General features: G+C 47.0%; 4 protein-coding genes and 1 long non-coding RNA gene across 22 annotated transcripts; 1 reads left to right on the top strand and 4 right to left on the bottom strand.

Annotated features, from left to right (window-relative positions):
- Positions 1-9,249: 9,249 nt before the first annotated feature.
- OFD1 (OFD1 centriole and centriolar satellite protein) lies at positions 9,250-51,420 on the bottom strand. Of its 7 annotated transcripts, XM_042973795.1 has the most exons (24): positions 51,184-51,270; positions 50,900-50,998; positions 46,788-46,988; positions 44,533-44,601; positions 44,415-44,445; positions 37,003-37,110; positions 34,896-35,032; positions 34,209-34,382; positions 32,054-32,160; positions 30,149-30,268; positions 28,149-28,222; positions 26,794-26,885; positions 25,510-25,699; positions 24,228-24,358; positions 23,566-23,677; positions 22,412-23,005; positions 21,797-21,920; positions 17,653-17,753; positions 16,622-16,741; positions 13,345-13,502; positions 10,527-10,679; positions 9,948-10,012; positions 9,561-9,648; positions 9,250-9,310 (listed from the first exon to the last, which is right to left on the bottom strand). In XM_042973795.1, the coding sequence occupies exons 1-23, from the start codon at positions 51,190-51,192 to the stop codon at positions 9,606-9,608; spliced, it is 3,012 nt and encodes a 1,003-aa protein (XP_042829729.1). In that variant the 5' UTR covers positions 51,193-51,270; the 3' UTR covers positions 9,250-9,310; positions 9,561-9,605. The 7 variants fall into 7 exon arrangements, 6 of the variants coding, with proteins under 6 accessions (XP_042829729.1, XP_042829733.1, XP_042829732.1 ...); XM_042973799.1 differs by lacking the exons at positions 9,250-9,310; positions 9,561-9,648 and having other exon boundaries at positions 9,683-10,012; positions 51,184-51,420; XM_042973798.1 differs by lacking the exons at positions 9,250-9,310; positions 9,561-9,648; positions 46,788-46,988 and having other exon boundaries at positions 9,683-10,012.
- A 259-nt stretch (positions 51,421-51,679) lies between these two features.
- Positions 51,680-62,956, top strand: TRAPPC2 (trafficking protein particle complex subunit 2). 3 transcript variants are annotated; one of them, XR_006213354.1, is made up of 7 exons: positions 51,683-51,778; positions 54,217-54,353; positions 57,419-57,528; positions 59,957-60,101; positions 60,530-60,615; positions 61,853-62,015; positions 62,810-62,956. XR_006213354.1 is itself a non-coding variant. In XM_042973802.1 (6 exons), the coding sequence occupies exons 3-6, from the start codon at positions 57,436-57,438 to the stop codon at positions 61,949-61,951; spliced, it is 423 nt and encodes a 140-aa protein (XP_042829736.1). In that variant the 5' UTR covers positions 51,684-51,778; positions 54,217-54,353; positions 57,419-57,435; the 3' UTR covers positions 61,952-62,956. The 3 variants fall into 3 exon arrangements, 2 of the variants coding, with proteins under 2 accessions (XP_042829737.1, XP_042829736.1); XM_042973802.1 differs by having other exon boundaries at positions 51,684-51,778; positions 61,853-62,956; XM_042973803.1 differs by lacking the exon at positions 54,217-54,353 and having other exon boundaries at positions 51,680-51,778; positions 61,853-62,956.
- A 3,184-nt stretch (positions 62,957-66,140) lies between these two features.
- On the bottom strand, positions 66,141-89,406 carry RAB9A (RAB9A, member RAS oncogene family). Of its 10 annotated transcripts, none has more exons than XM_042974535.1 (6): positions 89,257-89,406; positions 73,705-73,797; positions 73,207-73,234; positions 72,748-72,778; positions 68,227-68,445; positions 66,141-67,918 (listed from the first exon to the last, which is right to left on the bottom strand). In XM_042974535.1, exons 5-6 carry the CDS (start codon positions 68,397-68,399, stop codon positions 67,282-67,284), a joined length of 810 nt encoding a protein of 269 aa, XP_042830469.1. In that variant the 5' UTR covers positions 68,400-68,445; positions 72,748-72,778; positions 73,207-73,234; positions 73,705-73,797; positions 89,257-89,406; the 3' UTR covers positions 66,141-67,281. The 10 variants fall into 10 exon arrangements, with proteins under 10 accessions (XP_042830469.1, XP_042830467.1, XP_042830473.1 ...); XM_042974533.1 differs by lacking the exon at positions 72,748-72,778 and adding an exon at positions 72,584-72,708; XM_042974539.1 differs by lacking the exon at positions 68,227-68,445.
- An 18,496-nt stretch (positions 89,407-107,902) lies between these two features.
- Positions 107,903-109,263, bottom strand: TCEANC (transcription elongation factor A N-terminal and central domain containing). Its single transcript, XM_007090084.3, is given in 5 exon segments — positions 107,903-108,115; positions 108,118-108,289; positions 108,292-108,727; positions 108,729-108,959; positions 109,238-109,263. Coding segments are annotated over 5 exon segments (1,050 nt in total). The 3' UTR covers positions 107,903-107,930.
- Positions 109,264-112,806: 3,543 nt separating this feature from the next.
- LOC122235412 lies at positions 112,807-118,967 on the bottom strand. Its single transcript, XR_006213481.1, has 3 exons — positions 118,877-118,967; positions 113,462-113,741; positions 112,807-112,844 (listed from the first exon to the last, which is right to left on the bottom strand). It is a non-coding gene; the product is annotated as an uncharacterized LOC122235412 (long non-coding RNA).
- Positions 118,968-123,848: the final 4,881 nt, after the last annotated feature.

Below are 123,848 nucleotides of genomic sequence, written 5' to 3'. Positions count from 1 at the left end.
GAAGCCAAGCCCTGATAGGACTTGGGGCATTTTGTTTTACTCTAAGGGCTGTGGGAATCGCATTTTCTGGTCTCCTACAGCCATTGTCTCCCCGTGTTGGTACCAACGAAGTATCCTGTCCACAAAAGGAAGGGGAGCGTTCACAGAAATTTCTCACCACATTTCCAGCCGGCCAGGGGGTACTCAGCCCATCCTTTGGCAAAGAGTAGAGCCAGAATCACAATACCAGTGAGGAACAAGGGGTGATAGTGCATCACAGTAAGGAAACATACAGAAAATAAGGACAGTCGATTCGTTCTACCGGACCGCCGATTTCTCGAGCTTCTGCCGTGCGTGGATCAGCCGGCTTCCAGAGTGACCAGGGCAGGGCTGCAGTCTCCCGGAGCCTCTGGAGTGGCCGACTGCTGCTTCCGTGGGGTCAGCTCGCACGGCGTGGACGGATCAGGAATGCACTCCCAGTTTCGAGATGCCGGCTCCACTCTGCTGTGGTCAATCCAGGGACCCGCTTCGGCTACCTTTCCTGCGGGAGGGGTGGACGAAACGACAGTGAGCGGGTGCCTCCAGAGGGTGGGTGAGGGGTTGGAAAGGAGGAGGACAGAAAAGGTGGCTCCCGGCACCAAGAAGGAAATGAACTGGCTTTTTAGTGACCTGAATTTTCCAGAGTTACCAGAGGCTCCGGGCTTCCAATAGACACTTGGTTCTGGGAGCCACCCCGAAGACCCCCAGGGCCCATCAGTCCCTTCCAGGAACACTGGCTATGTGAGCCTCGCATATAGAGGTCCGTGAGGGCATTCACACCTCCAGTGATGGTCTCTACACAAGGGGCATGGCTTGCAGGGCTCTGAGTCCTGTCGTCCCTTCGGAGGGCAGTCTAGTTTCCGGTGCCCTGACTGGCCATATAAGTGGCATTTGCAGCCAGGAGCTTGGGAAGTCTGATCTGACATAGTGCTTAAGGCCACGACTAAGGCCTCAGATTTTTTTAAGCCTCATTTCCTGTTTTTCCCTCTTGATCTCGGTTGTAATATACCTGAATGGTAGCTCGTAACAGCTCTTTTAGGGTTCCTTCCAGGACAACAGCCAATTTTTGCAGTGTCTTCTGAGTATCGGGGCCAACTGAGTGACAAACTTGTCCTTTAAAATCGTCTCAGTCTCACGGGTGTCAGGGGAGATAGCCATATATTTAATGAGCGTCTCCCTCAACCTCACCAGGAAGCCATTTGGGCTCTCATTCCGTGTTTGTAAAGGAAAAAAAAAATAGTGGCTAATTTAGCATAGTTAAAGGGCTTAACCTTAGACCTCCTTAATTTCTCTAAAGCACATGCTGGGAAGTGGTGGCAATACCATTTCTTAATGGGATGGTCATAGTTCCAATTAGGATCTTGGGATGGAATCTGGGCCCCAGTAGGAAACTGGAAGTTCCCTAATAGGACCCCCAGCCCCATGATAATTAATGAGTTGTCTTGTTTTGTTTTGTTTTTTTTCCCCAGAGTTTATGGATCAAAATCATCCCAATTTTTCAGAATGCGTCCCAAAGGAGTATTGGCCTTGGCTGGGCAATTGCCCATCTATAGGAAAAAGGAGGAGGAGACCGTCCCTTATCTTCATTTTCCAGAGCGGGCCAGGAGAAACCTCATCTCCTGACCCCAAGAGTTGGCCAGGAGAAGCCTCATCTCCTGGCCCTGAATTTTGTCAGTCTAGAGAGGTGCTGGGAGCAGTTGCTCCTAGCCAGGCTTGACCCTACCTCCAAGAGCTGATCCGGTCTTCCCTGATTTCTCCTATCCCTCTGTCTTCCGCCTACAGGACCTCGGGGGGTATCGATTGTGACCAGGGAAGACTTCCCTGGTTGTAGAAGGACGCGCTAATTTTGTTTTGGCCCAACAGTAATCCTCTTTACAAATATATTTTAGAAGGCTGGTGAAAAACCATTTTTTTTTTAAGGATAAAATTGGCCGCCAAGGGGGCCAAAAGGACCAAAGTCGAGGTCTATTCCCTTGCCTTTTTCAACAGTGCCCACATAAATATGTTCCCGCCATGTGGATATCCGTTTTAGAGTATCTAGGTGGCCACAAATTGGCATACACTGGGCTAAGAGTGGCAAAATGGCTCCTATGTAACCCAGGAAAAGCCTTTTATATATGGTAGTCACCTATCCCTCACACAGCACAGGCATCCATTCCCTTGCTAAACAGAAAGAACACAAATGTGGAACATTTGGAGGCTGGCAGTGAGGACATCATCACCGTCTCCCCAGCCTTTGGATTAAAGGAGGGGCAATTTCAACCAAGGCCTCAGTTAACTCAAAAGGGTGTGCTGTCCTGCCCTTTTGGTTAAAATAATTTTTTTCCATCTTTTTGGGCAGACAAAAGGGGGGAAAAAAAAAAAAACTTTATTTTTTTTCAAAAACATACCAACATTTCAAGAAACCTTTGCCTTTTTAACAAAGTAAAGCAGAATTTTAATCTCATACCAGTGTACTTTTAAAATCCATTCGTTTTAACCTTAGTACGTCCTGACCACATGTAAAATTTCTTTCCAAAGATTTCCCTTCACAAACCTTCTACAACTTGCTTTTGCTTTCAGATTTTGACCAAAGCCCTTTTTCTCCCAACAACCAGACTCATCTAGGACAAAATTACTTTCTTTTACTTTCAACAAAAATATATTCCCATTCCTTATATCTTTCTTACACATCTCCCATTTTTCTACATAGTTACTTTCCTTATTTTTATCAGTCTTAATTATATTTAGCAGAATTTTAACTCTTAGAAACCTTCGTCTCCAGGGAAAACTAAGTAGTAACCAATTATGAATTATCTGTTACATCAGAAATCTTGAGATGGTCAACTTTTGAATCGTTAAGCATAAAGCATGTTTCTTAACAGATCTAAGTATCCTGAGTTTTTGGGGGTTTTTTCTTTTTTCAGCAACATGGGTTAGGTTTTAGAATACTTGTATATATTGATCAGGGTTGTCTGAAAATTTGCCCTGGTCCTTTTTATTTGCTGAAATGGAACCTTTATGGGGCCAAATCCATCATGAGGCATTTCAGTCAATAGATACATTGAACAGGCCTTGATTTCAGGGGGAGAAGTTTTTTTTTTTTTGTTTTTTTTTTTTTTGTTTTTTTTTTTTTTTATCCCTGGTATTCCTGGATAAGGAGGGCATAAGGGTCTAATAGGTGGCTTTTCCTGAGGAGAGGCCTCAGGGGGTGAGTCTGCAAATACTTGCCTTTCTTGGCCCCTTTCAGGCAAAGAACACCTGCACTTAGGGAACTTCTGACCATCTACCCTGTCTCCTACGACACAGATCTAAATATAAGTACTGTACTGAACACCTCCCTCTGGAGGCCAGGACTCGCCATCCTCCAGGAGAGATTTCAGGAGCCTCTTAGCGTTGGCGGATTCAGTATCAAGCCCTGACCCGGATCACACTCCTGAGGAAGTCTAACGCTACCTTAAACTGTAGGAGGTCGCCACGGAACCCTGGACGGGAACTCAATACTCGCTCTGGCCTTTGGTCGGGTCGGAACCTTTCGGCTGTCCGTCTCACTCACACACAGTCACACGGCGACTCCACCCCGCCACCCAGCGCCTTCGAATTGAGGTTTCGGTTCCTTATTCCTTATGGACCTACTCGGGCAACTCTGGGAGGGGGGGGATCAGGCTCTCCTTCTGCCTCTTAGGGGCAGGTCTGCAAAAACGAACCCGGCTCTTACCAGTCTGTTGGGCAGCACTCACTGAGCCGGTTCCTGGGCCTCACGGGTTCCGGTGCGCTTCCCCACCGGGAGGGGCCAGTCGCCTATGGATCAAGCGGTCCGCTGGCGCTAGGCGAGGTGTCGTCTCCCAGCGCTCCGAGGTTCACACTCCGGGGTGACAGAGGAGGGGGAAAGCATCGACTTTGAATCCTGGAAGCGAGCCCCCAAGACACGTAGCAGGATTCTCGCACAGTGAGACCAAACACAGAGGCTCTTCTTCCCAGCAAGCAGCTTTATTCCTGCAGGCACGGGCTCAGCAGGCAAAGACCCCAAAAAGGCTGAGCCCCGAGCACGTCGGGGTGTAACCTTTTATGCAATTTCTACTTCTTTGTCTCCCATATACGGTGACATGTAGTCCAACTGGACACAGTCCACGTTAGAGAGTCGTGTCAGAGCCAGGCATTCGTGTATGGGAGTTAATTGGGCCACGTTGCCTTCCTTGTTCTGAGGAGGCCTTTGCCAAATACTGTCCCCGCCAATTATGTTCAAATTACGCACAAAAAACTTCACAAGACATTGGACACCAGCACCCATCACCTCAGGTGAATTTTCTTACTGACAGACTTTGCAAGAGAGACAACATGTTTGCATTATAGTCAGTGTTGAGAATTCTGTTTTTAAAAAAGTTTTTGATGTTTATTTTTGAGAGACAGGGCATGAGTGGGGGAGGGGCAGAGAAAGAGAAGGAGACTCAGAATCCGAAGCAGGCTCCAGGCTGTCAGCACAGAGCCCGACGCGGGGCTCGAACCCACAAACCGCGAGATCATAACCTGAGCTGAAGTCAGATGCTTAACCGACTGAGCCACCTACATGCCCCTCAATGTTGAGAATTCTAAGGCATGTTAGTCTTAATTAAACCAACAAACTTCAATTAGCTTTTACTTATTGATTATCCCGGATCATGTGAACCCAGAAAACATTTGGGTTTACTTAATTTACATGTTTTTTTTCTTTAAGCCGATTTAAATAGAGTTCTTTACAAATTGATTTTGGCAATACTATCTGTAGGTAGAAAAATAAAGACATCCACATACGTAAACAGAGATCGTAAGAGCTTTCGTTTAAAAAACAGAAAAAACAAAAACCCTCACAAAAAACCTTAGCCACGTTTCAAATACAAAACTCCAAAGTTTTAGTTTTCTTTTAAATGCTTATTTGTTTTTCAAAGAGAGCAAGCATGAGAGGGGAAGGGGCAAAGAGAGAGAGGGAGACACAGAATTGGGAAGCAGGCTCCAGGCTCTGAACTGTCAGCATAGAGCCCGAGGTGAACCCATGAACCCTGAGATCATGACCAGAGCCCAAGTTGGATGCTTACCCAACTGAGCCACCCAGGTGCCCCTGAAAACTCAAAACAGGAGCTGGATTCAAACTGTATTTGTAGAAGATGGATTCAGTTAAGGTTACCTGCTCAGATGGCTAGTTTGTTTTGTTTTTTTCACAAAAAAATTTTTATTTGCGTGCTGTAAAGGATCCTTTTTAGGAATGTTTTTGAAATCATCTTGGCTTTTAGAAGCTTCTGCATACCAAACGACGTACTCCATTGTCTCTGAGAGGGTTGGGATCCTCTTTTAAGGTGCCCCTTAAGGTGGATTTATCTAAGTCAAAGTTTCCCCAGAATGGTCATTACAACTCCAGAGTATCCAAAAACTCGCCTATTTTTCCAGAAAGGCACAAGAGCCTGGTCCAAGGACTAGGTGGAACCTATCTTGCTTTTGGATTCCCTAAAGTGTCTTAACTATGAGAGACCGTTTTCCAACAGCTGTTCTGAAACACCCGGAATCATGCGTTTCCCCCCCTTTTGATCACGACAGGTGACTCACCAAGAAGGTGCAGCAAACAGAAACAGGACAAACAAAAACCGAGGAGTACTCCCCAGGAAGGGTGATGCCTTCCTAAAAACAAAAACAGATCCCAGCTAAAGTTGGAGCTGAACCAAAGAGAGGGAGCAGGAGTCTGAGAGGAGATCTATCCAACCGCTAGGAAAAAGACGACTGGTAATCAGAGGGCACGAACGGCTCATGTGAGCATCGCACACAGTTCGGAGGGTCGTTAGTTCCTCAGGGCTTCATCTCCTTCACATCCCACTTCTGATCACCAGGTAATGTCAACCTTAAAAGAGCAAGTTGTTCTACCAGCGAAACGAGTTTATGCAAGAGTAGCAGCGGGAATGCAATTCAGAACTTGCAAGCTATGGCTAACCACAGGCAGAGTCTGCAGAACAAGGGAGAGGAACATCACTTTAGAGAGAACAAGGAGGAAGTTGGGAGGGGCTCAAAGTCTATTGGAGAAAAGCAAGAGTTTAGGGTGGTGATGGTTACTTACCGGCTGATTTGTGGCAGTTTCTTATTGGCTAGGCTGCTGCTGTTTAGACAATCTTCCTTCCTCCTATTGGAGCAATAAAGTGAACTATTTCTGGCACAGGAATGAAGTAGGCAGTGATGGAAAGTTCGTGTGTGTGAGAGCTCCGCCCTACAGGGCCTTCCAACTCCATTCTAAGTAAGGTTTCCCCTTTATGGATTTTCACACAACCAACAGGAGAAAACACATTCTTCTCAAGCACACACACAACATTCTCCAGGATACATCATATGTTAGGCCACAAAACAAGTCAAAAAGTTTAAGGAGACTGAAATCATATCAAGCATCTTTTTCAGTTACAATGGCATAAAATTAAAAATCAATTACAAAAACAAAGCTGGAGGGTACCTGGGCACCTCAGGCAGTTGAGCGTCCAACTTCAGCTCAGGTCATGACCTCACGGTTTGTGGGTTCCAGCCCCGCGTCGGGCTCTGTGCTGATGGCTCAGAGCCTGGAGCCTGCTTCAGATTCTCTGTCTCCCTCTCTCTGACCCTCCCCCCTTGTCTTTAAAACTGAAATAAACGTTAAAAAATTTTTTTCAAAAAGAATAAAGCTGGAAAACACACAAATACAGGGAGATTAATCAACACGTTTTTCAACAACAAATGGGTCAAAGAAGAAAAATCAAAAACAATCTTCAGATAAATGAAAAGGGAAACATAATGTATCAAAACTTCTGGGATGCAGCAAATACTGTCCCAAGAGGGAAGTTTATAGCAGTAAATGCCTACATTAAGAAACAAGAAAGAGCTTAAATACAAAACCCATTATTACATCTCAAGGAACTACAGAAAGAACTAAGCCCAAAAGTAGCTTAAGGAAGGAAATACAAAGACCAGAGCAGAAATAAATGAAATAGAGACTAGAGAGACCATAAAAAAGATCAATGAAACTAACAGCTAGGTATTTTGTAAAGATAAACAAAACCTTTAGCTAGATTAACCAAGGGGGGGGGGGGGGGGAAAAAGAGAGAGGACTTGAAATTATAAATGAAAGAAGAGACATTATTACTGATACCACACAAATACACAGGCTCCTAAAAGACCATTATGAACAATAATACCCAAACAAACTGGAAAACCTAGCAGAAATGGATAACTTCCTACAAACCCACAACCTAACAAAACTGAACCATGAATAGAAAATCTGAAGACACCAATTACTAGTAAGGAGATCAAATCAGAAATCAAAACTCTTCCAACAGCAACAAAAAGTCCAGGACCAGATGATGAGTTCTACTAAAAAAACAGAAGGGAACGCTTCCAAACTCATTTTACAAGTCCAGTATTAACCTGATATCAAAATTAGTTAAGGACATTATAAGAAAATGAAATTACAGGTCAACATCCCTGATGATCATAGATGCAAAAATCCTCAACAAAATATTAGCACACTGAATTCAACAGTACATTAGAAGGATTACACACCATGATCAAGTGGGACTTATTCTAAGGATTCAAGGATGGCTCAACATCTGCAAGTCAATGTCATATAACACATTAACAAAATGAAGGATAATAATCATTCAATCATTCCATTAGATGCAGAAAAAACATTTCACAAATTCAATATCCTGATAAAAACTCTCAACGGAGTATAGAGGGAACATGCCTCGACACGATAAAGGCCATATGTAACAAGCCCACAGCTAATCTACTCAACAGTGGAAAGCTGTAAGTTTTTCCTTGAAGATCAGTAACAACACAAGGATGCCCCAACTTTGCCACTTTCATTCAACACAATACTTGAAGCCCAAGCCTGAGCAATTAGGCAAGGAAGAGAAGCCATCCAAATCAAAAAATGGTAGTAAAATGGTCTCTAACTACAGGCGACATAACATTATATATAAAAAACCCTGAAGATTCCACTAGAAAACCACGTTAAAACCAAGACGTGAATTCAGTAAAGCTGCAGGATAGAAAACCAATATACAGAAATCAGTTGGGCTTCTATACACTAAAAATGAAGCCTCAGAAACAGAAATTAAGGGGGTGTCCTGGAACTCGGTGACCTAGTAAGAATCCCTGGCAAAACCAGTTCAGCCCAGTCTGTATTTGTAAAGGGAAGTGGGTCTCTGGGACCTCACTGGAAAGGCAGACCGGACAAACCCACCCCACATCAGGAGCTGGGTGACCATCGGTTAGCGCGTTAAGCCTCATGTCCCAGGGAACCTCTCTGGTCCAGGCAAACCAGGTGCTTGGTCACCCTCAGAGCCGTCCTAGGTACGCTTTTTGGTGACTATACTGGCAGTGTCATTCGAGAACTCCTTCCGAGGCGGTTGCACACACCAGACGCTAGACTGTGGTGCCGGTGTGCACGAAGAAAGGGGAACGGCAGCACACGAGCCTCTTCCTCCCCTTGGGGAAGTTTTGGGGTGCTGCATCAGTGGGCAGTTATCTCCTTTGTTCCCTGTGTGGTCCCTCAAGGTCACCCTGGAAAGGGCTAGCTACCGGACAAGATGCTGTAAGCCGTGGGAGGTCTTCCACAGGAGCAGTTCCCCAACAGCCCAGCGTGGAGGCTGCACCGGTCTCTCACCGGGGCACACGTCCCGGCTCTGCAATTTGATGGCTAGGAGACCCTGGCCAAGTCACTAACCTCTGTGCCTCGTGTTTTGTCATCTGTAAAATATGGATAGTCCTAGTACACGTTTCATATGGTGATAACAAGAATTGAGGTTATACATTATCAAGGTTTTAAATTGTATCTGGTACACAAAGTGCTTGGCAAACGTCACCTTCTCGATCACCATCTAAGGAGTTGTGTTTGTTCCTAAGAAAAAGATGTCAAAAGGCAAGACCAGAGGGGATACCGTACTCTTTCTAGAGCCTGGGATGGAAGGACCTGTGTCTATTTCCAGCGCCAGATCAGAAGGAGAGCGTGGGGAAGATGGCCTCCTGTTTGGCAGGGGGTAGGCAGCCCAACTCTGGAGAGGAAAGCAACAGAGGAGACTTCCAAAATGTAGGTCCGGAACTTGGCCAGTAAGTTTTTGAATACAGATCACGCAAGACAAAAATGGGGAGGTGAAAACAAACCTACCACCCCCAGCTCCTTCTAGCGTCATACAAAGCCTGAAGAGGTGTTGCCAGACTAGATGATTTTTCGTTTATAACCCAAATAAAATTATGAAAAACACAATCACATGGGATTTCACGTAAGATTTTTATTGAGGATTTTGTGTCGTTACAGAAAATCAACAGGGGCGCCTGGGTGGCGCAGTCGGTTAAGCGTCCGACTTCAGCCAGGTCACGATCTCGCAGTCCGTGAGTTCGAGCCCCGCGTCAGGCTCTGGGCTGATGGCTCGGAGGCTGGAGCCTGTTTCCCATTCTGTGTCTCCCTCTCTCTCTGCCCCTCCCCCGTTCATGCTCTGTCTCTCTCTGTCCCAAAAATAAATTAAAAACGTTGAAAAAAAAATTAAAAAAAAAAAAAAAAAAAAAAAAAAATCAACAGGCCTCAAGTCACATTACATGGGTAAGGCAGTCAGCAGCAAACATGGTTACCAGAAGTCATCTGGCCCTTCGGGAGAAAAGCCTGTGAAACTAAAGGAAAAATAAAATATTTTTATTAAATTTTTGTTAAATTTATTCAGGGATCTTTATCATGTTCTCATTCTTTCCCTGTGGGCTTTGTGCCCTTGCTTACTATTTATTTCAGAACCAATTTCACAAATTAAAAGATGCTGTATGTTTTTTTTTTTTTTTTTTTTTTGAAGTCCCTAAATTTTGATTGTTTCACTCATTTCTCACAGACAGACTCAAACATCTGAACACTTCCCTTGGCTGACACAAGCCCCCACGCGATGGTTTGTGCAGGCAACGTCACGTTGGGGGAACCATACCTTTCGTCTTTGTTGCTAGATGGCAGTGTTTCCACTTGGGAGCCTTCTCTCACCACCTTTGAACTCTGATACCAAGAGGGAAAAAGAATTTTGAAATTACACATGTAGGAATTTTATTCAATACTTTGATGTCTCTAACAACTCTGAGATAAAGGTCATTTAAGAAACTGAAAAAGAGGTGACTTCTAAACATCAAATTTAGTAGGTGTATCAAAATAAACCACCTGCTACCCATTCTCAACACCCAGTGTCTGAGACTTAAGTATTTAGGTCTCAGAGAGCACTAATGCATTTTTTATTCATGAATACACCTTTCATTTTTTCTTTCTTGTTCTTCAAATAATGAGACACAGGTCAACTTTTATCAAATTTGACACATCGAGATCTCTTCCATCTTTACCCAAACAAAAGTGATGAAATTTGGCCAAGAGATTCAAGGCTCTATTTGAACTTTGCATCTTCTACGCCTCTACTTTTGGTCTCCGACGGAGAAGGCAGATTCTCGTCCTAAGGTCTTCAAACAAACCAAAGCATCCCCCGGCACCCCTTCCACAGACGGCCGGTCCAAAGCATCAGCACCTTATCTGCAGACTCCTGGTCTTGATGTTGCTGAAGAATTCTCATGTACTTCTCTAAAGGATTTTCACCACAGACAGGCTGGTCTTTCGTTTCTTCAACAGTCATTTCCATTTCTTTTTCCATTTCAATCTTCAATGATTCTTCAATCATCCTCTGTGGAATACATAGGCACCAGCATAGGAAACACAAATACATCACAACAACTTTTAAACGTTTAAAAATGCATAGTAATATAATCCTGATCCTTTAAGTACAACCTGCATGCCAAAGAACAATTTCCTTAACTGAAGTCATTGCCATGCAAGAGAAATCAAACAAGCCATCTCAATGAAGGAGGGGATTAATTCGCCTCACGTGTCCTGTGCTTTAGGCCAAATTAACCAGGAGTCCAAGAACATCCATATGGAAGATTTCAAGAAGACTCAGCAAGCGTGTAAAGTGACAAGAGTAATCCACACGCCTGGAACCACAATCAGGACCAAGAAGGCCAGAACAAACCCAGAGGAAGGAGGAGGACGAGGGAGCCCCAGGAAGGCACCGGTGACCAGCAGTCACTTCCCCTGGGTTACTCTCATCCCACCTAGCTGACCTCGGAAGCTTTCTTTAAACCCCATTTAAAAAAGGCAAGATCTAGGGGCGCCTGGGTGGCTCGGTGGGTTAAAGCGTCTGACTCTTGGCTTTGGCTCAGGTCATGATCTCATGGGAGTTCAAGTCCCGAGGTGGGCTCTGTGCCGGCAGTGCAGAGCCTGCTTGGGCTTCTGGCTCTCTGCCCCTCCTCCCCTGCTCATGGGCGTGTCCTCTCTCCCTCCCACCCTCTCTCACAAATAAACTTTATTTATGGCTTATTTCCAGGACCAGAGGAGAATGCATGCCAATGAGCTCGTAAAAGCTCCTCTTTGTTGTGAAACTCCTAAGGTCTATGTTATACACAACCTCTCTCAGTCTTTTAAAGGAAAGGAGAAGATTGGGACGCCTAAAGCAGGCTTTTAGTAATACTAAACCTACTAATACTAAGATTTGTATGGAACCGTAAAAGACCCAATAGCCAAAAACAATCTTAAACAGCAAAGCCGGAGGTATCACAATCCCACATTTCAAGATAGACTATGAAGCTGTAGTAATCCAAACGGTATGGCACTGGCACAAACAGACACACCGATTAATGGAACAGAATAGAAAGCCCCAAAATAAACGCACACTAATATGGTCAATTAATCTACAACAGAAGAGGCAAGAATATACAGTAGGGAAAAGACAGTCTCTTCAATAAATGGTGCTGGGGAAATTGGACCACATTATTATGTTTATTTTGAGAGGGGGGGGCAGGCAGAGACAGAGTACGAGTGGCGGAGGGGCAGAGAGAGAGAGAGAGAGAGAGAGAGAGAGAGAGAGAGAGAGAGAGACACACACACACACACACACACACACACACACACACACGCACAGAATCTGTAACAGGCTCCAGGCTCTGAGCTGTCAGCATAGAGCTCGGTGCGGGGCTTGAACCCTGAGCATGAGATCATGACCTGAGTCGAAGTCGGATGCTCAACCGACTGAGCCACCCAGGTGCGCCTGGACCACATTCTTAAAAACAAGCTCAAAAAGATTCAAGACATCAAGGTGAGAACTGAAACCATAAAACTCCTAGAAGAAAGCATAGGTAGTCATCAGACATTGGCCTTTGACATTTTCCTAGATAGATCTCCTGAGGCAAGGGAAACAAAAGCAACAATAAACCATTGGGACTACATCAAGATACAAGTTTCAGCACAGCAAAGGAAACCATCAACAAAATGAAACAACAACCTGCCGAATGAGAGAACATTTTTGTAAGTGATATATCCAATGAAAGGTTATCCAAAATATATGGAGAACTTACACAATACCAAAACAGGAAAAAAACAAAACCCCAAACAATCCAATCAAAAATGGGCAGAAGACCTGAATAAACATTTTTCCAAATACATTCAGATGACCAGCAGAGATATGAAAATATGCTCAACATCAATCATCAGGAAAATGCAAATCAAAGCAACCAGATAGGACGTCACACCCATCAGAATGGCCAAAATTGAAAAGGCAAGAAACAACCAACCCACGCTGGCGAGGATGTGGAGGAGTCATCACTGGTGCAGCCACTCTGAGGAACAGAATGAAGGTTCCTCAAAAGATTGAGAATACCATTACCACAGGATCCAGTGAATCCGTAACCGGGTCTTTATACAAAAAAGCCCCAAAACGTTCATTTGATAAGATATATGCACCTCTCTGTTTACAGCAACTTGATTTACCATGGCCAAGATATGGAAGCAACTGACCGTCCGTCCAAAGACGAATGGATAAAAGAAATGTAGTATAATATATACAGACAACGGAGTGTTAGTCATAGAAAGGAGGAGATCTTGGCATTTGCGACAAAAGATGGACCTAGAGGGTAGGAGGCTAAGTGAAGTCAGAGAAAGATACCCCATGATTTCACTTCTATGTGCCATCTAAAAAACAAACCAAAAACACCCAGGCTCAAATACAGAAGACTGGTGCTTGCCAGCAGGATAGGTGGGTGGCGGATGGGTGAAATAAAGGGGGTTGAGAGGTACAAACGTCCAGTTATAAGTTACAGAGACGTCAAGTACTGCATAGACAACACAGTCCGTAATACTGCAAGAATGTTGGATGGTAGAAAACCAAAACCAGACAAAGTTGCCGCCACTCCTAGGACTTTGGGACACAGCAAGGACCTCCCTCCCTGAGAGCAAGGGACTCAGGAAGGGCACCGTGCCAACGCCGGTACAGAGAATTGGGTTGCACTGATCGTTACCCGCTCTTGATCCAGCTTCTCTAGTTCTCTTCGTTCCCTTTCTAAAGCTTCTTGCAGTTCACTCTTCCTTATGTCTTCTCTTTGCTTTTGTTCTGTCATGTGCTGTTCCCATATTTTTTCTTCTTCCTTCTGTTCTCCCATTGGTTTCTGATCTACACCTGATGGGACAGAAAATAAAGAGCAAGTCGTTTCCAGCATCAGATTTTTCAGATGTAAGCAGGACTGCTTCGCAGGGGCCCTTCCCAAGCCTCAGGAAGAATCTGCCGGGTTCTCAGAGGGCTCTTGGCCTGTTCCATCTGTGAGCCCCCAAACCCACTCCGAGCACCGCACCCCGCCTTTACTTGGCTGAGATGCAGATAAGCCACCCTGACCACGATGACTTTAGCTGCCTCCCACGCCCCCCCATCACATCTTCTCCCCGTCTTTGCCCACCTCCTCACTGCTTCCCCAGGCAAGCCCTACCTTTCCACTTCTGCCTCTGGTTAGGAGCCTCCCCCATCTCTAGGATTCAGACTTAACCGTTAGTCCCTATTCATTTACACAGCCCCCACCCCCCCCCCTTTTTTTTTTTTAAGTGTACTTATTTGAGAGACAGAACGCAAACGTGTGTGTGCACAAGTGGGGAAGGGTCAGAGAGAAGGGGAGAGACAGAATCCCAAGCAGACTCTGTGCGGTTAGGACAGAGCCCCACGTGGGCTCAAACCCACACAGGAGATCATGACCAGAGCGGAAACCCAGAGTCGGATACTTACCTGATTGAGCCCCGCCCCCCAGGCGCCCAGACACAGCCCTCTTGTAACTCCCCGCCTTGCTCCCGTGCAGGGGTGCTGCAGTCTCTCCTGCACCTCCCATGGGACACCACCACACCCTCCCCCTGGTCTAGCCAAGTAACTGCCGCCGCCCACCTCCGCCGGGCGGATCCCCCACCTTTCCCACACCTCCCTCTCCGGTCCTGACCTCTCTCCATGTTTGCTCACACCCATGTTTCTACCGGGCTCCCTGCCATCGACACAGGAGATCCTGCAGCCCTGGCTTCCTAGCTGAACTCCTCATCCTTGTCCCTGGAGTCATGCTCTTGGCCACACCACGTCCACTCGGTCACCAGGGCTTACACTTTCCTCTTCCTCCTCCTGCTGTTCAGGTCCTCATCACCGTTCACCCGGGTGGCCGACATCACTTGGTCGAGGGTCTCCGTGACCAAGGTCTCTCCAGGCCTCCAGGCAGCCCACCTTCACCTGCGTGAGCACCAGTCACTTCCGGATGTGCTGTGCACATGCTCCGCTCCGGTGGAATCCAAACCCGTGGCGGTCGAGTGCCAAACTGCCTTTTCCCTTCCTGCCTGACCTCCTGGATCACCTGAACGTTCACGTCCGAAACCTCCCGTCTAGGCGCCGGCACGCACACGGGTGCCCGAGTACAGCGCCGTCTGCCCTGCTACCCGCTCGCACGTCCTCCTCAAGCGGATGTGCTCCCTTCCCCCAAGCCCCACCCAGGATGCCAGCCCTCACCTGAATGCCACATCTTCTGTGAGCTCCTCATTCCTACAGTGACAAGTGGCCACTTCAGCGCCATATTCACACAGTACCTTGTCCCTGCCTTGTCAAGACCCATAAGCACCCGTCTCCCTACTTCTGTCCCTTCCGGCCAAGGTCCGGGTTTGAATCGCCTGTTCTCTAGGCTGCCAACACACGTCCCCACGCCTCACGTGTTTAACTTGGTCTCAGTTCCACAGAGGACTACGCTGACCTCTCTCCTCCAGCTCCGGTCCAGAACCTCAGCTTTCCCAGCAAGGCTAACACACAGACAAGCACAGATTCACGACGGGACTTCCAGCCTCGTGGCTGTGCTCTAGTCACCAACCAAAAGTTAGCGTCTCCCACAGGAGAGCGGCAGCAGTCTCCACTTGATCCTGGTCATGAAATTCGAACCCCAGAGGCGGCCGCCGGCCACTTGCACAGGCAGAAACGCAGCCTCCTCGCTGGAGGCACGTCACTCGTACGGAGTGGCGACCTCAGGGCGAGGATGCCGTTTGGGGGAAGATTTCAAGAGACAATGAGGAAAGGGCTCCTTCGCTGCGAGGTGTACTTGGTGGCTCCAGAGTGGCAGAGGGAAACCTCTTCAGATGGAAGAGCCAAGAAAAGCACGGTTTCCACTGGCACAAAGATAGTAAGTTTTAGGCTTTACCTCTCTTGGCGCCCAGACGAAGACGTGAAACAACAACAGATCTGAGAGTTCCTCAACGATCAAAACGTAACCCCATCGTTTAATAGTAATTTAAGAAGCCATTTATTGTAACGTACAGTACCTGTCAGAAACAGAAGGCCTGTCAACTCAGTTCGTGTCCCTTATTCTATTGCATTATTTCTATTCTCTACTCACTCCAGTGTCTGCCCATCAGAGCTGCTCTAGGGCACCACTGTCCCCATCAGCTTCCTATCGGATGCCATCAGCCATGGCCTGCTGACTGTCCTGCTAGAAGCTGCATGAAGCAGGGGCAGCTTCCAGAAAAGCATCCAATATGCAAAAGGCTCTTGATTGAGTCTGAGTGAGCACTTTCCAGAAATGACTTGCTCTGGAATCAGCAAAAACCAACCCTCTTGCTCCTTTCAGTGATTCCTCATATTCTCAACTGCGCCTGAAACCAACAGACTGGTTTCAAGCAGCATCCCATGGGTTTTAGGGATGATGCTCTGCCGATGTTTGGGAAGGACCCACGGGTGGTTTTACTTGAGGCATTTCCTTTCACCTCTGAGGCTAAAACACTCTGGTTCAAGGAGAAAAGGACACGCCTGTCGGCTGAGCCCTGGGGCAGAGCTCAAATGTCTCCACTGGGGAGGGAAGCAGGCGGTCTGGAGAAGGGAAGAGGAAAGACCAGGTGGGCCAGGCCAGACAAGTCTGATACCCAGTTCTCCTCCAATGTCATCAGCTTCCCTGAAGATTGAAGTAGATCAACTTTAAAAAAAGAAAAACCTTTATGTATTTTGAGAGAGAGAGTGTGAGGTGAGGGACGATGCAGGGGGACCAGAGAATGCCAAGCAGGCTCCAGTTTTCAGAGCAGACCCCGATGCAGAGCTGGAACCCACAAAGCATGACATCGTGACCCAGGTGGGAATCAAGAGTCAGACGCTCAACCTACTGAGACCCCCCAGGCGCCCCGGGAAGGTTTTTCTTGTCCGACTTTAATGCATGGAAGAAGCAAATAACTAGAAAACGAAGTAGTATTAACTATCACTAACTCGTTAATTTATTTTGTGAGTACAAACAAAGCAAAACTTACCGGGGTGGCAGCAAGCGAGAGGTCCGGCAGACACCGCGGCGGCGGTGGCACCCACGTGAGGCACGTCGCCAGCAGGATGGAGGCCGTCCACCTCAAACTGCCTCGGCGTGCTCCCTGCATCTGCAAGAGGTGTGAACGCGAGTCCTCAGGAACCACAGCGAGGGAAGGGCGTGCGGCGCGGTGGGGGAACCGCTCGCTCCCGAGCATCAAGTCTCGGCCAGAGCAGCCGGGCCAGCTCTAGAGTCTGCATCACAGCCGCCTGTCTGCCCGTGTTCACGTCTGCAAGTGTTCTTTAGCTTTGAGAATCACGTTCATTCACACGATCCAATCCGTCACCCAACAGGAAAATCAGCTGAGTCCCAGAACTCACCTGGTTGCTGCTAATCGTTTGAACTGTATTTAAAATCATGATTTAACGAGCCTAACAAGGGGGAGTCACAGGGATTTTGAGAAGTTTACTAAGCCATTTAAATGTTCAAAATATTCTACCTTTCACACTTAGCGATGAAGCTCACGAAACACGATGACAGCTTATATACAAAGCAGGGCCATGGCCAGGATACCATTTCTAGACTCTTTAAGCTTGTACTATTTTACCTCTATTCTTTAATCAAACAATGGGCTTTCTAAATCTGAGGCAGTCAATGGAATCAGTGTAATTCAAACAAATCTAACTTAGCATGCTCGTGTTCCATAAAAGGAGAAACAAACAAAAAAAATCATTTTAAATCTGAGGCAATCCCAAAAGTGGTAAACTGAATTGAGGATTCAATTAGAGGCTTAGCTCCCACTCTGAAATGGTGAACTATCCAGAAACATTTAACGAACAGAACTCCGAACAACCCCCCACCCCCCGAAAATCTTTGTGATTTAAAAATGAGGCAGTATGTTAATATCTGTGGTTTTACCACAAAAATCAAAATGTCCTAATCTGTAACAGCTTCGCTTTTTATGACCGTGGTTATGTTTCACCAGAACTAAGCTTTCTACATTCTTAACTTCTAAAAACCAGGACTCCTATTTGAACTTACATTCAAAAGATGATCCAAATTCCTCATTGTCCTTAAAAGGTAGCTTGTCGGGATCTGAAAGTTCTCCTTGTTCTTCAAGTTCTGTCTGTCTTTGATGAAGACTGGATTGGAAGAATAAAATTCAAGGATGTCACGTTGAAGGAATATAAAACCCCAGAGCGCAGGATGACGCAAACTCTTTGGGACTCAAGAAACTGTTGCAGAAGAGCAGTTTTCCTTGGACTCACAGACAACAAGGGCTACGCTGCAGTGGGCACCCCCCATGCACTGGCTGGGAGAGAAGTGCTACCCTCATCACCATGCTGTTCCCGGGAGCAGTTCATTTCTTAAAGAACCCGAAAGCGTTTTGAAAACAATTGTGCACACCCCCAGCACGTGCCGGCTAAGAGTGCTACACTCCAAGCCCCCTGTAAACTAAACAGCCCTCCCTCAGCACACGTGTCTCGTCTTTCTTTTTGGCTTTATTACAAGAGTGATCTAAAAAACCATTAACACGATTTAGGATAATAGGCACACGTGGCAATTTTCAACTCTGTACAAGAAAATGGAATCCACATGCAGAAGCCCAGAACGAAGGAGTCAGCATCTCCTGCCATGGGGACTAGGCATCAACAGGGGTCCCACAGGAGACCCGAATCCCAGACTGAGCCACCCACCCCTGTGCTCCTGAACACACCCACCCACGTCTGCTTAAGCAGTCGTACCCCAGGACCCACTACCAATTGAGGGTTTACTTCCATTATATGCAAATTGGAACTTCTTAAGATCAGGAACAAGCCAAGGAGGTCCACTCTTCCCACTTTGACTCAACATAGTACCAGAAGTCCTAGCCACAGCAATCAGATGAGAAAAGGCATCCATGGGGCACCTGGGGGGCTAAATCAGTTAAGCAGCTGACTTTGGCTCAGGTCATGAGCTCATGGTTCATGAGTTCAGGCCCCGCGTCGGGCTCTGTGCTGACAGCTCAGAGCCTGGAGCCTGCTTCAGATTCTGTGTCTCCCTCTCTCTCTCTCTCTCTCTCTCTCTCTCTCTCTCTCTCGCTCTCTCTCTCTGTCCCTCCCCGACTTGCACACATGCTCTTTCTCTGTCTCTCTCAAAAACAAACAAAAGGCATCCACATTGGAAAGGAAGAAGTCAACGGTCACTCTCTGCAGACAACATGATCCTATACATAGAAAACCCTAGAGACTCCACCAAAAAACTATTAGAATAAATGGATTCAGTGAAGTTGCAGGATAGAAAAATACCCAGAAATCAGTTGCATTTATGTACGCTATTAATGAAGTAGTACAAAAACATAACTCCATTTACGACTGCACCAAAAATAGTAAAATACCTAGAAATAAATCTAACCAAGGAGCTGAAAGACCTGTACTTGGAAAACTATACAACACTGATAAAAGAAACTGAAGAGGACACCAACAGAAAGCCAGTCCATGCTCATGGATTGTGAGAAGTAATGTTGTTCAAATGTCCCTGCTACCCCAAGCAATCTACAGATTCAATGCAATCCCTATCGAAATACAAACAGCATTTTAAAAATAATCTTATAATGTTTATTTTTGAGAGAATGAGAAAGAATCCAAAGCAGGCTCCAGGCTCTGAACTGTGTACACAGAGCCCGACATGCGGCTGCAACCCACAAACTGTGAGATCATGACACAAGCCAAAGTCGGACGCTCAACCGACTGAGCCCCCAGGTGCCCCCCCAACAGCATCTTTAATAGAACTCGAACAAATACTAAGATTTGTATGGAACCACAGAAGACCCCAAAGGGCCAAAGCAATCTTGAGAAAGAAGAGCAAAGCTGGTGGGATCACAATCCCAGATTTCAAGATATGCTGGAAAGCTATAGTAATCAAAACCATATGGCACTGACAGAAATAGACACGTCCATCAAACAGAATAGAGAGCCCAAAAAGAAATTCACGCTAATATGGCCAATTAATCTGACACATGAGACAACAATATACAATGGGGAAAGACAGCCTCTTCAGTAAATGATGCTGGCAAAACTGGACAGCTACATGCAAAACAAAGAAACTAGACCACTTTCTTATACCCAACACAAAAATCAACTCAAAAGAAGCTAAGGACCTAAACCTCAGACCTGAATCCATAGAAATCCTCAAAGCGAGCACAGGCAGGAATTTCTGTGACAGCAGCCTTCGCAACATTTTTCTAGGTAGGTCTCTTGAGGCAAGAGAAAAAAAATAAACCACTGGGACTACATCAAAATAAAAAGCTTCTCCACAGCTTAAAAAAAAAAGCCATCACCAAACAAAAGGCATCCTACCGAATGGGAGAAGAGATTTGTAAATGATAAATCCAATGATGTCCAAAACACGTAGGGGCACCTGGCTGGCTCAGTCCGTTAAGTGTCAGACTCTTGCTTTTGGCTCAGGTCATGATGTCACAGTCGTGAGATCAAGCCCTGTGTAGGGCTCTGTGCTGGCACGGAACCCGCTTAAGATTCTCTCTCCCTCTTCCTCTGCCCCTCTCCTACTCTCTGAAAAAAGAAAACTAAAATATGTAAAGCACTTATACAACTCAACACCAATAATCCAAATAATCCTACCAAAAAGGCCGGACTACCTGAAGAGACAGCTCCCAGAGACGACACGCAGATGGCAAAAAGACACAGGAAAAGATGCCCAACATCACTCATCATCAGGAAAATGCAAATTAAAACTACAAGGAGAGAACAGGTGACATGTGTCAGAATGGCTAGAATCAAAACGCCGAGTACCACCAAGTGTTGGTGAGGGTGTAGAGAGAAAGGAACCCTCCAGCACTGTTGGTGGGAAAGCCAAGTGGTGCAGCGACTGAAAAACGATACGGAGCTTCCTCAAACGATTAAAAATACAATTACCAGATCATCTAGGAATTCCACTCTTGGGTATTTATGCAAAGACAACAAATACTAATTTGCAGACATCTATGCACCCCTCTATTCACAGCAGCATTACTTACAATAGCCAAGATCAGAAGCAACCCGAGTATCTACTGACTGAAGAATGGATAAAGAAACGTGGGTGTGTAAGCATGTATACACGCACCTATACCTAACGGGATATTAGCCATAATTAAGGATGCGATTTTTGCCATTTGCAACAACGCGCATGGACCTAGAGGGCATGACGCTAAATGAAATAAGTCGGACTGAGAAAGACAAATACCCTATGATTTCACTTCTATGTGGCATCTCAAGAATAAGTGAATAAGAAAGAGTAAGACCTCTAAATACAGAAAACAAACTGACAGTTGGGAGAGGGAGTGGAGGGGTGGGCAGAAGGGTGAAGGTGGGTGGGAAGTAAAGGCTTCCACTTAGGAAACGAGGAAGCCACGGGTATGAAAGGTACAGCACAGGGAATTCGCTCAAGGGGAGTCTAACAATACTGCGTAGCAGCTACACTCGTGGGGAGCACAGCATAACGTCCAGAGTCCAATCACTATCCTGTACACCTGAAACGAATCCAACATCGTGAGTCAACTATACTCGGGTCCAAAAAAAAAAAAAAAAATTAGAACGTTGTTTATATTTTAAATGCCGAAATATTTTTGAGTGACTAACAATGTGTGAAAATGTTTTCAACTTTTTTAAAATATTTTTTAGAGAGTCAGAGACACAGAATGAGCAGGGGAGGGGCAGAGAGAGCAGGAGACCCAGAATCCGAAGCAGGCTCCAGGCTCCCAAGCTGTCAGCACAGAGCCCGACACGAGGCTCAAACTCAAACCGTGAGATCATGACCTGAGCCGAAGTCAGACACTTAACCGACTGAGCCCTCCAGGGGACCCAAAAATTGTTTTCAACTGCATTTGTTTTTGCATGTTTTGTACATTGGTTTTATCTTTATAAACTGAGTCTACTCTTGCAACTATGAAGATGTTTATTGACCCCATCGTCTCTATTCTACACGCCAAGCTTGGCAAACCAGTAGAAATTACTTACTTGCTAAAAGGAGTTATTTTCTCCAAGCAGGTTATTTAGAGGATTCTCAAAGATCGTACGTCATCTTACAATCTGATTACAAATTCTGTACTGCTACGTGGTCTTTCATATCCCCCAAACCCCCAACAAGTCCAGCGTGAGACCGGTGAGGCTACCCAGAGTGGGTGTGGCCGAGGGGAAGGCGGGGTTACCTGGCCTGCTCCGGAGGGCTGGGCAGCAGGTGGAGGGAAGGGCTGTGCCCGGACTCAGAGGGTGATGGCTGGGGCGTTGTCTCAGGACCAGGAATGCAGCCAGCAGCACGGGATCTGTCCCCACCTAAGGGGCAGAAAGCTTGACCATTACAAATTGCAAGGAGAAGGTAGCAACGTCGTTTCTGAACAGTTCTGTTACCTTGAAAAAGCTAACATTACCCTTGCAAACAGTTGGGTAGGACACATAGATGATCTACCAAACGGATGATTCAAGCACCTAAATACAGCTACAGCAGTGACAAACATATGCAACTCACCAGAGGTAAAGGGAAAGCCACCGGTCACTCAGCACAGGTCTGCCCACCGAGGAAAATGCTAAAATGGGACACTACCCCACTACCTCCCTCGGCATCCCCGCCCCGTGTGGGAGATGCCACCGTCAGCCAGACAAGGCAGGTTGAGACCGAGGACATGACTGCTGGAGCTCGGGCCCTGCCAGGCTCAGCTCCTGCTCCTTCCTGCCGTCCCGGGCTGCACTCTCACTCGGTTCAGAGGCCCTCTGAGCACCAGAAGCTTCCAAATGCAGAGCACCCCGCAACCCTCTTGGCAGCTCACCTTCCAGATACACTTTAGCAAGGAGGCTCCTCTTGGCCTTGGGCAGGGAAGTGGAGGAGAGGCGTCTGGAGGGCGTGCCCTTGCGCGGCCGCGCCTCAGAAGCCGAAGCGCTGCTCCTGTCCTCCTCGGGTGTGCCTGCCAGAGGCTGCTCAGGGACAGCCGCGTCCTCTGCGGAAGTACGTCTTCCAGGGAAGCCGGAAGTGGTCTTTTTGAGCGTTCCTGTCGCATGCAGGGGTGGCGGGCTCTTGGCTGAAGACCTTCCCGTGGGGCGTGGATGAACTCTTGGATGGTAAGTTCGGAAAGCTTTCTCCAAACGTTCGGCCTCTTGCTCTAGCTCTTTCACCCTTGCCTTGGTCTTGGCTACAAACTCCAGGTCAGAATCGGGGGAACTACTCCTGGCGCTCGCACTTGGGTCACTTGTGATCCTCGACAGAAGCATGCCTGCCATCAGCCTTTCCAGTCCGAAAGCATCTTTCAAGAAATCCCCGTTCAGGTCACCGTTGTGAGGTACCACCACGTTGCCACCCATTAATCCGCTGATGGGCCGATCGAGCAGAGAGTTCTTTGGGTTGCGGTACACCTCGTTCTCTAGGGCTATGGGTTACAAAACGACAGTGTGAGAAAGCATGGGAAAAGGTGGAGGATAGAGTTAAAAGAGATCAAGAGCATTATTTTGCAAAAATCAAAGTATTCAGGACAAACTCGCACATTCAACACTTTCTGAAGCTGCAGTCATGATCAACATTTATCAAGAGAGTGCATGTACCAGCTATGACTTCACAGGCCTGCTTTCTTCACGCAGAGGGGGGAGGGGGAGGGAGAAGGGGCAGGGGTTGGGGGGGAGATACAGAATCCTAAGCAGGCTCCAGGCTGAGCTGTCGGCACAGAGCCTGACATGGGGCTCAATCCCACAACCGCAAGGTCATGACCTGAGCTGAAGTCGGACGCTTAACTGACTAAGCCACCCGGGTGCCCCAAGACAAGAGTTTTACTTCTAAGGTGACACATTTCTATAGCTTTTCCCTACTGTGAGAATTACAACTTCACTGAAGCATCATCATTACGTGTTCACAAGCATCAGAAGCTGCTCGCAGTCTCTCTCCCACGTGTGCACCCACACACCCACCCACACACAAGTTAAAGAGGTGTCTAACCCGTCTGGGTTTGTGTCAGTTGCAATTTCAAATCGGCCACCTCTCTCGTTAATCTCTTTACGGAATCTTCGTAATCGAGGATCTGGGCCTTCAGCTGTGCAGAACGTTCAATCTGCCAAGATTTAGAGAAGGAAAAGAAATCAATGTAAAACCAATCACACAGCATACTTCCAAAGGCACAATTCTCTCATCGGGCTGATGTTCTTTGTCGATTTGGCCAATTCTCAGCAGCCAGACACCCATCACCCCCGGGGTCCAGATGAAACAACAACAGAACCCACTAGCAAGTTCCACAGCTCCTTTTTCACTCCTCTCCAACAACAGCTACTCCAGCACAAGAGGCAGACGTCAGAAAGAGCATCGATACTGTTGCATCACAGGGGGGGAATCAGGTACTTTTACCAGGGAGCACCAACAGGGATTCGAAAACTGCGTGTTCAGGGGGGTTTACTTTCCTCTCGGTTTTATTACTATGGGGAACCTAAGGTCACACAACAGCTTGAGAGTTTTCTCCAAGGACAAAGAACACTGGGGGAGTAATCAGCAGACTGGGGGCTCATTTCTGATGCCACCGGCTGACTGGTGCCGGTGTGGCACACACCGAGTCCCCAGGCCCACAGAGCGGCCCGCCCAGATGCCTGGGTGAGCCAGGCAGTACTCACTTCACTTTGCAGCTGCTTTTGCAGGGCCTGCCTGTGGGTCTCGAACTCCTTATGCTCACACACGATAGCGTTCTCTGCTTTCTTTAGTTCTTTCTGAAAAGCCACCAGCTCTGGAGAAGGCTGAGCCAGGTCTGTGAAGGTAAAAAAAGCCTGCTCGTCACCAGCCTCACGTTTTCTCGTTTCACCTAACAAAAGCAGCTCAAGAGGCTTTACGTTGTTCTTCCCTTTGTACATGATAGTAATTAAGGAGACTAAGAGCCATCTCGACTCACCAACTTCCCAAAGAATTACTTTAAAAAAAAGTTTATTTAAGTTTACTTGAGAGAGAGGCCGAGCACGCGTACGCACGCAAGCACTGAGGGACAGAGACAGGGAGAAAGAAAGAATCCCAAATAGGCTCCGCGCTGTCAGTGCGGAGCCCGGCGCAGGGCCTCCAACTCATGAACTGCAAGATCATGACCTGAGCCGAAATCAAGAGTTAGTCACTTAACCGACTGAGCCACCCAGACGCCCCAAGAGAATTTAATGCACGTGACCGCACACTTTACAGCTCTCCAGGATTGTACTCCCAGTAAAAGAATTCTTTCAAATCCAGAAATTAACATGCAAGCCCACCAATCTGCCCTGTCAGAACCTGCCAACGACTGCCCCGAGGTCCAGTCCGACCTGGGCATCTGTCAGTGGCACTTAGGGTCCAGGCAGAAAGCAGATGGTATCCCCAGTTCGGGTCACCAGAAGATCCTTCAATAAAGCGACTCACATCGGGTAGCCACGAAGGACAGTGTAGTTTCCCGGGCTACCGGGGCCCTGTTGTCAACGCTCCTAGGGCCTGGAGGGTCAGGAGGGGAGGAATTCCCAGACCCGGAGACCGTGAGCAGGTACAGAGCCCTGAGAAGCCAAGGCCTGGGCTCCTGCCTGGCTGAGGCCCACAGCCCGCCCCGGCCTACCGCACGGGAGGAGACGCAGAAGGGATCACAGCCACCTCGACCTCACTCTTTTCTCTCCCTCCAAGCACAGGAGTGTGTCCCCACTGGCCAAACCCAACCAGCATTCAGAGGAAAGGGGAGCCGAGGGCCACCCAGAGAGGCATATTTATACAGTTGAAAACTTGTTAGCGATGCAATTTCGTGGCAGCGAGTGAAAAGAATGTACCTTCAATCCACGAAATTTGAGAAAATCTTCTCAACTGAAGCCTCCCTTACAGGACAGAGCAGTTTCGGAATACTGAGCCAGTGTCAATCACAAAGTCACGCCAATCCGGACAGGACAAGACAAGACTTACGGTTTAGAAGACGCAAGTTCTCACTTCTGGTCTCTTCCAGCTGTTGTTTAAGTAATTTATTTTGCGCCTGAAGCTCCTGTTTCCCTTGTTTCAGTAGCGAATAGTCACTCATTTCTTTCACCTTTTCTCTCAGCAGGTGGTTTTGCTTGCTTATCGCCAAAGACTGGGTTCTGACCGACTCTAACTCCAGCTGGAATCGAAACAGCAACACCTGTGTGTGAACAGTGGGTGGCTACAGTCCCCTACGTCCAGGCTGCCAAGCTGCCTGAGGCTGGGCGCCACGACTTAATGAAGGTCATCTGACCCAAGTCTGTTTCTCTGCAAGGAGACGCGAACCACAGAAGTCCTCTCCTCCAGAGGCAACTAAGGGCCCCCCAAATCAACCCCAGATTGCAGCAAGGCATTTAAGTATCAAAGGGGGAGATCTCACTAACGTACTGTGGGGTGCTTTCCTCTTAGTAGTACAATACAGCTCAAGTGTGGTTACAGAAGCCTACAGAGTTCTCTAATACACAAGTCCTTACAAACTATGTTCTCTAAAATGCTACAAAACAAGCTACAAAAATAGGTTCTGTGCCTAACATTTTATGTACCTCAAGTTCCACCTCTGTCCTTCACATAGCACAGAAGTTTTTATTTTTTTTGAGAGAGGCAGAAAAAAGAGCGAGAGAGGGAGACACAGAATCCAAAGCAGACTCCAGGCTCCAAGCTGTCACCACACAGCCAGACGCAGGACTCGAACCCACGAACTGTGAGATCACAACCTGAGCCGAAGTTGGACGCTGTAAACGACTGAGCCACCCAGGTGCCCCGCAAACACACAGCTTAATCCAAGTGAAGTAACAGTGGCATGTGACAAGCGCATCTCATCGGGTTTTAAGCTGGGAGATCCTGACATCCTGACAGGAAGTTTTCCTGCCCTTGATGGGAAGGGAGAAGAGGCTGAGGTAGAAGCTAGTGCATACAAGCCGCGTACGACGTGCAAAACTTAGCTCCCCGAACTCCCTCCACAACCACGCATGGCGGGAACATCCCAGAGTTTACACAGGAGGAGTCTGAGGTCACAGAGCTTGCCCCAAGGCACACAAGCAGAAAGGGAGAGACACAGGATTCAGGCAGGGATCCAGGCCCCAAAGGACATCCTCTTGCTGTGCTTTCCCAGGAGACTAAGATGGAAACAAGTCCCAACATGTCAAGAGGACAACGTAAGATAAATCACGCAGGACTAAAGCTCTAGGTTCATATTTTGCCTCATGTCGATTTCAAAACACAAGACTTCGTTACCTCGAGCTCTTTGACACGTTTTACAGAATGACCAAATTCTTCCTTTTTCGCATTAATAGCTGTCAGCTCCTCTTGCAAATGTATAGCTTTTTCTGAAAGAAAAGAGCCAACCAATTAACATCATTAAGTTTTCCTAGTGAATACAAGTCGTTTAATAACTTATGGCCACTGTGTCACACCTAATGACCGTTATTTCATTATCTGAATAGCAGATGTCAAGGTCAAAACAAATCAGCAGCCAAGTAAGAAACAAGCCCCGTTACTCAACATGTGACGGCAAGTAACGGTCAAATACGCGGCAAGCCTAGTCCTGCTGCACAAAAGTCACCACTTACACCATCGGCTCTGAGCACAGGGCCCGCATGCCGTCAGGTCGGAACTTCCTTAAAGACAGATTTGTCTGTTGGGATTCTGTATTTACGATTTTGTCATTTTCACTTCATCTCACACGGTCTATGGAGATGTAACATCAAAACCCCGATTTGCCGAACGCGTGACAGCACATAGAAGTATCAGCCTCCACGGGCTAGCTGCGAGCAGATGTACACGGGGTGACCTCGCCGGTCAGCATCAAGTGCTTAGCCCTGGTTTACTCCCAAGAGTCCATTTGAAATCGCCACTAGAAGTTTAACTTCTTTTCATCGACAAATTCCCGGAAATATATTAAGATGTCAAGTATCCCAAAGACTAAAAAATTATCCAGCTTTCCTACTCTTGGGCTAATGTATTCAAGAATTTAAGGGATTATAGGTCAAGTAGGGACGCCTGGGTCACTCTGTTGGTTAAGCATCCGACTCTTGGTTTTGGGTCAGATCGTCATCTCACAGTTCCAGGAGTTTGATCCCCGCATCGGGCTCTGCACTGACAGTGTGGAGCCTACTTGGGGTTCCTTTCTCTCTCAAATAAAAAAACTTACCAAAAAAAGATTCTATGTCACGTGAAAATATCATGAAGCATACGAATACATTAGAAGTAGAAGAAATAAACTAGATCACAGGGACAGAGAAGTTACAATTTTCCGGAAGTAAAAATTGTAGTGTCTCGTGGTTAAGAGTAGTATTTACCCGATGGCAAAAAGGTGCTGCCACTTTCTTGATAGTCACATCTATCAAAATACACTGAAAGAAAGTTGGATAAAATCCTGCTTGTGAATCGCTAACCTTTGCGAATATATGAAAGGTTAAACGTGAAGATTCACAAAAATGTATTAAAAAACCAATTTTGTAAGGTTAATAAAAACCATGTACTTTTTGCAGTAACACCAGGTGTAAACGCTAGGTTTTTTAGAATACAGAACAGGCACTCGCAAGCTAATAGCCTCTGTCACAGTGAACACAGCTGGTCCCCAGAGTCACCTTTATTCTTCCTTTCATCTTCTATCAGCCTGTGAGTTCTAGCAATATAGTTGTCCTGGAGTTCAAGTTGATACCTGCAGGTCAGAAAAACTAAAATGAGCTTGTCATTCTCCTGGATGGACTATCAATACCCGAGCTTATCTACGGGACCGGGGCACCGAAAGTGACCACGTGCAAACCTCAGACTCTCTCAAGAAGAGAGCCAAGGATCTGAATTCCAAACGTGAAAGGTCTGGAGAACTGTTGCGATCCTGTAAATTCGGTCCCCAAACTCAATCACACAAAACGAAGGGTCCTGTCGTTGCGAGGTCACCAAGCACAATTATTTCTCCCTTGGTCTCGACCGACACCAAGAAGTCAATTAAGTTAAACTTCCGGTGTGCGTGACGGGCCCTAAATCCCAAATGATAACCAAGTCGGTCACTTGCAATTCACCCGTCCCGTCTCTCTTCCCTCAGAGAGGAACTTCTGCCCTTAGGGGCTGAGCACAGTCCTGACGGCCGACCGCCAACAGCGTGAGATCTGAATTAGAGACACCCAAAGGCTCATCTTACGGGGTTTCAGCCACCTCCACCAGCTGTTGCCAACTGACTTTGCGGTTCAGAGGTCAGAGAAAACAGAGAGGCACTCCCATGATGTCCCCCCAAATTCAACACTGGCTGAAACCATAGAAGGACACCCGAGGCCTCCAAGGACACACCAAGACAAACGATACCCAACAGTTCTCTGTATCCACGGCTATGCTGAATTCACATATACGTGTTTCATTTATTCTGCATTTAATGACTAGAGCTACTTCAGTGTTCACTAGTAGGTTAGAGGAGTGGACATAAAATACGTACTAAAATCCATTGTTTCAAAAGTCATACAATGAAAATGGTGTTTAAGTTTTGTTTTTAATTAGACAGAGACAGAGACAGAATCCCTAACAGGCTCCACACTGTCTGCGCAGAGCCCGACGTGGTGCTCAAACTCACCAACCATGAGATCATGAACCGAGCCGAAGTCAGACGCTTAACCGACTGAGCCACCCAGACGCCGCCTACTTATCTTTAACAGCAGTTTTTAAAAACAACCTCCAGGGGAGCCTGGGTGGCTCAGTTGATTGAGCATCTGACTTTGGCTCCGGTCGTGGTCTCATGGTTCATGAGTTTGAGCCCCATGTCAGGCTCTGTGCCGACAGCTCAGAGCCTGGAGCCTGCTTCAGATTCTGGGTCTGTCTGTCTCCGTCTCCATCTCGCTCTGCCCCCTCCCCTGCTTGTCCTCATTCTCTCAAAAGTAAAATAGCCTCCAGAAACCCTTGCAGGTATGATGTAATGGCACAATGACAAATTAAGAGCAAGGCAATAAAAATGAGGTCAATTACTAATAAATATCCTGAGAAGCCGAGTTGAATCCTCTCTTCACTACACATGCATTTACTATTAACTGAGCACTTATTAATTTCAGTGTTATGACTTCTTGGCTGTGCAAACTGAGCAAGTCGTAAAGTGCCCTAACAACTTAAAACAAACAAACCACAGGCACTCAGGAAGTGTCAGAGAAGCTAGGAGTAAGAATGAGAGATGCCTGGGTGGGCTCAGTGTGTTGAGTGTCCAACTTTGGCTTAGGTCATGACCTTGTGGTTCAGGAGTTTGAGCCCTGTGTTGGGCTCTGAGCTGACAGTTCAGAGCCTGGAGCCTGCTTTGGGTTCCGGGTCCCCCCTCTCTGCCGGCTCCTCCTGCTTGCACTCTGTCTTGCTTTCTCAAAAACAAATGTTAAAAACAATTTTTTTTTTTTTTTTTTTTTTTTGTCAAATGAGCAGAGCAGGCTATTCTCTGTACCTTTTTAAACCCATCTTAAATGCTCACAGGAAAGGCTGGGCTACCAATGACAACATAGAGGTTTTTCAACCCTCAATTTTGCCATCAACCATCGGCTCTATCTACTTCATCAGCGTGGCCATGTTTCCAGCAGCTTAATTCAAACACGGGATTTCTTTAACAAGGCCAAGCAATTACTTGAGCAGCTCATTCTTGAGCTTTTGGTCATAGGTCTCCTCGATATTCTGGACGTTCAACTCCTGTTTCCTAAGGGCGTCAGTTGCTCTTTTATTTTTTTCTTCTTGTAGCCGCTGAGCCCTGCAATTAGCCAAAGAGAAAGAAAGCAGGTAAGAAAACCCCAACATCTGAAGTAACACATTCAGAGGGAAAGAGACGCCTTGTGTTTTTAGCTCCGGAGTAAAACCTTTACAAGGCTTCCCTGCTGGGAAGTGAACTGAAAGAGCCAGCAGTCCCTCTACTTTACCAACTTCAGCTCATCAGCTAGCAGATGGCACCTGGCTAAGGGGAGTGTCAATGTGTGGTGACCAAAGTGGTTTCCTACTTTTCTACACTTACAGGAGAAAACCCACACTCAAAACGGGGGTACAGGGGATCAAGGGCCACAATCAACTGAGGGGTCAAAGAAGGATGCTTTTAGTCACAAAGCCACAAAGCCAACTTTAGTGTACCTTAAGTGTTTGTTTCTTCTAGAATATGATTTCTAACTGTGAGACTTAACTGATTGGCCCCTAACAATTAGAGGTACAAGATTCGTTTTTGGCATTCAATCATCTATTGACTGAAGAGGCCGAAAACGGAAGATGGGTCCATCAGAACCTCCACATTCGAAGAATGGGGTGCTTTTCGTGGGGAGACCTTCAAACACCTACAAGACCAATTCCAGAGCCAGGAATCAGGTTCACAGGCACTTAGACCAAACCACAGGGATGGGAGGGCTCCCAGCCAAGCATAAAGGCTTGGTGTTAGAGCTCCCTCTGCTGCCCCATCTGTACAGCAAAGGACGAGTAAATCCATTCACTTCACTTAATGTGCTTACAAGAGAGAAGCAGGGCAAACAGAGGTTAAAGAAGTGGTTACGTAATCATGATTATACAATCCAGAATCTGCCCAAACTTTGTCCCTTTTCTTTTCTCTCACATTAGCAAACTGCCACTTGAGAATTTCCAAAGAGAGTAAGGTAGGAAGAAATCAAATGAACGGAACCTACGTAAATAAAAAACATTAAGACAAAGACAAACCTCTTAAATAAAATAGGGTTCCTGGAATATTTCGAGTTTCAAGACGCCAAATGGGAAAGAAAGCTTAATTCCACCCACTACAGACTGGGGAGCTTGCTCTTAATCCCAGCTGAGATTTGAAGGATACATATGTGAGCACTTAGGGAAAGGAACACACACACCAAGAGAAATGGTCTCACCCAGGGGTGCCTGGGTGGCTCAGCGTGTGGCTAAGCGTCCGACTTTGGCTCAGGTCCTAACCGTGCGGTTCAGGAGTTCAAGCCCCTGGTCAGGCTCTGTGCTGACAGCCAAGAGCCCGGAGCCTGCTTCAGATTCTGTCTCCCTCTCTCTCTGCCCCTCCGCAATTGGTACTAAGAAGAAAAAAAACAAAACAAAAAAAAAACCAAACAAACAAAAAAAAAACCCATCACCAGTAGTTTCTTCCCCCAGTAGGAGTTGAGTCGGAACCACCGTCTTCCCCCTCCCCCGACAGCAGCAGTGCAGGAGAGGGCGGCAGGTCCAGGTATCTGGAATTGTTACTTTGCACACATGCAGCTACTGGATGCGAATGACCGGATGTAAATGAGAAACATGGCATTTGTTCAAGCATTATCAGCTTCTTCAAGTCACGTGTCTGGTCATACTGTAGCCCGATGATGGCGTCTCACTCTGCTTTTCATTCTAATGTGTACCAGTTCATAAGTGAAACCCTAGTCTTTCTCTTCTTTTGTGCCTTTTAAAGCTAGGTGGGATCCCCTTTACAAGTGAACACTCTATTTGGCAGTTAACATCAGACTATTAAGACGCGTATTTAGTTCTTCTGAATCGTCATTCTGAATATCCCAAACGAACACACGTTACTCACAATTCAAAAGCTTCCATTCTTTGTTTCAGCTCTGCTTCTCTGCCTCTTAGCATGTCTATATCTTTGAGGAGAAGTTGTCTCTGAGCATAAATCTCCTTGGTTTCAATCTGTGTACAGAAGCATTAGTTTTCAGCAAGCAAGCTAAAGAAGATACAACAGATCCGAACTAATATAGTGCTTCCTCGATTCCAGAGAACTACAGATACTTAGGGTTACAATTTCACTTTCAAGAGGTTCCAATTCAGCATACTCTTTTTGCCCATTTAGCCACCCAAACATGCATTCCCTCCTTCGATGACTGGCCCCATTAGCATATATTCCTAACACCTCTGCTCTGTTTAATCTACCTGACATCTCCCAGACACTTAACATTTCGACAAGTGCGTCAGCAAGAAAAGGACACGAAATGTGCACGTAGCGATAAAAGTTCCAAAGAATAGAATGCCCCTGGTTCTGTCGTCTCAAAGTTTCAGTTCATAGGTCATTCTGACTCGGTTAACAAGCTGAATGAACGGGCCACTCTTCCATTTGTGTGTTCGCTGAGCAAGGCTTCACGGAGTACCTGGCATGTGTCTAACAGCACACTCAGAACTAGAGAAAGACGAACAGGTAGAGTTCCCATCTTTCCAAAAGTCAGTGTAGTCAGGGAAAGCGAAATGACACACTAGGATGTGATGACTTTTCTAACTAAAATACTTCAGGACTGTGGCAGGAACAGGACCTGAGGGAGTCAGTCAGGGAAGGCATTACAAGGAAGGGACACAGAAGCTGGATTTGAAGGCCAAGAGGGTTTCATCGGGGGCACAAGAAGGGCATTGCAGGTAGCGGAATAAAGCCAGGATGCTTGGCATGAGGATGGCCATCTTGTCCAGAGCCTTAAGAGAATCAGCGAACTCCATGAATATTCTGGTCTGGTAACTGATCTGAACTAGTCAGTCACCCGTCTTGAGGATGCAGTTGTTAACGTAAACATCCAATCGTCTCAAAGACAGTGGCTCCAACATTGATTTTTTTCTAAGAGCCCCATCACCAGAAACGGTACACGAAATCATAGGACACGACTGGGTCTTTCTGAGCAGCTGTAATCAAGGGTGGGCGCTGGGAGGGAGCCCTCCAACTTTCGAGGTCTCCACATAGCAGCGCTTCTGGCTGGACACGGCAAACAGTGTCCCGAATCCAGGCTCGTCTAAGACAGCCCCTTGGGAAAGGAACCAGTTTTTCCTCAAAGAGTGGACCCCATCCTTCCTGCCACTCCTTACCCTTTCCACTTCCTGTCCCGTCACTTTCCGGGAGAAATCGAATGACCACCTTCCACAATCCTAGACTCCGCAATTCCAGGGACCCTCAACCCCTGTGACCCAAGGGCATCATATTGCATTTTGTTTCTAGTCTTCACGCGACATCTCAACCCGCAGCCCTGTCCTATGGGCCCACGCTTACTCTTCCATCCATCAGTGTCCCGACATCTTGTCCTGGATGCCTCTGAGAACACCACACAGCCCTGTCTCCCCCCACCCCCCCACCCCAAGCCCCCCTGGGGTAGTAGCCGCCCACCATCCCCTCCGGCCCCTTTCACCACCCCACCGAACCCCAATGTCCTCAAGAGGCTGCCCTTCTCAAGCCAAGTAAACTCAGCTCCGTCAGGTCCACTGCCCAAGCGCCTCGATCTTCCCGCCCTCGCTAACCTGACTGTACCACACCAACTGCCTACAAGCACCTGGTTGGGTCCACTTCGGCTGCGGGATGCCCGTGTCACGGCCAGGGCCTCCACACAGCTCCGCCAGTCCGGCCTGCTTCGGAGGGCTGCTCCGCCCCCACCCCCACGCAGCCATTCCACACCGATCCTCTCCTTGAGGCTGCCCCCCAACCCTCCCATCTGCCCGAGAGGAGGGAGCGTATTCAGCGGGGAGTTTCGCCCGCTCCCAACATGGAAGCTAGCACCCGCAGTCCCTTCCTCCCGGCGCTCTCGGGGGAGGAAGTCTCCATAACCTTTTTCAAGGCCAGTCCTACCACTTGTGCTCTTGACCTCCATCCCTCATACACCTGTAGGGCTTGATCTTGGCTAACCCACTGTCACAACCCACTCTAGGGCCTGAAGCCCATCTACAAACAGCCGTAGGAAGTAGACACCTGGCAAAGAATTGTAAAGTCTTACCTCTTGGTGCTTCTGAATTCTCTCAAAAGCCAACTTCTCCCGAGAAATAAGGGCGTCAGATTTTGCTCGATAAGCTCTCTCCAATTCGTTCCGGAACTCAGCCAATTCCCTCTCAGACTTTGTTTTCTCTTCCATCTTAATTTTTGCTACTTCAGTATCTTTAAAATACTTTAACTGCCAATCGATCACCAATTATTGTAAATACCAAAACTACACTAAGAAAATAACTTCTCTCTTCAGGGTTAGGTTTAACACTAATGCTCTAATATACTTAGTTTAACTCATTTTTACTTTCATCTCATTCATTGTACCTGTAGGATTCACTCAAAAGGCATAAAAAATTCCAAACATCAGTTGGAAAGAAAAATCATGCGTAACAGTGTATCACATTTGTTAATAGAAATTCTCTATTTTTCCCCCCCATACCCAAGATGAAGACATCACAGGACACCTGGGTGGCTCAGTTGGTGAAACGCCTGACTTCTTGATTTCGGCTCAGTTCATGATCTCATGGTTCTTGAGCTCGAGCCCTGAGTCAGGTTCTATGCTGACAGCGTGGAGCCTGCTAAGGATTCTCTCTCCCCTTCTCTCAGCCCCTCCCCTGCTTACATTTGCTCTTAAACCTTTTTTTTTTTTTTTTTTTTTAAAAGACATTCAAGACAAGCACAGCAACAAGATACAGCTCACCTTTTGACACATTTCTGCCCGAAGCTGCTGTTCTATTTCTCTTTTATATTCATTTAACTTTACTTCTAAGGATTCTAACTTTGGACGCTGAGGGTAAGCACCTGCAAACTGATCATCAATAAGCCGAAGCTTCTCCACTGTTAAAACAACAACATAGGAAGTTAGCATAGGGAACTGCTGTCAGCTGAGCAAGAGGCTGGAGCTCTGTTCAAAAGCACAGAGTATACTTAGGGGCAACGGGAAGGATGTCTGCAATTTCCTTTGAAACGCCACAAAATTAAGATGGATTAATGGATGGGTCGGATAAGCGATCAGGCAAGGAGGACACAAATTTACCGGGTAAGTCTAGGTACACAAGTGTTCACTGTACAACCATTTCCACCATTCCTTACATCGGAAATTCTCACCATCCAATGTCAGGGGGAAAGAAAGCCAAGAGTGCAACTTAAGTCAGAAAACACTGGCATCTCTTCCCAGTCCCTAAGTGCCAAGGCAGAGAGTGCTTTTATTGGACTGTGGTTAAAGTCGACTGACACGTTCAAAACACGGACCTTAAAATAAATTAAAGATCACGTATTTTGACTCCTCTGCTTTGCAGAGAAGGAAGCAGATGCCCATATAGTTTAAGTGAATCCCAGAGGGCTAAGCAACTGTGTAAGGGCAGGATTGGGGCTGCAAGCTCGTCTGTTGCTGGGCTGTCGTTCTAGTGCTCTCTCCAGTAGACCCACAGCCCCCACAACAGCTGCGGGCCAGCAACAACCGACCACAAACCCGGACTTGCAGGATGAGCTCAATCGTGGAGAACACCACCCGCCAAAAAGGATGCACCGGACAAGGTGGCTGACACAAGTGGTTTGAAGAGATTGGCAGCGTCCGTCTTTTTAGAGAATTTTCAACAGGTTTTCCATTTACTTTTCTGGGTTTTCCAAATGCTTTACAATTGTGTCGTCCAATACAGGACTCTCCAGCCACACGTGGCCATGGAGTACATGAAGTGGGACCAGTTCAAATTGAGAGGTGCTTTAAGTGTAAAAGACACACCAGGTTTCAAGGATGGAGTATGGAAATTTTATATAGAATAATCTCATTTACATTTTCTGGATCAATTACATGTTGGAATATTTTGGACATACTGGGTTAAATAAATTATATTAAAATAAATTCACCTGTCTCCCCCCCCCCCCCCCCCCATGGCTACTAGAAAATTAACAGTTACACATGTGGCTATTTTTGGACAGTACTTCTCTAGAATAAGCATATACCATGCTCCCAATGGAATAAAACCTAGGCCAAAATGAAGGCCTCATCATATAAGCTTATGTTTTACTAATAACAGACTTCTCTTTTTACTGGTTAAAAGTATTATTCTCCTTAAGACTCAGGAGGTGCCAAGAAACTGATTAATCATGTAATTTTAGAAAAATTTGGACTCTAGGGGTGCCTGGGTGGCTCAGTTGGTTAAGCGTCCAACTTCGGCTCAGGTCACGATCTCCCGGTTTAGGAGTTTGATCCCCGCGTCGTCATGCTCTGTGCAGATAGCTCCGAGCCTGGGGCCTGCTTCAGATTCTGTGTCTCCCTTCCTCTGCCTATCTCCTGCTCATGCTCCCTCCCCCTCCCTCCCCCTCTCTCTCAAAAATAAGTTTTTAAAAATTAAAAAAAAAAAAATTTGGATTCTACTATCCGTTCTGACCCAGAAGGAACGTTTCCAAGTTGTGCTTCCTCTGGGGACCCCCATTTCCTTAGCTCTAAACCAAAGGGATACGCCACTGACTTCTCTAGTTTTCTCCACAAGGCACGCAGTCAAGGATTTCCTCACTTAGTGGCCATAAATTCAAGTTAGAGGAAACCTAGAGAAGAACCTCCCAGTTATGAGAGGTTGAACCCAACACACAGAGGAGCACGTGGGCCTTCAGAGAGGGGAGGGTGGCGCGGGCGAGTGGTCCTGGCCGCCTCCCGCGAGGCTTCCGGAGGAAGCAGGCACCTGTGCCCCCTGCGGCTTGCACCCCTCCCAGTCAAGGAACAGACCCATAGTACAGCACATCAGGTCCTTTCCTTCACTCGAGGAGAAGACAGAAACGTTAAAATTCTGAAGGGGAGCCACAGTTACCAAGTGAGTCTTGGCCAGGCAACGTGGAACTTGTCTGAGTTCCCACATCACAGCTCGCTCTGGACTGATGATACTCTGCCACTTCTTTTAAAAACTCCATGAGAAAACCTACAAGACACAAAGTGCATAATACAGTTTCGGCGTGTAACTTTTTTCCATTCAACCATTGCATCAACCCTGTTTCTAAGATCTTGGCTTTTAAACATTATCCTTTCTTACATTCTAGATCTTCTAAGAATAATTTCTAAGGAAAGGACTTTGCAAACATGACACACAACCTAGAAGCAATAACGAGCAGTATCAATCTCACAACATAAGAATTAGAAACCTAGATGGCACGAAATCAAGTCAAAAGACAAGTGATAGACTGCAACAAAGTACTCGCGAGGATGTGGAGACAGGAGTAATTTTCATAATATCAAAGAGCTGTTACAAGTCAAAAAAATGGAGAAATTAGACAAGACATGGACCAAGTTTATACAAAAAAAAGTCAGATCAACAGGATATAAACCAACAAACATTGCACTGCTGGTGGGAATGCACACTGGTGCAGCTGCTCTGGAGGACAGTGTGGAGGTTCCTCAAAAAACTAAAAATTAAACTACCCCATGACCCACCAATTCCAATACTAGGTATTTATCCAAAGGACACAAAAATGCTGATTCACAGGGGCACACGCACCCCAATGTTTATAGCAGCGCTATCACCAACAGCCCAATTATGTAAAGAGCCCAAAGGTCCATCAGCTGACAAAGACGGTGGGGTGTGTGTGTGTGTGTGTGTGTATGTAATATTACACACAATGGAGTATTACTTGGTGATCAAACAAGAATCAAATCTTTCCGTTTCCAACAACGTGGATGAAACTAGAGCGTATTATGGAAAGAGCCTAAATGTCCAACTGATGAATGGGTAAAGAGGTTGTGGTTTGTATGTACAATAGAATACTACTTGGAAACGACAAAGAATGAAATCTGGCCTTTTGTAGCAACGTGGATGGAACTGGAGTGTTATGCTAAGTGAAGTAAGTCATACAGAGAAAGACAGAGACCGTATGTTTTCACTCTCATGTGGATCCTGAGAAACTTGACAGAAGACCATGGGGGAAGGGAAGGAAAAAAAAAAAAGTTAGGGAGGGAGCCGAAACATAAGAGACTGAAAAACTGAGAATAAAGTGAGGGGTGGGAGGGAGGGGAAAGTGGGTGATGGGCATTGAGGAAGGCACCTGTTGGGATGAGCACTGGGTGTTGTATGGAAACCAATTTGACAATAAATTTTGTATCAAAAAAAATAAAAAAACTAGAGTGTATTATGCTAAGCAAAATAGTCAGAGAAAGACCAATACATGATCTCACACACATGGAATTTAAGAAACACATGAACAAAGGGGAAGGGAAGGAGAAAGAAAAACACAAGGAGGCAAACCATCAGAGTGTTGGGTTTTTTTTTTTTTTTTTTTTTTTTAAGTTTCTTTGGAGAGACAAAGTGCAAGTGGTGGCACAGAGACAGTGAGAGAGAACTTCCAGCAGGCCCCACGCTGTCAGTGCAGACCCAGATGCGGGGCTCGAACTCACAAACCTAAGATTATGACTGGAGCTAAAACTAAGAGTCAGATGCTTAACCAACTGACAGAGCCACCCAGGTGCCCCAAGATTTTTTTTTTTTAATGTCTATTTTTGAGAAAGAGAAACATGGCACAAGTGAGGTGAGGGGCACAGAGAGGAAGTCAGAATCCCGAACAGGTTCTGCACCATCAGCACAGAGCCCAATGTGGGGCTTGATCTCATGACAGTGACATCCTGACCTTAGCTAAAACCCAGAGTTGGACACTTAACCGAATGAGCCACCCAAGCACCCCACCATAAGGGATTCTTCAAGACAGAGAACGGAGGGTGGCTGGAGGGGAGGTGGGTGGGGAGATGGGCTAAATGAGCGACGGGCATGAAGGAGGACACTTGTTGGGATGAGCATTAGGTGTTGTATGTTAAGTGATGCATCACTGGGTTCTACTCCTGAAATCAGTATTACACTCTCGGTTAACTAACTTCAATTCAAATAAAGTTAAAAAAAAAATAATAAAGGCCATAGATAAAAAACAGCTAACCTCATACTCAATGTATGTAAACAACTGAGCGCTTCTAAGATCAGGAAAAACAAGGATGTCCTCTCTCACCACTTTGATTCAACATAGTACTCAAAGTCCTTGCCACAGCCATTGGACAAAAAAACATCCAAATTGGTAAGAAGTAAAACTGTCACTATTTACAGAGGTCATGATAGTATACACAGAAAACTTCAAAGACTCCACCAAAAAAGACACTAGCACCGATAAATGAATTCAGTGATGTCACAGGATACAAAGTTAACATACAGAAATCTGTTGCACCTCTATACAGTAATAATCAAGTAGCAAAAAAATGCCATTTACCATTGCACCAAAAAAAAAAAAAAAAAATTATACACACACACACACACACACACACACACACACACACACACACACCTGTAAGTAAACCTAACCAAGGAGCTGAAAGACCTACACTATGAAAACCCTAAAACACGGATGAAAGAATCGAAGATGACACCAACAGAAAATATTCTGTGCTCAGGGACTCAGAGAACCAGTATTGTTAACATGTCAATGTTACCCAAAGCAATTTACAGACGCCATGCAATCTCGGTCAAAATACCAACAGCGTTTTTCACAGAACTGGACTACCACTAAAATTTGTATGGAACCACAAAAGACTCCTGAAGAGCCAAAACAACCTTGAGGTAAAAGAACAAAGCTGGAGATACCACAATTCCTGATTGCAAGATGTACCCCAAAGCTGTCGTAATCAAAACAGTAACGCAGTGGCACGACAACAGGCACATAGATGAACAGAGAGCCCAGAAATAAACCCACGCACGTATGGTCAAATAATCTACAACAAAGGAGGCAAGAGTATACACCAGGGGGATAAAGCAGTCTCTTCAGCAAATGGTGTTGGGGAAACTGGATGGCTACATGCAAAACAATAAAAGTGGACCACTTTTCTTACACCACAAATAAAAATAAGCTCAAAATGAATTAAAGTCCTAAATGTGAGAGCTGCAATCACAAAATTCCTAGAAAACATAGGCAGTAATATCTTTGACATCAACTGTAGATAAGTGTTTTTCTAGATAGTTCTTGCTTCCTTCGCCTGAAGAGACCTATCGGGACTACAAAATAGTGAGCTTTGGCACAGCAAAGAAAACCATCGACAAAACAAAAAAGCAACCTACTGAATGGCAGAAGATATTTGTAAATGATCTATCCAGTAAGGAGTTAATATCCAAGATATATAAAGGACTCCTACAATCCAACACAAAAACCAATCAACAAACGAGTCAAGGACCTGAATACACACTTTCCCAAAGATATTCAGATGGCCAACAGACTCACGAAAAAAAGGCTCAACATCACTCACCATTACGGAAATGCAAATCAAAACCACAGTGAGAGATCAATCACCTCACACCTATCAGAACAGCTAAAACCAAAAAACACAAGAAACTAATGCTGGTGAGGATGTGGAGAAAAAGGAGTCCTCCTGCACTGCTGGTGGGAATGCAAACTGGTGCAGCCACTGTGGAAAACAGTATGGAGGTTCCTCAAAAAGTTAAAAATAGGAGTGCCTGGGTGGCTCAGTTAAAGAACGTCCGACTCGATCTCAGCTCAGGTCATGATCTCATAGTTGTGAGATCGAGCCTCCTGTTGGGCTCCACACAGGGTGTGGAGCCTACTTGGGATTCTCTCTCCCCCTGTTCCTCCCCTGCTCACATGCATGTGCTCTACGCAAAGGAAAAAAAAAAAAAAAAAGTTAAAAATAGAATTACCATATGTTCCAGTAATTCCACTACTGGGTATTTGTGCAAAGAAAACGAACACTAACTTGAAAAGACATATGCATCCCTAGGTTTACAGCAGCATTGTTTACAACGGATAGATGTGGTATGTAAGTGTGTGTGCACACACGCACAGACGGGGGGACACACACAGTGGAATTATCACTCAGCCATAAGAACAAAATTGGGGTGCCTGGGTGGCTCCGTCGGTTAAGCGTCCAACTTTGGCTTAGGTAATGATGGGTCTGTGGGTTGAAGCCTCAAGTCAGGCTCTGTGGTGACAGCTCGGAGCCTAGAGCCTGCTTCAGATTCTGTGTGTCCCTCTCTCTCTGCCCCTCCCCCGTTCATGCTGTGTCTGTCGCTCTCGAAAATACATACACATTAAATGAACAATTAGGAGCTTTACGATCTTCCAACAGTTGAAAGCACTCAGCTTCTGCATGAACGAAGGTAAAGGCCTCCCACCTCCCTTTTCCCCAAGATTTCCAAGTCTAGTTTTCACTTCCTCTCATTAGACATACACTTGCAATTCGTCTCTGGCTCATCCGCTCATCCTCTCTTGCCCGTTTCTCTTCCCCCCCACCCCCAGTCAGCCCGTTCTCTCCTCACACCTTCCTGCTACTCTTATGCTCAGGCATGCCTGCTCTGCCTCTGGAGACAAGGTAGACATGCCGCAGGAACTTTCTCGGAGATGCTGCAGTAGGGTCATCTTTCCAGAGGTGCTCCTCCCCCTCGCTCACTGTAACGGTCATCACCGTTTCCCAGGTCTGCAGGGCTTCTCATGGGTCCTAACTGGTTCCACTTCCCCTCTCCCCTCCCCGTATGCATACCCCTCTGAGAAGGATTGCTCTGGTCTCCCCATTTATTCAACTGTTCTAGCTTTGGCCCTTAGGAGCTCCTTCACAGTGCCTTTTTTCCCCCCCTTATTAAGCATTTCCCTATGTCTAGCATTAGACAACACTCCAGGCTCCTCTTGTACCTTCTCTGCCCCAGTCCTACAATCAGTCATCGCTCCGGGGAGCCCTGGTTCCTATTATGGAATGGTCTTCGAAACCCTATCAGTGTTCCAAACCGGGCACTAGGCGTGCACACAGTTACTAGGGTGTCCTTGCTTCTAGGCCCTCTCAGCCTGCACAACGAAAGTTGAGTGTTCTACGAACCCGTGCAGATACATCGATCTATAGAGATCCTCTGCATATGTATGAAGCTAAACCTGAGCTCACAGTGAGGGGTCTAACAAACCCACTATCACACACATCATTCTAGCCTCCTCCCCTTACCCAACTGTAAAATCACACTTTAACAGGGAGAAACTTGGCTCTCGCCCTCTACTATCCATTGCGTTAGTTGTCCAAATCCAGCATCCACGTACAATGGTTTCAGAGCAGTTAACCAGTACCCCCATGAGCCAGCTATCACTCCACATCCAGGGCCTATATACAGTTTCATTTGCCTTTAGTCATAAAATCTTCATTTCCAATGTTGAGGAGCTCAGCATCGTTTCTTCTCCTTGGGGGGGGGGGGGGACTGGGGTTAGGACAGACCATTTTGTCACTGTCTGCAATTCATCCTGGGGCACCTGACCTCCTAAAATTGCATACATTAAGCTTCACCCTTTGTGCCAGAAGGTTCTACAGGCTCTGACCACTATAGTGCTATATAGATCCTACCACGATCATAGGAAACACACTCGCTTAAGAAATTCCCTGTGCTTCACCTATTCAACCTTCCACACCCCCATTCCACCAAATCCCTGGCAACCACCGATCCATTCAGCAGCTCTACACTTATGCCTTTTTCAGAAAATCATATATGAAATCACGCAATATGTACCCTTTACGGACCGGCCCCTTTCCCTAACAAAATGCATTTAAAGGTAGTTTGTTTTTGCATGGATTAACAGTGCAAAATACCGTCATCAAAATCCTCATTAGTATTCCCTTGTCTGGATGCACCTCAGTTTCTTTATCCACCCCTCTTAGTGACATTTTGATTGCTCCCCATTTCTGGCCATCACTATCAAGTACCACAAACATTCCTATCCGGGATCTACGTGGACCTAAGTTTTCGAGTCAGTTGGGTAAATACCTAGGAGTATCACTGTTGGATGGGAAGAGTATACTTAGCTTTGTGAGAAAACACCCATCTGTCAGAGTGGTTATACCATTTCTTAAGATCCCTTCAGGCCCCAAGTTTCCTTCCCACAGAGTTAAGCTACAGATACCCACTATATACCTGAGGCCCGTGCTATCCAATATGACCACTATTCACGTGTGGCTACTGCAACTTAACAGTCAGTTCGTTAGCCACGCCAGCCACATTTCAACCCTTCAACAGCCACACGTGGCTAGCTCTATCAGATGCACAGGGATAGCCACGCGCTCCCATATCAGATGGCACAGGGAGAGCCATTTCCATGACTACAGAAAATTTACATGGAACAGTACTGCCTTGGCATATAGAATACAGGATCACTTACCATACTCAACTTCAGTATGGATGCCCTACTTTGCAGGCACTCTAGGAGGTCTTGTGATCTGATTCACTCATCCTCTGCTGACATCACTCCCAAGAGACTAGGCAATTCAGTCACAGACTAATAGTTGGCAGAAGGTAAATACTCAAATGTTTGCCGAATGCTAAATTTGAAAAGAACGCCCGACTGGGGAGGATAGCAATGCCGGTGACAGACAAAACCCAGGGGCACACCAATACGAAAGGGCCGTTACATAACGTTACAGGTTATTCAAAAGACCTCAAGACTATGTATTACAGGCAGGTTACCAGCTGAAGTTCATGCTACGAAGTCCGTAGGCAAGTCCAGCCCACAGTCTGTACCCGTGGCAGTTATAGAATGGCCTCTAGGATGGTTCTTATCAAGGCCAAAATTAAAGCAGTTTACCAGGCCCATATCAACAGTTAATAAATATTTATGTAACACTACTAACCAGTTATTTCATTCTTTAAGCAATTAATTTTTAAGTTGTACTTTATAGACATGTACTTTATCAAGGAGGAGGTCTAGGATACAAAGATACCTAGAGCCTTAACACTGTCTGGGTGTGGGGCAATATTCCCAACAGTGGGTATGTTTACAAAAAGTACCTTGCAGATCATTTGTGGGGCTGTATCAACTACTGTCTACAGTGGGTTTTCTGTGTGCGAGTATCTAAGAGTAATTAAGAGGACTGAAATTTGGAGAAGTGATGTACATTGGTCAAATTAGATCTTTTTTTTTTTAAAGCTAGGGTATTGGGGCACCTGGCTGGCTCAGATGGTGGGAGCATGCCACTCCCGCTGTCAGGGTTTTAAGTTCAAGCCCCATGTTAGGGGAAGAGATTACTTAAAAAAATAAAATCTGTAAAAAAACAAAAACAAAAAAAACAAACCAAATAAATAACAAGGTACTGTCACAGCAGGGAAAAATCAAATTCCAATTCAATTCCCTACTCTTACCCCTCAAGATTACTTTCAGAGTTTTACAGGATAAAGTACATGACAAAAATGTTGCTATTTTCTACATATATGAAGGCTCCTACCTTTTTTGTTTTTGTTATCAAATCCTGACATCTGTTAAAAGAAAATATTTTACCTTTATTCAACTGTTCAGTTACAATTAACAGACCAAGGCAGATTATAACAACTCAACAATCCTACCAGTGATTTGTAGAGACCGGATTCAGGGTTGATTTTGAGGAGTTCTAACAGATCTTGCATAGTAAATACCTTAAAGAAAAAAAAATTAAGTAGACATTTTACACTGATGTTTAAGCGATAAATTAGGATGTTCCTAAAGTTTAAGAATCACACTAACAACGTAAAACTGAAGCGCTTTCTTATACTATTGATAACCTATTCAAGTCACAAGGATAAAATATTTTTCCCCATCACAGAATTAACTTCCAAATACTTCACAAAGATAATGGGTCTAACAAATGGTTAATGCCTTACAGATTACACTCAAATATCTGATGAACCAACGAATACACGTGTGAATCCCAGGGTCTTTCAATGGTAATCAAGTTTTTAAAATACTACTGGTTCAAAATACCAAGTTTTACCGTCTTTACAACCATGACTGACAAAAGCCTATCTAAAATAGTTTTAAACATTTTGGGTGGCTATTCTTTTTTTTTTTTTTTAATTTTTTTTTTCAACTTTATTTATTTTTGGGACAGAGAGAGACAGAGCACGAACAGGGGAGGGGCAGAGAGAGAGGGAGACACAGAATCGGAAACAGGCTCCAGGCTCCGAGCCATCAGCCCAGAGCCTGACGCGGGGCTCGAACTCACAGACCGCGAGATCGTGACCTGGCTGAAGTCGGACGCTTAACCGACTGCGCCACTGGGTGGCTATTCTTAATCTGTATTTCTACTACAACACGCATCATGTACTAGGACTTCCCTCGGAACACTGACAGGGTTTTCCTTTCAGGAAAATATTCTGCACGGCATTTTATAGTAAACACCTTTAAGTATATAAGCAGGTTAACTATTGCTGGAACAGCTATGTAACTGCCTATTACTCATGCAACATGCCCAACTGGGTCATGTAATTAGAAACTTCAGGGCACCTGGCTGGCTCAGTTGGTAGAACACGTGACTCTTGTTCTCGGGATCTTGAGTTCAAGCCCCACGTTAGGCACAGGGCTTCCTTTAAACAAACAACAGGGGCTCCCGAGTGGCTCGGTCTGTTAAGCATCTGACTTCGGCTCAGGTCATGAGGTCACAGTGCCTGGGTTTGAGCCCCGTGTCAGGCTTTGTGCTGACAGCCCGGAGCGTGCTGGGGATTCTCGATCTTCCTCTGTCCCTCCCCAGGTTGTGTGTGCACGCGTGCTCTCTCATGCTCTCTCAGACATAAACTTTAAAAAGTAACAGAAAAACAAAAAAGCTTAAAGATTGAGGGACCCAAAAAGAACTCCTAATGTTAATAAAATTTGGTCGTTAATAAAGCATATTAAGATTCTCAAATACTAACACTGTTCTTATTTTGTCAAAACCTCTTAATAGGAAGCTTTTGGACAATTATCGACAAGAGTAAAAACACAGAGACAACACCAACCGTTCAACTATGGACTTCAGTGAAGATGTGACCATGTAGGTCCCACTGCGGAAATGTATCTAATTATGTTGCTAGTAGGGGAGGCTGTGCACGAGTGGGAGCAAGGAGCACATGGGGTACCTTCCTTTCTGCTCAATTTTGCTCTGAACCTCAACTGCTCTAAAAAAATTAAGTCTATTAAAAAAAATAGGCAGTTTGCTGTATCAACCCTTAATATCAAGCAGGGCTAGATTTCTCTACCATTCCCACTGAACAGAAAGTCATTAGGAAAGTGGTAAAAACAGGTGTTTTAGTATTTGAGCATGCCACATATTTTTATAAATGATTGTACCCTTCACTTCTCTAGTGTAATCCCAAGGAATGTAAGTACCTGCAGAGACTTAGTAAAACGAGCATGTTTTAGAGATCTAGATTTACTGCCCAGCATCGTTATTTACAAATCACGTGACCTTGAGCAAACTACTTCACCTCTCCAGAGGCTGGTTCCTCCTCCACAATGCAGAGGATACCTGTGGTGTCGCCACGACGGTGACAAGCTTCCAACCGTCAACATAAATGGCAACTCTGCGTCTTAGACTACACAGATCGGGAGACCAATTCTAGCTCCAAAACTTAGTGACTGCACATCATGATTTTACCCAAGACTAACGGAGCTTCCATGGAATTGGTAACGATATACCATCTAGTACAGTACTCCTTTGTTCCTTTACAGAATGTAGGACGGGAACTCAAAGATGAGGGAGAAATGGACGTAGCTAGCCAAGGAACACTCGGCTATTACGCAGCACTTACTATTACCTAGAAAGAAGCTGTTAACAGAAAATTCAAAAACAGAAGACTCAACACTTTACCTTTTCTTTGGCCACACCAGTTTCCGGAAAGAAAACAGAAAGCGAATACTCATAGCCACATCTCTTCAAGTGATCTGCCACCAGAGAGTTAGAGGTGCCTATCAGGAGGGCACTCCCTTCCACTGGAACGGACTGGGGCTGCACCTCTTCGTTCACGACAGGGTGCATCAATTCGTGAATCAGCTGCTTCCGGAGTTGTGTCTAGCTCAAACAACCAAAACCAAACAGGAGGGAAAACGTTTTGAGCAGAATCGCTCAACTGGAGTTATACAGGATTGACCCATGCGTTAGAGTCCTCATTTCCAGTATGGTTCTAGGTCCAGGACCCAAAGTCAGGAGCCTTCCCCTGTACATGGTCTTACCCTGTGACACAAGTAGCCCACGGGGTTCTGAAAAAGAAACTTGTTTCACAGCTTCTGAGCTCAACTGGTGGTCAGCCCAACGCAGGCAGATTCTAACTTCACTTCCCCAGGAGCCCATCTCAGCAGTTTTTAAATCAGGCTATCAAGTAGAGGAGACAATTCTGCCCATTTCTCACCTCTGTGGACTGTTGGAACGTACGAAAATATCGGGCATATTGGTTAGTTAAAATAAAGTTGAGTTCCCATAAGGGAAATCACATATGCAAGTGAATGAAAGGAGTCAACCCCAAAACTTACTAAGATGTACTTTCCCATCGAGTATTTACATCTCAAGACACTCAAGTACAGGAATTCTCACTTTGTGAGAAAGTTAGGGTTCAAAAGCAGGTCAGTTTCTCAAGGTTTTAACACTAACGTTATTCATTTGGGCTTTAACAAAATTCCCTAGGTTACTCAGACTACTGGTATTTGTTCTCCTGTTTTGCATATCATCTGGAAACGTACAATTGGACTGAGCTTAAGAGTATGCTGCCTGGGGCGGGGGGATGGGCTAAATGGGTAAGGGGCACTAAGCAATCTACTCCTATAATCATTGTTGCACTATATGCTAATTTGGACGTAAATTTTAAAAAATAAAAATTACAAAAAAAAAAAGTACGCTGCCTGGGGGGGCGCCTGGTAGCTCAGTCGGTTAAGCGTCCGACTTCAGCTCAGGTCATGATCTCATGGTTCCTGAGTTCGAGCCCCATGTCGGGCTCTGTGCTGACAGCTGAGCCTGAAGCCTGCTTCGGATTCTGTCTCTCCCTCTCTCTCTGCCCCTCCCCCACTCACGCTCTGTGGCTCTCAAAAATAAACATTACAAAAAGATAGTAAAAAAAAAAAAAAAAAAAAAAAAAGTATGCCACCTAGACTTGTGGGATTCAGCAGTAGATATTCCCTAATCAACTCATATTAATAGAATCCAAGAAACCAATTGAGTTCTTGTACCTCTTTTATCCTTCAGCTCAAGGGTAGAACGGTAGGTCATTACCGGTATAGAACAGGACTTAGTACACACCTCAAGTCCCACAGTAAAACAAGACATTTTTACTCAGAGTACACATGCCCTGCTTCATCTAGATAGAACGAGAAATTATAGCATCCTCCACCAGTTAAATTTAGAGGTGATTTAATGAGATTTATAACATACTGAGTAACCTATTTAGACCCAGCTTCATTAATATAATGATTTAGGGGGTCTTGCACACAAGTACTAAAATAGGATAAAATTTAGAGAAGGGATAGAAGCAGAAAGTAAAATTAAGGTGGGGGGGGGGTAGAAGAGGGCATTACAGATGAATCCCCAACTCAACAAACACAAAAGCACGCCAACCAGCCCTTGCTGGAAGAATTGCAAAACTGGCCGGGAGCTCTCCAGCAGCCAATGAGAAGAGGGAAATCCATTCAGAATTCATGTTCCTACAACAGAAGTAAGTACAATTATTGTGGGTGAGGAAGAGTAGGGACTTGTAGATCCTCAGTATATCTGCCTCACAAGTTAACAGTAGACTCAAAGTAAGGAACAAGAGTTGATAAAGCCCATTTAAGAGATCCAACTTTGTACTTCACCGCAAATACAAATTCTTTTCAAATACCCAAAGGGAATGTGAATTAGGCCGCTAAAAAATGCAGTGGGTTTTAAGAATTAAAACTCACTCAGGCCACAGTCATTGAATGCAGAAAATAAAAATGACCTTAGACTTAGGAGGTAAAAATCTGTCTTGCCATTGCTTAGGCTGGAATAGAACCTGACAGCCAGCTGCAAAAAAGTAAACAGTAGGTCTCCAGCAGATACACTCCATTTGTAAAGTGAACAAGGCTAGCATAATCCTGATACCAAACCCAAACCGGGACAGCTTAAAAAGGTTCAGGACAGATTAGTATCAGTTGTGACTCTAGATCTGATATAAAACACCCTCAAATCAAATCCAGAAGTAGCATTAAGAGAAAATATGGCTTGGCCAGGAATCCAAGGACCATGCCATATTAGAAAGCGTATTAACGCATCATATATGACAATTCCAAGTGGGTTAAAGATTTAACGGTTAAAAAAAAAAGGGGGCTCTTTAAAAACTTAAGAGGTGAACATCCATTTTAGTGGAGAAAAACTGAGAATAATCAGCAAAAAAAATAAATAACAGATTTGGCCATATTAAAAATATAACATCAGGATTTTTAGAACCAAGTTAAAATTGAACACCGAGATAATGTATTGCTGCAAAACTGGAACACAGGTTAAGTTTCTATTAAAAGAAAACGCCCCAGGGGGGGATGGGCAAGGAACAGAAGCTGCCAATCCACAAAAAAACATGAATATCCAGAAAATATGTGCAACTTCAATAATCAAAGGAATATTAAAATAAGGGTTTTCTGGGGCACCTGGGTGGCTGCGGTGGTTGGGCATCCAACTTGGATTCAAGTCATGATCGCACCATTCCCAGGTTTGAGCCCCAAGTCAGGCTCTGTGCTGAAGGCTCAGAGCCTGGAACCGATTTTAGATTTTGTCTCTGTCTGCCCCTCGCCCGCTCAAAAATAAGCATTAAAGAAGACTTTTAAAATAAGGGTTTTCCAATGTTTAAAAAAAAGTCATCGTAGCATTCAAGAAATAAGCATTACCAAGTTGCTGGTGAAATATATACTATTACTATCTTTCTAGAAAAAGACTCCTACCAAGAGCCTTAAAACTGCTCATCCTTTTGAGTCAGTAATGCCACTTAACCTATCCTAGACCAAAAAAAGACAATTGAAGGAATGTGTACACCTGGGTAGAAGGTACATCTTCAACAGGGGCCTGCTCCATAAATTACCCACACATTCAGACAGGCCTGTTATCATTGAAAATGAGGATTTCAAGGAACTTTCGAGGACACAGGAAAATGTTCACTACATAACATTAAAAAGGAGGGGTGCCTGGCAGGCTCAGTCAGAGCGTGGGACTCCGAGTCTCCGGTTTGTGGGTTCGAGCCCTGCATCGGGTATAGAGATTACTTAAAAATAAAGTCTTTAAAAAACAAAACCACAATTAGCAGTTGTGTTACAGATGACGTTCCTCCACGTTTTTCTCTCTCAGGTGAATCTAAAGCTTGAGGTTACCGAAACAATGAGGGAGAAAGATTTTTTAAGAAGCTCACTTTTCCCTAGTTTGACTTTTTAAATATAAAATATACTTTTGAAATATATACAATGAAAACACGTGAGCTAATCCTACTCCTTGCTGTTCATACAATGTGTACTAATATTTGCCGCCCAAATAGTAATACATTTCAATCCACCTTAAGGAAGAAATTTCTCATTCCCTAAATTATTCTATGGTAAGCAGTACACTTAATGTTTCCTGTAGAATGCCAATATCCCTCATTCAAAAGGGAGTACTATTACAAAACCACTTAGTCATTCAGGACTTGCAAGCTAGATTTATAAACCAAGTCCAACTTTACCAAAATGTGTTCCTTTTATAGTTACCTGCCATTACCTTAATGTCAGTCCGGTAAAGCTATTATTTGAATAAGCCCTTTTAAGACGGCTCAAACTCTACACCATCTTCAAGACTTCTGTTCCAGAACAAAGAGTTTTGCAGGAACGTACAAAGGTAACTCACCAATACAATCTATGTCCTATTTTTAAAACCCAAAAGCTGGATAGGTTTAAATGGGGACTACCGGTTACACGATTACACTCGTCAAAGTTATGTGACAGGCCCAAAACGGATACCTTGAGCGTGTCCAGTATACCCCGATCCTTAAACGTCTGGTATAGCTTTTTTCGCAGTTCATCTTGACTGAACACGTCAGATGTGGGGGGCATGGCGAACTGGAAGAAAGAATGGTTACAGGTTACCCAGCGGGAGGAGGAACCATGAATTTCTGACGACAGACCAGTGGCCTCCGGGGAAACCCTAAGAGGCCAAGCGGGGAGGAGGAGAGAAGAAGCTATAAAGAAAGCAAACAAGAGGCCACGTTTCCTCTGGTCCCCGAGGAGGAGGCCAGTGTAGGTACCTGAGACATCAGATGCCGGCTTCCCCGCGAAGCCCCCTCCAGCCCGGGCTGCCTCGGCCCAAGTTGACAGCCAGCCCCAGCTGCAGGCTCAGGACGAGGCGAATCCCTGCCTTCGGAGCCCACGCTCTGCCTGGGTGCGGGGGAAAAAGGAAGGCAGTCGGGAACGATAAAAACGTTCAACGGTTTAATCGGCCTCCCGCTCTGAACCAGGAACTCCGGCAAACACGCACTTCCTTTCCCCCGAGGTTCTCACGGGTGGGCGGGGCCGCGGTTCACGCGCGGCTTTCCCACGCAGCTGGAGGGCGGGGACCGGTAGTGAGGCAACGAGAGAAAACGAGGTACGAGCGGGGTTCGCCCGGCTCAGCGCTGATCCCGCCCCTCCCCGACCCTGCCAAGCCCAACGGCCGTTGCCTGGAGGACCACGGCGCACGCGCGTTGCGGCGCGGTCCTCTGGCCGGAAGTCCCTCCCACTTCTCGTGAGACCTCAACCGCGCAGTCTCGCGAGCGTTGCCTAGGGAGTTCCCATAGAGGCTGCCGAGCGCGGGTCTGCGGCGGGAGCGGAGTGGTGGTTTCCGTCGTCAGCTTCTCCCAGCAGGTAGGTGATGGAGTAAGTAGGGGGCGGGAGCTCCCAAGGACGTTTCGGGGCCCGCGTGACGCGGGTCTTGGCCTGGTCCCTCCACCCCGCCCGCGGGCAGCCGGGCCGGATCTGGTCAGCCCCGGGGCGGCTGAGCTTATCACAGGCCGCCCGGCCAGGGCACATCGCGTTTCGGCCTGCAGGCGTCGGCCAGCTCAGGAGCTTGGCTTCATCTTGCCTTTTTGTAGGTCATTCAGCTAATCGGATTTGGTTTTGTTTACGAGGGTACGGTTGTCGTTTGGAGCTGGAAAATTCATCGTGGGCCCTGTCCTGTGAGAGGACGGGTTTAGTCCTCTCAAAGGCAGCCTGGTAGTTCTATTTTAATTGTTGGAAAGTGCTCAGTAACATTGACCCAAAGGAGTTTCCACTTGGCCTCAAAGGAGCAGCCCAAGACTCGGCCTCCGGAGCGATTTGGAAGAGGTGTTTAGTCCAGAGTTAAGTACGTGGCACTCTCGTAGCGTACTGCCCTTTCCCAAACCCCCAGAAGATGTGGATCATTGATCACAGCTAGCTTTCGTGCTAGAACTTTGTCTCCATGTTAAATCAGCACCAGGTCCTGGCACTCCCTACTGGTTAATGAGAACCGCACCAGCAGGGGCCAATTTGCCATCCCTAGTCAAATCTTTGCTTTGAGATGGCATATATTCTATTTGATGGTAAGATCCTGCTCTTTCTCACTCCCCCCCCCCCCCAGCTTAAACATCCTCTGTTCCTGCACTAGCTCTTTCCCTAGCATTCCTTCCAACCCAGTTCAGAGTTAAGTTTTTAGAGGAAGACTGCACTAGTGGGGAGGAGCTGAGAGAGGGAGACAAAAATTCCAAGCAGGCTCCGCACGGTCAGCTGAGCCCGATCCCATGAAACCACGGGATTGTGATCTGAGCCAAAGTCAAGAGTCAGAGGCTTAACCGACTGAGCCACCCGGCAGCCTCTTTAAAAAAAACAAACATGCTTTGGGGGGCGCCCAAGTGGCTCAGTCAGTTAAGCTACTGACTCTGGATTTAGGTGCAGCTCATCATCCCAGGGTCTTGAGCTCTAGCCCCATGCCAGAGGTCGGGCTTTGCGCAGGGTGTGGAGCTTGCCTAACGTTTTCTCTGTGCCCCTCCCCTGCGTGCAGGCACATTCTAGAGACAGACACAGACACACACACACACACACACACACACACACACACACACACACAGGTTGAAAATCATGCTGATTCAGCAGACCTGCATCTTGTTACTTCTGTACCAGGTGACCTTTCTTCCGTTTTCCTGATGGTAGTGTAAGGTGACTTTTGTTTTTCTAACCGGACACATTTCCATTCGTTTTGTGCTTCTGCCCTTCTGATGCCAGCCTCACAGATTTGTGGTCTCATTTTTATATTAAAAAAGGGCTGGGGGCCCCCGGGTGGCTCAGTCGGTTGTGTGTCCGACTTCGGCTCAGGTCATGATCTCACGGTCCGTGGGTTTGAGCCCCACATTGGGCTCTGTGCTAACAGCCCAGAGCCTGCTTCGGATTTTGTCTCCCGCTCTCTGCCCCTCCCCCCGGCCCCCCCACTCATGCGGTCTCTCAAAAAAAAAAAATGAACGTTAAAAAAGAGAAAAGTTAAAAAGAAAGGCGTGGGAGGGGGCACTAAGGTTTAGATAACCTGTACACCTAGCTTGGGACTTGAACTCACAACCTTGAGATGAAGAGTCGCTCGCTCCTCCGGGTGAGCCAGCCAGGCGCCCCATCATCGCCCTAGTTCTTCCATCACGTAGACACCCTCTCTCCGTTCAACGTAGTGCGGAGCTTTTTGTTATCACTACATTAATTTTAGTTGTCCGTCTCCGAAGCAGCTCAGGTCAGCATAGCCATCAGTGACGGCTGCTGTTCGCACCCCAGGGAGAGTCCGGTCTCTGGTCATGGAGGGTTTCTTCACGAGCGCCTCAACTTCAGCTTCATACAAAGGTGCAGTTACTTCATCACAGACTTCTATTAGGCCTCTAGGACCAGGAGGGGCTCAGCACTAGAACATTCAGGAGATTCTTTGCTGCGTCGAGGCTAGTTAATCCCGGCCTGCCTCTCGTTCTCGTGTTTTCAGCTTTGCCCGACCCTCGCAGCTGTTGTCCCTACCCGCGCAGTTCCCCCCCTGCAGGCGTGGAGCCCTTCCTACGTGCCGGGCTCCCCTGCAGGCGTGAGGGATGGGTGCTGGGAGACAGACACAGCCTCCGTTCTTTACGTCATCGTCCCCCAGCTGCCTAAGTAGCTTCCCCTTGCCGCACCCCGGCCCCTCATTCCCCTCCCTTGGGCCTTTCCTACAGTGCTTTGAAAGCTTCCTCCCGTGGTAAGCGAACTCCCTCCGTCCTCAGTCTCCCCATAGAACGCACCTACCTTCTGCTAGTACTTCAAGTATTTCCTTTTTTTCATTCCTGCAGGTTTTTCAGCCTCGACGGCTGTTTTCTGCTCCTGAACAAATCCTCCCCAGTTGAGCGGCTTCGCCAACGTGAATTTATTCTTCCAGTTCCGTAGCAGCCTAGAAACCCAGCACGGGCCTCCCCGGGCTGGAATCCAGGTATCCGCAGGGCCGTGCTCCCCTCTGGAGCAGGAAGCGTGGCTCTCTTTGTGCTTTCCAACTTCTCGAGGCCGCGCGCGTTCCTTGGCTCCCGGCTCTTTCTTCTATCTTCAGCCCCCGCCAGCGTGGCGTCTTCGTGACCCTCCTTCTGACTTTGCGCGTGGGCCTCTCTCTTCCACTTTTAAAGAGCGTGGTAATTATATTGGGCCCACTTGGCTCGTGCAGGCTCCTTTCCCGATCTTGAAGTCAGCTGACGAGCGCCCTCAGTTCCACCTGCAGCTTTCATTCCCCTCTGCCCGTACGTTAGCACTCGAAGATTTTCGAGACTAGGATGTGGACACCGCGGGGCGTGCTGTTCTGCCTGCCACCACATGTTTAGAAGCGACGTGTTCGTTTCATCCCTCTTTTTTCCCTTTCCTATTTCCTTTCTTGGCGAATCGACTCATCTTGATATTCTGCTTGATCACCTCAGGCAGGCATTTGGGAACATCCTTGGTTCTTGCTGCTTCCTCGGTTCCCCAGTTTAATCCGTTGCCAAGTTCCGTGTAGCCATTTCCTCCACACCCCGAGACCTAGTCGTCCTTGGAGATGCTTGAAGGGCCCCTGTTTTGGGTGATGGGAAAATCGAGCAGACACATACACACACACACACACACGGCAGTTGCTTTATTTGTATTACATACTGTAGCTCTAAGTAATACTTGCTTTGCGGATGGAGGGAAGGTTGAAGAGGTTGGAAGCTTTAAAAACGTTTCAAATCACTGTTCTAGAGCTGCACCGTCCAATACAGAAGCCACTAACCACATGTGGCCTTTTCAATTAACGAAAATTAAATGAAGTTCCAGATTCAGTCTTGCAGACACAGTAGCCACCAGCGGCTACCACATCGGACGGTGCAAACATAAAACATCCACCCCGCCGCCCCCCCCCCCCCCCCGAAACTTGAGTGTATCAGCACAGAATTCTAAAGTGCGTCTCCCTTTTGCCTACCACCTGGGCATAATAAGCCTCAAATACTAAAGGAGTAACCTTCCAGTTTTTCCCCATAGAATCCGGTAATTACAGTACTCCTTCAGCTGCTGTGAAATTCTTGGCAGTTCAAGTTCTGCCCAGCGGGACGGTTTGTGACATAACCTTTATGTGGTTATGGTTCCTTCGGTCCCCTTTCTGTTTATCCTCACCCTGTACTGACACTCTGCAGGTATAGGAATGAGGCTTAGCTTCCTTCTACGTGTATAGTGTGCTGCTGCTGCTTAAGTGTTCGTACCGAACGAATTAAGCCCTTCCCTTGGCACACTCTAGCCGTGAAACCTATTGCAATTAATGAGATCATTGTCGACTTTGTTGACATTTCCAGCTCCCATCCCCCTTCCCCTTGAGAATTTCTTTCTTTTGAGAATCACTGCTGATTCTCCTGGTTCTGCGTAGCTTTTATAGCATTCCTGCTTGTGTTTGTTACTCAGTTTTACCGTTTGGGCCTTTTTCTCATCTTCCCCCTCAGACTTTTCTGTAAAGGGTCGGATGGTCTCTGTCGGAGCTGCCCCACTCTGCCGTTCTGTTGTCGGGCAAAGGCAGCCTTAGACCGTAACGAAAGGGTGGACAAGGCCAGATTTGGCCTGCGGGCTGTGGTGTGCCAACACCTGCCCCAAATAACGTTTGAAGTCCTCTTGGCCTCATCGTGCCCAAAGAATGTTCCCATCTGCTTTGTCTTCCAGTCGTGGGCCTTCCAAATCCAGAGGTAGAAGTGCCAGCTGTCCCTCGATTTCCTTAACAAAGGTTGTACTGGTTAGGAAATACGTTTCAGGTGTTCTGATGTTCTCTGTGAATGAGAAGTCCCAGTGTGGCTCGATGAGCCCCGGGCTCTGACATGTGTCACCGTACACTCCGTGAGACTGTATACTCTCAGGTAACCAGATTGCTGCCCCGTGTGGAGGCCGTAAGGGTCCACACACCTCCATGTGCGTACGCTCCTCCATGCTGTTCTAGATCACATTTGCTGAGCACCTCCCGTGAGCCAGATGTTGTTGTGCCTGGTGCTTCGCCCCCCTGATGTTGGGGTGGTGAGTTCAAGCCCCAGGTTGGGTATAGAGATTATTTAAAAATAAAATCTTAAAAAAAAGGAAAAAAAACAAAGGAAGACACAATTTTATATTCTAGAAAAGATGGAAGAAATCATAATCCAAAAAGAAAGACATCTGAGGCATTAAGAAGTCTTAGAACTAGGATTAACAGGTTTGCTGAAGAAATAAAATGAAGACAAGGTCAGGGGGGAAGCAGTCGCAGGGGAGGATCCGTGCTTCTGTGGCTTTTAGCATCATCAAAATCTGCATGGACGGACAGATGGGCGGAAGGATTTCTGTATGTATTTCTAGCACAGGGTCTCTGGAATCAGACAAAGCTAGGTTCAGGTCTCGCTCTGCCACTTACTGATGATGTGACCACAGGCACGGACCTTAACCTCCCAATGTCCGTTTCCTTCTGGTGGAAGAAACAGAACGAGGATGGATCCCTTAGAGGGACCTTGAGGATTACACAGCATCGGGAGTTGCACGCTCCGTGGACTGAGCCAGCCGGGGGCCCCATGTCTTCCTTTCTTATGAATATTGCCGGAGGAGGAGGCATATCCTAGGCTCCTGTATTTGCAGAGACTTAGATTCGTAGTATACATACTTCAGGTAGGAAGAGGACAAAATCACCCTTTATTCGTTTTTCCCATTGTTCGTGCTAATAATGCTAACTGGTCCAGTCCAAGTTTGGCCCAGCTTACTCTGAATATTCTAAACTCTCAGGTCACGAGGATGTTGTTGTTATGATTTGGTATCAGCGGTCTTCCAGGTTCCCTGTGAAAACTCAAGTACTGGCTTCTACAGGACATATCCCAGGCATGTAATCCGTATAGTCCAAAAGCCAAATGTCTATGGCAGTAGAGTGGAAAGCACGACAAGCTTTGTGGTCCCTGCTGCAATGTCAAGTTTAAGGAAAAAATTGAATTCTAGACTTCTTGTTAAACCTTTTTGGTTTTCAGTATGGAGTACTAAAAGTGTGTGTTATTTTCATTTAATTAGGAGCTATATTGAAGACAATGTCTGGAAGCTTCTACTTTGTAATTGTTGGCCACCATGATAATCCAGTTTTTGAAATGGAGTTTTTGCCAGCTGGAAAAGCAGAATCCAAAGTGCGTAAGGAAACATAAACAATTTCGTAAGCGTGATTTATGCTGTTGCAATTATAAGGGTGTGGTGTGATTTTACAGCCGGGGGAGGTCCGGACCGGGGAGGTAGCTGGAATCCACCACGGTTACATGAGGCTTGCTCCCCAGTCCCACAGGGTGATAGAAGCCACCGAGGGACCGTCCTCTGAGTCGTCGACTCACCCTTACATTCAGCACACGCTTGGCACGGACGAGCAGGAGGCCCTGGGTCTCTTCTCTGACACGTGCTTCCCCGTGCCCCCCGTTCTGAAAAGCTGCTCCGTGAGCGCGTAGAAACACACTTCCAGCTGCTGTGGGGCTGGAGGGACAGTTGCTACTGACCGGAAATGCCACGGAAGCGCATTCCGCCCAAGTGCCATTTCCATCAGGACCTACGCGGCAGGTCCATTTACACCTGGGAGGGTTGAAGGACCCTTGCCTCCGTGTCCCCCCGCTGCCCCTGAGACTGGCGCGGTTTGCAGCGACCTTCTGCACCACCCACTGACTGGGTGCCCGCATGCCGTCCTCCCCGGCGACGCCACCCAACTTCCTTGTTGCCGTTCAGAGTAAACGTAGGGTCTGCAGAATCCCTGGGGGCCTCCCGTCTCTCTGTACTCGTCTGTGTTGCTGGTGAACTGCCGGCAGGTTATGCTGTGTCTCTCCCAGCTTCCAGAATAAGCTTTCACTTCCTTCAAGACAAGAACTGAGTTTTGAAATGAATCGTAACGCGTAATGTCCAGCGTATGATGCTTTTCAGCTACTTAAATCTTGCCACTCAAATGCGTAGGAATTTGTGTTCTCTGCCAGGTGCTCTGTCGCCCCAGTATTTTCCCACATCCACGTGAGCGCGCGGCTCATTACGACTCTGTGTCGGGGTGTCTCCGTACAACGGTTGCCCTGTGGCACAGGGCTGCTTACGTGGTTTCTCGGGCACGTAAAAACACTTTGTGGCGTGACTTGACCTTAGCCCTTCTGTTACCACTCACCTTCTTGAGGCAGTTCTGCGTTTTTCTTCTGACCTCGTGACTGGTCATCCACGTAAAGTGAGGGAAACACGGCGGTAAGCCGGACACCAAATAATCTCTTTCTCTAAGGAGTAAATTCGCTTCGTCACGGTGACGTGCGCGAGGTAAACCTGCCTGGCTGCGCGGGGGATCCCGGGGCAACTGGCGTCCCTCCCCCAGCCCGGTCCAGGAACCGCATCCTCAGCAAGCAGGTCATATTAAGGTGCCTCTCCCAGGGCCCACCCGACCGAGCACCGCGGACCGGGTGGCCTAGAGTGACCGAAGCTCGCGGCCTCGCGGGTCCGAGCACGAGGCGGGGGCAGGGCCAGCGCCCTCCGAACGTGCCAGGGAAGGCCTGTTCCAGGCCCCTCTCCTAGCTTCCGTAGCCCCTGGGCTTGTGGCGGCCTGCTCCCCACGCGCGCGTCTGTCTCTAAACCGCCTGTTTTAGAAAGGCACCAGGGATCCCGGGTTAGGGGCTGTCGTGCCCTAGCATGCCGACCACGTCTGCAGTGACCCTCTTTCCAAATAAGGCCACGTTCTGAGGTACCGGGGACGGGGGGTAGGACTTCGGCGTAAGAATTCAGTTCAGCCCATAAGAAGTGTGCTTTGAAAAATCTATCTGGAAATAGAGAATTCCACGGGAGTAAGACCATTCCAGGTTGAGAATTCCCGCTCCGCACTGTGGTGGGACAGTCCCGCCTCTCCCAGTGAAGCCCACGTGAAGGACGCTCCGCTCTGACGGGACCGTGTCCTGCCGCTGAGACAGGTGCCGGCTCACAGCCGAGGCGGAGCGTGGCCTCCCGCCGCTCCCGGGTCCCCTGTCACGTGAGCTCCGTCCGCCTGAAAGAGGCCTGTGCCAGGCCTTCGAGAGCCCCACCTCAGCTGTCTCGTGTCCCCGCGCTTGCCCTGTGTCCCCCGCCCCCCGCTGACCCTGAGACCCAAGCCAAGGTCACCTCTAGCTCTCCACCTCCTCGGCTCCAGCCTACCTAAACTGCCCTCCTTTATCCATAACCACTTACGTATTTTTTCGCGTCTTCCTCTAAAAAGATGTGAATGTCTTTTTTTTTCTTTTTAACCTCCTCTTTCTTCACATGCTTCAGTGGTTACTGAATTTGGTAACTTCTTTCTTGCAGAATTAGAAAAATAATCTGTATAATTTGTTGAGCACGTTCCATTTATTAGTGGGTTGGCTGTTCCTACTCGTTGACTTTTAGCTACCAAATTAAAAAGCAGACTGTGAGATGAAAACACTTAAGATCTTTTGTAAGTCCCATGACAGTAATAAATGAAGTAAAAGCAGAAAATGCTCCCCCACCCCCGAAAACTGCGTAGAATTTACAGAATGAGATGGTGGCGTTCTCGATGCTGTCTGCAAATATTAATCTGCTGCTACTCACACTTTCGTCTAGGATGATCATCGTCACCTGAACCAGTTCATAGCTCATGCTGCTCTCGACCTCGTGGACGAGAACATGTGGCTGTCGAACAACATGTACTTGAAAACCGTGGACAAGTTCAACGAGTGGTTTGTTTCAGCGTTTGTCACTGCAGGTCATATCCTTACCTTTGTAACGAAGGTCTCCAAAGGTTGGGGTGACGAACTAGAACAACATGGGACCTCGATGCCAGACTACGAGTCTGGGGACTTCAGAGTGTCAGGTAGAAATTGCCATTTAGGGGGCTACTTTTATTTTTTTTAACAGGAAAAACCCACATTTTGTTTAACGGATAATTTTAAAACCAAGTCTCCTATAAAACTAAGGTTAATCTGAACGATATGGTTGATTTTACTTTATTTTATAGTTATTTTCTAACTTTAAAAATTATGTTTTCTTTAAGATAAAACCTAACTTCAGACCCAGTTTACGTATTTTGCTTTTCCGTCACAGAATAATACAGTGCGTGTGACTAATTGGAAGGGTATCCTATCACCTGAGTACTTTTCATTTTTCACTTCTAAGATTATGCCTTAATTATTTTACATATGAGATTCATTATGCTTCATGACATAAGGCAAGAAGATGGAATAAAGAACTTCTTTACCGATGTCTACGATTTATACATAAAGGTATGGTGTGTTCTGTTTTCAAATCCGATTGTAGAAAGGGATTGCAACTGTGACCGGAAACTGGCCCGTGGCAGCAACTCCCTTATATACGGTGGTTTCCAGCTCAGACTAGCTCTGCCCCCGTCAGAAGTAGCCCTTGGTAACTCCCCTGTCGGGCATGTCTTCCCCGCCAGGCTAACGTGTGCTTAGGACAGAACTCGTGCTGGTTATTTTTAAATTGGTTTCAGTTTCCCCCTTTTGGCACAGAGTTTTGATTTTATCAGGGAATCCTAAAAAGAGAAGGAAGCAGGCTACATGCATAAGGGAAATTGCTTCGTAATTTTAATCTAAAATGTTCTTCATCTGCTTTACAAGTAAGTTACAACGCAGTGACTATATAGATCATAAACTGGTGGGAAGTTTACCAGTCACTCAAGGAGAATGATGCCACTCGCCTATCTTGAAGCTTAATTAGAAAAAATAAAATATTACTAGGACGTCGGTGGTTAAACTGCACTGCCAGAAGTATGTTCTTAGTAATTTAAGTGTTCTGTACTTCGACAGGATTTTTTTTTGCATATCAGCACAGTTAATATTCCTAGTGAGAAGTAGCAGATAAGAATCTTTAGCCCTCTTATAAAGATGGACAACGTCAAGTGATTTAAGCTGTAAAAACTGGTTAACTCCTTTTCCTTATTAGTGATTCCATTTAACAGTTTTCTCCCATATATTATGATATAGTCACTACACTGTTTGAGAAACTGATCACTTAGCCATGTGTTAAAGGACAGTATTGAAAACCAGATTGTTGAAGAAATTACATGAGAGTAACCTAATAGCAATGTGGTTATAACTTCTTTTCTTTACCTATGAGCATATGGTAGATTTTAGTTTCATGGCCAAAGGGCCTTACTGATTAGTCCATATATTTATAATGAATGTGAGAAGATCAGTATTTCAGACGCAGGGTGAATCCTGAAAGTTTGTTTAGCTTCCATGGGCAACACTTATCCTACCACCATTAGTTTGCCATAAGTACTCCTCAAAACTAAAACCCCAAGGCAAAAATTTCCCCAAGGGGGTGTTACTGTTAACAATGGAACGTTTTCGTGCAACTTGAAAACATGATCTTCAGACTTTTGTTTTGGGATGTCTTTGATGATTTTATTTAAAACGTTAAAATAATTTCCTTCTAGAGATCTGTGATTTGTCAGCCTTTTTACTTTGACAAGCTCACTAATGCCTTCGTCTTTCCTAGTTCGCGATGAATCCGTTTTATGAACCCAATTCTCCTATTCGATCGAGCGCCTTTGACAGAAAAGTTCAGTTTCTTGGGAAGAAACACCTTTTAAGTTGAATGCAGAACAATTTGGAAATAAACAACGTCACTACAATGGGGTATTCTCAGGAATGTGTACATTGTAAGTAACTTGAGTAAATAGCCTGGAAAAGTTTTACCTGTGGTCTAAATTTATCTAAACCTAATGAAAATCCTTATATATTTCAAAACAGTACATTCAGTTTCTTAACGATTGTCAATCGATCGATATTTGCTTGTGAACAGTGTTATTTATAAACTCTTTATAACCTTGAAAATACCTTTATTCTAAAAATTAAGAATGAGCTTTTGACTTGACTCATTCAGATAGCTCGATCTTGATGTCGCGATCCGGAACCAGATGTCATTGTCAGGATTTGGTAGACAGATTTAAAGCTAAGCTTCCGCAGCAGGGAATGAAGCTGACGGCACGCACATGGGCCTCGATACGTGTAGAGATGTTGTTACGAAACCGCACAGGCGGCACACGTAGCGCTGCCCAGGAAGCCGGAGCGGTTTTCACGGTGCCAGATGCCACACGCCTGCCTCGGTCAACGACCGGGGATAGCGATTGTGCTATACATCTAGAATCCCGGGTCCGGGTCTGTAAAATGGGAGGCCGGGACCAAAGTAACAGGTTATGTTCTCATACTGCCTTTCCCTCAGACGGTAAACTAAAGATTAAGTGAACCGGTGGATAGTTCGACTAGTAACAAATTGTATCTGTCAAGTTGTTAACAAAGAAACGTTTATATTGCGTTAACGTTGGCATTCTTTGCTTTTTAGGCTGTACGCCAAGGGGGAGGGGAGAGCTCTGCTGTGATAAGTGGGATCTTACTGTAAGCTGGTAAATGTCCACTTAAATACAAGTAGTGTGACCACATCTGTTCCGTGCAGATGGCGAGCACTGGCAGAATGGTGTTCCATCCCGAGTAACTTGGGCGAGTACTTCTGTTTGGTCTCATACCCTTGTGTGAAGCTGGTGCCGTAATTGCTTGCCCCATCTGTCTCTTTGGTTTCTTCAATAAAGGTGTTTGTCCGAGAGCGTGGAGTCTCGTAAGCGCCGCTCACCCGCCACCGCTGCTGTGGTGGTCCTCTTTCCCCCAGGGAAGGTCTGCAAACCGTATCTTAACCCATTTTGCAGAGTTCGGAGCGCCTCGGACCGGGTGCGGGAGCGGAGCTGTGGGAGCGGGGGGACCCCGCTGACCGGCTGCCGGCCGGAGCCCGTGGGGACCTGCTGCGCCCTTAATTAGCCCGGAGCGCGCCGGGAGGGGAGCGGCGCCTTGGCCGCAGCGGGTCGCTGGGCACCCGGCACACAGGGTCCTTCCCTCCAGGCTGTGAGGCGGGGCTGGGGACAAGGAGCGGGAGCCCCGTGGGAGCGGGTTACCGTAGTCCGGTGTGTCCGCCTGTGCGCGTGACTGCCTTCGAAGGGGAGGGGACGTGGGCCTCGAACGCGCGGAGAGAAGCGGCGCCGGGACCCGGGGCAGGGGCAGGCCATCTGACAGGGGAGCCGGCAGCGCTTAGGTGTGGTGGGAGGGGAGGTCACGCTGAAGGCTCGGGAACAGAACACAACGGCCACGGGTGACGTGAGTGGCGCCCTACCGAGCAGAGGAGGTCAGCACTAGACCTGTCGCGTGTGTGAGCGCTCCCAGGGCGCCCCGAAGGGAGCCCGCAAGTCTGCCGTCCGGCCGTCCTTCCCCGGGCCCGCGGACGTGCGCGTCCACTGGGGCTCGGCGGCCCTTCCTGCTTGCCGGCCGCGGCGGGGACTTCTCCGCGCCCCCTGACGGTACAAGGGCCGCTTTCCTCCCCGCGCTCACTGCCCACGAGCCACTGGTATTGTGAGAGAGGTGGCGTCGCGGGGTCACGATCCTGAAGGGAAAGCGTACACGCGTTTCCACAGAAATGTCCAACTCGAGGTTTTCTCAAGAGGAGGACCATCTAGGGGCGCCTGGGGGGCGCTCGGTAGGTTAAGCGTCCGACTCGATTTCGGCTCGGGTCATGATCTCACGGGTTCACGAGTTCGAGCCCCACATCGGGGCCCCGTGCTGACCGTGCAGAGCCTGCCCCTCCCCCGCGCCCTCGCTCACATTAATTTAAAAAAATGAACATCTAGGATATTTTAACTTCAACTAGGGAAGTTTTCACAAGGCGGTGACAAAAACGTTACCCTGTCGATGCAATCGTACGTGTCCAGCCTCCACACCGCACACTGCGTTTGCTACACCGGCTTCAAACGTCCATTTGCCCATTCTCCAGGTTCCGTTTTGCCCTCTAGCGATGACCGGCCTCAAAGACGTCCCACCAGAAGACACAGAAGCGCGGGTGCCCGCCGCCGTGTGGCGAGCAGCGGCACTGCAGCGCCGCCCGCCCCCACCGGGCCCCCCTCCCCGGACCGGCCGCGCGCACAGTCCCTCCCTGCCGCCCGCTTGGGGGCTCCGCAGCTGCTTCCACACCAGTTCGGCCGCCCGGCCCGTCTCGCCTGCCCCGCCGGGGTCACCCGCTGCTTTGTTCCCCAACTCTCGGTTCAGTATTTCTCGTCTTTGTTTAAGCAACACCATTCAATCAAAGGACCTTTTCCTTCCTTCAAACGAATCAGATCTGCCTTTTGCTCCTTGTTAAAGAGCTTTACCATCAGCTCCTTCTATTTCTGTTTGAAGACTGAAGACATCGGGTCAGGTTTAGTTCCTCCTCTTAGTTGTCACATGTCAGTACTGTGCTCGGTCAGGCAGCCCCCGGATCCCTTTAAGTCACGGTGTTAAACTGAATTACTCTCCCTTCCCACCCGCCGGTCTTCACACGCGTGAAGATCTGTTCCCTGGCCCATTTTTTGCTTCCCAGCTCTAGACCCCTTGACCAACTAATCCCCGAATATTCTGCTCAAAAAAGGTTACAGAAAAGCTGTAGTTTTTTAAAAACCTCTACAAGTATCAAAACCATACACCATGTAAATACCTACACACACATATATATGTATTATGGGGGGAACTGTGTCCCCCTCAAAATTCGTATGTTGCAGCCTCAGTCCCTCAGAACGAGACCGTATTTGGAGACGGGGCGCTGTAAGAGGCGATCAAGTTAAAATGAGCCCGTTAGGGTGGGCCCTAAATCCAATCTGACCGGTGTCCTTGTAAGAGGAGGAAACTTGCACAGAGAGACATGGGGGGGTGTGGGGGGAAAGAGTACTGCACACAGGGTAAGGTTATCTGCAAGCCGCGGAGACACTAGGAGAAACTTAACCTACCAACACCTTGATCGTGGACTTGTAGCCCCCAGAACTGTGAGAAAAATTCCCACTGTTTAGGCCACCCAGAATGCATTTCGTTATGGCAGCCCCAGCAAACTAATAACAATATGCTTTCCTCACATACTAAATAGCTTGATACCCAAGAAACTGACACGTGCCGCCTCCAAGGACAGGAACTGGGTGGCAAGGTTAGAGATCTCTGTCCCCTATGCCTTGTGATTTTGAAACCCTTATGCCTTATGATTCTGAAACATGTGACTCATCTATTCAAAAAATGAACAAGGGGTGCCTGGCGGGCTCAGTCGGTAGAGCATGCGACTCTTGATCTTGGGGTTATAAGTTCAAGCCCCACGTTGGGAGTGGAGACTACTTAAAAATAAAATCTTTTAAAAAAGGGACAAAAAACTTACTCCTAATACCCAATGTTGAACAAGTGATATTGATAGATACTAGATATCAATAGAGAATGGTTTCTGTACAGCTGATAAATGAGGTGGGTGTAGTATAATGGAAATATATCCACATATACTGAGAGAAAACAGCAAATCACAAGACAACGGGTACACTTTTAACTGAAAAAAAAAAAAAAAAATCCCCCAGAGAAAAAACAAAAGGAAGAAAGTATCATAGGCACTAATTTATTAATGGTGGATTCCTTAGTTTTTTAATGGAGGGTTAGTTTGGGGAGGGGAGGATGTTTTTCAAGAGCACCTTTTTTTTTTTTTTTTTTTAATGTTTATTTTTGAGACAGAGTGGGAGCGAGGGAGGGACAGAGAGGGAGACACAGAATCCGAAGCAGGCTTCAGGCTGTGAGCTGTCAGCACAGAGCCCAACGTGGGGTTCAAACTCATGAACCAGGAGTCCGTGACCTGAGCCCAAATCAGGGCGCTTAACCGACTAGGCCACCCGACTAGGCCACCCAGGCACCCGGGGCGGCGGGGGGAGGGAATGCATTTTTTGTAGATAAAAAAAAAACTACAACTCTGTCTGACCTGAGAACATTATCCCCCCAAACTCAACGTGTTAAAATGTTTTGCTTAGAGCCAATTTGTTAGGAAATTAGACTTTCAAAAGCTTAGCTTACTGAATGATGACGGTAACGCTTTTTCGGTGGCTCCCAAAATGAGTAGCGCACGACAGCCACGCCCGGGCAGGTCCCCTGATGACCCCCAGCGGGTGAGCTGGCCTCCGGAGGACGGCAGAGGCACAAACGGCACAGCATATGAACTTTATCCACGGAAGACTGCGAGCCGCTCGATCAGTAAGTCTGAGGATGAAAAAATCTCCTTGAGAGCAAATCCCTACACAACGTTCAATGGTGGAGAAGGCACTAAATACGCGACCGAACAAAAGATGTCTTCATTTACCCTCACACAAAGGACAAACAAGCCTTAGGATTTCCTCCAAGAGTGACAAAGTGCGCTTCTGTGTTGGGGTGGGGTCGGGGGCACACATGTGGCACGCAAATGACGAGTGGTTGGTTACCAGCGAGCCCGACTGTGATGTGGAGAGGGAACATGTGAAACACTTAACCATTACTGCGCTAGATGTTCACTGACTTGGATTTAAATAAAATTTAAAAAATAATAAAAATATGAACACCTCAGTGATTTTAAAGAGAATGAAGAAGTCATGAAATAACTGCAACGCAAATGCATTTGATTTTCATCTTTAATACTGAACATTATTGCTTTAGGGAATATTTCTCCCTCAACCAGGAATTGACTGCTAATTACATAAAATATACATAAAAAAGTAGTTCTCCATTTTCCCAGGGGGGAAAAAAAAAACACCAGTAACTTCTAGAATATTCAAGTGTTTTGTTTTAATCATAATTAAAGTCTCGATCATCTCATTTATTAGCTCTGTAACTTACGTATTTAAATTAAACGTTATTAGACAACCATTACCAATTACAAGTGTAAGGTGCCACTACTGAGTAAATTGATTCTTCCAGGAGTGGATGGATCGATCCCTCCTCCCACCCACTAACGAGGCAGCAACATGGTTAGTTTAATTTTGTAAGTGGATGGTCCGTTGCTGCAAACGCTAATTCTCGTCCCCAGCCCGTGTTTTCGTGTACGTGCGGGAGTTGGTTACACCGCACGGGCGACCTCCCGAACGATCAACAGCAGGACGAGCTAGGCTTGGGCTTGCGGTGCAGACTGACGGTGTCGGTCTGGATCAGGTGGTCTGACCTATCCTCGGTCGCAAGCACTCTTCGAACTGCTTCCTCAAAGGCTGCCGCGACATTCGTGGCATCTTTTGCACTTGTTTCAAAGTAAGGATAGTCGCCGTTGTCCTTGCACCAGGCTTGGGCTTCCTCGGTGGACACCTGCCGTTCGCTTATGTCAATCTTGTTGCCCAAAATCACAAAAGGAAAGCTTTCGGGCTCTTTCACGTCTGCGTAGTAGATGAATTCTTTCTTCCAGTTACTCAAGTTCTGGAAGCTTTGAGAATCATCGACACTAAAAGTGAGCAGGCAACAGTCAGAACCTCGGTAAAACGGCGTCCTCAGGCTTCTGAATCGCTCTTGACCGGCCGTGTCCCAAATCTGCATGGTAACAAAATGTCCATCCACCTCCAAATCTTTATTTAAAAATTCCACGCCTATTGTATGGAAGAGCTGGGTATCAAATTTATTGGTCACGTATCTGTTCATCAGAGAGCTCTTCCCAACTCCACCATCTCCAAGGAGAATCACTTTAAAAAGCGACGATTTTCCTGCCATTATGACTCTCAAGATCTTTGACTTTAGAACCCTGTAAAATAAAAAGGCACCATTACATTCCTTCCGACCCGCACGTTGCCACGCACGAGCGGACAGATGCCCGCGCGAGGGAAACAGAACGCAGAGTCCCCACTCCTTTCTGCACAGAAAGTCATCGGGTAGCAAGAGCGGTCACGTACTGAGCGCTCAAGCGCGTAGCGGGCACAGCCCTACTGCCGCTCCCTACGGCGGTGAGGACTCGTTCTTCCCCGCCCCCTCAGGTCGCAGCTGACCGAGGTGGGCACTCGAAGCCAACGGCCACCCCGAAGACCTTGCTCTCAACCATTCCCCTCTCCTCACTTTAAGCCCTGCCACCGCGTGTTAGATGCAGGAGGAGACCGAAGCAGGCAGGTGTCCGTGACAACTTCAAAGGGCCCTCTGCTGGCACAGTGACGGTTTCGCCGATGGCTTTCGTCTTGTGCCAGGGGTTTCCTCAATGACCTCCCCTTTCTCTCTTCCAATGCTATCACCATAGAAGCCGGTAACCAGGAAACCAGAGACAGAAGCGGACTGATCTGGCTGTGAACAAAAATAAGCCATCGACCGAGTAAATGGACTCCATTCTCTTCGTTAGGAACGCTATTTGGAGTTTGCTAACATTAATGTCAGCAGGAATGTTTTTTTTTTTTTAAGTTTTTTATTTTGAGAGAGACAGAGACAGTGCAAGTGGGGGAAGGGCAGAGAGGGGGGGGGAAGGGCAGAGAGAGAGGGAGAAAGAGAGAATCCCAAGCAGGCTCCTTGTTGCCAGCCAAGAGCCTGACGCAGGGCTCAAACTCACGAAACTGTGAGTCTAAGATCATGACCTGACCCAAAACCAAGAGTTGGACGCTTAACTGACTGAGCCACTCAGGCACCCCAGCAGCAATGGAATTTTTTTTGGAGAGAGAGAGAGAAAGAAGGCGTAAGTGGGCAAGAGGCAGAGAAAGAGGGAGAGGGAGAAAGAGAGAATCCCACGAAGGGCAGAGAGAGGAAGAGAGACAGAGGGGAAGGGAGGGAGAGAGAGACAGAGGGCGAGAGAGAGACAGCGGGGCTCGAGCTCACCCAATGTGGGACTCGAACGCATGAACCGTGAGATCATGACCTGAGCCAAAGTCAGATGTTCAATGAGTGAGCCACCCAGGCGCCCTGGAATTTTTTCACTTTTTTTATTTATTTGTTTTGAGAGAGAGGGAGAGAAAGAACGAGCTAGGGAGAGGGAGAGGGAGAATCCAATGCAGGCTCCACGCTGTCAACACGGAGAGTGAGTGACACAGGGCTCCATCCCATGAACCATGAGTTCATGACCTGAGTTGAAATCAAGAGTCAGACGCTTATATGCTAACTAATTTGGATATACATTAAAAAAATAAAATTAATACATAAAAAAAGAGACACTTAACCGACTGAGGCACCCAGGCGCCCGCAGCAATAGAATTTTTAATAGCATATCGTCATCTAGCACATTCTGCCCACAAGACTCATTTGGGCAGTTCTAACTCCTAATAAATGTGAACCTGGGCTGCCACTCGTGTGTTCTGAGAGGGAATGAAATAAACCTTAAACAAAAATGTGGTGCTCTGCACACCCTTCTGGGGAAGCCCAGGTTCAGGACTAAAGCTCTCCCAGCAGCCTGTGTGGGGTGGGATTTCAGATGCCCATTTACAGATGGCTACTTTAAAAAAAATTTTTTTTAACATTTATTCATTTTTTGAGAGACAGAGTGAGACACACAGTATGAGCGGGAGACGGGAAGAAAGAGAAGGAGACGCAGAATCCAAAGCAGGCTTCAGGCTCTGAGCTGTCGGCAGAGCCCGACGCGGGGCCCGAACTCCAGAACCGTGAGATCATGACCTGAGCCGAAGTCGGACGCTCAACTGACCGAACCACCCAGGCGCCCCTACAGATGGCTACTTTTAAGTGCTGCCAGAAGCACTGTTCCTATTAAGGGCTGTTTTCATTCTTTATTATGGAAAATTTCAAACATACACAAAATTTCTGAATAATGAGAATATAAATGAAACTCTGTGGATCCTAAACCTAGCTTCACCAATTATCAACTTATGGCAAATACTGTTTCTTCCAAAACTCCCCAATATCATTTAATCTGTAAATATTTTACTATTACATAGATTTTAAGTATATATATATATATATATATATATATTTTTTTTTTTTTTTTTTTTTTAATGTTTATTTCTTTTTGAGAGAGAGAGAGAGAGAACAAGCAGGGGAGGGGTAGAGAGAGGGGGACAGAGGATCGGAAGCAGGCTCTGTGCTGACAGCAACAAGCCAGACGCAGGGCTCGAACTCACGAACCGCGAGATCATGACCCGAGCCGGAGTCTGATGCTCAACCAACCGAGCCACCCAGGCGCCCCGTGGCTTTTAAGTATATTAAAATTCGTAAAAGAAGACCACCTATGAAGCAGCACTAACAAATCTTCTTCCATCTGCACCATCCAGTACGGCAGCCACTAGCCACATGTGGCCACTGAGCACTTGCCGTGTGGCTGAAGGGAATGAGGAACTGAATTTTAATTTTTTTAAATTTTTTTATTAAAAAAAATTTTTAAATTGTTTATTTTTGGAGGGGGGAGAGGGAGGGGGGAGGGAGAGGGGGGAGGGGAGAGGGGGAGGGAGAGGGGAGGGGAGAGGGGGAAAGGGGGAGAGGAGGAGAGGGATGGGGGAAGGGGAGGGGGGAGAAGGGGAGAGGGACAGGGGGAGGGGGGGAGAGGGAGGGGGGTAAGGGGAGAGGGGGAGGGGAGAGGGGGGAGGGGGAGAGGGGGAGAGAGGGAGACCAAATCTAAAGCAGGCTCCAGGCTCTGAGCCGTCAGCACAGAGCCCAACGTGGGGCTCAAACTCACGAACCGTGAGATCACGAACTGAACCGAAGTCACACGCCCAACCGACTGAGCCACCGAGGTGCCCCGAATTTTAATTTTTTTTAAAATTGTAACTGATTTAAATAGCCACATTTAAAGACACAATGACTGTAGTGGCCAGTACAGTTCTGGAGCAAAAATGCTCACTAACATGAAAGTGGATACTGGGAATCCCTCAACGGGAAGGCAATGAAGACATGAACAATAATGGTTAAACTGACTAGGATGAATCTGCAAAATCAGTGCAGTAAACATTATCTGGCTATCTCCTGGTTATGTGCAAACGTGAGCCGGTATTATGAAATTAAACGCTTCCTGTAATGTGTAAGAATTCTGCGCTCCCAACTACATGTTACACGATTCTGGTAAAACCTGTAGCAACCTGTCCCTCTTACTGGTTCTTTTACATTTCTACTAATTACCACTATAACTGATACAATTTAAACCGGCCAACAAAACTGTGAGGCAATCGAAGCACATACCTCTTGGAGACGTTTTTGACTTCAATGGATCACTCTGCTCAAAGCGCAAACTAGGTTGGTGTTAGAGGGGAAACTGAGACAGTCTCAAGGCCCGCCGCCCACCCCCCCACCCCCGACACATGTATGAATCGGTCCCTTGGCTTAATTCTTTGCAATCCTGCCTGAACAGTTTCGATTTACAGAAAAAAGACTAACAAAACCAAAAATGCACACCAGCTATTCTGACATGGGGAAAGCGTTGGGCTAATGCCCCATCCTTAACATTCCTCGGTGGTTCTCCAGACATTCGGATCGGAGTCCAACTTCTAAGACAAGACACCTAGCCTGGCTCCCCATCTTTGGCTTCAGTCATCTGGAAACGCACGGTCGGGTGGAACTGAAATTCCATTCCACTCGCTCGGCTCCCAGGCTCTCCCTTGCCTCTCGCCCCGGCTCACGCTGCTTCCTCTGCTGGTGACCCTGCCCCACTTCACCCCAACCACCTCGGAACCACGCGGCACCGCCACCACCTACACTGAGAACCTTCCCCGGAGGCCCCCATCCCGACCGAGGTTGTTCCTTTCACAAGATTTTCAAGATACGTGAACACAAAAGTCCCATGCTGTGGTATGGGGACGTAAGAGATGTGCGTGATTCCCAAAGACCATTCATCCCAGTATTCGAGTAAGTCTCCAATTATCTTACCAGACACAAAGTTTTACCGCACGGCATTCACTGAATTGTTAGGATCTCCACATCGAATTATAAACCAGACGGTGCAATCTAAGAACCTCCACCCCGGTGACCGGTTGCACGTATCTACCAAATTAAGCCTTAGAAATTCCTTGCGATTTGCCATTTATCATTTTATCAGCATACTCTGACACAGTTCTTTTCTTTTTTCGTAATAATGTAGGATCTCCTAGTTTGTGCCATTACTCTGATTAAACAAATTTGGGGGATGCTGGACCCACGCACCAGGAAGGAGGGTACGATTCTGTACATTTCCCATGTATGATTTGGGGCCTCCCGGACATCCTATTTGCAAGTATGCTGGCATTCGCTAAAACAACTAAGCTATATACAACCATTTCTGATTCTCACTGTACAGTTGTCTACAGGCATACACGTGATACAGATAATTATAAAAACTATCTTCTTTCCCACTGAATCGAACAAAAGCTAGCTTCAGATAAGCTACACAAGAACATAACCATAATTGGCTTACAGACCCTAAAAATGTCCCTTTTCTTTTCCAAAAATAGTAAAATGCTTTGAAACTTCAGTATAAGCTGAATGAATAAAGGTATACTGTTATGTTATTTTCAGAACTCACCTGAAAACGTAATGTGAAGTCTTTTATACGTCCCAGTTTGGAATGACTGCCCCAGGGCAATAATAATAATCCTCACCAAGGTTAAAACATGACTTTAACAATTCAGCTAAATTCGATAAAGAAACCTGAATAAGAAAGCATATTACATAGGTCATAAATGTTACCTTAATTGTTCAGTTCAAGCAGCATCATTATCTGCAAAGAAAAAATTAGGAAGCTCACCTTAGCAATGCACTTTCAATTTGCTTTCATAGTTTTAAGAGTAAAAACAAAAACTAAAATGTAAATAAATATCTGGCTGTATTAGCAGCTAGATTCTTCATTTAAAAGGAAGACCAGCAGTGGGGTGCCTGGGTGGCTCAGTCGATTAGGCGTCTGACTTCGGCTCAGGTCATGATCTCACGGCTTGTGAGTTCGAGCCCCGCGTCAGGCTCTGTGCTGACAGCTCAGAGCCTGGAGCCTGCTTCAGATTCTGTGTCTCTCCCTCTCTCTCTACCCCTCCCGGCTCGCACTGTCTCTCTCTCTCCAAAATAAATAAACATAAAAAGAATTTTTTAAAGAGCCTACATCTAACTAAAATAAAATAAAATAAAATATAAAATAAAATAAAAGGAAAACCACACCTGAAAGCTGTCCATGACCTTTCTCAGCCTAAAAAAAAAAAAATCCTAGAATCAATATTACACTTTAATCATCATTCTTTCAAGAAGTTTTTTGCCTACCCACCCTTCTCTTCAAAGTTTCACACTCAGACAACTATAAAATTTTATTAGGATGAAAATGAAATTAGGATTCTTCAAAACTTGCCCAAATTTTGAGGGGCTTAGAATATAACCCTATTTCAAAGAATTAAATAAACTGAGCACAAACAAGGGGAAAAAAAGGGTCTCGAGGGGGAGGCGCACCAATGCGACACAGGCAATGCTGGGCTAAGGCTAAGGCAGCGCATTGTCCAGAAGCTTCTGGACAGCCAAGGCAGAGGGGAAAACTTTCCCGCGACAGAATCTAGCCCACCGTCAGAACGGAGAACAGTTCCTGGCACAGAGGCCAAGGGTACACACCCCGGGCCAAGCTACGTGCCCTCCTGAAGCTCACGGGACAATGGCCACAACAGTACCCACCTCCTAGGACCGTTGGGAAGAGTCACTGGGACATGGACAAGGGAAAGGCGTTTCACCAAAGTGCCAGGCTCATGATAGGAGCGCAGGAAGTTTCTGTGGAACAAACACAAGAAGAAGTCTTCACAGGCGGTTTTAAGGAAAGGTTGGTTTCTTTCAGGACCATCTCTCACATCAAATTGCACTAAGAGCCCCGGGCGGAACAAATAAAGAGGATTATGCAGGCAAACACGAGGAAGCCCTAGAGACCAAATTCAATGTGAAGGTTTCGGAGTGACGGCCTGCCTATGCGAAGCTGGGCTAGCGCACCAGCCTCTCTTGATCTAAACCAAAAGTTTTACACCCCCCACACACATCTTTTTTAAGCACAGGGCATCTTTGTGGAACTTACAGACAGCAGCTCGTAACTTACAAATGCCATCAACAAATAAATGAGACTCTACAAAATGCTGACATCTGGGGTTCAAGATACACTAACGACAGCAACAACAAGCACAACAGCTACCACGGACGAAGCGCGTAAGCCATTTACTCCGCTTCACTGCATCCATTCTCAAGTGTCTCCCTATGCCTACATCACAGACTAGGACACCGACTCAGAGAGGTCTACGACCTTGCTTGAGGTCACACAGGTAGGAAAAGGTGGGGAGGGAGATCTCAAGGCAGCTGACTTACTCACCCCTTAGGTACAGCTGCCTTTGCAGTTATTTGCGAGGGTTTCCTGTTAGCTGTTGGAATGTTAGCTGCAGGTGGAATGAAAATAAGCAGCTGCAGAGCTAAGGGTCTTTCACCTGTTTGCTTTATTTCAACAGCTGCACAAAAACAACTTAACCTGGGCGCGGGGGGGGGGGGGGTGTCAGTCGGTTGAGCGTCCCTCTTGATTTCGGCTCAGGTCATGATCTCATGGTTCACGGGATCGAGCCCCGTGTCGGGTTCCGTGCTGACGGCGTGGAGCCCGCTTGGGATTCTCTCCCTCCCTCTCCGCCCCTCCCCCGCCCCCACACGTGCACACTCTCAAAATAAATAAACCTTAGAACAAAACAGGTTAACCTGACAGACTAGGAGTATTCAATCCATTAGCATGTGATATAAATAAAGCGCATCTAACTGTGGCTAAGTTTTAACAGAGTTTCAGTAGTTTAATCATGTTTTGAACGACATGTCTGCAGAACTCTGAAGCATCTCCCCAGAAGCCCAGAAGTTCCACGGAACGAGCGGGAAAGCAGTTTTTCAGCAAGCACTTAGTGGGGCCTCCCGCGTGCCAGACACTGAGGATGGGGCCACACCTAGTCGCTGCCTTGTGCAACCGGGGTTGGGGGAAGTGACAGCCTGCACGCAAACCCGTATGCGTTACAACGTGGCAAGACCCACAAATGAAAGGTACGTGGCAGACAGTGCAAGTGTTCCTCCTCAACCAAAAACCGAAGCCCAGCTTAGACAGTGCGGGGCGTTCTGCCCAGAGTCCCCCTCGGTGAGGGGCACGCTGTGTGCACACCTGTGGCTCCCTCAGGCCCAGGCCCCACGTGTGACATGTCAGGGGGCCCCACGTGATCCCAGGCGCTGGGGGACTTCATTTCCGTACACCACCATCCTGTGATGCCGCCAGCTGCGTCGCCCGCTGCTCAGAGGCTCAAGGCCAGAGGGAAAGTGGTGTGTTCAAGTGTGTTAGAGCCTCCCCGCCAGTTTCCAGGGTGAGCTCTTCCCGAGCCACGTCTCAGTGATCGTTTTGGCCACATGCTGGTCCTCAGAGCGCAGCCTCACCACGCCCTGATTCTGCCGCAGGGGGATCTGATCCAGGGTAAGTGGGTCTGATCACAGGCTAAGCTCAGCAGCAGGAGGAGAACACTCCAGAAAGGTGGAGGGGGCCGCGGGGCCGAGGCAGCCTGGCCCAGTGGCTCCAGGCAGGGCCTGGGAAGGCTTTCTGCCGCCACCCTCACAGCGACGACAGCACCGAGACAGCTCCGGCAGCGGGCCACCTGATGGGACATGGAGTCCACAAAGGTTAAGTGGCTGAGGGGAGGGGAAGAGGACGGCCTCGGGTAGAGCTTCAGTGGATGCCCTTAGATCCCTCGACTACCGATGGCACCGGCCGGCTCTGGGACTGCAAACTGGCTTTCGTGCCTTGCGGGGGATCCTGTAGCAAAACGTTCACACCGAGGCTTTGCGCCTCACCTCGCTCCCTCTGAACTCTTCCTCTTGCTCCTTAAGTCGTGCTCACCCCTGTAGACGCAGCTGATCCCCCACCGAAGCCGCCTCCCCCACATTCCTAAGACCCTGCACAAACCTCCAAGTGCAGAGGTAACGATGCTGAGATCGCCATGCCCACATGCCTAATAAAAAGGAATCACGCTCTCTAAAACAGTTCGGTTTTGTGGAAACGCATTATACCATCATAAAAATGCCCATACTTTCCCCCGAGTTATCAATTTTCTCAACTATAGCAAAAAATATATCCCTATACTCTTCTCAAATCATCTCAAAAAGAAAAAAAAACTTGCAAAAATGTGAACGATAGGGCAAATGCCGATGCCCTAAACGCCTAACTGGGGGTGTCCTGCAGCCCCGAGGAAGCACGGGGACGCGGGACGGTTAGAAACGGGCTACTGCCGAGAGAGAGAAAATAGCACGCGCACCGCCATCACACCATATAGAAGCTTACAGTTTATACGAAAGTCTGCAAGAAAACCCAGACCATCAATACTGAGTTCAAGCTTCAAAGTTTCGATTTGATTGCAAAGTCACTTTTGTTTATCAAAAGTATTTTTTTAAAGCTTCATTTTCCCTTAAAGCCTAACCTTGACGGTATGCTGCGATTAAAATGAAACGGAAATCATTTTCTTTTAAATTTTCTTCAAATACTGCTATCCACCAGACCTCAAGTACAATGGCTTCCTAAATTTTTCTGTAATTCAGGTTATATTAAAAAATAACTCGATGACACAAAAAACAAAAGGAAAAAAGATAAACTGAACTTCACCAAAATTAAACTTTTTAATTTTTTTTTTAAAGCAGGCTTTATGGCCAGCGTGGAGCCCAAAACAGGGCTTGACCTCATGACCATGAGATCAAGACCTGAACTGACGTCATGAGTCAGGTGCTTACCTGACTGAGCCACCCAGGCACCCCTCAAAATTTAACATTTTTGTGCTTCAAAGGACACTATCCAGAAAGTGAAGACAACCCACAGAATGGGAGAAAACATTTGCAAACCACGTACCTTATAAGAGACTTGTATCCAGAATATATAAAGAACTCTTACAACTCATCAATAAAAAAAAAAAAAAAAATTTTTTTTTAAATGGGCAAAAAACGGTCAACATCATTAGCCAGTAGGGAAATGCCAATCAAAACTACAATGAGACATCACTTCATACCACCAGGATGGCCACAATCAAAGAGACAGACAATAACGAGTGTTGAGGAGGAGGATGTGGAGAAACTGGAACCCTCATACACTGCTGGTGGAACGTAAAATGGTGCAATAATGGAAAACAGACCAGCAGTTCCTCAAAAAGTTAAACATAAAGTGGGGCACCTGGGTGGCTCAGTCAGTTGAGCATCTGACTTCGGTTCGGGTCACGATCTAGTAGTTCAAGAGTTCGAGCCCCACCTCCGGCTCTGTGCGGACAGCTCGGAGCCTGGAGCCTGCTTCAGGGTCTGTGTCTCCCTCTCTCTCTGCCCCTCCCCTGCTCGTGAAATGAAAACATAGTCCACACCAAGACCTGTACATGAAGGTTCACAGCAACATTATTCATAATAGCCAAAAAGTGGAAACCATTCAAATGGCCCTCAACTGAATGGATAGTAAAGTGTGGTGTATCCATACAATGGAAGATTAACCAGCCATAAAAATGAAGTACTGATACAGACAACAATGTGGATGAACCTCAAAAACATTATAATAAGTGAAAGAAGCCAGACACAAAAGGCCTCGTATTACATGATTCCATTTATGTGTCACGCTCACAACAGGTAAATCCATGGACAGAAAGCAGATTCGTGGTTCCAGGAAATGGGAGTGGAGAGGTAAATAGGGAGTGACTGCTAATGGTACGGGGATTCTTTTTTTTTTGGGGGGGGGGGGTGGATACCCTGGAATTAGTGGTGAGAGCTGCACAAGTTTGTGAATATACTAAAAGCCAAGGAATTGTATACATTAAAAGGGTAAATTGTATGCTATGTGAGTTATATCTAAAGAATAGTTAACTAGAATTTAAATAAGAATTTGGAAGAAAAACAAACTATAGTATGCATATGGCCTAAGAATTAGCAATAAGACCCTAAAATCAGATTTATGCAAAGCCACAAAGGATCTTTGTCCCTTCAGCAGTGTCCTTTTAAAGAAACCAGTCATGCACACAATAGGTCCCTTAGGGCTACAATACCATGTACTGGCACAAACACACTTGTATACAGCACACATTACTCTGAATGGGAAAATGGAGAAGTAGGTCATGGCAGGAAAGAAAATGAACCATGTTTTTGGAAGAGCCCTCAAAACTAAAGGTAAAAAGAGAGCTTTGTATGTCAACCCTTTTCTTTTTACAACACGATTTTTCCCATTTTTCTGCTGTGTACTGTCTTATCTTAACTATCAGTTGTTTATTAAGGGCAGTTTATCGGCAGTACCATTTTCACTGGCCTGTCCCAATCCCTTGCTGGTTTCCGAAGCCGTATACTACAATAAACTGGGGGGGGGGGGGGGGGGGGGGGGGGTTAGATCCAAGCCCGGAGAATATCTAAATCTCCACTAGGAATACCTGCAGGGATTAAAGGCAGACATGTTTTTTATTGTTTGTAGATCTAACTGCCTCCATTCTAGACAGATAACTAACTCCATTTATTTCCTCATTATTATTATTAAAGGTTTTGAGCATGGCATCCACAGTGCCATCCAACCTCACTTACAAGCATGTCCCAGTTATATGCCTACAAGTCACTGTCCCCACACCCTTCAGAGGCATTTGCAGTTTACCTTGCCTGGGAGTTCCCTCCCTACACCTACAGAGCTATGAAAATCCTAGTCACGCAAAGGCTTCGTTCAGATCACCTCACCCAAAAAGCCCGCTGTGGCCCCAAAAGCCTAATGGTTCTCTTCTCTTCGCCATCCCCACCGGATTACAGCTTTCACTCACACCCTAACCACTGTCAGTCGCGCATCTGTCTCTTTCCTAACTCCAAACTCAACTCCGGGGGAGGGACACACAACACCTAATTCCATCCATTCATTTGTCCTTTCTTGGTTCTGCAACATCTCGTACAAAACTTTACATGGGGTGAGGTAGCAAATAAAGGCAAAATCGAGAACAAAGAGTAAATTACTTCCTCCTTTATTCTCGTTATTCTATTCTTATTCTTCTAATCGTACTTTCCACACTTAACAATTCTTTGTTTCTCTATTCAATCAGTTCTTCCCCCATTCTATTTTTGAAGTCTGTTACACTGTGTGGGAAGGGACCAAAAAACTGATTCTTACTTGCAAGTCTAACAAAAACGCCACTTTAAAATAAGTACTTCTGACTGCAACAGGGAGCTGGTGAACATTAAAAAACAACGTTCCTCTAATAAGCGGCCAAAAGGAGAGTAGGCTGGGTTTGTGAACTGCTCTTCTCAAAATTTCAGATTTGGGACACATAACACATACTTTGTAACCCCTTGACTAGTTCTCACTTCCAAACACTCAAATTGAATTTATCACTCTTGGTTTAAATTTAGGAACATTTTTTTCCCTCTCAAACTCACACATTCCTTTTGCATTTACCCTGAATGTCCTACTTAGACACATACCACTTACTCTGAGGCTGAAAGGAACTAACCCAGGAAACAAAAGCACGGATGATCCCTGAATGATGTCTATTGTCGCTTAGAGCTGTGATCGTTTCCTTGTGGTTTAATATCGGTGTGTCTCACTTAACAGCCTAATTAATCAGTTCCACTCTGTTCCCAGTCTTCCTGGGTTGTCTTGCTGAAATGCATGAGCAAGAAGCAAGCCAAGGAAGTCTCTAAGTCTATTGGGTGCCTAGCTCTACAGCAACAGATCGAGACACGAGCACGCGCACGCGCGCGCGCGCACACACACAGAAGAATTAAGCAAAATACCATAGGAAGAGACCAACTTGGAGGCATAACTTGCCAACTGAAATAAATTACCTAGCCGACCACTGAGCCCAGAGAAAGTGAGAAGGAAAAAACTGTAAACCAAACTACACTATCACGATGCCAGAGCAGCACACCCTGTTCAAAGAACTCGTTTCAATAAGCACTCTTTTTTGAAGATAAGTCCTCTAATTAAACTTCTAAGAAACATATACTCACAATTTTGTTTACAACAAGGCACCCCTGTAGTTAGCTATACAAACTAATCATTAACAGTGGTGGAGAGAGAGTGGAGGGGAAAGAGAGGTTAAGGAACAAGTCTTCTTAAACCATCCTGAGAACACAGAGCACCGCGGTCGGACGTAACTTTCTGCAGTGGGAATACTCTAGAAGTGCACCATCTAATCTGGTGATCATCAAGCACACGTGGCTACTGACCACTTGAAATGGGACTGGTCTGAGGAACTGAACTTGCCATTTTATTTCATTTTAATTGGTTTGAATTTAAATTGCTACAGGAGTACTGGACGGCGCGGGTACAGACTGCTTACTTGGGAGCCCATGAAGGAGCTGCAGGGGGAAAACGCACCTTCTAGAATGACACGTGAAAATAAGGATGAGTGTGTGGACTCAAGCGTGTGCTTCAGCTTTTCTCCGGAAAGAGTACAAAGGGTTTCATCTGACTGTTAAAGGGATCTGGAACGATCAATACATGTCCAGATCATTTGTGTGCGCTTTTACGTTATATATATACATATATATGCATATGTATGTATCTCTCTGTATGTATACGTACCTATCTATAGATATATTGATATATTGTTTTAAGGTAAACTCTACCCTCAGTGTGGGGCTCAAACTCACAACCCTGAGGTCAAGAGTCACATGCTCTACTGACTGAGCCAGCCAGACACCCCCACATCATCTGTATATCATGTGTGATCCATTTGTGTAACTCCTAACACCCTCCAGACTTTCGTCTTTACTCGGCATCACCATTTCCCCACGCTCCCCCTCACCTGCGAGACTTTATTAATATTACACTTTGACCATGAACTGTGACAGTTCAGTGAACAGATTTACTCACGGGAAACTGTTAATCCTGGAAGTGAGGATTCTGTTTTGTTCTGTTTAATGAGGTCCTGAAAAGGAACACGCGTAAATCAACCTGTAATAAGACACTGACCTGTGAAAGGCACTTAAAGTGCTTAATAATAAAGAAAAGAGTAGGGATAGTTGAAGGTTGCACTATGAGGGGCAGAATTCAAAGACAAAGAAACGGATAAAGGTCACAAGATAGAAATACTGGAAATTCTGGCTAGGTATTTCCGGAAGGAGACTGCATTGTGAAAGAAATGAACTTAAATATGCATGTTAGAAAAATGCATTAAAGCAGCAAAACACAAATTAAATGTGATCTGCAATGATCTGCTGTAACTGAAGAGAACACTGACTGCCTCCTCAAGTCAGATAAGAAACCAGGGGTCTGTAATTTGGAGCAGAAAAGGGTAAGGGCTGGAGAACTCGCCTAGAAGCCCAGGGAAGAGTGAGTACACAAACAATGCCCACAAGACGTGAAACCACAGCGAAGTAAAACTTCTTGGCTGTTAAGAAATTGAGTAAGAGGAACGGGGATTTCCCAAGATGTATTTCAAGAGGACAGCTATATGTCTAGCATGTAGGACTCAACTAGACTAGACGCTCCCATTCTGCGGGGTAGTTGGCACCAGGTCAAAAGCAGAAGAAATGGAAGAGCACTGCAGGCGGCTTTCGGGAAAGTTCACTTCATCCCACTTCTCCATCAATCATGTCCGTTTGCCCCAACCAAGGTACCGAAGCGGACTTGGCTTACGAACAGGCTCCCGAGCCCAAACTCACTCCGCCATCAGTATCTGTTTCACCTCTACACGTGACCGCCCCTCTACGCCGCTCCCCCCCCCACAGGCTGCCAACTTCTCCATCCCCATGAGTGGCAGCAGAAGCGACCAGAGACCTCCTAAATGCCAGTCCAAGGGCTTCTCCTCAGTCATCATCCAAACGCCCTAAGGTACATGCAGCCCTAAAGCAAAGAGAAAAGTGCTTCTCTTGGGACTTGGCTATGCACGCTTCCAGAAAACACCTTCACAGTTGACCAGTGTTCCCACGGGAAGCCCACCTAGTAAGCAGTGAATTCTCTCAGATGTAGCCACTCGTCTGGATGTACGGGACATAAAATCTCAAAGGGTACTCAAGACTTTGTTTTTAAACAAATAAGGGACCGGAGGCCCAACTGGGAAAGGGTCTTAGGAAGTATCACACCTCTAGCTGGAGGCATAGGTGGGACCCGCAAGTGTTAACCAGGACTCCATTACTGCCTCTGTAAGGTCTACACAGCCTGGCAGCGACCTTGAAAATACTTGCTATTTAATGGTCCATAAAACGCCCCTTAGCTTTCTGCAACTTAGATGGCTCCCTCTCCCAACAAGCTCTCAAAGCAGGTCTGTGGCAAGGCGGAAGCCCTTACCTCTTCCCAAACCACTTCTTCCCGGTTATAAAACCCAGTGATTCCTGAAGCCCCCTCCTCAGGACAAGAATTCCAACCCCTTTTACAGTATGTTCACCTGGTACGCTGATGGCAGTTCAAATTCAACATCTACAAAACCAAGCGAGTTATTTCCCCTACTTCGAAAAATCTTTCTTCTTTTGTCTTCTCCGTTCACCCACACAAGAAAGCGTCTACTTCCTCCCCACCTACCGCCATTGTCGTTTGCTCAAATAACCAATGCTACGACCATAATATCATTCGCCACCACTATTTGCTGAGTATCTACCAGGTACCTGGCATACGGCACCTTCAAATCACCTGCAAGTTGATTTTTTTATCTCAATATTTTATGTCTCGATAAACACAAGTTCACAAAGATTAAGTAACCTCCCCCAGTCTACTTGAACGGGGCGGGTCTACCACGTGTTCCCTTCACTCCCACCGAATGACAGAAAACATCTAAAAAACATACTAATCCAAAAAGACAAGAGGGAACAACTGTAGACGAGAGCAATGAAATTGGGTGGGAAGCACATGTTCCAGTAAATGCCAAACTGAAGAGGCAAGGAACCCTAACTGTGGGAGAAGCATCTAGCAATGAGAAAGCCCATTCCTGGGGCAGACTCCAAGAGGCACAGGCCGGAGAGAAGCATGCTGGCACTTGTGGACGCTTACCGAGACAGGCTGGCCGGGCTGGAAGCACAAGGGTTTGTCCTGAAAGGCCGCAGAGCCCACGGCCACCCGCTCCACACCTGGCGGTTCCCTTCTCCACTAAAGAAGCATGTGCAGCAGAAGATGGGGATAAAGGCATAGGGACAGGGGAGGGAGGGTCAAGGGACAGTCCGCATGGCAACAGGGGCAGGGCAGGCTCTTCTCAATTTCTGCAGGAACCACCGAAGAGCTGAGTGTCTGCAAGGCACCACGCAAACCGGCGCCCGAGGGGGTTCACGGTTTCCACGTTAGATCGGACATTCCGGTCGAGGACGCTGCTAGCTTTGCAAAGCTGGGTTTTCCAGGGCTGGTGTGATAAAAATCAAGTACTGCTCAAATATTAATGTGGAACAGGATATGAGGGTGGCAGCTGTTTGCTCCAAAACAACAACTTAGGAAACCTCACTTCAGAATACTAGTACTCAGGGGCGCCTGGGCGGCTCAGGTCATAATCTTGCAGTTTGTGAGTTCGAGCCCTTAGCCCTGCGTCGGGCTCTGTGCTGACGGCTCGGAGCCTGGAGGCTGCTTCAGATTCTGTCTCTCCCTCTCTCTCTGCCCCTCCCCAACTTGCTATCTGTCTGTCTCTCTCGCAAAAATAAATTAACATTTAAAAATTGAAATGAGAGGGGCGCCTGGGTGGCTCAGTCGGTTGAGCGTCCGACTTCGGCTCAGGTCACGATCTCGCGGTCCGTGAGTTCGAGCCCCGCGTCGGGCTCTGGGCTGACAGCTCAGAGCCTGGAGCCTGTTTCGGATTCTGTGTCTGCCTCTCTCTCTGACCCTCCCCCGTTCATACTCTGTCTCTCTCGGTCTCAAAAATAAATACAAAACGTTAAAAAAAATTTTTTTTAATTGAAATGAGAATACTAGAACTCATTCCAGATGTTCTGCATTCACCAACGTGTGGTCCTCAAGCAGTTCTTCCACTGTTCTGTTCTGACTTCCGACTAAACCAAGTAGCTATTTTCCAGTATGTCCATCCCATCACAGCGCTGATGAAATACACACGTGTGAAACTGCACAGACCACAGCAGCCGCCTAGCTGCACACGGCAGCCCAATGAGTTCTGACTTTCCTGAACCTGTTACGTCATTTCAACACTCCTCTAAGTGTTCTACACAGCGAGTTCTGGAAAGAGAAATCTGTAAGGCTTTTTCCAGGCTTCTCGAACACTGATGATGCAACCACTCTTCCGAAAACTACGTTCTGAAAACTACCTTGGACTCTGTACCCAAAAACCGGGTCCAATTCGCAAGAACTTGGAATTAAGGCAGTTTAGTTTACATTGAACTGCCAGTTCAGTTTGTTGGCTCACACCGCTCCGCCGTCCCCCACACCTGGATAATGAATGTGGCCATGGAATGAAGACGTCAAGTTGTTCCACGCCGATTCTCCGGCCGCGGCCAAACAACAGCATGGACTCGTAAGGCACCGGGCCTTAGACGAAAGTGGCGTCTGTGTCCAGACTCGCCACCCTGAAACGAGCTGGCTTCGGTGAGGCCGGGATGTGAAACCTCGACTGCCTGTTTCATGTCTAGCTTTCTTTCAAAATACGAAGCCACGTGTCTCACGCGGTCACCTTACTTACGCCCATTTACTTCTGGCTGTCCTCTCTATGTTCACCACAGGCAACAGGATTCTAAACCCTGAGTCCGCCGTGGTCACAAATTAACAAACAGTAACGGAAGAATACAGAATGTGGACATACCCAGAGTTCAACTTTCACAACCGTACCATATCAAGATTCACTTTGGGAACCAGATTTCTCGGCCCCCCCCCCCCCCCCCCCCCCGCAGGCCTCACCTCTCCCAGCAGGAGGCAGCCAGGCCTCCCCCACCTACTTACACAGCCGGGAGTCCCAGGCCCCCTCCCTCAGGCATCCTGACCTTACATCTGCATCACAGCATTCCAAACTCCCGGAGGCGTTTTATGACCTCACACCCCACCCCCCAAATCCCCGAATAAATGTTCTCTCTTGATGACCTACTTAGTCACAAGCCCTGTTTTCCGGCCCTCGGTTTTGACTGACCAATTTATTACCTAGCTAGCTTTCAAGTGAGACGCGTCTCCCAAACGCACGCACACTTCCATTTGCCTGATTTCCTCCCGCTGCTTAACTAGCAAATTGCCTGAAGCAGAACCACTTGGAAGCCAATCATCTGGTGTCTCCGCTCGGGTGTCCTATAATCTCACAGAGGTTATAAAGCACAACCATCTCATTTCACGAAGAAAGAAATGGGGTGACCTAGCTGGGGCAGAGCGGCGGGCCAACTACAGATGGAGCAAGACTCGTCGGAGGCCGAATGGATGTTCTTCCTGCACCGATTCCTCTTGACCCTTCCCAGAATAAGAGCCCTGCGCTCAGGAAAGAACGCGGATCCCGGTGTCAGAGCCCGTGTGATAGCAATCACTTTGAGCTGAACACTTCAGCATCCCCTCTGCCCCACTGGAGACAACTCCTGTTAAGAGGCAGGGAAATATACTAACAAAGAACACACTGTCCAGCAGCACGGAGTCAAAAGCAAAGCTACGCACAAAAGACACACGCTGACTGCATGAATAACACTTTCACAGTGATTCCGAAAAGGAGAGCCCAGCCTGTGTGACTCCTCCTCTCAATCACTTACCCCCAAAGTTCACCCAGTAGTTACATCCACCACCAAAATGAAGAGGTATGTACTGAAGGGCCCGGTCTTAGACACGTACGGTGAAAATGGCTGGAAGACACCAGAAAGAAAACGATGCAAAAGCCATTCTCGGCCTTTTGGCTAAGATCAAGTGTAAAAATGTCATCATTCCTTTCTGGATTTCAACGATAAAAACGCACGTATAACTGTTGTCTACTAAGGCTAAATCTACGGCAGAATTTTATGCCCAACAAGAATGGCTTCTCGATTGGATTCTTGTAAATATTCACACGCGGTCAACCTAAAAACCTATCAAAAACGCATCAACTCTTCCCCATTTCATGTAGGTCCACCCCACGATAAATGCCCTTCAGGTACCTGTGTGTGGGTGTGTAGCTATTTTGTTTGTTTTTTTTTTTTTTTTTTGACACCTAGCCCCACCCTCAGGAGCCCAGGCAATAAATTTTGTTCTAGGACAAAGTGAGAACCTGCTCTTACGCTTGTGATTAGACTGTAAGCTTCGCTGAGTTGGGCACTGCCTACTGCCCTTCATATCACCAGCACCTCCGTATCAGTGCCCGACAGATTGCCCATAAACAGACTGTCTACTGACAATTGCAGTAATACGGAAACCAAACCGCTCAGTCTGTTTCAACAGCTCCGAATTGTTCTCAAGTCCTTTTTGACACTTCTGCCTTAAAAAGAAAAGATTCTGCTATCAGAAATTATTTGCTCACAGGGCGCCTGGGTAGCTCAATCAGTTAAGCGTCGGACTCTTGTTATCAGCTCAGGTCGTGATCTCACGGTTATGAGATAGAGCCCTGTGTAAGATACAACATGGAGCCTGCTTGTGACTCTCTCTTCCTGTCCCTCCCCCGCTTGCATTCGCACTCTCTCTCTTTCAACATAAATAAATAAACGTTTAAAAAAAAAAGGGGGAGTGGGGGTTGGGGCACTTGGGTGGCTCAGTGGGTTAAGCGTCTCACTCTTGGTTTCGCACTCAGGTTTGTGAGTTTGAGCCCCACATTGGGCTCCATGATGACAGTGAGAAGCCTGCTTGGGATTCTCTCTCTCTCCCTCTCTCTCTCTCTCTCTCTCTCTCAAAAATAAACTAAAAAAAAAAAAAAAAAAAAGAATATTTTAAAAAAGGGGGAGGGGGGCACTGGGTGGCTCAGTCGGTTAACCGTTCGATTTCAGCTCAGGTCATGATCTCACGGTTCGTAGGTTCGAGGCCTGCTTTGCCAGCTTCCAATTCTGTGTCTCCCTCTCTCTGCCCCTCCCCCACTCATGTGGGTGCGCGCTCTCTCCCCCGCCTCTAAATAAATAAGTAAACATTAAAAAAATCTTTTAAAAAAGAAATTATTTGCTCACTCCTTAATCTTTCAAATGAATGAATAAGCCTCTTGGTCAAGGGAAATCTCTCCAAGTTCTCAAACCTTCCCTACTGCTCTTTCTTAAAGTCACGAGGAAGTATCCTCAACAGGAAAATGACACTGCATTGGAAGAACTACAGAAGCGCTGGAACGTGAGCCCCAGGGTTACACAGACTGCTGCAAAGCAGGGTTTCTCACCCCTAGCACTAGTGACATTTGGGGCCAGACCACTGTGTCGCCGAGGGCTGTGCTACGCCCTGCAGGACACTGGGCAGCACCCGGGCCTGTACCCACTAGATGCCAGCCTCTCTCCCTCTCGGGGGAGAACCAAAAATGCCTCCAGGCACCGTCAAATGTCCCCTGGGGTTAGAACTCACTACGGCTGGCTTTGGATCTTGCCCTGCCCTCTCACTGCCTGCGTGACCCGGGGAAACAGACCTAACCCTCCTCCACCTCCCAGCAAATTCATCAGTAAAATGGAGCTGACACCACAGAAACGTTGGGAGAATGAAATAAAATGAAGTACGAACACGATTTATACGCATATAACATTCAGTGCCAGAGTGACTGCCCGAGCAGTGTAAGAAATGAGGGGAGGCTAAAAATCAGCTTCTAGAACCAAAGGAACTTGGCCTCAGGCCTCCAGAGTACTGTAGCCCCCATGGGAGGAGTGGCGGGGTTAGGAAGAAACGGAAGAGACAAGCGAGGATGGAAAAGAGGAAGGGCACTAAACTATTTCCCCAACTTCCAAGGGAGTCGAGGCCAATGACGTTCTTAGTTTTTCTCTGGTCTACTCTCTCTGACCTCACAAACGACAAACCCCAAATATCCCCAAATCAGAACACTCTCCAAAATAAGTCACCAAGCCAGAAAGCGTTTCGTATAAAGCAAGAGGCATTTACTTCGGTGTCTGCACAGAAATACTGAAAGCACCCAGCGTTCTTCGCTTTGGGAATCTACAGACCATAGGGAGAGTTACAGACAAGTCGCGATGATCAATTTCAACAGAAGCTTCTGAAAGAGAAACTACTCACACCCTTCTTAAAAGTCCCCCGATTGAACAGTTCTCCGTTTCCTTCATCTCTACAGTTTGGCTCCACGGAACAGTTTTTGAGATCACAGACAAGTTAGGGATTTTCCATCACGACGGGGCCAGAGACAGACAAACGTGTGAAAACAGTTTCTTTTATTTGAAAAAAAGCAATCAAATGCTACTGATTTTTCTCGGCTGGCTGAAATATTATATAAAGAGCCCGTGGTCACATGACATTTTGGAAACTAGCAGAAAAGTCATTCCTCAAAGGAACCGTGGTCACGGGATGTATCGTCGCTTAAAAGGAAAAACAACAACAAAAAGGCGACTAATACCTCCCCAACGATTTGGCCGGCGCTTTAAATTCTCATCTCGCCTCTCGACATACAAGGTTGGAAGAAAGGAACACGATTCTGAAACCTTAGTTTGGCGTCGCCATCAGATAACGCCCCAAACTGCCTCCAGCCCCTAGAAGTGGCTTTATAAACACTGCAAAGCCCTCACCGGACTGGTCTTAACAGCAGGGCAAATGTTCACCGAGGCAGCATGGCAGAGGTCGCCAAATCAAACCGCGCGAGCGCCTTTGCTTCGTCTACATTAATCCTTCGGGGTACGGTTTGGTCTTGCGTGGCGTGGGGTGTGTGCACGGGTGTCCCCGAAGGGTCGGGGGAAAGGCTGGCGTTCTGTTGTGTGTCCCCGGAGGACTGGGCGTATTTCTCCGCGCGCGCGCGTCTCCCCACGGGTTGTGTGTGCGCCCGTCTCCCCCCCCCCCCCCACTCCCCCGGCCCCGGGTACGTGTGTACGTGTCTCTCTCCCTGGCTGTTTGGGTCCGTGTGCGCCCCGGGTGTTTGTGGATCGCTCTTGCCCCGGGTGTGTGTGCGTGTGTCCCCGTGCGTCTTCCAGATGTTTGCGCGTCTCTCCGTGGGTCCCCGCGCGCTAGGGTGTCCCTCTCCCCGGGTCGTGTGGGTGTGGGAACTCGTCTTTTCTCCTGCGTCAGTCCACTAGGAGCCAGGAGGCAAAAAGCCGTCCCCGTCCCGGGACCGACGCCCGCCCCGCGGCTCCGCTCAGCGCGCGCCCCAGCTGCCCGAGGGCCAGGCCGCACTCGGGGCGCACGGGCCCCCCCCGCCCCGGACCCTGACGCGGGCGCCCCCGGCCCCCGGCCCCCGCCCCGAGGGGCGTCCGCGCTCCGCTCACCTCGTGGCCACGCAGAGGACGCCCGGGAGCTCGCGGCCGGCCCGTCCAGATGCAACGAGGAGGGAAAGTCGGGGACGGGCGGGCAGGAGGCGGCGGCGCTGCCCGGGTCCGACTCCGGCGGCTCACGTCCAGCACCAAGGGAACAACATGGCGGCGGGCCGGGGCGGGGCCCGGGGAGGCGGGGCCTCGAGGCCGCGGTACGCCCCGCCCTCACCTTCGCTCCTAGACCGCCTGTCCCCTGGCTCAACCGTGGTTTCCCCCGCCCCCCGCTCCGGGATCGGCCGCTCCTCGTGTGCTCGGCTGCGTTCCAGCGAGAGAGGGCACGGAATCCTAGTTATCTTTAGAAGTTTACTAACGTGGGCATAAACAGATCGCATCAGCACAATCGGGCTTTTGTGATTACCATAAGAAAACGAGTGTGCAAACGGCTGGATGGAAAATGGAAACAGCTGTGATATTGTGGCCTAACAGGCATCGTTAAAATTAAATTTAAAACTTCTCCGTAATCTTGTTAAAATGCTGCCTCTGTTAGCTCTAAATATAAAGCAGCAGTGGGCAAAGGCTGTATTGGAAAAGCTTCTTCTCAGTTCCTCACTTTATATATGGAGTTGAGTGCATCGCTCTTATGATACATGTCCCTGGAGACCCGAGGGACCTTTCAGTGACCTCTCAATATATTTCGTGGGGTGGATTTAGTTTGTTTATATCGCAAGAGAAGGGCCTCACTTTTATGATTTGCTGGGCCCACAATCATGAAATAACCTCTGGCTTTTTAGGGAGTCACTTCCAGGTAAAGGATCTAATGTAGTCTTTTCATTCAGCAGTAGAAAAAGTATATTTAGGAGAGTTTCTTGCAAGTATAAAACACAGTTTTAGAATACTTGTGAAAATGTAATAAAGATTGAGTTCTAGATTGAGCTTAGATGAATTTTTCTTTTATTAAAAAAATCTATTTGGGGCGCCTGGGTGGCTCAGTTGGTTGAGCGTCCCAACTCTTGATTTCAGCTCAGGTCATGATACGAGGGTCATGGGTTTGAGCTTCATGGTGAGCATGGGGCCTACTTAAGATTCTCTCTCTCTCTCTCTCTCTCTCTCTCTCCCCTGCCCTTCTCCCCTGCTAGTGTGCTCTCTCTCAAATAAAAATTTTTTAAAAATCTATTTTTTATCCATGCAGAATTTTTCCCCAAGGAAATATGAGCAAAGTTTTATAAAATACAAATCTGTTGAAAGTAGGTAGGGGAAAGAGATATTCATTATCTTATTTTAAACACAAAATAATGAAAACTACAAAAAGGGGCACCTGGGTGGTTCAGTTGGTTGAGCATCTGACTTTGGCTCAGGTCATGATCTCACGGTTATGTGTCCAACTTTGGCTCAGGTCACGAATCTCAAAGTCTGTGAGCTCCAGCCCCGCGTCGGGCTCTGTGCTGATGGCTCGGAGCCTGGAACCTACTTTGGATTCTGTGTCTCCCTCTCTCTCTGCCCCCCCACCCCCCAGCTTGTTCTCTCTCAAAAAATCAGTAAACATTTAAAAAATAAATAAAGTAAGCCTTGGGAAATCCAAGAGTTTTCAAAAAAAAAAAAAAAGTTCTAAGAAGGTTCTACAAGTTATTCATACGCTGTTCCAAAATGTAAGCAAGGCAGAGTGTAGCTTATACTCAGCACCTGAAGAATGAGTTACTTTTTCTGAAATAACTATTACTTAGACACTAGACAACTGACACTTAAGAATATTCATGCATTCTGGGGCACCAGGGTGGCTCAGTCAGTTGAGCGGCCAACTTTGGCTCAGGTCTTGATCTCAGGAGTTGGAGCCCCACAGCGGGCTTGCTGCTGTACAGAGCCCACTTCAGATCCTCTGCTCTGTCCCCCACCCCCCCCCCCCGCCCCTCTCCCACTCATGCTCTCTCTCTCTCAAAAAATAAACACTAAAAAAAAAAATACTCATATTCTGGTCTCTCCCACCATTCACTTCTTTACCTAACTGGTTGACAGTGCAACAGTAGGGTGGGTCAAAAGATTTTTCCCTGAAGGGCAAGTTTGGGGGATTTTTGTTGTTGGATGTGTGTGGTTGGCAAGCTGACACAAGTTAGATACGTGGTCTCTCTCTCTCTTGTTCCATGAACTTGTTTACTGATGAAAAACATTTAAAAGCTGACCTCAGGGGCGCCTGGGTGGCGCAGTCGGTTAAGCGTCCGACTTCAGCCATGTCACGATCTCGCGGTCCGTGAGTTCGAGCCCCGCGTCAGGCTCTGGGCTGATGGCTCGGAGCCTGGAGCCTGTTTCCGATTCTGTGTCTCCCTCTCTCTCTGCCCCTCCCCCGTTCATGCTCTGTCTCTCTCTGTCCCAAAAATAAATTAAAAAACGTTGAAAAACAAAAATTTAAAAAAAAAAATAAAAAAAAATAAAAGCTGACCTCATTTGGGGCGCCTGGGTAGCTCGGTCGGTTGAGCGTTTGGCTTCAGCTCAGGTCATGATCTCACAGTTTGTGAGTTTGAGCCCCGCTTCGGGCTCTGTGCTGACGGCTCAGAGCCTGGAGCCTGTTTCGGATTCTGTGTCTCCTTCTCTCTCTGTTCCTCCCCCGCTTGTGCTCTGACTCTCTCTCTCTCTCTCTCTCTCTCTCTCTCTCTCAAAAATAAATAAACATTAAAAAAAAAGTTGACCTCATTTGACTCACTTCATCTAATTAACATTTTTGTCTTTCTATTCTGTCAACATCCACTGTGTCACTCATGGAGGAAAAAGAGGTCAAGGCTGCTAAGCATTAATGATTTCTTTCATTAAATGACACCTACTTATTACTGGGAGCACTGCGAGTTAGTACCCCATTTGCAGCTGGAGTCTGAAAAAAAATCATCTCTGGAATCTCTGAAGAAAAACTATAAATAAGTGGGTCCCAGACTCAGGTATCATAAACATTGATGTAATTAAATCGACCATACTTCTCACATACAAGGAAAAACACAGAACTCAATGGTAGGCAATTTGACCATTAAATGACGTATCTAAATAATCAGAAATTTTATATTTTCCCTAAACCATCACCAAAATAAGAGATCTGTTCTCAATATTACATAGATGTACTAAGAAGAGAGAAAAGCATAAAAAGTAATTTGAAATCCATTGTATTTGGTTTTAAAGTCAGAGGGAACATAAGCAACAACATCCAATAAGTGAAAAAGAATATTATCAAATATTATATGAAGGAAAGAATCCCACTTTGGTGGAGGAAACATTTCTTATATAAGTTCAGTAAATATTCAAAGATTCATCTAATCATTATTTACTTATATTTATACATTTATATGACACATACATTTTCAATATTCCAAACCAACGTCACACCCATCCTATTTGCCGAGAAACTAAATTCCGCATGTTTCTTACGCTAATGCAAACTTTTTATCCTGATCCTTAAATCAGATCAAAAACTATGAGAAAATACCAGAAATCTGATTTCTTCCCTGCTTAGCTTAAAAAGGAAGACTAAATCAAAAAACAAAGAGTAGCATCGTCCTTAATCTTTATATCGTCAGCGAGAAACTTTCAGAATTTGCGATCTTCAGATTGAAGCGATCAAGTGGAAAGTCTGACTCGCAGCCGTGACGGAACGTATGTTCTTTCATGGGTCCCATGATTTCTGTATAGTGGTTGGTGTTCAACGGTTACCCGGGAATCAAGAGCCCCCAACATACTTCCTTCCATCGGCCTGCCCACTGTCAGAAGAGGGGGCATAAGAGTCAGGAGCCAACGCAACTGGCACGTTCCCAGTCTGTGGGTCACCACCACACCAGCCCAAACCCTTCCAATGCCCGCGGTATAGACACACATCTACTCCCTTCCCTTGGGTGGTCTTCGGATTTTGCGGGAAATGCAAAGTCATTTCATGCTAATACTTGGTGATTCGGCAAATATGTAGTGAGGGCCCACGCTGCTCCAGGTGCTGAGAATACGACGGTGGGACAAGCTGCAGAAGAATTCAAGGGGTGTCCCCAAGCACCCCTGCATCTTCGCTGCTGTCTCCCAGCTGTGTTGACATCATATGCACTTACCTTCGTGAAGAGAAGAGACATTCAATAAGGAACGAAACGAACGTGCAGTTACAAATTGGATTAAGGGCCTTGAAGAAAATAAACGAGGTGCAGTTGGGAATGCAGGGGGATGGTATCAGAGGAGGCATGAAGGCGGTGACGTGTGCTGAGCCCTAAAGACAAGCAAACAGCAGTGGGAAGGGTGTGGACAGGTGATACTGGTTGAGAGAACAACAGTCTATTAAGAACCTAGAACACAGTAGCACTCAATACAACTCTAAAGAAAAGAGGCAAACTATTAGAAAATCTTCATAATTGATGGGAGAACCGAAATTAGAGTCGTTTCTCTAGCCACGCTTAGATCTAAAGTATTCTCTTAAAAAATATTAGGTGCATTTGGAATAGTGATCTTTCTCTACCACATTCTAAACATAGCTTCACTCAGGTAATTACAGACGGCAGAACGGAGCAGGCATTGCGATTCTGGAATGTAGGGGGGAATCTGATCCCTTTGCTGATTGCCTGATGAATGTGAGTCATAAATGAACTTTGCCTTTAAAGGCAGGAGAAGGGAAATTCCGGGGACACCATGGCTACATGATATAAAAAGTATATTTGTGTGTGTGTGTGTGTGTGTGTGTGTGTGTGCGCCTGTGTGTCTGTGTGTGTTTGTGGGTGTTTCTGCATATGAGTGTTTATTTAAAAAAAGAATGGCAAGCAACAAGGAAAATCAAAACAGTTGAATCACTGGGGCAGCAGGATTCTGGGTAATTTTTATTTAAATTTTGAATTCCATGTTACAGTACTTTTTTCAGCAATAAGTAGGATATTTGGGGGGGGGAGGGGCAAAGGGAGAGGAAAAGAGAATCTTAAGCAGGCTCCATGCCCAGCGCAAGGAGGGGCTCGATCTCACAACCGTGAGGTCATGACCTGAGTGGAAATCAAGAGTGGGATGCTTAACCGACTGAGCCACCCAGGCGCCCCAGGGAGCCAACTATTTTGTGAGTCTTTTCATTATAGAAGCTCTAAAGGCCAGATACTTAGATACTCGCCCTTCCAGAACCCTGGCAACAAGAATACAGGCATGAGACCCAAGGCCAATCAGATACTTTCTTTGAAGATCTGAATCTTAAGGAACACAGAGATGCTGGAATAGTTCAAAGTTCATTCCGGCACGTGTAGTGGTGGCCTCTGGTATCTCGTGACCACAGATGGTGCCAGAGGTGACGATGCCAGGGGCAGCGCCTTCCGCCCAGCAGTGACCGCATCTTGATCAGGCCATTCGTGTTGTGGATTCCCATTGTTCCTGTCCACTGTCCAAACTCCATACTCCAGCCTTGCCTCTAAGAACTACTCCATATCTCCCTGAGAAATCCCTTCTCTAAGTTAGAAGGAGTTGATGTCTTTATTTGAAACCACGGTCGATACTTGAACAACATGGGGGTTAGGAGCACTGACTCCCATGCAGTCAAAAATCTGTATAAAACTCTGACTCCCCCAAAACTACTAACAGCCTACTGTGGTCAGAGGCCTTACCAATAGTATAAACAGTCAATTAACACATATTTTGTATTTGTATTATATACTGTACTCTTATAATAAAATCATACAATAAATATATATGTGTGTGTGTATACATACGCTTAAAATCCACGTATAAATGGACCTGAGCAGTTCAAATCTGTGCTGTTCAAGGGTCAACTGTACAAACTCCAAGTGGTACAAAGTTAGAATGTATCTTCTGGATCATCCAGTACAAATTTACCGTGATTCATAATATAAATTCAGGTAACTGGGATGATACCTCTCAGCACTTTTGTATCGACCAGCTTAGGCTCAGCCATGCTGTGGTAAAAAAGATGACCTCCCCCACCCCCACCAACTCTCAGGGGCTTATTCTAGGTCATGCTCCCTCTGGACCCAAGCTGATGAACCTGAGCTAAAGGAGAAGCCCCTGTCAGATACAGATACCAGATACTGCTGGCTCTTCAAGCTTCTGCCTGGAAGTGACAGGCATCATTTCCACCCATGTGTCCTTGGCCAAAGCAAGTCGCGAATTAGGATATACAATCCTTCTAAAGGGAGGGACGGGATGCTGCAAGTCACGTGGCAAATCTGATGTCAGTAGTATGGTATTCTAGAACTGTCTCCCTGGGAAGGTCATCAAATACTTGAGCAATAACACAGTCTAACACGGCTCTTATGACTCAGGGCTTTGTGTGATCGATTTGGTAAGTTTCAAATGCCATAACATGAATGAAATAGATTTATTTCAAATAATTTTTTTTTTTTTTTGGATATTGGGTTTGAAACGCTAACAATAGTCACATTTGATCCACTTTATTAAAGTTAGATGCGGTCCTTCCAAAGTGTGGGGTGGCATATGTAGAACAGAAATACATATGAATGATTGAAATTCCACTCTAAGTAAAAACCTATTTCACAACATTGAATTAAGCCATCTACCACACCCGGAGTTAATCTTGGGGCTTTGAGGGATACAAACATCACTAAGATGGGCACAGGAATTTAATGGGCAGTTAGAGGAGGGGAAAAAAAAACATGCCCCCAAATAACATGAAGCAGTGAGAAAATAGAGGAGAGATAGGTTGGAGAGAATTCACAAGTGCGAAATCTCTCAGTCTAGAGATACAATGGAATTGTGTGAGGAACAGACTGCCTTATAGCAAGCCACATAATTCTTTTTTTGGGAAGTCATAGATTGCAAATGCACAATAATTTTATACCGCACGGTATGTGTGTTTGGAAGAAGGCATGCAGGGGAGAAAAAACCGATCCAACATGTGGCTAGGAATTCCTAACTTTGCTCCTTACTAAACAATGGCTACAAGTCTTTACTAAAGACAATGGTTGTAGTGATGAAATCAGACTGAACTCAACTTGGCCAATGACAGTAAGTAACTAGGGGAAAATATCATTTCCCTTTTCTTAAAGAAAAAAAAAAATCTTGTGACCTTTATCTTGTAGATAAGTGGGGTTTTTTTTTTGTCTTTCAAAATGTCAAGTTTTTTTTTTAAATGTTTATTTATTTCTGAGATAGAGACAAAGCATGAGTTGGGGAAGGGCAGAGAGAGAGGGGGAGACACAGAATCCGAAGCAGGCTCCAAGCCGTCAGCACAGAGCCCGACGCAGGTCTCGAACTCACAAACTGCGAGATTATGACCTGAGCCGAAGTGGGTCACCCAACCGACTGAGCCACCCAGGCACCCTCAAAATGTCAAGTTTTAACATGTGATTACCAAAAATTACTGACATAAAAATGTGGAGAAGTGCAATTATGACAGATGTAAATGTTAATTTATTTATGTAAATTCAGTTAAAGCTGCACTTTAAATAAAGGCCAGTTCAGTTCCTTTGGTTAGTAAAATATGGTTTGCTTCTTGAGTTAAAAAACAAAACAAAACAAAAAAACCCCTCAAAATGCACATGTGAAACAAGTCAGACACAAAGTCACATATTACATGATTCCACTGATAGGAAATGTCCAGGGTAGGCAAATCCATAGAGACAAAAAGTAGATGAGTGGTTCCCAGGGGCTCGGCAGAGGGCAGAATGGGAAGTGATTGCTAATGGGTTTAAGGTGTTTTTCGGGGGCGGTGATGGAAATGTTCTGGAATTAGATGATGGTGATGGTGGTACAATTTTGTGACTATACTAGAAACGAGTGAAAAAAACCTCGTAAGTGGCAAATAGTGTTCATGTAATGTGATTTGGGGATGATTATTTTCAAAGAGGCACTTTCAGAATTACTGACATATATCTAGCCAAGCACATTCTGTAATACAGACAAAAAATCAACAGCAACAAAATCACCAAACGACTTTTTCTTTTTTTATTTTAGAGAGAGAGAGCGCGCGCATGTGAGCAGGGGAGAGGGGCAGAGCGAGAGGGGCAGAGGCAGAGAGAGAGAATCATAAGTGGGCTCCATGCTGGGCACAGAGCATGACGCGGGGTTGATCCCACCACCCTGGGATCACGACCTGAGCCGAAATCAAGAGTTGGACGCTCAACCCACTGAGCCACCCAGGCGCCCCACAACTCTTTCAACTATGTTCCTTACCTAAGATTTGCAGGGTCTTCTGGGAACTAAAATGATGAACATACAGAACTTTTTTTTTATCTCCTTTTCCTTTTTTATTTCTGATGACAGTGCTATTGAACACTAAAATGGAAAACAACGTACAAAGAAGGCAACCGGACAATTATCTATTATCTACGGTGGCAGAGAACATAATACAGTCAGATTCTAGATGTTTATAACAGCTTCACTGAGGTGTAATTTACATACAGCAAAATTCACTCATCTTAAGTACACAGTTCAATGATTTTTAGAGCGTCTGGGCAGAGTTTTCCAGAGTTGTGCAGCCATCACCGCAAACCAACTTTAAAATATTTTAAAGACCCCCATTAGCAGTCACTCCCCAGGCCAACCCCCAGCCCCCGGCCACTACGCATCTACCTCTGTCCTTACGGATTTGCCTATTCTGGGCATTTCATGTAACTGAAGTCACAGAAAATGCGGTCTTTTATGACTGGCTTCTTGCCCTTAGTAAATGTATGTTTTTAATGGACAGACCATCATTTGTCTGTCCATTCACCGGTTGATGAACAGCTGGGTTGTTACACTTTTTGCCTATCGTGAATGATGCGGCTGTGAACTCTCCCATACAAGTCTTTGTGGGGGCTTACGTTTTCATTTCTCTTGCGTAGGTACCAAGGTGTGAAATTACTGGGTTGTATAGTAAAATTGCATTTAACTTCTCGAGAAACTGCCAAACTGTTTTCCAAAGTGGCTGCACCATTTTCCATCCCCACCATCAAAGCACAGATTTCCGATCTCTACATCCTCGCCAACCCTCGTTATTTTCCAGTTTTTTGATTAGAGCCACCATGGCGGGCACAAAGTGGTGTCTCATGGCCGTCTTAATTGGCATTTTCCCACGACTAATGATGTTAAACATCTTTTCATGTGCTTATTGGACATGACTGTATCTCCTTTGATCTTCTTTGCTGGAATGTCTATTTAAATCTTTTGCCCATTTTTATTTTTATTTACTTATTTATTTTATTTATTTTTTGTTAAAAAAATTTTTTTTAAGTGTTTATTTATTTTTGAGAGAGACAAAGACAGAACGCGAGTGGGTTGGGGCAGAGAGAGAGGGAGGCACAGAATCCGAAGCGGGCTCCAGGCTCCGAGCTGTCAGCACAGAGCCTGATGCGGGGCTCGAACTCACGAGCTGTGAGATCATGACCTGAGCCTGAGTCGGACGCTCAAACGATTGAGCCACCCAAGGGCCCCACTTTTGCCCATTTTAAAAAATTTGTTTGTTTGTTTATTTATTTATTTATTTTTAGAGAGAGTGTGAGTGAAGGAGAGGGGAGGAGGGAGACAGAGAATTTATTTTTTTAGGTTTATTTATTTGAGAAAGAGAGAGGGAGAGGGAGAGAGAGAACATACATATGCACAAGTGGGAGAAGAACAGGGGCTGGGTGGGGGTGGGGGGTGGGGAGAGAATCCCAAGCAGGCTCCATACTGTCAGGGTGAACCTGATGCGGGGCTCGATCCCACAACCCTGGGATCATGACCTGAGCCCAAACCAAGAGTTGGACGCTCAACCACCCAGACGCCCCAAATCTTCTGCCAGTTTTTAAGTTGGCCTTCTTATTCTTTGGAATAGAGCCAAGAGGATTTGCTGATTGATTGGAAGCTTAATACGAGAGAAAGAAAGGAGTCGATCATCCCTGCCTGGTTTCTAGCTTAAGTTATGCAAGTGTGGAGTTGCTATTAAGTGGAGAAGTCGTGTTGGAGAGAAGGTCAGAAGCTTGAGTTTAGGGGCGCCCGTGTGGCTCGGTCGGTTGAGCGTCCGACTCTCGGTTTCAGCTCAGGTCGTGATCTCATGGTCTCTGTATCTCTCAAAAACAAATACATAAACTTAAAGAAAGATAGACAAAGTCTGAGACGCTTTAGACATCCAAGTAGGGTTCTCAAGGAGGCTGTTAGATTTGGGGGCCTGGAATTCAGAGGAGAGACACAAGCTGAACCATAAAGAGGGGGAGTCATTCGCACATAGACGGTACGGAATGAATGTAGATACAGAAGGTGTCCGATTAGGAAACTCTGGACACTCCAAAGTTAAGAGGTTAGGAAAGTCGCGAGGAACCAACAAACAACATTGAGACAGAGTGGCCGCAACCCACTGCCAGCCACGTGACAAGCGTGCCCGAGAAGGAAGCGAGCGTGTCGAGTGGGGCTGAGAGTTGTCCCCTGCATGTAGCAGTGTGGACGGTGGAGGTGGTTCGTGGCCAAGATGAGAGTTGAGAGACCCGTGTTAGCTAGAAACTCGGGCATCTCATCCCCAAGCAGAAGCCGGAAGGCGGAGTTCCCAGGCCCACTTGCTGCGGTCAGGAGAGCGTGCGCAGACGGTAACACGCTTTGTGAGGAGTCACCGAGGGCTTGGCGACAACGTACATTCCGATCCAACGGGTCTAAGCGGTTTGGTACTCGCTCCCAGGTCTGGCTGCCCAGGGCCTCACTGCGAGGCGGCGGGAGTGGCGCGCTGAATTCATCTGCCGTTTCTTCTCTGAGTGCAGATCTAACCGGGCACGCGAATGGCACTGCTCTAAGATTTTCTGTGTTCTAGGGGCTTGATGTCACTGACACAGTGCAGCTCAGGTCTGTGGCCTGACAAGCGGGGAAGAAACGCAAGGAGCCATGACGGTGGGTGGAAACTTTAGCCCTGTTTGTTTCGTGAAAGCGGGAGGGGCCTTCTACGCACAAATGCAAAGGCTGGGGCCCAGCCAACTGCCTGGACAGAGGCCTCTCTCTCTCTCTCTCTCTCTCTCTCTCAGTGCAAACTGGCAGGGGAGCCTCCCGCAAGGCCCCTTTGAGGAAGACTGCCATTATTTCTCCATTACACGCGGGAATATACTAAAGGTTCACAATGACTCGCTGAGATAAATATCCAAGAGAGGTCCTATGTCTCATTCCCTCCCTCAGTTCGTTTGATTTTTTTCCAACAGCTTTATTTACTGAGATCTCAGTCACAGACCACACAGTTCGCCCGTGTCAAGTGCATAATTCGATGGTGCTTAGCATATTCGCAGTCGTGAACCATCACCACCGCCAATTTCTGAACATCCTCATAGTCCTGGAAAGAAACCCCCAGGCCCTTTAGCCACCGGCTGGTTTTGAAATGATATTGAAATCCACTAACATGCCTGGAAACTTTCTGCTCAGCAACTTGTGAGATGTCACAAAGCTGGGGGGAGGGGGGAATACATCTGTTGCATGAAAACAGAGCTGTAGAGATGGAAGTCCTCGGTGTGAGACGACACGACAGGCGAGACCCCCCCGGTGGACTCACAGATGCCAACACACAAGCCACTTAAACCTGGGGGTTCTCTCCGGTCAGATGTGGGTGACCACCCCCTTCAGCTGGCCCGACAGACACGCGCTTGGGTCCCCTGCCATGGGCCAGAGCCAAGTGGAGCAGGGCTTGCGTGGACAAGTTCTGGCTATGCTGTGGTTGGGGACAGCTCTCGGTGCACTAGGCGGACCCGGCCGGAGGACCCCACCGGGCAAACTTGGAAACGTCTTAATTGTTTCCATCCACAAGGGTGAATTTAGCAAATTAGGATGCCATTTTGATGATTTCAAAGCAGCAGCTGGGGAGCTCTCTCGATGTTTGTTACACTTTTTGAAAATGAACACCGTCTAAAAATAGTCAAGTGTTTGAATGGGCAATATTTTCTTTAATAATTAGATCTGTAACTTTCCCATGGCCGTTTTAGATTTTGTAAAAAATATGTGTCATCACAAAGATCATATGACTTCACTCATATGAGTCCTTTAAGAGACAAAACAGATGAACATAAGGGAAGGGAAGCAAAAATAACATAAAAACAGGGAGGGGGACAAAACAGAAGAGACTCTTAAATATGGAGAACAAACTGAGGGTTCCTGGAGGGGGTGTGGGAGGGGCGATGGGCTAACTGGGTAAGGGGCACTATAAGGAATCTACTCCTGAAATCATTGTTGCACCATATGCTAAGTAACTTGGATGTAAATTTTTTAAAAATGAATAGATAAAAGTAAATAAAAAATAAATGTTAAAAATCTTAAAAAAATGTGTCATCATTTGAAAAAGATTAATGACTCCTATTTGTACCTTGTTTATATTTTAAAAGAAAGCAAGAATATGTCCAACAAATTTAATTCTTTTTTTAAAAAATTGTCCTGCAGGATGCTTGCAATAATTTAACAAAGGATAGAAAACAGCTTGGTTACTTTGTCATAATTGACTGTTATCTTTGTTATATAGTTTCCCTATGTCACACAGAGAATGAAGATATTAACGCCACTATATTTTAGAGGAAATGATATTTGAAGCTGCATTTATACACTTATAGTCTTCAAATTAAAAAAATATATATATAAACATATCAATGTCCCTTTCAAATCTCCATGTTTTTCTGGGTTCTTTTTTAAATGTTTATTTATTTTTGAGAGAGAAAGAGAATGCGTGTGCACGAGTGGGGAAGGGGCAGAGAGAGAGGGAGACACAGAATCCGAAGCAGGCTCCAGGCTCCGAGCTGTCAGCCCGGAGCCCGATGCAGGGCTGGAACTCACGAACCCTGAGATCATGACCTGAGCCGAAGTCAGACACTTACCCTATTGAGCCACCCAGGTGCCCCTAAAAGCTATATGTTTTTCTGTTTTAAAATTTAAGTATTTTTTTTTAATTTTTTTTCAACGTTTTTTATTTATTTTTGGGACAGAGAGAGACAGAGCATGAACGGGGGAGGGGCAGAGAGAGAGGGAGACACAGAATCGGAAACAGGCTCCAGGCTCCGAGCCATCAGCCCAGAGCCCGACGTGGGGCTCGAACTCACGGACCGCGAGATCGTGACCTGGCTGAAGTCGGACGCTTAACCGACTGCGCCACCCAGGCGCCCCTAAAATTTAAGTATTTTAAAAATCACTTGCTTTTCAGAAAGCCGAATAAGCCACATGGACGCCACAAGGTTTGGGAAGGGTCCCGTGTCAGGAGCCCCAGCATGGGTGGCCGGTGCCCCCGGCTGATCTCTCCATCAGAGGGAGGAATGCACAGCACTGGAGCAAGGTGGAATCTATAAATCACACACTCTTGTCATTGAAAAAACAAACCACAACTAAAAAACAGTGGTACCTTGGGTGGAATTAACAGGAAGTCAGGATGTTTCTGGAAGCGAACGGATATGCAAGAAAAAAAGCCCCCAAACAGCACCCTACCTGGTTTTGTCGCTGTGTGCCTCCTGCGCAAGTCACTTAATCTCTCTCTGCCTCAGTTTCCTCATCTCTAAAATGCCGGCAGGGTAGTCGTGAAGATGAAAGGAGATGCTGTATATAAAGGGCCAGGAATCTAGCAAATATGGTGGTGGGATCCCCTTCCCTCTTCCTCTGCCTGGCTAACTGCATCTCCAGATTTACCCTAAGGGTCACAGCCTCCACGAAGCCCTCCCTGATTCTTCCGGGTACCCTGCAGCCCTGCCGGGTCCGTCAGTCAGTCCATGCCTCGCTCGTGGCTCTGCAACTGGAAAATGATAGCCAGCTACATCACGCTGTGGATCCCCGAGCCCTGGGTTGGCTCCTGATCGTCTCATTGCCCCCAGCACCCGGCAACGCAGCCCTGTGCAATCACTACCGCACAGCGTTTCCGATAACGTACAGCAACATCTCTGCAAACCTCATTTTCAAGAATCACGCCAAGGGGATTGCACGAAGCTGTCCTCCCCTCTCCTTTTGATTTGTGCGCTGTGCTGAAAGCAAGACGAACGCCTGCTATAATGTAGGTACATACAATAAATACCCCGGCGAGGTAGGAAAGTATTTTTGTAAACTCTTTTGCATCTACTGGGAAGTCATAAAGAAAGCGATCTGACCTGAGAGACGAAGCGGGGCCCCCGGCGGCGAAGGCAGCTGCCAGCTGCGGCTTCCTGGCTGGTGTTTAGAAATGGTAATAGCGCGTGAAAGGGGCCTCTCAGCCGGGGAAGCGCTGGGGAAAGACACAGAGCCGCAATTGTATCCAACTTTTTTTATCTAAAAAAAGCAACAGGGACAAAAGGAGAGTGATGTGGGCCAAGTCCCAAAGAGCCCTTCCGCATTCAGGTGTAACAGCTGATGCTTCGGGCCCTTTGCAGGGACTGCCGGAACCGCGGCAACGAGATCCAGGCTCCACGCGCCGGGGGCTGCGTTTCCGTGCTGTTAGCTGATTTGTATTGCGGGCCCGCGCGGCGAGGGGATGTGGGGTGGGTTGGAGCTGATGAAACGTCCATTTGCCAAACTGCCAACATAAGGAAGGAAGAGGGATCTTTTTTCTTCTACCCCCATCTAGGCTCTCGGCTGGGGCTCTGTGACAAAAGGCAGATTAAGGAGAGGAAAGAAAGCGGTCACGTGTATGTAAGTTAAGTTTTAACGGGACACAGGAGCCTTCGGAAGGAAAGGAACCCCCAAGACGCAGTTAAGCCGGTGGGATGTCTTCTGGGTTTTTGTTTTTTTTTTTTTTTTGGTGTGCTTTTATACTCGGCCTGAGGAAGAGTGAAGCATCACGGAGAAACGGGATAGGACAGAAGGGCACGAGCTAAGGGGGAAACCTAGAAAGTCCTCTTCGTTCGGATTCCCCTCCGTGTCCCCGCCTCCGCTCTTGCCCGCCGAACCGGGAGGGCACCTCTCCCTGGAGGGTCTTGGGACCTGCCTCAGGGGAGAAGGGAGGGGCAGAGGGTCGCTCGGATTCCTTCAGCTTATTCAATGCGCCAAGGTGCCGTATTTTGGAGTGCCGCGTCCCCGAACCCTGTCACCAAGGACTTAGTCCACTATAAAGATGCAGGGAGACCAGCCTTGGTGTTTGAAACCAGTTACATGACACTTGGACCATTGCTATGGCCACCTAACTGGGTGGTCCGCATCCCTTCTTGCTTCCCCCCCACCCACCTAACTTGACGAGGCACAGGGACCTTTCCCAGAGGCCATTCAAACGGTGTCACTACCAGCTCCCTGGCCTCAGTGGCTTCCCATTGGGCTGGGGAAAAAAGCCCAAAGTCCTTGTCGTGATTGACAAGGGCCTTAACGAACCCAATGGCTCTTAGACGTCACCTCTCATCCTTCTTCCTCTTGCCACGGCTCCTCGGCCCCGGTGGACTCCTGCTCTACCTGGTCTGTGTCAGCTGCCCCCCCACCTCGGGGCCCCTGCACTTGCCGTTCCTGTAAACACGACTTCAAATTAAATGAAAGCTCCTTGGGGTGCCTGCGTGGCTCAGTCACTTAAGTGTCCGATGTTTGATTTCAGCTCAGGTCATGATCTCACGGTTCCTGAGTTCAAGCTCTGTGCTGACAGTGCGGAACCAGCTCGGGAGTCTCGTCTCCCCCTCCCTCTCTGCCCTTCCCCCATGCACTCTCTCTCGCTCAAAAATAAACATAAAAAAATAAATGAAAGCTCCTTTCTCCCACGAGCAATTTTAAAGAAAAACACCTTTTTTTTTTTTTTTTTTTTTTTTTTTTTTTTTTTTTTTTTTTTTTTTTAGCGGCTAAGACAGAGAATGTGAAGGAATGATTATACTTTAAAATGTAATGCTGTCTCATTGGCTAAAAGAAAAAAACCCACATTACATTACAAAGTTGATAGGAAATGAGAAAGACTACCCAGATTTTTACATGTTAGGGGAGTAAAGGAATTGCCATTTCAAATGCTTCTGTCTGCAAATTAAGTTTGCACAATTCCAGTACAAAAAAAAACCCAAAAAACCGCACACACAAAACAAACACGGCACGAACACTTGGTTTTCATGTGATGTGCTCTTTTATAACCGCTGAATAGTTTTTAAGATCACTCCAAGTCACATGAAACCAGTTTGTGAAACTTGAAATTTTGGGTGACTCTGCAAGTTTCTCTTTACAAGACTAGCATGTTACATCACAACGAGCATTCCTGGGTAGCCACAGGGAGAACAGATATCAAAATAGAATTCCTACGTGGTGGCCTCAAGCCATTTGAAGACACAAACGTATTTGAGTTTTATGCACATTTGGGGGAATTCGGGCAGGAGGCAGGTAAGCTGTATGTGTGGTTAGGCCTTCAAAGCTCTGGTTCAGAAGTTAGGAGCGGTGGGGGAAAGAACTGGTGAAAATACGTAGGCTTGGAGAGAACTTACAAGTGAACTTATTAAAAATGTAACCATTGGGGCGCCTGGGTGGCTCAGTTGGTTAAGCGTCCGACTCTTGGTTTTGGCTCAGGTCATGATCTCACAGTTTCTGAGTTCGAGCCCTGCAGAGGGCTCTGCACTGACAGCGTGGAGCCTGCTTGGGATTCGTTCTCTCTCTCTCTCTCTCTCTCTCTCTCTCTCTCTCAAGAAAACAACTGTAACCATTAATGCCCTCTAAGTTCTTAAAAGAGAACACAACCAGCTGTAATCATACGGAAGGCAGGTTGTGCTGAAAGGATCGCACAGACTGGTTAAACACTGCAAAAAAAGCCTTAAAGAACTGACTTCCTTTTCATGATTCATTCATTCGAGAAATATCGGTAGATCCAAAGGCTGAGGCAATGGACCGCCTCTGACAGATGAAGGCCTGTTTTTACATAAGCAGAATTGGAATTTCAGACCTAACAGGGTTCAAAATATGTGGTCCCCAGATACGCCACGCTGGCATAAGGATCATCCTGTGCTGAGAGCAAAAGAGAAAGGGCAGACACGGAATGAGCTCTCCGCCTTCCACCTACCTGCCTGAAAGTACAACATAAAACCCCCTTGTGAATCCCGTACCCGGAAGGAGGTAACAATCTTATCGCTGGAGATGGGAGGGCACGGAGAAGAGTCTACACAAACAAACCTTCCTAAATAAACATTATCTGCCATCAGCACCCCCGTATTTTACCCTCCCATAGTTTGCTACCCCTAAAAGCCTAAAGCCCTTTTCCTTTGTCTCATTTCTCTACAACCGTACACTTCTTTAAGGTTCTACTATACAAGCCCAAGTTCTAACCACCCCTTTGAGTTCTTCATCACGGAGTTTCTCCTGCAGGTATTTCGCTGCACATGTTAATAAGCTGTTTTTCTCGTTAATCTGTCTTTGGTCATGCTAATTTGCAGAGTCCCACCTATACAGCCTATGGGAGCTTTTTTCCTCCCTACAGATCTTTTTTTTTTTTCCCCAGTAGGCTTCATGCCCAGCACGGAACCCAACTCACAAACCTGAGATCAAGACCTGAGCTGGGATCAAGAGTTGGACGCTTAACTGACTGAGCTACCCAGGCGCCTCCAGCTCCTCCAGATCTAAACTCACACGCCCTTGAGAACATGAAGGCTCTCTAACAACAGAAACCAAATTTTATAAACGGTTTATAGACTTTTGAGAACTTGGGCAAAACCCCCCCCCCCCACCAAAACACACACACACACACACACACACACACACACACACACACCTCTAAGCAAGAGGACTTGAAACAAAATTCTAACTGTGGGATTAGTTACAGGAGAACTTTCATGGTTCAAGGGAGAGACCAGTAATGTGAGAAAAGACAGGGAACAGTAACAAAGCTCTAGCTGTCCAATGTTAGGGCCTAAAGACACATCTCCAGGAATACATTTCTCAGAAGTTAATGGTGAGACGGTCTTGGACAGTGAATTTGGAAGACCAATGTGGGAGCAGTTTGAGTTGGGCTAGTTAAGGTTGCATGGCTCGGCCAAGTCACAGCACCTCCGTGGACCTGTTTCTTCATCTGTAAAGTGTATAGTGACATTCTTTCCTGAGAGCCGTGAGACAATCAAGTGAGAGCCTGTGTGTGAATAGTTCTCAACTCTGCATCTTAAAATAACTTGAGGAATTAAAAAAGAAATACTAATGGGGCACCTGGGTGGCTCAGTCAGTTGAGCGTCCAACTTCGGCTCAGCTCACGATCTCACGGTTCGTGGGTTCGAGCCCCGCGTCGGGCTCTGTGCTGACAGCTCAGAGCCTGGGGCCTGTTTCGGATTCTGGGTCTCCCTCTCTCTCTGCCCCTCCCCCGCTTGCACTCTCTCAAAAATAGATGAAAATGTTAAAAAAATTTTTTTAAAGAAATGCTGATGCCTGGGTCAGATCCCATGCATTCAGATTTCATTGTCCTAGGGAGGGCCCTGAGCACCAGTGGGTTTTCAAAGCTCCCCAGACGATTCTCCTATGCAGCCACTGCCGAGAACTATACGCCTACTGCGAAAGCAGCACTTCTCAAACTACCTTGAACAGGACCGCTCCGGGATCCTGCCGAAATGCAGAGTCAGACTCAGCAGCACGAGGCCTAGGACTCTGCATTTCTAACAGGCTCTAGGGTGTGCTGAGCTGCTCTCAACCACGCTCTTGAGTCCAGCAAAGTACTAAGTGGCCACAAAGCACAGGGCCAACAGTCATCCACTCTCTTCCCAAGCTGTCAACTTTTAGCGACGGTGGTGTGAGCCTCAACGAATGACTTTCCTTCCTTCTTCTTAGGGTTGTTTTGAGAATAGTGTGTACAAGATTTTAAGACCAAGCATAAAAGGGTGGTACCAAAAAAAAAAAAAAAAAAAAAAGGCATCACTCCGGCTCTTTGTGAAGAGAACATTTATTTGCAATTACAGGCACACCCACCTGCTGTGGTACCACTGCTCCCCACACTCGTTACAGATCACAGTGGTCATCGTGTCTTCGTCTGGATTTGAGTTCTGCACCCAGCCTGGAAGGAAAAGTGCTCCTCTGGTGATTACGGTGACCTTGCAATTGAACTTCTCACAGCTTCCGCATTTTATTTTGTCTGTGCGCCCCCCACCACTCGGGGAAAGTGGTGTTCCTGGATGCGAGATTCCGTGTATGCGGCTCTCAACCGCTTCAGGTCCTCGTGTGCCATTTCCACGACAGTCGTTTCGGCAAATTCTCTCGGCGACATGGTCCCAGAGAGCAAGCTTTGTTGTAAGTGAGAATTTGGGGGGGGGGGGGGTTCTTCAGATTGGTGACTTTGCTTCTAACACAAGTTTTGTATTTTTTGAGGTTCTTTAAATAGAGGGTAAGAATGTCTCTTGCGAAGTTGTGCCACATATCGGCTTTGGGCTGCTGGTCCGTGGAAGAACTCGTTAAAGCTTCATAAAGAAGCTCTGTGCCTTTAGCTCTCACAGGTACTGTGGGATCCGGCAACTCACTGGATCGCTCATCAGCGGATTGAGGGGCACCGCCCGTGAAATGCTTTTTCTCAGGTTCCACTGGACTAGTGCTGTTTTCAGGCGCAATCATTTCAATGGCTTCTGCAACATCGTGGCATGATGAATGAGAACCGGACCCACCCCGTATCTTAACCCAACTTGGGTCATGAGAAAGTCCTGGCTTTTCTTCACTTCCCCCCATAGGGAATGATTTCGGGCTGTCCGTTGAAGCGGAGGTCCTTACAGACAGCTTTCCATTCTGACAATAGACGCTTGGCTTTCTTTTTCTAAGCCACCGTGGGGCAATTTTTGAGGACTCTGTACACGACCCTGACCACAATGGTCCCCTGGAGGTGCTCTTGAGTCACACGAAGAGTTTCTGACTCAGTAAGGTGGTTGCCAAGATCCTCAAAATTCCTTCTAGACATCAAATGCTCAATAAGGGAAGCTGTGGTTCTCGTCAGACATCTTTACAGCGGCAAAGAAAAAAGAAGGTTCCCTTTTTTTTAGGCTTGTGCTTGCCAATCGCAGCGACCTAATAGCAGCACAGCACTTTCTGCCAGTTACCTGTGTGTTTTCTGAAAGAGTTATGTAACAAAAAGGGGTGTGACATGTTAGAAAACGGCATCTGCAATGTGCTATCGTTGCAGTTTCAGAAGTCTGAGTGAGTCCCCGTAGCAGGGGGAAAAAAAAAAAGCAGCAATGCAACCAGCTTCTGCATTCCCAGTCACTTAAAAGAAGCTTGCTGGAAGAACTCTAGAACTTTGTCCATCTCAAGTTGGACAAATCCGTGATCTTTCCGGATCCGGATTGGCCAACTGCTTTGGATGGGATTTGGCGGTCCTGTTGGGCATGAAATCATGCCAGTGTCAGCATCAACAGGGAAGTCTGGGCAAGGCGGGACCATTTCCCCCCCTCTTCAGCCACATCGCTGAACTACTTGCTGATTTTATCATCTTTACGTGGTACTGTTCTGAATATGAAAGAATGAGAAACAGAACAATAAGGGGATGCTGTTTAGACGTCCCAAGGACATCTGAAGAAATTGTGAGATAGCACAGGTTGGGAGGCAGCCGCAGACAGGCCTGGTGGACCCCAAGGGTCAAAAGGCACTGTGCTGACAACTGAGTCTTCTGAACAACAGGGTAAGGGTTCAGACTAAGCAATCTGGACAAGTGATGACTTTGGACCAAACCAGTCCCCAGGCCAGTTTGGTTCCATTAATTTTGTAACTTCGAGGTGCAAAAAGTTGTTTGATGATTGTATCTGCGTGAACCTCATCCTGGGCAGGCAAACGTTTCCTTTATCCAACCAGTCCATTTTTCTCTCCACATAAGGCACATAACCTTGCTACCTAATACCTTTGGACCTACGTCTGCCCATCATGTCTACACGTAGACATATGCATCTTGATGGTAGGGACCTGTCTCATAAGAAACTCACGGGCTTCCATTTCACAGGACCTGATATCAAATGCCCATCACTAAGCACACAGGCTGACACTAGAGTGCAGAGAGAATCTATGCAGTCTTCTTAGAAACCATCCGACAAGTTCTGTAAAATGCAACGTCCTTGTCAGTGATTCGACTTCTGCAAGTTTACATTAGGGAAACGAGAGATGGGGAAGGTGTGTATGTAAGAATGTTGTCAAACTTCAGACAAACTAGAAGGTCTCAAATGGTTAAAGTTGCATGCAGATGTTCACAGCAGCACTATTCTTAATGACCCCCAATTGGAAACAACCCAAATGCCTGCCAACTGATGGATAAGCAAAATGTAGCATATCCATACAATGGAGTGGTATGTGGCAATAGAAATATGAAATTCTGACATATACAACATGCATGAGCCTTACAAACACTATGCTGGGTTAAAAATACAGAAGACCACAGATTGTACGATTCCATTTATATGAAATGCCCAGAATAGGCAAATCTAGAGACAGAAAATGGATTAGTGGTTGACCAGGGCTGGGGTGGACGGATGGGGCGGGGGGGGGGGGGGGGACCCAGTGGGGTAGAATGAAAGGGGGTGGCTACCAATAGGTGTAGTTTTTCTTGGGGAAAGTGGAAAATCTTCTCTAAAGTGGACTGTGATGATGAACTGCACAGTAGAAAATACACTTAAAACCACTGAAGTGTATACACTTTAAGGAGGTTAACTGTATGGTGTATAAATTATATCTGAATAAAGTTATTTAACATTTTTAATGTTTATTTTTAAATTTTTTGGGGGCGCCTGGGTGGCTTGGTTGGTTAAGTGTCCGACTTCGGCTCAGGTCATGATCTCATGGTCCGGGAGTTCAAGCCCCGCGTTGGGCTCTGTGCTGACAGCTCAGAGCCTGGAGCCTGTTTCGGATTCTGTGTCTCCCTCTCTCTCTGCTCCTCCCCTGTTCATGCTCTGTCTCTCTCTGTCTCAAAAATAAATAAACGTTAAAAAAAAATTAAAAAAAAATTTTTTTAAAGATGGTTTTTACATTAAAAATTTTTTTTTAATGTTTATTTTTGAGAGAGAAAAGGAGAGAGAGAGAAAGAGAGAGAGAGAGAGAGAGAGAGAGAGAGAGAGAGAGAGAGATTGAGAGCATGAGCAGAGGAGGGGCAGAAAGAGAGGGAGACACAGAATCCGAAGCGGGCTCCAGGCTCTGAGCTGTCAGCACAGAGCCCAATGCGGGGTTCAAACCCATGAACCATGAAATCATGACCTGGGCTGAAGTCAAATGCTTAACTGACTGAGCCACCCAGGTGCCCTTATTTTTTTTATTTTTGAGAGAGAGAGTGAGACAGAATGTGAGTAGGGAGCGGCAGAGAGGGAGAGAGGGAGACACAGAATCGGACGCAGGCTCCAGGCTCCGAGCTATTAGCACAGAGCCCGATATGGGGCTCGAATTCATGAACCACACGATCATGACCTGAGCCAAAATTGGACGTTTAACTAAGTGATCCACCCAGGCACCCCCTGAATAAAGTTATTTAAAAACAGTATATAGAGTCTGATCCAAATTTTATTTAAAAATCACATGTTTGTTTGGGAAGACCTTTATCTCTCCTTCTAGTCTAAATGACAGACTTGTTGGATAAAGGATTCTCGGCTGCATTTTTTTCTGTTCATCATATTGAAGATCTCCTGCCTTTCCTTTCTGGCCTGCCAAGTTTCAGTAGACTGAACCGTCACGAGTCTTATCGGTCTCCCTTTATATGTTAGAGCACGTTTATCCCTAGCTGCTTTCAGAATTCTCTCCTTATCCTTGTATTTTGCCAGTTTCACTATGATATGTCGAGGAGAAGATCGATTCAAGTTACGTCTGAAGGGAGTTCTCTGTGCCTCTTGGATTTCAATGCCTTTTTCCTTCCCCAGATCAGGGAAGTTCTCAGCTATTATTTCTTCAAGTACACCTTCAGCACCTTTCCCTCTCTCTTCCTCCTCTGGAATCCCTATTATACGGATATTGTTGTGTTTCATTGCATCACTTGGTTCTCTAATTCTCCCCTCACGCTCCTGGATTTTTTTATCTCTCTTTTTCTCAGCTTTCTCTTTTTCCATAATTTTATCTTCCGATTCACCTATTCTCTCCCCTGCCTTTTCAATCCGAGCTGTGGTCGCCTCCATTTTATTTTGCAGCTCATTTATAGCATTTTTTAGCTCCTCCTGATCCTTTCTTAGTCCCTTAATCTCTGTAGTAATAGATTCTCTGCTGTCCTCTATACGTTTCTCAAGCCCAGCGATTAATTTTATAAATATTATTTTAAATTCTTGCGCCGTTATATTGCTTAAATCGTTTTTGATCAGTTCATTAGCTGTCGCTACTTCCTGGAGTTTCTTTTGAGGAGAATTCTTCCGTTTCGTCATTTTGGATAGTCCCTGGGGTGGCGCGGAACTGCAGGGCTCTTCCCCTGTGCTGTCAGGAGTAACTTGCGTTAGTGGGCGGGGCCGCAGTCAGACCCGATGTCTGCCCCCAGCCCACCGCTGGGGCCACAGTCAGACTGGTGTCTACCTCCTCTTCCCCGCTCCCAGGGGCAGGACTCACCGTGGAGTGGGGTGGCCTCTGTCTGGGCTGCTTGCACACTGCCAGGCTTGTGGCGCTGCTTCGATGGGATCTGGCGTATTAGCCGGGGTGGATCCGCAAGGTGCACGGGGGCGGGAGGGGCAGGCTCAGCTCGCCTTGCCTTTGGTGGTCTGTTTCGGGAGGGGCCCCTCTTCCGTGGGCCTCTCGTCTACGCTTGGCTCCAGACAGTCCGTTCTGCTAGTCTTCTGGCGGTTTTCTGGGTAAATTAGGCAGATGTGGGTGGAATCTAAGTGATCAGCAGGACGAGCTGAGCCCAGCGTCCTCCTATGCCGCCATCTTCCCCTCGAACACTAAAAATCACACGTGAAGAGAAAAGGTTGAAAATAAATACACAAAATTTTAGACAGTGACATTTTCTGAACGGTAAGATTTTAGGTGATTTTTGTTCGTTCTTTTACTCCTTCCTGTATTTTGTATGAGTATGTATTATTTTCACAACCAGAAAAGTGACTAGTCCAATATAATTTCATGGTAAACATGTATTTATAATATTTGCAAATTGGACACGGTCGGCGGATCAGTCTTCTACCTTCTCTTGGAATCAGAGTATCATACAGGTGTTACAGGACCTGTGGCTTTGCCTTCAGACCAGCAGTCAGAACGAAGTCTATTACTGAGTCTAAACCAGATGAATCTCCCCTCAAATACGAACGGTTACGTACCCTTGGTCACAGCTATGATGTTCCTACTCAAGTTCTCCCTGTGGGGCCAGCTCAAGAATGACCAAGATTGCGAGTCTGGCATTTTTGCCGTGGGAGGGAGTTGGAATGAAGGCAACCTGGGTGGTCTTTTTTTTTTTTTTTTTTTTTTTTTTAATTATTTAAGACTCAGTGGGCCAGCAATTCAGGATCTTAAGTGGCTATATTTCTCGTTAGCAAGAATCAGTACTTCAAGATCATTGTTTTACCTTTTTAAAATTCCACTTTGAAACACTGGAAACAGTGAAAGAGGTCTTCCTGAGAATCAAAGGCTCACTGGGGCACCTGGCTGGCTCAGTCGGTTAAGCGGTTGAGCGTTCCACTCTGGATTTCGGCTGAGGTCATCATCTAGCGGCTCACGGGACTCAGGCCTGTGTCGCGTTCTGCGCGGACGGCGCTGATAGCCTGCAGCCTCCTTGGAATTCTCTCTCTCCCTCTTCCTCTGTCCTCCCCACCTAGTGCACGTGTGCAATCTCTCTCTTTCTCCCTCTCTGTGTCAAAAAAGAAAAGAAAAGAAAAGAAAAGAAAAAGGCTCAGTGCACAAAGAACAGGCAAGATAACACAGAAAAATAAAAAAATACTTGCCTTCAATGGCTGAACATTTCTCCGAACCGTCTGCCTGAGATCCTGGGATCTGGAGGATGCCTAGCAGCCCACATCACGGTAAGGTCTCAAGCTGCTTAATACACTTGAACCCTCCCCACCAGCTTGTTGGCAAGTTGCCTGACAAAGAAAGAACACTCACCTGGCCTGCATTCCACATTTAGTTTTTTTTTTTTTTTTTAAATTTTTTTTAACGTTTTATTTATTTTTGAGACAGAGAGAGACAGAGCATGAATGGGGGAGGGGCAGAGAGAGAGGGAGACACAGAATCGGAAGCAGGCTCCAGGCTCTGAGCCATCAGCCCAGAGCCCGACGCGGGGCTCGAACTCACGGACCGCGAGATCGTGACCTGAGCCGAAGTCGGACGCCCAACCGACTGAGCCACCCAGGAGCCCCCCACATTTAGTTTATATGCATCGCTACCAAAGGGATTGGGATTGAAGTTTGCCACATGTCAGCAAGGTGGTTAATAACAGACAGGCCTACAGTGCCCATGTGGAGGCTGGACAATATTTAACTCAGGCCAGAATTTCTCAACCAAGGGTCAGAGTCTCCAGGAGATTCTGAAGGAATGCATGTGCTTTTATTTACCTCTCATTTCCTTCTTTTTCAGTTTTGATTGTGAAAAAACACACATACCCCAAGACTTAGCATCTTAGCCATTTTTCAGCGAACAGTGAAGTGACAGTAAGTACGTTCATGTTGTTGTGCAACCAACGCCCAGAGTTCTTTGCATCTTGCAAAACAAACTTTGTACCCATTAAACAACTGCCCATTCCTTCCCCCTGCGTGGCCCTTGGCCACCATCACCCTACTGTCTCTGAATGTGACTACAGGCCGCATTGAACTGGAATCATACAGCAGGTGGCCTCTTGTGTCTGGCTCATTTCACTTAGCATAACGTCCTCAAGGCTCACCTGCATGGTAGCACGTGTCCTGGCACGTGTGGTCTATACATGCAATGGAACCTTATTAAGACTGAATCATATTCCATTGTACGCATAAAGCACATTTTACTTATCTGCTCATCTGCCAGTGGACACATGGGCTGCTTCTACCTTTTGGCCAGTGTGACTAACGCTGCCGGGAACCCGGATGTACAAATCTCTCTTCAAGACCCTGCTTTCAATGCTTTTGGGTAAATACCCAGGAGTGCGATTGCTGGGTCATATGGGAATTCTATTTCCAATTTTTCGAGGAACCATCATACTGTTTTCCATTCTCCTCTATATTTTTAACAGCATTTACATCCTGTCAAACTTTCTATACCCTCTGTGGGACAATGATGCGGATATAAAGCATTTACTGCCCTAGGACGGTATACTGTGAAAGCAACCGAGATAATAAAATTTTGAGAAGTGCCACAAGGAGACAAAGTAAGCTGTGGGTCCAGTTTAGAGTTCCACAGAGCTCATTTAATAAATATTTATCACAGGGGCACCTGGCTGGCTCTGTCAGTAGACCATGAGACTCTTGATCGCGGGGTTTTGTGTTTGAGCCGCACGGTGGGGGTAGAAATGAAATACTACGGATCTCTCCAAGACATTCCCTCATGTTCCCGGCCCTCCAGAGGTTTCCCTCTGCCCTCAGAACGGAGCCCGAGGTCCCCCGCCAGGCGATAAAAAGCCCCCTGCCCGCCCCCCCCAGCAGCCTCCTCTGAGACCTCAGAACCATTCACAGGCCCCGCCTATTTCACAACTCTGTGCTTCACCTCCGTAGCTCCCTGAGCCCAGCCTGATCCACACCGCGAGCGCTTCTCAGTCCTGCCTATAAACCGGAGTCATCTGGAGAAATGAGCAAAAACAAAACCGAGGCCAGGGCCCTGTCCCAGGCACACTGGATCAGGATCCCTGAGGGTAGGCCTAGGTGCTTTCCCAGCCATCCAGGGGACTCTGAGCTGCTGCCACTGCTCTGTACATGGGCACAGGGCCCTCCCTCACTGGGACCGGCTCAGTTCCGCTGCCATCAGCCCAAAGACAGCTCCTGTCCTGTTCCTGGACTGAATGTACAGAACCGCTCTGGTTTTGGGTGTTGCTGGACGAGCCCCCTCAGGATGTGTTAAAAACACTTGCCGGGCACGGCGGTTGCGATGTTGCAAGTGTCACGATGCCCCCGACTGCCCATACTCATTCCCTCCCTTACCTCTCCACGGCAGAAGGCACCCAGTAGGGTTACTGAACAACTCTACGTGCCATACACGCTCCCGTCATCTCAAGCCTCACGACAACCCCGAGACAGGCATGCGGCTTATCTCCATCTTACAGATGAGTGAGACCTGTTCAAAAACTGCAAATATTGGCAGTGGTTTTTCATGGCGTGTATCGCACTGAAAAAATGGTTTATTGTCTGCCTTGCCCACAAGACCATAAAAGAATGATGTCTGTTTCGTTCACGGAGAATGCCTGGAAAACACCTGGCCAGTGCTTTACTATTTCTCAACAAATAGGGTTTTTATTAAAGGAGAAAAGAGCACCCAGGCTGCGCCCTCTCCTCTCTGCTTGCGCGCTCCCTTCTATGGAACCGCTTGCTTGTACCCACTTCCCCCAAGCCCAGTGCCTCTCAGCTGCTTCCACAGGAGACCCAACGTCACCTCAATTCTAGTTTAAAAAGTCATATAAAAGAAAAAAAAACAAAACGCAGCAGCACGGTGCCCACTAGGGGCTAATCGAATAGACTCCCGGTGTCAAACATTTGGGGATAAGGAGGGTCAGGAGGGTGCAATTTCCAGAAGGGAGGGGTGTTGAGCACATCTGGCATGTTTCTTGACGATTTTGTGCCTCGATTTCCTCATCTACAAAATCAAGGAAATCCCACATCCTAGGATTAATACGGGAAATAAATGACATAGTCCTTATAAAGTCCTTAGACCCGTGCCTGTCACACAGTAGGCCTGACAATTAACACAGGACTCTAATTAAAAAGCTCACATGACATGTATCTACCATAGCAGGCATTGTTTTGCAGCAAGGGGTCAGCAAATCTTTTTCTGTAAAAGGCCAGATAGGAAATATTTGAGGCTGTGCAGGCCATCCAATCTCTGTATGAACTCCTCAACTCTGCCACAGACAATACATAAAAGAATGAGTAAGGCTTTGCTCCAACAAATCTTTTTTTTCAAAGACAGGCAGGCTGGATTTAGCTGCAGGCCACAGTTTGCTGATCCCTTTCTAAAGCAGTACTGTCCGATAGGAATATAATGCAAGCCACAGATAGAATTTAAAATTTTCTAGTAACCACTTCATTTATTTAAAAAAAAAAATTTTTTTTTTTAACGTTTATTTATTTTTGAGACAGAGAGAGACAGAGCATGAACGGGGGAGGGGCAGAGAGAGAGGGAGACACAGAATCGGAAGCAGGCTCCAGGCTCTGAGCCATCAGCCCAGAGCCCGACGCGGGGCTCGAACTCACTGACCGCGAGATCGTGACCTGAGCTGAAGTCGGACGCTTAACCGACTGAGCCACCCAGGCGCCCCTCTACTAACCACTTTAAAAAATAAACAGGTGCTCCTCATCTATTTTTTTTTTTTTTAAATTTTTTTTTTTTTCAACGTTTTTTATTTATTTTTGGGACAGAGAGAGACAGAGCATGAACGGGGGAGGGGCAGAGAGAGAGGGAGACACAGAATCAGAAACAGGCTCCAGGCTCTGAGCCATCAGCCCAGAGCCTGACGCGGGGCTCGAACTCACGGACCGCGAGATCGTGACCTGGCTGAAGTCGGACGCCTAACCGACTGCGCCACCCAGGCGCCCCTCCTCATCTATTTTTTAAAGTGGTTACACAAAATAATTAAAACTACAAAATAGGGGCACCTGGGTGGCTCAGTCGGTTAAGTGTCCGACTTCGGCTCAGGTCATGATCTCTCAGTCTGTGAGTTGGAGCCCCACACTGGGTTCTGTGCTGACAGCCTGGAGCCTGCTTAGGATTCTGTGAATCCCTCTGTCTCTGCCCCTCCCCCACTCAAACTCCATCTCTCTCTAAAATAAACATTAAAAAAAATTTTTTTTAAATACACAGATGAAATTAATAACATTTTGCCTCACCAGTGTATCCAAAAACACTGCCATTTCAACATGTAATTGGTAAAAACAAATGATGGATATTTTAATTCTTTTTCATACTAGCTCTCCCAAATTCGCTGTTTTACACTACCACACATCTCAATTAGGACTGGGAACATATCAAGTGCTCATTATCCTATGTAGCTAGTGGCAACCATAGTGAACAACACAGTTCTAGAGCATATGCTAATATAGATAATGCCTACATACACACCTATAACTCCTACCTTCTGAATACGTATCGATAAGAGTTTATATAGGGCCGGCCAATAGTTGGTCCCATACATCTGTTGACTACGTGCATAAAAAAGCTTGTAAATGTTAACTAACATTTACATGGGCAAGGTGCCCACATGTGCACATTTCTGGCCTAAACCCCGGGGAGAGGGGAGATTAAAAACAAATTTCTAAAAGCCGGTAGGTAACAAATCAGCAGTAACTCAATTCTGTTTAAGTCTTTAGACCTAACATCTAGGGAAGAATTCTGTTTCTAGCCATAACCCACATACACCTCTCCACATACACAGGGAGCCCCTTCCTCTATGGAGAGAACTGAAGCCAAATATTCGGTAGGGGCGTCGCAGTTTCGGAACAGCCACTCAACACTGCGCTAGCGCCCTTTATCACGTTGGGATGATCCCTAGCACGGGTGCAGCGAGGGGAAGGGACCAGTCCGAAGGCCCGCTGTGGCCCGGGTTCGGGGTCCGGGGGGGTGGAGCGGGGCGACAAGCAAAGCCGGCTGCAAGCCGTCCCAGTGTGCCAGCCTGGCACCCAGCACAGAAGCGGCGGCGGCCCCGAGAGATCTGCCCACCCCGGCGACTTCGGGGGGGAGGGGGAGGAGAGGACAGGATAGGGCCTACCCGACCCAGGACGCACCGAGGGCCCACCCCCACCCCGAGCAGTCGCCGGCTTCTCTGAGCACCGGCGTGCAGACACGCCGGCGAACCTAGAGCTTTGCTCACCGAGAAACCGTGAAATTCCGGACACCTCCGCGCCCAGAGACGGCTACCGCACACCTCCGCGCCCAGAGAGAGCTTCCGGACACCTCCGCGCCCAGAGCTTCCGGTACGCGGGCGGGACCACCAAAGCTCAGCCAATCCAAGCTCGCAGACTTAGAGAACACCGCCCCTAACCCTAGCGCCTGCGTGCTAGGTGAATGGCGCCTGCGCGGAGCGACGCGCGGCTGTGAAGCCGCGCCCCCCGCCCCCTGCCGGAGGGCTGATTTGCCTGGGCGACTGTGGGGTAGCGGGGTCCAGTGATGTTTTTCAGCAGCAACGTTGGTTGAACTACTCTGCAACGCACGCTTTCCGCTTCCATTCAAGGCATTGCTGAGCTAAATGTTCACAGAACTTTGGCCAAACGTGCGATTTATTTAATGCAGTAATTAATACAAGTATTTATTGCACCCTCTAGCATACATCAGTTGATATGAAAGTAGTAAACGTTCATTAAGCAGCCGTGGGTGTATCCTGCACTTCTCACCTGTACACATTCTTTCCCTGCAAGGGTCCAATAAAATCAAAGTGATGGTAAAACTAGAGACTTTAGTTTCAAAGGGCTGTCTCTCTAAGATTGTTTCTATTACAAGAACAAAGTGAGACACCTATACATCTAATTTATTGAGTAGGCTGGGCTCCATAGGGTATAAGAAGAAACCTATTTTTTCTCACCATTGCTTTGAAACCAGCTCTGTTCACTCTCTCTCTCTCCCGCCCCTTGGCTGCTCCTGGGCTGGAGCTTGAGGTTTGAGCAAATCCCACAGCTTTTTCAGTAACTTTCAGGTATAAAGAAACAATCTGATCAGTGTTGTGGGTTGAATAATATTCCCCCCCCCAACCACCCCGACCAAGATAGATATGTTTACCTCCTAACCCCCGAACCCTGTGAATGCAACCTTACTTGGCAAAAAAAGGGGGGCTTTGTAGGATCTGGAGACTACACTTGAGCCAAGCAAGGGCCAGAGCTTGGAATTGGATGAGTGCCTGAAGTTTCAATATTAGCTTAGGCTGGACTTTCTAACCATCTAAAAATAAGATAAGGGGGTGCCTGGGTGGCTCAGTCAGTTGGCGTCTGACTTCGGCTCAGGTCATGATCTCACGGTTTGTGGGTTTGAGCCCTGCATCGGGCTCTGTGCTGACAGCTCAGAGCCTAGAGCCTGCTTCAGATTCTGTCTCCCTCTCTCTCTCTGCCCCTCCCCCACTCTCTCTCTCTCAATAATAAACATTTAAAATTTTTTTAAGAATTAAAAAATAAAGAAAAATAAAAAATAAAAATAAGATAAGCTTCTGGAATTCTAACAGCTCTCTTCCACTCTTGACTTAAAGCTGAAGAGGGGTGACGGACCACGGGGGGCAGAAAGTAGTGTTGGGCTCTCCATTCGGTGAGCCCCGCGCAGATGGTCTAACGTGTCTCTTTATTTTATTATTATTATTTTTAATGTTTATTTTTCTAGAGAGAGAGAGAGAGAGACAGAGCGTGAGCGAGGGAGGGGCAGAGAGAGGGAGACACAGAATCCAAAGCAGGCTCCAGGCTCCGAGCTGTCAGCACAGAGCCTGATGCGGGACTTGAACCCACAAACCGTGAGATCATGACCTGATCCGAAGTCAGACGCTTAATCGACTGAGCCACCCCGGCACCCCTACCATGTCTCTTTAGAACCAGAGGGCACTTACACACGATGCGCAGCTTTGGGGCCCTGGGCAAAACTCTGAGTCAAGAAAAGTCTCGTTTAACATCCCCTTGCACCTGTCATAATCTGTAGGTCGTTTCCATATCACTTATTCTTCTCCACGCCATTTGTCCATTTTGCCCATTTTTCTAGAATTATTCTACCATAGATTTGTGACAACAGATTAGCAGGGAAACGAAAGACCAGTGCGTACGGCTTCAATCACTTGGTGGTGCATATCACAGGATGGAAATTCAGAGGCAAAGAAACATTTTATACTACTTTGTTACTAGGGACGCCTCAAAATTCCATTTAATCAGGAAAATATAGATAAGGTACAAAAAAAAATGGGAAGAAAGGATGCTAATGCTACGCAAAGACCTCTGCCTGCCTGCTCAACTGCCTTTGGCATTTCTGCTAAGAAATCTGAGCCCGCCACCTGGGATTTCATTCTGTCAGAGTTGCTTGTTGCCCGAAGGAATACAGTCCGCGATCCTGATGTTTGGACGGCTCTGTGAAGTGCCTCGCCTCGCTTTGGCTCATAGGTTTTTTCATTTAAAGGGAGGTCTCTTGGGGCGCCTGGGTGGCTCAGTTGGTTAAGCCTCCGACCTCGGCTCAGGTCGTGATCTCACGGTATGTGGGTCTGAGCCCCACATCAGGGCTCTGTGCTGACAGTGTGGAGCCTGCTTGGGATTCTCTCTCTCTCCCTCTCTTTCTGCGCCCCCCCCCCCAATAAACTTGAAATTAAAAAAACCCCGCGACAATATAAAGGATAACATGCTTATTCCAGGTCTTCTGAATCTTCAGGCAGAGACACATTGGGCCAGATGTGAGCCATCCAGGCGTGCCTGGAATGTGAATTCTGAGTAATGTGGAGACCAGTGTGGTGACAGTGATGTGGGCAGGCTGATCAGCAAGGGCTTTTTTCCCACAGCTCTGCTTCCGGCCTTGAAGCCCATTTCCAAAGTTGGATTGCTGGTTTTCCCACGCGCCTGCACGCTCCTGTCTCCTTGCCGTAACTCCCCTTAATGCAGCCGTGTGACTTGAGGGCCACCTACCACCTGACAGCAGATGATGCTGAAACTGCCTTATTCCTCGTCCCTTGTATCGAAGCATAGGCAGAGACCAGCAGCCTGGGGCAGGACAAGTACACAGGGGTGAGATGGGAAAGAATGAAAGGTCTGCAAGATTGGCTTCTTCAAGATCTCAGGGGTGACCGGACTGGAAGGTTCTAGGCCCCCAGAAAGAGGCACGGGTTCGCAAGACACCGGGGAGGGGAGAAATGGAGCAGAGAGGCAGCAGGAGATACTGAAGACGGCCCTCTTTGCGGTTTGCCCCCGCGGTGGCCACACACACACACACACACACACACACACACATACGGTCACCCCCGGCTGCCACGAGAGGGCGCTGCCAGAACTCGGAGAAGGATCCGAAAAACGAACGCTGGCAAGAAGTGTCTCCTATCCAGCAGGAGAGCCGTGTGACTGCAGCTTGGGCCCACGAGGGAAAAGATTTTAGAAGGACAGTGACAGGACTGGGAAAGGGGGATGTAGAAGCTTTCACGGGCGTCCAGAAGGACCAACTCATGTGGGAGAGGTGAGGGGTTCCTGGCTTTCTGAGCAGCAGCCACATCTCCGGCCTCATCCGCCTCGAAACTCCAATACAGTTTACCTTCAGCAACCAGCTTGGTGTCCAGCGTCCGCGGGTATCCTGAGTGGCAAGCCGGGGGACATCCCCAACGTAAGAGGCACCGGTGGCTGGACTATACACGAGCCTGTGGGACTTCAGTTATAGCCCGCCTGGTGTTGAGAGGTGAATTCACTCGGGTGTCCCAAGTCAACCGGCACAGATAGATGGGGTTCATCTTCACCGGGAGAGGGGTGACACTTTTATTTTCTAAGGTACGTTTTTATTGAAGTAGAACCCATACGTAGAAATGCCGGTGCCCAGGTCATAAGTGTACTGCTCAATGATTTTCACAAAGCGTGGCCAACCAAAAAGCATCAAGAAACAGAATGACCGGGCCTCCAGATGTCCCCCGTCGGGCTTCGCCCCTCCACCAACACCCCCTTGGAGGGCAAACCTTCTGGCCACAAGGAGGCTTTTCTCAACCCCTAGAGCAGAAAACCCCAGTGTCATTCAGTACCCCTCCCTGCGTACGGCAAAGGCCCCGCCGTGTTCTCAAAGTCAACTTGGTGTTTTAGTCAGTCATGGACATTGAGCCTCAGAGAGGAGGCAGAAATGGGGACCGGCGCCACTGTTATTTCAATGTGTTAATAGGAAGCCCCGAGACTGGAGGATGTGGGACGTCCTGGTGAATGTTACTCAGCCCGAGCCAGCAAGCAGGCAAGCACCGTTCGGTGGTCACTCGGGCAGCGCTCAGGATCCGCGAAACGTTGAAGGTCCTGGTTTCGCTGAAGAACCAGCCTGCACAATGTGTCATTCTTTGTAACACTGCTTAGCAAGCCCGGTGACGGGATAGACGAAAGGCTGTGGGTTGATGCGCACTGGGACTCCGCGTGGTGGCTGAGGTGGAAGGAGACAAGAGCATGGGCCTTGGGGAGCTTTGGCAAGAGGGTCTTTGAAGGGATGGTGCGCCTTAGGGTCTAGGTTATGTTTTATTAGAGAGGAGAGTCAAGATACGAGGAAGCCAAGAGAGGGGCAGAAAATGAAGATCTCAAGGGAATGGGGCTTTCAAAGAGTCCAAAGGGTAAGTGGGGGGATGATTAAAAACCAGGTAAACTAGAGAGTGTGATGTTGGAGTTCAAGTTCAGAGGTGATGATCAAGTCCAACGGGGCAGCCACGGTGCAGTGACCGGGGAGATGACGGTAAGTGGAACAGAGGCCCACGAACGGTGAGGCTGGGACACTGGATGGGTCATCTGCATAGATGTCGCCACGTTGGTTGATGGCAATGGCAAGGGAGGCCAGAGAGGGCTGTACAGCGATTTAACTGGACCCTTAAGGATCGGTGGGTTTTACACGGAAGCAGAGAAATGAGAGATTGTGAACAAGAGGGGATCAACCGGGTGCCACCTTCCACTGGACCCTGCATGTGGGCAGTGTAGGACGATGAGCAGGGCTCACTGGATAAGGCTGCAAGGGGAGAGGCAGCCCGGGGAGATAGAGGACACCATAGCCTGTTGGCCGGAATTCAAAACAATATTTTGCTATTTCAGGATCCAAAAAGTTAGTCCCCCAAGATGATGGTCTTGTGGTGGAAATGGCAGGGGTAGCCCCCAGGGGTCAGGGAAGAGTAGTCA

This window comes from Panthera tigris, chromosome X (genome assembly GCF_018350195.1).
Source record: "Panthera tigris isolate Pti1 chromosome X, P.tigris_Pti1_mat1.1, whole genome shotgun sequence".
Lineage (NCBI taxonomy): Eukaryota > Metazoa > Chordata > Mammalia > Carnivora > Felidae > Panthera > Panthera tigris.
The sequence above is the reverse complement of the archived record's forward strand: the minus strand, read 5'-3'. Positions and strand labels throughout refer to the sequence as shown.

Bases quoted from the DNA above. Each gene is read 5' to 3' on its own strand.
- OFD1 (XM_042973799.1), bottom strand. The intron at 21,921-22,411 runs GTGAGCTGCCAA...TCTGCCCCTTAG, and splicing joins TGCTAAAGTGTATCTGGAAG to GTGGGGACAGATCCCGTGCT. The intron at 13,503-16,621 runs GTAAGTTTTGCT...CTGTCCCATCAG, and splicing joins TCTCGCTTGCTGCCACCCCG to GTGTAGATCAGAAACCAATG.
- TRAPPC2 (XM_042973803.1), top strand. From the start codon at position 57,436: ATGTCTGGAAGCTTCTACTTTGTAATTGTTGGCCACCATGATAATCCA. The intron at 57,529-59,956 runs GTGCGTAAGGAA...ACTTTCGTCTAG, and splicing joins CTGGAAAAGCAGAATCCAAA to GATGATCATCGTCACCTGAA. The intron at 60,616-61,852 runs GTATGGTGTGTT...CGTCTTTCCTAG, and splicing joins TCTACGATTTATACATAAAG to TTCGCGATGAATCCGTTTTA.
- RAB9A (XM_042974535.1), bottom strand. From the start codon at position 68,399: ATGGTGATAGCATTGGAAGAGAGAAAGGGGAGGTCATTGAGGAAACCC. The intron at 67,919-68,226 runs GTGAGGAGAGGG...TTTATTTTACAG, and splicing joins ACGCGGTGGCAGGGCTTAAA to GGTTCTAAAGTCAAAGATCT.